General features: G+C 35.6%; 4 protein-coding genes across 5 annotated transcripts; 3 read left to right on the forward strand and 1 right to left on the reverse strand.

Moving 5' to 3' along the window:
• Positions 1-8,660: 8,660 nt before the first annotated feature.
• Positions 8,661-31,790, forward strand: LOC149785799 (complement receptor type 2-like). Its single transcript, XM_089979732.1, has 26 exons — positions 8,661-8,903; positions 9,208-9,321; positions 9,872-10,411; positions 10,997-11,164; positions 11,715-11,885; positions 12,215-12,382; positions 13,980-14,147; positions 15,852-16,019; positions 17,641-17,811; positions 18,385-18,552; positions 19,544-19,708; positions 20,385-20,552; positions 21,587-21,757; positions 22,315-22,482; positions 23,185-23,355; positions 23,589-23,759; positions 24,168-24,335; positions 25,067-25,249; positions 25,747-25,959; positions 26,807-27,001; positions 28,020-28,211; positions 28,621-28,773; positions 29,147-29,514; positions 29,951-30,041; positions 30,340-30,419; positions 30,929-31,790. The coding sequence occupies exons 2-26, from the start codon at positions 9,222-9,224 to the stop codon at positions 30,980-30,982; spliced, it is 4,533 nt and encodes a 1,510-aa protein (XP_089835858.1). The 5' UTR covers positions 8,661-8,903; positions 9,208-9,221; the 3' UTR covers positions 30,983-31,790.
• An 11,181-nt stretch (positions 31,791-42,971) lies between these two features.
• On the forward strand, positions 42,972-84,482 carry LOC149785800 (protein phosphatase inhibitor 2-like). Its single transcript, XM_089979734.1, has 4 exons — positions 42,972-43,056; positions 56,004-56,216; positions 58,582-58,679; positions 71,644-84,482. The coding sequence occupies exons 1-4, from the start codon at positions 42,980-42,982 to the stop codon at positions 71,922-71,924; spliced, it is 669 nt and encodes a 222-aa protein (XP_089835860.1). The 5' UTR covers positions 42,972-42,979; the 3' UTR covers positions 71,925-84,482.
• Positions 84,483-89,886: 5,404 nt separating this feature from the next.
• Positions 89,887-98,266, reverse strand: LOC149785801 (DNA-directed RNA polymerases I, II, and III subunit RPABC5). Of its 2 annotated transcripts, none has more exons than XM_089979735.1 (3): positions 98,108-98,266; positions 93,203-93,320; positions 89,887-90,315 (listed from the first exon to the last, which is right to left on the reverse strand). In XM_089979735.1, the coding sequence occupies exons 2-3, from the start codon at positions 93,295-93,297 to the stop codon at positions 90,207-90,209; spliced, it is 204 nt and encodes a 67-aa protein (XP_089835861.1). In that variant the 5' UTR covers positions 93,298-93,320; positions 98,108-98,266; the 3' UTR covers positions 89,887-90,206. The 2 variants fall into 2 exon arrangements, with proteins under 2 accessions (XP_089835861.1, XP_089835862.1); XM_089979736.1 differs by having other exon boundaries at positions 98,068-98,199.
• A 3,847-nt stretch (positions 98,267-102,113) lies between these two features.
• Positions 102,114-122,766, forward strand: LOC149785802 (tetraspanin-9-like). The gene is made up of 8 exons (XM_089979737.1): positions 102,114-102,237; positions 105,853-105,939; positions 106,421-106,612; positions 108,018-108,092; positions 114,072-114,155; positions 116,321-116,455; positions 118,426-118,509; positions 119,483-122,766. The coding sequence occupies exons 2-8, from the start codon at positions 105,871-105,873 to the stop codon at positions 119,543-119,545; spliced, it is 702 nt and encodes a 233-aa protein (XP_089835863.1). The 5' UTR covers positions 102,114-102,237; positions 105,853-105,870; the 3' UTR covers positions 119,546-122,766.
• The last annotated feature ends 21,413 nt before the right edge of the window (positions 122,767-144,179 follow it).

A 144,179-nucleotide genomic window follows, 5' to 3' on the forward strand; every position in this document is an offset into this window, starting at 1 on the left:
AACTTTGTCTACTAACAAAACCAGGTTTGGACTTTATTTAGTCTACACAATATGCATTTTGACATTTTTTAAATTTTATGAATAGAGAAGTAGTCATGTGCGACCTGCACTTGCCATATACTTTTTAAAATTATAGTGAAATATATTCACACAGCAGTGAGCACAAACATGGATCAAGCAGCTAGTTATGTACAAGTTAGAACAAAGTTGAATGCATACTTTCAAACTCGGCCGGAGGGAAGTGATGGATGTCAGTGGCTTTTAGCCTTCCATCCCCCAGGTTGTCAGATATTAGAATTTGGGAATGCTCAAAACTGCCCTAGGCAGTCTGAAAGATCTGATGGCGCTCAAAACACAAGGGGTGAATACTGACACCATTGATGCCTGCAAAATCTAGGTATTAACAAATTCATCAAATACCCCAAAGATCTAGGTACACCCGTCATAGATACACAGAATATAGAAGTGAAGGGTGTTAGGGCACAGGTGGGCAAGACTTCACGACTAATCCGAGAGGTGGAGCCCAAGGTCATATTCGTCTCCTGGCTCCCTCTTGAGATTGAAAACGTAATGGTATTTGTTATTGAAGAATAACTGCAGAAGGAGTTCTATACTATTTATTTAAATACAAGACATCAGTACTGCTAGGAAGGGGAGTAAGTAAGAAAATGTAAAATGTCAACGATATGGGATTTTAGACAAATCAAATTAGGAGTAAAGATAGTAATAGTACTTATGGAAGAAGCAAAAAGAATGCCTACCTATTTCTACGTAATGGAGTTCCTTCTAAAATCATGGTACAGGAGATGTGAGTTTGACGGCTTGCCCACGCTGCAGGCAAATAGACCACAGTCCCAAAGACTGTAAAAACCAGCAGCCACGCAAACATATGCGAGCAAAGCATCAAACCATCAAGCGAACTTAAACGAAAAGGAAAACGATGAGACGCAAACAGAGATATGGAAGTTAACTGAACAAGTTAGGAAAGAAAGAACAACTACAAAAGACTCTGTAACTGAGTCAGAAAAATCCCAAACAAGCAGGAGAAAATATATTGACAACTAACATAGGGGGAGCAGGGACGGTACATTTAGATAGTACACACAGTACAAGATCCCCAATATGGATGATACGGCCATATTAGAGGAAAAGGGAGAAAACTCTGGAAAAGTCTAGAATTGGACAATTTCTTAAGCCCTAACAAAACGGGGAGAATGCCAACACCCATTAAGGAAGGGGACATCTTGTCCAAAAAAAATAGAAAAAAAACAAGAGTTTATATTTAATAGGCATAAATACCTAAATAACTACTCAATGGAAAACTTGATAATAGGAGGGGATTTTAACTGGGATGGAGAAAATATCGATAGAACATCAGAACTCACACCAAATGATAGTATTTTTAAACAGGAAATGGAAAATCGTTTAAAAAGGCATAAGTTGGTTGATATATATAGGAGGAAAAATATTATTTGAAGAAAATCCACTTATGAATATGAAGACAAACAAGCCAGTAGGCTGGATACATTTTATGGAACGAATTAAAAAGTGCTGAAATAACAGAAGTTAAAATATTGGATCATAAGGTTTTAAATATAGCAATTTGTTTTTTTTTTTAAAAATAGGGCTAAATGGGGGAAAGGGGGTATGGAAATTCAATAATAAAATTCTAGATGAAAAGGAATTTATAGAGATAATTAATAAAGAAACTGGAGAATTCATCAAAAGAGGAAACAGAGACATTATTAAAGAATGGGATAGTTTAAAAAGTAAATTTAAGAATACAGAGAGCAAATTTTCGAAAAGAAGAAGTGAACTGCAAAATATGAAGAAAGAAGAAATAAAAAAACAACTAGGGAAACAAATACAAAGGAAAATAAAAAATAAACTAAAAGAAAGATTAAATAAAATTTTAGAAGAAGAAAATAACGGAAGGGAAATAAGGGCAGGGAAGTTAACAAAGTTATATAAAAAGCAGAAGGATTGTGTAAGCGAGAAGAACTGAGAAAGGGAGGGGAAAAACATCTAGAACAATTAAGGGATAACAACAAAATGCTAATAGAGAAAACGGAAATCATGGATCACATTAGAGAATATTATTCTGGATTATATACAACTCAAAATATTGATCCCAAAATCATAAATGAATATTTAAAAGGAATAATATGTGAGAGAATATCGTCAGACATAGAGACAAATGTGACGATTTCATCTCAAACAACTAGCGAAATGGAAATCCCCAGGTAGAGATGGACTCACGGCGAATTCTATCGAAAATTCCAAAGTGAGTTATCGCCGATCCTTGAATCATCTTTACAATAACATCTTTTTAAAAAATGAAACAGTGTCACCGTCTATGAGGGAGGGTTTAATCATATTAATCTACAAAGGAAATGAGATAGGGAAAACTTAAAAAATTGGAAGCCCATTGGAATGGATTCGAAGGTGGGTTCATTGGTAACCTTTTTAAGGAATTATAAACTTTTAGCCCCATGTCCACATCGACATTTATGTTTTTCACTTTAACTGCTTACGGATTTTGAGAATTCAAGCACACCTATGTGACAAGTGGCTAACCCATCAGACCAACAGACGTCTTCAACGCTTCTACATATCGTTCCTAATATCAAAATCCTGTTTGTGGTGTGTAAAAATTGTACCATTGTGTTTATGATGCTATAAATAATGTTGTTGTTGTTGGGTTTAACGCCATTTTTCAGCACAAGATAGGCTATACATGGCGGCCAGTATTAATGGTGGAGGAAGAACCCGGGAAACCCCGGATAGAACCCCCCACTAACGAGAAGCTCATATGTTTTTCATTTGTACAGAATTTTTTTCAGGGAAATAAATTATTGCATTTTTTCAAAGCTTGTTGTTTTCACTCTTTCTTGTGTTACTGTTTATTCAGGCCTAAACAAGTGACATAAGAACATGCTAGACAGTCTTAACACGTGTATCCGTGATTCGAGTTCCACATGTTCTGAATTATGGTTTGAACCACAGAGTAGCATGATCAGTATATTATCATTAATTGCAATAAATCTCGGAAGGCATATATGAAAATATATTCTACATCAAATGTTGTCTGTCTACAAGGTTATGGAACAATTCATTGAATGTTCAAAATACGTCTATCACACGCTTTCCCAAACAGGGGACACAGTCCAGATTCAGCTTTCATTCTTCCAATAATGAAATCTCTCCGATGGATTTCTGATACACATTTCATGTCTTCTCTCACTGAAAATTTTCTATGTTAATCTGTGTGGAAACCTTCTGGTGAAAATAAAGTCCATGAGACAGTCTTCTAAGTCATACTTTCGGAGTACAGTATAGATATATACAAAGAAATTATAACTGTTTGGGGTTAAAATTCAAATTGCCAACAATTTTGAGAAAATTCCTTTTAGCAGTTACATTTGCAAATGTTCCATACATATGACCCAAAAATATACGTTTTTGCTTATCTATGCGAGCCTCCATTGAAACCGTTCCTAGGCATGCTATAATATATTCATCAGTGATCTTTGAGAGAAACCTTGTACTCGCTGGCGAAATTTTCTCCAGTGTTTCAATACCCCGCTATTGTTACGACTATATGATCTTAAAATAGGTAACAACAAAGAGCGAAACCAACAAGTCTTGTGTCAGTATCGACAGCTGACAAACACTTTACTTACCCTAAGGATGCCTAAGGGTGAACATCTGGTACGGTGAACGGCCACATGTCCAAAAATGTCATGTACAGAGAGAGAGAGAGAGAGAGAGAGAGAGTATGCATACTCGAGAGTTATTGACAGGTCTGATACTTTTTATTCAATGTTCAACGCGTATAATTATCCTTTATTTCCATTAGTCTACTTTCACATTTGGTAGATTTGGTTAAACCAGTTTTTATGAATGGATGTTTTGTTTTGCGCAAACGCTAATCGAATTATGTAAATTTTAAAAGTAGCCACAATTTGTCAGTAGCACTATACTAACATAACCTAAGCTAAGTTTGATGATGGGTATAATTTTATCGATATATACAGAGCACGTGAATCTGATTAAAATCTAGGTACCATAAATCAAGACATTAGGAAATATCATAAGTGAGATTGGCGGCTGGAGGGGGGGGGGATGGTAGCAGGGAAAACAGGATCAGATAAACTACCACGTGTAAGTATGTTGTCCAACACCAGTTAAATGCAGTTAAATGATCCAGTATTAGTATTAATTTTTTTATACTTAATGCTTTACAGCTGTTAAAGTCTCAACGCTAAATATGTTACCTGCCTGTGCATATTCTGCCATCAATGAGACCTTGCTAACCAAGAACCAGACCCGGGTTTACTGAACTAAGTCAAAATCCACTCAGAATGAGACTTGTAACTATCTTCTTTAGTTGGCCATAGGAAGAAGAAACTGGTTTCAAAACTATTTGGTGTTGCATCTGTGCATCTTGGAGTCTTATAATTCCAAAACAGAATTCAGGAACCTGTCAGATCTGAAGACATCTTAAAGAGTTTTCTCAGAGAAAGAAGCCATGGTCAATTCAGTATAATTTACAGTTGAAAGTATTAATGGCTGAAATATGCTGTGACCATTTCATGATAGCAAAAAGTGAATAAGAAAGATATTTAACAGTCTCAACTGCAGTAAGAAATTTTAAGATATTTCATCAAAATGAGACCTACTTGCTCATTGTACAGTATCTTTTGACCTGGATTTACACATAGAAAAAATAAAAGAAAAGGACAAATTACCGGCAGAATATTGTCGCCACAAACAGACAAACAGTTGCGCATCCTCACACAATTAGCAGGAAAGGACTTAAAAAGAAAGACAAAGAACTAAAACAACGTTTACTTCTCAAAGCAATCTGTATAACTTTAGTCAATGTTACTTTCCTATTCATTTGTAGTTTATTTTGCAAGCGGAGAGAGAGATAGAGAGAGCAAGAGAGACCAAACATAAATTTTCCATAAGATTACAAAGCCTAACCTAACCAAAGGCTTACAAAAATGGTACTAACAGCTGTCTCGCTTGGCGCTCAGCATTAAGAGGTTAGTGTTAGGACTGGTCGGCCTGGTGTCAGGATAATGTGACTGGGTGGGGCATGATGCTACATGTCTGCGGTATGATGCCCCAGTGCTAGACATCACTATAAACTGCCACACTGCAGACATCGTAGCGATATGACTGAAATGTTTTTAAAGCTACGTTAAAAATCCAAATCGCACACACACAAAGCCTAACTTACACATATGCATAATAATTATATAACTGTGTAGTTGTTATAACACATGCTTTAATTTCACTTATATTGCAATACGCAGCATACGAGACACATACATTAATATCTTACTTGCATTATGTTCATCAACCATGGACGATGAAGTGTTATAGCTGTAATGATGGGCCTTATGTATATAAATTAGGACAAATATTCAATCGTACATGTGCGTATTAGTACAAAAGCCATCCATTGATCATACTGTGATGGAAAAATAACAGCTATTTACCATTGCTTATAGTTAGGATTTATTTAAATTTGCCCTGTACTTATCCACAAGATTTTGTCTAATTGACTAAAGTCTCAGTAGAACTCGACAAGACTGAAATCTCAGTAAAACTCAAGAAGACTGAAGTCGAAGTAGAACTCGACAAGACTGAAATCTCAGTAAACCATGAAATGACTAAACTATCAATAGAACTCGACACGACTGAAGTCTGCTTGGAACTCGAAAAGACTAAACTCTGGATAGAACTCGACACGACTGATGTCTCAGTAGAACTCGACATGACTAAACTCTCAGTAAAACTCGACAAGACTGAAGTCTAAGTAGAACTCGACAAGACTGAAGTCTCAGTTAGACTCGATATGACTAAACTCTCAATAGAACTCTACAAGAGTGAAGTCTCAGTAGAACTCGATACGACTGAAGTCTAAGTAGAACTCGACAAGACTGAAGTCTCAGTTAGACTCGATATGACTGAACTCTCAATAGAACTCGACAAGAACGAAGTCTCAGTAGAACTCGACAAGACTGAATTCTAAGTAGAACTCGACAAGACTGAAGTCTCAGTTAGACTCGATATGACTGAACTCTCAATAGAACTCGACAAGAACGAAGTCTCAGTAGAACTCGACAAGACTGAATTCTAAGTAGAACTCGACAAGACTGAAGTCTCAGTTAGACTCGATATGACTGAACTCTCAATAGAACTCGACAAGAACGAAGTCTCAGTAGAACTCGACAAGACTGAAGTCTCAGTAGAACTCGACAAGTTGAGAATATGGTTATATCTCATAATTAACTATTTCATAAGGTTGCTAACCCAGTTTCAGCCGAAAACATTCGGTTTATTCATACCTTACACAGAATCCTTTGTTACAATCCCGAATATAGACACTTATAGGGACTGTGGATTTTGTTTGTTTTGTTCTTTGTTTAGTTTGTTTAATTCATTTTGTTTGTGTTTTGTCTTTGTTTTTTTTTTTTTGTTTCGCTTTTTCTACCTCTTTATAAATTCAAACTCAGAAAACATGTGACATAAATGTTTGTCATGCCTTTTATGCTCTTCATTTATCCCAGTCAAAATGCAACACTTCTTCCTTATTGTATGGTGCTGAATGTATGAATGCCATGTAAATTACGTACTCGAACAAACAAACAAAAGACTTCGTATTGGTTAATATCAGGAATGACGTCGACTATGAATAGGTACTGCTAGAAGATAGACAATATTTTTACAATTGTATTTTGCAGGTTTACAGACTGTAAACAAAGCATCTAAAACAGGGTTTTGCATGGTTGATGGCGATTGTTTTTTCTCTTCTATTTTCATCCTTTCTTTTACATCTTCAACCACAAGCTAGACCCTTAACTTCTTTAGTCATGTAAGCGTTATTAAACTATGATATATAATGTTACTAAGTATATATGCCTTTTACAAAAATAACCTGGTATCGGATCAAAACATGGTTGAATAGCAAGTTCTCCTTTTCTTTGAAATGCATATGTATTGCACAATCCACTATATAAATGTATACAATTTCAGTTCTTGTATATTTTTATTTCAGTTCAGTCTAAAGTATGGTGTGAATCGTTGGCATGTACTTTCCTCTTAAATCTTCACTTATGACTTAGAAAAATAAATGATATTTTAACTTTGCTAAACTTGCTGGTCTCACTTCATTTCTGTTACTTAGTTTAGGACCATATAATCGTAACATTATATATCATAGTTTAAAAACATTTACATGATGTTGTCTTTTTGAACACACGTTATAGTTGGCTGTGACTATCGATCTCTCTTTCTATATATATATATATATATATATATATATATATATATATATATATATATATATATATATATATATATGTGTGTGTGTGTGTGTGTGTGTGTGTGTGTGTGTGTGTGTGTGAATCGTTAAATTATTAAATAATTAAAGCATCAGAGATCGATAGTCACAGCCAACTATAATGTGTGTTCAAAAAGACAACATCATCAGAATTCTTAATATTCGCGTTGTTTTTGTCATTTGGCTTTGCTTGAGTGAGTGTCCCAAATAGGGGTTTATATACGCTAATTCCCGAGCCCAATTTATCGATAAGACTCTCCAACAAATTTTGATTTTTTTAAATCCTTAACCCCAAATATATCAACTTTTCATTAGCTGACGAGCCGTGACGGCATTTGCTGCTGTACATGCAGTAGTATGTTTTTTTTTTTCAGGCATGTGTTTCCTCATTTGTTACGTATGACTAATTGTTAAAATGTTATTCACGGTATGCAAGGGGGCGACACGAGGGAGAAAGTTTGGAAACTGTGACAAAATATAATCTGATAATTTAGAAAAATTGCATAGGTATTGGTGAAAAGATATGAGAAGCACTCACCGGCTGGCAAGGAAACCTTTCTTAGTCATGCCACATGACCCTTGTCTTCTAACAAATACACAATAAATCGACTCCCACTGTCACCCCATCAAATGATTTCTGCTTCTATATACCAAAAGCATAAGTGTAAATGTCGTTGTTTTTTAATCAATAATTAAACGAAATATTTAATTCCTTTGTCTTGCTCAGTTTAACTTCGATGCTGACATAGTAGATAGGTTATACTTAAGTAGTTTTGTTCATAATAGTACATTGAAGTTTGTGCTGTTTTTCTGCGGAAAAGTAGCTAAATTTTTGCAGTAAGAATAACAAGTTTTAAAATGAAAAATAAGTTTTAAAAAGTAAGTTAATTGTGGGCACTCCCATCTCTCTCTCTCTCTCTCTCCGTCACCTACGCAAACAGTGTGGATCCTTTCCATTCATATCAACAAACCAGACATAACTGAAGACGCAAAAGAAGCATTACATTTGCAAATCTTATTTCAGATTCATTACTCTGCTACAATTTCGTCCACAATTAGATAGCAATATTTTTCATCTCAATCCCCATACAAGCCCCTGAAAATGTAAAAACAATTAACCTTCCCAGACCGATCGGGATTGATGTTGTCTCTGGCACTTTGTTAACCACTCAATCTTTCTTGACGTGAGGCAATTCTTTGCGTCAGCTCATATTGTCACACCTTTGTCTTTACATAATACTTTCAATTGGCTTAAAATTTAAACGAGAAAAAGGATCTAGCCGACAGGTATATAAAGCTATGAGTTGCAATGAAACAATTAAGAACTAAAAACATCTGCTAGAAACGAAACATCAGAAAAATAAAGAACATAAAACTAGTAGTGAAACATTAAAAGCACAAGGAACATCCAGCAATTTACAAACTAGCATCTAGAATACCGGAAACTTTGAATAACTGCAGAAGAACGATGAGAAATCAATAACGACACATAAGGACATCTAGAATTTTTGAAAATAAATTTCCACTAACTACGGAGCGAACTAAGGTATGTATCCTTTTTAGATTGTCTTATTTTAACCATTTAAAAAAATAAAACTTCAATTTTGTTTTTTTTTGTTTTTTTTAAATTAAATGCAAGATCTAATTTAAAAGTTTGATAAGATTTGAATTTTCTCTGTCATTCAAATAGATGATACATATTGTATTTACGTATTGTTTAATCCAGCAGAGTTTTAAAAAAAATAACAAATTTACGTAAGTTTCAAAACTTTAAATGTATCGTTCATTTTAATTTCCATTCTCTGATGCATTTATAACTAATACTTTCTCAATTGCAAACTTTATTTCAGAACAAAGTCATACGATGCAAAGGCATTACTATTTCAAATATGTCTTACTGTCAGCATATATTTTTGTCAACACAGTCTTTGGGGCACCACAAACAGGATTAGTACCTGCTTCAGGTATGGCTCTCTCTCTCTCTCTCTCTCTCTCTCTGTGTGAACAGTTAGATTCTAAGTTGACCTGTTCAATGTCTCTATGTTTTAACGATTCAAATATCAGGAGTTATTTGTTTTTCATTTGTATTCTTGCCATTAAGTTTAAGGATTTATACAATTGATATAATCACATTTTTCACATCCGCCTTTATGTTAATTCAAAAAAACTTTTTCTTCAAGTTTTGACTTCATAGTTTGGCATCATCTATATATTAAATTCGTACAGAAATAAATTTGTAAGAAATGCGTGTGTATTCTGTATTCTACCGCAATAAATTATTGAACATTCCCCACGACAATAAATTATAAAAGTAAAAAGTACACATCAATCAAAAGTGAAGGGTTATTTTAGAAAGATAATTGGGTATTTGTTTCTTTGTTACCTTCTCAAGTTTTCGTATTTATATTTCTCTCGTCGTTTAATAACTATAATCCTTCTAACTGTATAAAATAATCCCTACCTGCAAAGGGATGTGTAAACTTTCATTTTACTATAGTATATTTTATTTTCCAGAATGTAAATCACTGGTTGATTTATGCATAGTTATCGACGGGTCAGACAGCATCACAGCAGGTGATTATGATATGTTGCGAGACGCCATTGCAAACCTCATTCCGGAATTGGACATTGCTCCAGACAAAGCGCGGGTCGGATACGTTGTCTTCAGCTCCGAACTCAACGACACTGTTCCTATGAGTGGTGACATTGACTACCTCATTAAGATGGCTCGTCTTCTTCACCACCCTCGGGACGGCACCAACACCGCCAAGGGGATAAAGAAAATGAGAGAATTTTTCCAGGCGGACGGCAGGCTTGGGGTTCCGTGGCTTGGCATCGTGATTACCGATGGTATTAGCAAGAACCCTGTTGAAACCAAGGAACAAGCTGATTACGCCAAAGCTGAAGGCGTGTCTATGTTTGCAGTGGGCGTAACCAACCTGATTAAAAAGGATGAACTGAATGCCATCGCCTCCACTCCCAGACAAGTCCTTATGTTGCAGAGTTTTAGCCAACTGAAGGATGAGCTGGTTAATCTTATGAAAAAAGTTTGCCGTACGTTAACAAACAATTATAATTGAATTTCAATTTAGAGATAAATAATTACATATTGTATTTGCTTGTACACATCACTTGCTCGTTGCGAACAGCGCAGACTCAGATCTGCCGTCGCACAAAACGCATAGGTCTACGCTGTTTGCTGGTTAGTTGATACTTCCGGTCTTAAAAACAACCCAGAATTTCTAAAATCGAGAGACACGGAAGTCGATTAAAATAGGAAACTCTTTTAGCTTCATTTTACACTTTGAATGCAGACCAAAATTCATAAATTTGAAAATCAAATCCTTGTCAAGAAATTTTTTTGAAAATTTTGGAATTTTATGGTACTTGTAGATTTTAGTTCTCTCAATGAGAAAAAGGCACCTTTGCCTTCTATTGGAAGATCCATTGTTCTTGTAATCAATATGGCCTAATTATGTGATCACTGATATAGAATCCAGTGATGGTATAAACTGAGTAAGTCATAAAAAATATAAGGTTTACGTTCATCATAAAGTTGATTGTTTACCATCAGACTATTTTATTACAACTAAATACGTACTCTATCTCAACGTAAAACTTTTTGTTTCTCTTTTACAGCATGTGATTTTCCGCCGCAATTTTCTAATGCTATGGTGTTGGACGGAGCACGGACGATTGGTAGCGTCAGAGAGTACATTTGTCAACCCGGGTACACAGCGGTCGGCAATACAACAATGGTCTGTCGGGAAAACTCGACATGGAGCCCACTAAATTTCAAGTGCCTGAGTAAGCTTCTCTTCCACATGGATAAATGGCGTTTTTCAAGCGCTTTTAGGATCTAAAATGTTTAACCTGAAGCAACTAGTCTTAAATGAAGAAGAAAAACAAACGACTAACTTGTTTATACAAAATGAATCGCAAGCAATCAGAGTGAGGGTATTTCATCCTTAGTCCATTCATGTTATTCTTTACAAAGTGTTAAAATATAAGGAGATAATACAACGGTTAATATGACTATATGCGGCACGGTTGATGAATAATCTCAAAACAGTCTCAGAGCGTTTGAATACTTTCCTGCAAATAATCACTCTAAAGTTTTTAACTTTCTAGTGTCTATCTAACAGGTCAGAAAATTCTGCAAAATAGAGAGCATTGTTCTACACAAAGAGGGGATAGGTCGAAGAAGTGAATCCTTCTAGCAATTTACGCCCATGATGCATACGAAACATTTAGACTCAAGAAAGCTTATTTTCCTGCAGATATGAACTTTAATACATTATGCTACATGTAAAAAGTTAATTCCCGCGATAACTCCCCCTCTCTCCTGTCATTTCAGACTGCGGTCCCCCTCCAATGCGAAAGAACGCTATCATTGATCTCAACGGAAACAACATGATCGGAAGCGTTCGGAACTATAAGTGTGAAGAGAACTACCTGACAGTGGGCAATACAAAGATCGAATGCATGCCCGATGGCACATGGACCATGCCCTATATGGAATGCAAAGGTAATCCCAACCTTTAAAAAATATGACAAAAGCAACAATATCAACAACAACAACAACAATAATAATAATGTACAGGTGATTAGCAGTAACAGTAATATTAACAGTAACAATAACTAATCTACAGATATAGTCAAGAAAGATGTTTCAGGAAATCTTTTGTTTCGATTTTTTTCTTCTTAATTATGAACATTGTGATGGAATTTTTTAAATACCCTTTAAAATCACTGGAATTCGAACTATCTTGATAGATAAATTGAAACTCTTCCTTGCATATCTGTTCAATACTTGCTCAGTTAGTATATACACGAATATTTTCTCTATCTGTTTAGTGTGTGGTCCGTGTCCTATGGTTTCGCACGCGTCAGTTTTGGACGGCCCTTACCTGCTGGGAACAAAGAGAAGCTACCAATGTAACACAGGTTATGCCATGGTTGGGAATCCTGACATAGAATGTGGCCCTACCGCCGAATGGGGTCTACCACGTTTCGAATGTGTCCGTAAGTTTCATCGAGCAATACTCCTCTGTCTCTTGGACATCTTACACGAGGAAAATGATTATACAATTTAACTACAGTTGTCATCAAATTATCACCACTTTTTATACTGAATGTTTGACGCTTAATCTTACGCAGTCTTTAGAATAACTCGTCGATGGAACGTAGAGCAAAATGTCCTCTGAAGGTAATATTATCAGTGTGGTTCCTGTTTGGTATAGGTAAAAACTTGCGTTATGTTTAATGGTGAGTCAGTATCACAACAAGCCTCTTCGTCAAATAATCAGTCTTTACCATAACTGGATTGACTTAGTAATGTACATGTGGTCTGGACTAAAAGTCTCCCTACTTGTCTACATAATGTTATTTCTACTATGCACGCGTATCATTAAAAACAATTATTTTTCAGTGTCGTCCAGTAAACAAGCGAAAATATTTCCCTCTCATTAACTGAATTTCAAGGAAACGCGAACAGCTCCACCCCCAACTTATCTGCATATGTATTTTTGTATTTGCAGGATTTCCAGTTTGCATTGAGCTTTTAGCTTCCATCCTTTTTAAGTTGAATCCCAAAATTTTATATAATATGGCCCAAAGATATTGAAATATAAAATATGTATGTATGTATGTATGTATATATATATATATATATATATATATATATATATATATATATATATATATATATATATATATATATATATATATACACATACATACATACATACACTGGTCTCAATTGTTCAAGCTAGGTAAGGTTTATTAGCCTTATCGATCACTGATGTCTCGCTGTGATTGGTTAATTCCTTAAATAACATTAATGCGCGGGCGGAGAGCAGAGAGATCATTGAAGAAAATGGTAGAGCCTTACAAAATAAGTACGTACTGTCTAGTTCAGATATAAACTATTTTAATGGTCCCAGCTGTCAATTTATTAGGCAAGACAATAATTATACACGAAAAGGAGAACGCAGAATACAGGATTTTAATAAATGAAGCGTCTTGTCGATTACATATATTTTTCGTTCGACTTAACCTACATGTTACAGATATCAATAAATCTACATGTTACAGATATCAATAAACCTACATGTTACAGATATCAATAAAACTACATATTACAGATTTTTTTAAAACCATGCAGAACAAGACAACTATTATCTGACTGCCCTAATTTACAAAGATAACAATTAGATAAAAGGCGAAAAAATATTCACTTCTAATGTACTTGCATTATTTGTTATGAAATTAATTCAATGGTATGTGTGTACATGCGCATGGAAACAACGCTGAACAAAGCTCGTGTAACTCCTTTGCCTCGACAACTACTATTATTGATTGGGTCAATGTAATTAAAATGTTTCATCTAATTAATGAACAATATTTCGTCCAAATTACTTTTATCGCTATGATGGAACCTTGTGATAAATCAATTTTGAAACCAGAAGGTCTAATCCAGTCAGATTGGAAAACATGCAGTTAAGAATAAATTAGTTTCTCTAAATTGGATTTTTTTATTCCAAAAAAGTTGATATATCACCAAAATAATCATATTCTTTCAGCATATGCATGTTTCTAACTACGTGCCATATTTTTGCAGCCTGCAGTGCTCCTGTCACTATCGCGAACGCTAATGTCATCGTGGACTCGTATCTGACGGGAGGAACCGCCACCTATCATTGTCAACACGGATACTTAGGTGTAGGTAATCCTCGAATAAAATGCGAGAACAACGCCGTCTGGAGCTCAACTGATTTCAAGTGCACAAGTACGTATTAACTACACTTATTCGGAATATCAATTTCTCTTTCCGGAGAAAGACGATCATATTTTGTGATCTTCATTGTTGCTTCAATAAATCTCGATCGTCATTCATTTTGTGAATTGGTTTGCAAAACTGTCTACACAAAACGGATAAAAAATACACGTTATAATTAGAATATGGTGGAATACTACAATGTTCTGATACATTTATAAAGGTAACATGAACTACTGTAGCTGTCTTAAATAGCTTCGCGAATGGTACTTCATTCTGCATTTAAAATTTTATTAATACAAAAAGACCGAAAAATATTTTAAAACTGTTTCTTTTTTATATGCCCTTTATTGATTTCATCCTCTTCTTCCATCCTACATTACGGACAGAGGTATTCCACACACCTTGAAAGGTTCAATGTATTCGTACTGTTAAAGCTGCCGCTATATTTTCTTACTGTTTTTTTTTTTTTTTTTTTTATGCCGGGTTTCTCAGGTTCCAGTATCTGGACTGACGTCCGGTCAAGTACCATTTCAATAACTGAAAAATTGTTAAAGCTACGTTAACAATCCAACACAAACAAACACACACACACACACACACACACACACACATCAATTTGTAGCCATTGTTACCCTGATGCCACACATTTATATTGCAAACACCTTGAACTTTAGAGGGTAAATTGAAACCATACGGAGGAATAAAAAATATGAAATCATTGAAATTCGTATAAAATAAACCCATTTCAGACATTTTTAGCCCCTTTAAGTTAATAACTTTTTATGCGGCAGTAGATATCATTCGCAGTGACATTTGAAAACAACTGTAGAACATAGTTTGACTCGGCTCTTTTATCCCCTCAAGAAATGAAATCATTAATATAATTAAGTAAAGGTAACATAGGCAAATTTTATGGACTTAAAATTTACATCTATTTATATAAAACACGCATTCTTTTTCAGTATCCCCAGTTTATATCATACAGCCCTGGCATTCATGACATCTGATCCAAATTTTGTTGTTGAAATTATTGAAAAATTAAGCTTGAAAATGTATAAAGGACTAATATCTCAGTAAGCAGTCATGTTCAAACAAAATTAACATCCATAAAAACTGTTATTAAAAATTGATAGAGGACACACTAGTTATATATTATGTATTGTAAAAAAAATTAATTTCGTAAAATGTCTCATCTCTTCTACCTCTGCATATATTTACACCAACAGATGAAGTTAAGCACTACGTGCCATTTTATAACGTTCTGTGTTGAGATGTCAATATATAAAATTCTTTCGTTGAATGGTATATGGTAAACATCGCGTTATATAAAACACCACATATTTTTCATGCGTCATGCCAATTCGTCATTAAAATGGATATCACTCTGTCAGCAATGCAATTTTGGCGTGTGATTGATCGATTGACAATAGTTTTTTAGCACTGATGCGCCAAGCTGACATTTTTCCTTGTGACTATTGAACTGTTTGTTCAGTGTATATATCTTTAATACTTTATGCATGAGTATTCACATAAATGTTGGGGTGGGCAGGACGGGACGGGGCAAAGCCAAAATTAAAGGTACGAACCTTCAGAGTAGTGGAGATGATTACACACACACACACACACACACACACACACACACACACATATATATATAATCACAATGAATGATTACAAAATGGTCGTCAATCCATTTTAAACTTTTACTTACAGCGTGTGGACCTTGTCCAATGGTTACCAATGCCTATATCTTAGACGGACCTTACCTAATTGGTACTGATAGAGAATATCAATGTGCTACTGGCTATGGGTTGGTTGGCTCTGCATACATCACCTGTCAGCTAGACGGTACCTGGACAAAACCCAACTTACAGTGTAAAGGTAATCGAGACTGGACTATAACAGTGTTGGTTGGTTGGTTAGTATAATGCATAATTAACCTCTCTGTTATTATTAATCATGAATATCGGTCTAAATACTTCATACCTACGCCTAAGGGATCCATGAGTTTTATACATTTTATTTAATAGAGAGTAAGTCATTTCATGAGATATGTAAGTTTAGAAAAAGACGACAAAAATATCGAGGCATGGCACATTACGATAACATAAAAGAGTTCGTAAATTATTTGATGCAATTTTATGTTTAATACCATAACAGCATGAACAACCATTTTTCTAAAACCAATCCCAAAAAGCGATCTCGTCGGCGGCAGCACGTGTCAAGCACGTGGTTATGACTAGCCATATAAATCTCATGAAACTTTCTAGACAGGGGAACACATTTTGCTATTTAAATCTGTCAATCGACGGTTATGTGAATCAAACGAACGCTCAAATTTGTACGCATTTTGGATGAATTCAACTAAATGTTCGAATATAACTCTAAAACTAACCATAACAGTTCCGATGACTTTCTATATATACATCATGTTTAGGGAGTGAGTAATGGTTTTGCAATCGAAGTCAGTTTCTTACAGTGATGAGGGGATGGAAGGGCCAAAGATATCCACTTCATACTTTAAGCGAATCCTACTCAATGTTAAAGTTTTTTTTTTATGAAGTACATGCCTCGGAAAATACATGTAAAAAGTTGATCGATCTTTAATATTTAATAAGAGGGAGATGCTTTGTCTTTGAAAGTGACTAGATCCAACAGCGGGTTGAGCGATGTCAAAGGTCACTCCCTAACTTCTGTATATGTTGATACTATTCGCTGTATTTTGCTACGAAGTATGCTTTGTCAGAGAAGCCTCTGAGATCCCAACACTGTAAACACATGTACATTTCATCAGGATGAAAGAATTTTCCCAGTGACCTACTAGTTACTTGGTCAGAGAAGCCTCTGTGATCCCAACACTGTAAACACACGTACATTTCATCAGAATGAAAGAAGTGATGTACGCAACCAGCATCGGACCATGTGTCTTATCTCTTGATGTGTTTGCACTTTAAGATAATGGTCATTTGTAAACAGCTTGTCAGTGATTGTAAGTTGTAAAAAGTAACATGCTGACAAAGCTTTCTGAGTTCAGAACATTCTAGAAACAGACGTTTTACAGTTTGGCTGGAATTTTCCATCGAAATGACTCCCATCGAGGTCCATTGAAAATATGTATAAATATGGACTTGATAACAAATTCGTTCCTGTCTTAGATCAGTCTCTGGAATCCATTTGTTATCAGAGTTTAAAGTTATGTTTAGATATAATTCGAGAGGAATTATTTATTTAAATTATTCATTGGAATTACTAGGGTCCTAACTGACTCCGGATATCCGCTACTTGAGACCAATGACAACTCATTGAAAAACATTCTAGACTGCATTATTGTGGTACACGCACAAACAAATACACGTACACACTTGTCAGCACTGCTTCCTGAGTCTTTCCTTGCCCATTGCATTGTGTCTTGTCTCGATGCAAAACCAGTATTGATGACAAGTCATAATCCTGTGTGCGTGCTCTGAATTCATTTAACACGTTTACTTTCGTTATTCTTCAGCCTGTGATACCACCTGCCCAAGCGTGAAGAATGCCAAGGTCAACGATGGGTCAAACCTCCTCGGCACCGTTCGTAAGTACGAATGTCTTCCCGGATACACGATGGTTGGAACCGGACAGACGAAATGTCGAGACGACTTCACCTGGGAAACTCCAGCTTTTGAGTGCAAGGGTAAGCAAATTAGTGACACTAAATATTGAATTGAATTATCATTGATATGGATACGTGCTATATAATTCCATGTTGGCCAGTCTGAAGTTGGCATATTTGTCACAAGATATATAAAACAAGTCATTGAATCTATTCAAAGGAATAATATTCAGGTCCATTCTGATTTCGGCCTCAAAACGATTAAACTCAGACCTGCTCTTAGATCATTTTAATTACTGATTCATGTGAGGCTTGGACACAGAACACCCGTTTATGATTGAAAAAATTGGTCTTTTAAGAGTGTTATCAATTTATGGTTTAAAGCACTTTTACTTCCAGTCCGTTTTCACCGTAATATCAATATGGTCATTATTAAATATATTAATTAAAAATAAAATTTACGAGCATTGAAAGTACAAAATAGACCCCAAATTTTCCACATCTTTCGGTAGTTCCTATATTATGATTTCATTGGCTCCAAACTTAACGTCTGAATGTTACATTCTTTACATTTTCTTAAAATGTTATGTTTCCGTTTAGATGATGATGATGATGATGATGATTATTATTATTATTATTATTATTATTATTCAGCTTGTGGAGACTGCCCTGCAAAACCACATGCTCTGGTCTATGCCGGCACTAATTTGATCGGCTCGAAAAGGAACTATTACTGTGAAGACGGATATGCCGCTTTTGGAAGCTCAGAGATAGTATGTCAGGCCGACGCAACATGGTCTGAGTGCGATTTCAGCTGTAAAAGTGAGTACTTTGTCAATGAGAAATCAACTTTGGATAAAGACTTGTCACAACAAAGCGTGTGCTATTAATTGTAGCAGCATGTTACCAGTTCTTTTGGTAAATTGTTGTCTTCGCAGTTCATTTGAACCTCCAAAGAATTGTATGACGAAGACCTTTAGTGTGTGTGTGTATGTGTGTGTGTGAGAGAGAGAGAGAGAGAGAGAGAGAGAGAGAGAGATTTGGATTTTTAACGTAGCTTTAAAATTGTTTCAGTCATATCGCTACGATGTCTGCAGTGTGGAAGTTTATAGTGATGTCTAGCACTGGGGCATCATGCCGCAGACATGTAGTATCATGCCCCACCCAGTCACATTATCCTGACACCAGGCCGACCAGCCCTAACACTAACCTCTTTATGCTGAGCGCCTAACGACGCAGCTGTTAGTATCTTTTTACAAGTCTTTGTTATGACTCGGCCAGGGATCGAACCCGCGATCTCCCGCATCGGAGGCGGATGCTCTAACCACTAGGCCACCGGAGCGGTCAGGCCTTTAAAGATGAGTTTTAAGGCATACAAAGTCATAAATGAAAACAATGTCTCAGGTATAAAGGTTAATGTTAGGGTCAGGATCAAGATCATAAAGGTTCTTGTCACAAGTTCTTGGGCCAAGATCATACAGATCGATGTCACAGGCTTTTGGATCAAGATCATAAAGGTCAGTGTCATAAGGTCTTGGCTCCAAAAGGTGTCACTCTCTTGCCTGCATAACAATTTTTACCAATCAGATTATTTTATTAAATCTACCATAATATTCATAATTATTTCTGCAAGGAAAGAGTTTAACGATCCCTTAACTTTCAATCGATATGAACGAAAAATATCACTATCAGAATAAGTAATACACCTGTTTTACATTCCTCCCAAACAGGAAAGCTGTGAAGAATATTATTAATTTTGCTGAGAATTTTTTTTTCTGCTAATATTAACATTTCATTATTTGTCCATTTTCAGTCTGTGACGTACCACCTGTCATTGAGCATGCTCAGTGTAATGTAGCCTCCTCCATGGTTGGTGGAACTGCCACCTATCAGTGTGCCCCAGGTTACCTGGGAGTGGGTAATCCGACTATCACGTGCAATAAAGCCTCTTGGGGAATGACTGATTTCAAGTGCACAAGTAATTTGCAAAACACTGAATCTCGTTTTCTTCATTAACATAATTCATTGGACAGATATATCTTGGATTTGTACGTCCTCGTTTTGTTCATTACTTTCAGACACAATTTACGTAAATAACCGCGGTAGTTCATTTAGTACAGTCTCTCAGTCGCAGGTTTCGATACCTACCAGACCACAGTGTTGGAAAGGCACTTAGTTCCAATTTCCTCTACAGGATGTAGCCAATAATTGTTCAAAATGTCTTTAAATACCAACCGAGATACATACAGAAATACATGCATGCATTCGAAGCCACATGAAATATACATAACTTTGTCTGATAAAAGTTTTGTCATTTTTTTCTATATCTTTATTGCATTGAAATTTCATCATGAAACACAATTTATTTGGTTTTATTCTTGAAATAGCACATTGTTACATTCTAACCATGTATTATATTCTGAAATAAAGGTCTGAAAGAAAACCCATGTAGTTCTTAAGATAGGTTCCTGACACAATATATAATATTTTGTTACAAGTGCTGTTTTTGTTTCTTTTTCTACACATGTGCGCTAGACTTGTATATGATAAGAACATGTTAAAATTGCCTTTTTAGTACATTGCTTTTCAAAAGTATTTTACACAAATGATGGAGGTATATTTTACATTATTTGAAACACTTTTGAACCTTTCAGCGTGCGGTCCCTGCCCCACGATAGAGAACGCTGTGGTAGTAGACGGTCCTTTCTTAATCGGAACGCAGAGGGAATATCGATGTGCTCCAGGGTACGGCATGACAGGCCCAGCCCACGTCACTTGCATGCCTGACGGCACCTGGTCCAAACCTGCATTTCAATGTAGAGGTAAGAAGAACATAAAGGTAGAGTTAGCAACACCTTTTCTATAGACACCTTTTTCTTAATTATGAAAACATTTTGTCTTTACATCAAATAATTACTCAGAAATTAAAGGAAAAAAAAGTTAATTATTCATATAAATCCGATGAAATAAGCACATTTTCACCAGCAGGAATTCGTACGCATGGTGCGATAGCTATACCTGTGTCTAGCCAGTATTTATCTTAGGTCTAACATATGTAATGTTCTGGTGAGACCCTATGACAATTTACGAATGTCCCGCCTAATGTTTGGCTGTCAGCTTGGTGTGTTTTATATCCTACGATATGTTTCTGTCTGGCGAGTCAGGTCAGTGTATTTTCAATTCTATGCGAACTGAAGGGCAAAATTATGATCAGCTTACCATACAGGTTTGTATTATTAACATATTATGGCCACATTACTATTGAGGTTTGTATTATGATCACATTACCATACAGGTTCGTATTATGATCACATTACCATACATATTCGTATTATGATCACATTACCATACGTGTTTGTATTATGATCACATTACCATACATGTTTGTATTATGATCACATTACTATACATGTTTTTATTATGATCACATTACCATACATGTTTGTATTATGATCACATTACCGTACATGTTTGTATTATGATCACATTACGATACATGTTTGTATTATGATCACATTACGATACATGTTTGTATTTGATCACATTACGATACAGGTTTGTATTATGATCACATTACCATACAGGCTGATATTGATAACTTTCTTCAATATGTGCAATGTGTATCGGTGTTTCGGTGTTTTTAAGGCATTCATTGGACTGAATACATTGGGCAACAACGCATTAGAGTTAAAACTAATCTAACCTTTATATTAACGAGAACTATGCTTCAAAACTTGTAAAATTATCCATGTCACAGAGATAAAAGTATGTTAAAAACATTTTCTTGCGTTTCACATCCGATCTGAAATAAATAATAGAAGTGGCTCTAGCTTAATCCCACAATCGGTCTTTACAGTGTGCGCCTCCACTTGTCCTTCTGTTCCAAACAGCCGAGTACTTGATGGTTCCAGCCTCTTGGGTTCTGTCCGTAAGTACGAATGTCTAAGCGGCTACAGAATGGTCGGTGATGGAACTACTACCTGTCGAGATGACTTCACTTGGTCACCGCCCACATTCAAATGCTTAGGTAAGTGGGAGCAGTAAAGTTCTCGCTAGACAACTGCATCGTGAAATTTCTGGTTTGTTATTTATCCAACAATTTTGCAGATATCAAATGTGATGCATTGTGAAAATTTGACCACTAGGAGAATTTCACATTAATTTATATTTATTTTTTGCAAGTTTAAGTATTGGGGTGTGGACTAGTTCAAGAAACCCAAACGAAATTATCTAGCATATTCATCACAATTATGTCTTTTAGTGTGTGTGTGTGTGTGTGTGTGTGTGTGTGTGTGTGTGTGTGTGTGTGTGTGTGTGAGAGAGAGAGAGAGAGAGATTCGGATTTTTAACGTAGCTTTAACAATATTTATTCAAATCGCTACGATGTCTGCAGTGTCACAACTTACAGTGATGTCTAGCACTTTAGAGTCAATAGTTAATGCAAGTAACATATCTTCAAATAACTAGTTTTGTCGTAAAGAATCAGTTTCAAATACAATTGTTTTACCCTTGTTGTGTGTGACCTTTGTGTAATTCAGTGACGGTTTATCCATCATGAACTGTTAATGTCCTTTCCTTGTCCAGACTGCGGTGACTGCCCCGCAAAGCCGCACGCGTTAGTGCACCCAGGTAGCAACCTGATCGGCTCAAAAAGAAACTACTACTGCGAAAACGGTTATGCCGCCATAGGGAGCTCTGAGACTGTCTGCCAGCCTGGAGGAACCTGGTCTGAGTGTGACTTCAGTTGTGGAAGTAAGTCATAATTAAATTATTTTCTTTTACTGTCATTCAAATATTATATCAATTAACTTGGTATTTTTATTCAAAGGTAGACATGCTTTAATCACAGAAATTTAATGAGCAAACAGTTTTATCAAATTTTGCTAGGAAGTCAATTTGCAATGATTATATTTGTCTTATTAAAAAGCAGTTGCTAAGTATTAGAAATGTTGTAAAAAAATGTTATATCGGTAATATTAGAAAAATTTGATGACGCTAATATAGTGTTATTTAAGTATTCCAGCTTTGTGCCGGATAAAGAAACCATTACCGATTATTGTCAAATTGCTGTTAACTTGTCAATATAATCTGAGTCAAGTATCTTCAAGCAGATAGCACTATTTTGAAACCTCGCGCGAAAGTGTTATTTTTGTTTATACTTCTTTGTTTACAATTACAAACCACAGATTGTTATTTTAGCTTTCTTTCCATAATAAATTCGCACATTATGTGACGCAAAATTTAAATTCTTCCTTACAATTACTCTAGCTAACATTGAGATTTGATAGTGTCCTTACTGTTTATCATAATTAATGTATTACTTCGAAAAGAATCACATAAAATAGATATAACAACACCGTATTTTTGTATCTTATACTGATGTTGCTATTAAATTAATATTGCTTCAACTAAAACAAAAAGAAGCATAATGGCAATTACTGAATATCCTCTTAGCTTGTGGCCAATGCCCCGTTTTCCCTCATGCCCTTGTTGACGACGGAGCGGATTTGGTGGACACAGTCAGGAGCTACAAATGTGAGCCTGGATACGCCCTGTTTGGCGACAACCCCAAAACCATCTGCGGCAAGGACGCCAAGTGGTCACAACCGTCTTTCGAATGTCGAGGTATACACTTACAATGAGCAATATTAATACATATACACATATTACATACAGACATAAAAAACTGTAGTAACTTATTTACCTCGTTATGTCAATGAGAGAATAAATTCATCATCAGAAAAACACAGTTTGCGAGACTTTTTCATTATCAATTTACCATATGAATTTGAAAGCATAGTAATTTCTTTGAAGGAATTTAATTACACTGAATTAAACTGACTCCTGTTTTGTTCCAGCCTGTAGCGGTACTTGCCCCAAGGTCCCGAATGCCGGAGTACTTGATGGCGGAAGTTTGCTTGGAGTACAAAGGACATACAAATGTAACGATGGTTACGCTCTGTTCGGAACCCCCACAACCACGTGTCAGGTCAACGCTGAGTGGTCCAAACCAGCGTTTGAATGCAGAGGTTTGTAATATTACCACTGACTTTACTTTTGTACCTGAGCACTTTCAAGGAAATGTACGTGTACGTTCATTGCAAACTTTTAACGTCAGACATGATGTCCCCTCCATCAATACAGTTAACTGTATTCGTAAGCCTTGATTCAACCATCAGTTTGCCGTAAAAACGTACCAGTTCAAAAAGTAATAGCATAAACAATATGACATACATAGTGAACAAAATGCTACATAATCACTTCTGTCAAATGACCTAATCACAGAGAGAGAGAGAAAGAGAACTTCGTTTCTTCTTTGAGAGACATACGTTGCTTTTAGAGTAAGAAATTGTTGGCAATTAAAATGATTCTACAAAAGCTGAACCAGTATAATGAAGTGCGCTGACATGTTTTTTTGTTCCCTCTGCATAACACAGACTGTGGCGAGTGCCCCCGAATGGAGAACGCAGTGGTAAATAATGGTTTGAGCTTGCTGGGAACGAGCCGGTCCTATAGCTGCTTGCCCGGATATGCCATGGTGGGAGAGAACAGTATCGTCTGCAACCCTGACGCCATGTGGTCTCAACCCAAATTTATCTGCAAAGGTATGAATTTTATAACATTTTTCAAACTTGGTATTCTGCCGAATAGTTCTTTTACTACAGCTTTTACAGGACTTGTACAATCTCTTCCAAATAATTAGGACAACAATATCAATGACAATTGCTACTATTACTAACAACTACAACAACACTTACAGCAACAACAACAACTAAAGAATGATGATGATGACGACGACGATGATGATGATGATCATCATCATCATCAACAGAATAATCATTACTTATTTATGTATTTCCAGATTTATTCTGATAATATATGACAGTCCTGGCTCCATCAATTGAGCAGGATCTTGAAGTTGCAAAAAGCAAAACCCATTTCCTAGGTACATGCTATCAGGATGTGTATTATAAAATAACGCTCACAGTATAGTGCAGACAGCTTAGGGAATGACTCATTATACTGCAGACACTCTAGTCATTGCCTCAGTACACTGAAGGCACCTTAGTTAATGCCAAGTTAGACTTTTAATATGCTTTTTTAAAATAATGTAAATTTTCGATTCATCTCTTCAATAATAATAATGATGTGAAAACTGGATAAGTAATTTTAGATTTTAGTCCACAGTTTGGTGTCTTATCTTGTTTGCTTGCGGAACCATCCCTATAACAATTACAAACGTCGAAGACAATACAATCTTGGTAAACATATACGGAATTTACTTCATGACCACAGTTAGTATGCTTCAGACTGGTATGTCTTGTCATTTTGATAGCCTGTGGAAAACCCCCAGCTGTATCCAACGCTGAGCTTCTGGAGGATGGAACTTGGTTGGACACAATGCTAATTGGAACAGTTCGATCCTACAAATGTAAGCCCGGCTATGTGCTGGAAGGAAGACCAGAAATCCAGTGTGTAGATGGCGCTAAATGGTCTGAACCCAAGTTCCGCTGCTATGGTGAGTACAGGTGTTCTGGTGCTAATTTATCAATAACAATGTTACAAAATAGTATTGTATATAGCAAGATATGTTACAAATATTTTTCCCGGTAAAAACGTACACCTTTTTTGGCTCGGTTTTGTCATATTATTGATATGAGTCCTAGTTTCATTGTGATGTTCGGTTGTTATTGTGGAAACTTATTTTAATGCAGAAAGTTCCGAGTTCATAGTTCTTTGTGTAATATCTCAGAATGAATATTAATAATTATGTATATGTATTGAACTACATAAAGATATACATTTAAATATGTTAAATTTGTTTCTTTGACGTCATCTAAGCAGTTATGCATATTTCTTGGACTACTTGTTTATAATGTTACATAGCTGAATGCCCTAATGTTGTATTTTTAAAGAAATCTTAATATAAAGTTTACACTCATCTCGTGACAAACACCAATCAATATATTTTTCACTTTAGAAGTTTAGAAACTAAAACCTATCCCTTTTGTTCAGACTGTGGCCAGCCACCACAAGTTAGCAACGCCTATGTCAGTTTAGGCGGTACAACTGTTGGCAGCACGAGAGAGTACAGTTGCAACGTCAAATTCATAGCTTCGGGTTCCACGAAAATCAAGTGCCAGGCTAACGGCCTATGGGAGACCCCGTCATTCACTTGCTACGCTACAACAACCACCGCCACGACAATTGTACCACCTAAGGAACCATGTAAGTGACATTAGCAGATTTTGTCCCAGTATTGTGTGTGATTTGGGATTTTTAGCGTAGATTTAACAATGTTTCAGTCATATCGCTACGATGTCTGCCGTGTGACAGTTTATAGTGATGTCTAGCACTGGGGCATTATGCCGCAGACATGTAACATGATGTCCCACCCAGTCACATTATCCTGACACCAGGCCAACCAGTCCTAACACTAAACTCCTAATGCTGAACTCCAAGCAAGGCAGCTGTTAGTACCATTTTTGTAATGACTTTGGTATGACTCGACCGGGGATCAATCCAACGACCTCTTGCATCCTAGGCGGACGCTCTAACCACTAGGCCACCGGAGCGGTCTTGTCCCAGTGTTAAAAATAATTTTAAGTTATCAACCTATGCATTCTAAACTGGAGTAAAGTCGCATAACAATGTTTAGATAGGAAACAAAAACCGTAAATTTTGCTTTTCAGTCAGATCATAAATGGATAAACATGAAATTTATTTTATTCGGGCCTTTGCACTGTGTTACAATGGAATACTGAAGGATGCTTTTACATTTTTACTTTGTTTCGGCTCTGTGCACGAGATTGCTCTGATTTATTCGGTGTGAAAGAAAGCATCATCTAGCAGACAAATGTATTTAGATTGCGAATATTTTGCTTCGATGGCTCGTTGTGTGTCGTGATCAAATCGCATTCGTATTTTATGCTCCTAAAAGATACTGGAACAATCCAATCCGCTATCTAACTTTTCAGATATTTCACACACGACTTTTTCAACGGTAGTGAACAATATCTCAAATGTCAGTCAACAACAGTTTGATGGAAATAATAAATGCAGCTTTTATTTTCAGCTCTTTGTGATCAATGCCGAATGATAAACGGAGTTGGATACAATCGCCATCCCTATGATTGTAACCAGTACATACAATGCTATTTTGGGCCTAATGGACGTATAGAACCTGTCTACAGGAAGTGCCCATTCGGACAGTTTTGGAACCAAGACATATTGACTTGCGATAGATCCGAACTAGTAAATTGTCCGCAAGGTAAAAGATTGGTTCCGGCAACTGACTGCAGAATATCGGTGAAGTTGTCATAATTAATGTGTGTGTGTGTGTGTGTGTGTGTGTGTGTGTGTGCGCGCGCGCGCGCGCCTTAAATGAATGTACTAATTAAATGAAAACATATACCATAATATATTTAAATGTGCTGAGCATTTAAAAAGATTTGGCCGAAGAATTTCAGATATTCTAGTCGGTAATCTGGGATACAAAAGCAGTCTCGATGGAGCTATTTGTGACGTCACTAAGTTGCATTCTGTCTTTTGACGATGCATTGATCTATCGATTTGCTAAGCTCATAAAATTCATTTTGGAACTGTTGAAAGACCACAAAAAACAATGATGTTAAATTATTAATGCAGAAATAAAATCCGATTATGGACATACTCGAATAACAACTTTATAAGACTGTTGGAAACCTACTTTTCGATACATTTTACTTTCATAAAACCTATATCTCTTCAGCAGTTCGTTTTCTGTTTAAGAATTGAATGCATTAGTAATCACGTTAAATACTGTTAGGACTCATCCACATAAACTGAAGAAGCAAATAGGTTCAAAATCGCTTGTTGTTCAAGATCCATGATAAATGTTACTATATATACATAGTTTGTGCCTTTCTGGGGAAAAAACCGTATTTTAATTTCATTAGACATGTACATAACGTTGATGCAGTCTTACTCTGGTTATATGTGTACAGTTTGTCAGACGCGCAATCAACACCTGGTTTGATTGGGCAAAGCCCGATTTTAGTTCTGATAGTTTTCTTTAGAATCCCCAATATTTAGTGAGGTGGACTCATATATTGTGGATTTTTTTTAAGTTGATGACCGAAAACTAAGAATGTTTTAAATTCGATAAAAAACTATATTATTTTTGTTTGTGTTTTAAAGTAACAGATTGTGCATAAAATGCTATAATCTTCGCAATAAGCATACATATTTTGTTTCCTAACACATATTAAACTTGGTTGTTATATGCATTTGTCCCATTATTTTCCCAGACAAGTGTAAAGACCCCACTGTCAAGTTCTATAAATACAACGACCCAAACAACTGTTGTGGTTACTGGGAGTGTTCCAGCGGAAAGGCGACAGCTAAATGCTGCGGAAAGGGTCTGTCGTTTCACCCGACATTTGGCTGTTACGCCAACCCCAGCTGTACCGATATGTGTCCCCATCAGGACATTACACCCGGTAAGTACACGTGATAAAAGTGCAGTTTGTAATAGCAAGAGATATCTAATACGCCCATAATAAACTCCCAATACAGAAATAATTTTTAGAAAATTTCCGATTTGTCATTTGAAGAGTCATTTGGATATAGTTTTATTACAAAGATATTGAGTGATAAATGTGTAATTAATTTACCTACTTTTATATGGATTTTTGTGTCTTAACTGATGGTTAGTGATTTCACATTTTGAAACGTGAGCATTTTCTTGGAAAACTGAAAAGATCTATTCCCAATATACCCAATTCGCATTGTGTAAACTTCAGTTTACAATTTATATGTATGTAAAGCGAGCGCCAGTCGTTATTCATTAAGTTACATTTCAGTCATCTTCAAGGTCTTGTGAATTTTGTTCTTAATTTTGTTTTCTAGGATGTGACACGCGACCCCTTTGGGGCGCCCCCACCAAATATGAGCAGTATGTAGGTGCTGGACGCTGGGTTGCGATGGACTGTGCCCCCGGAACGGCGTACAACCCGTCAGACTGTATGTGCTCACTCCATAGTGCCATCGTGCCCAAATACGGTAAATTTAACTTAACGCTTCGTCCAACAAGAATCGTTCTTCCTCAAATCCTTTAAACGGATCCCTCATGAATAAAGACATTTCAATATTTTACAGTTACATGGAAAAGGAAGAAAAGTTATCTTCCGAGAGAGGAGAATATTATAATTAAATTTTTTTATTCCAATTTATGACATTTTTTAATCTTGCAAGTGTACAAATACTTTGCATTCTTTTTTCGAAGATCTCTCTTAACGTTAAGTCATGCGTACCTCCAGGTCTCGTGGGCCCAGCTGGTTTATTTTCACTAACGACCAAAATGCTAACTTTAACATGAAAGGGTTATTGACACTGCCAAGCTATGCGTGACACCGATGTTATGTTTTGTTTCCAGTCTGCAAGCCAGAGGTTTACATTAATTTCAATGGTGATACTAACGATAAGTCTGGCAAGAACGTTCATATCATCAACGAGAACGTCCAGATAATCTGGGAGGGATCGAACGGCCGAGGAAAGTTTGATGGAAACTCGTCTCGTCTCATCATACCCCGATTTTCTAACGCTGATTTCGGAGGCGATCTGGTCATTAAGATGAAGTATAAAGAATATATTCAGTCGCCAAAGGACAATGGCCTGCAAGCCATGCTGACCAATGGCGACTGCGGAGATGACCCCTCTATCGTCATTGCTAAAGTACCTGGATATGTGTTGTTGGGGACCAAGACGACACAGTCGAGATCCTTTGCTATGGCAACTCTAACTGTGAGTAGTTTACAAAATATAAATTCAGAATTATTTATTTTTTTATATAAAGAAAGTGTATTTCATTTTGAAGTGTTTTTGCCGTTTTAACTGATATTGCTCAGGTTAAAAACTGATTAGGAAAGGCATAATATACCATGCTGAGAAAGAGATACACCATGGAAAATTAGACAGCCAAGTGCTATAAAATGTAGTGTAGAATATAATTTACGAGACAGAAATATCGATGAAAGACCTTGACAATGATCGTTTATTTGTTAAACTTTTAATTTATATCATAACATTAATGAAAAACCTTATGTCCCGTTATGAAACGAAACTGTTTTGTAGAATGGTTTATGAACTATTAGTAATCGATTAGTAATTGAGTATGTGCTCGCTGACAAAAATGTATTCTGGGCTATGCTTTGAAACTAATAATTGTTTTGTCCAACAGACTAAAATATGGAAAGATGTCGTCTTCATTCACGACGAGAAAAAGTTAGAAGGCAGAGTCTGCGGCGCCTCCTTGAATGAGTGGTCCCTTGGTACGTAAATTTGATACTCACTACAAACTAATAACTGCAATGTTGGAAGCAAACGTTCTGATTTAATATTACAATAGCAAACATTAACTTGATTTTGAAATTATGACAAAATGTAATTGTTTTTGGCATTTACAAGTGGAGAAACCTTATCAGAAAAAGTGGTAACATTTACATGATTTACGCAACCTCAGAATATTAAACTTTAATATTTATAAAAATTATTTGAAAAGTATAATATTAACGAGAATCACACGACCTCATTTGTGTTTAACTGAATGTTGCATTCTTCAATTTCCAGGAAAGATCCAGTCTACTCATTGTGGAATTCAGATTGGTCATGGATCCGGCCTCCAAAACTTCAAAGGAGAACTCGATGATGTTAGTATTCCTCCGACAAAATGAATTTAGTATTCCTTACACATTTACACATCAGCGTATCTTTCTAATATTTTCCCTTGTACATATATCGCAAAACTCCTTGTTATCGAGTAAAGTATATCATCCAAATCACTGACACGTGCGGCAAATCATTGGCACGTGTGGTTTAACTTGAGATGTTATTGACTGTCTTGTCCATCAGTGGTTGACAAATTGTTCCTGACACTCAGAATAGCTCTTAATTTCAATCAGACTCGGCATAACTCCGGGAGATCTACCTTCATTTGTCGAGAATTCTCAATATAAAAATGCTTTATTTCATATCAAAACAAATAATACAATGAAAAACATCTAAGCTATGTTAAACTTTAGTTTTTTTCCAAGATAAAGAGAAGAAACTTCACGAAACCAACTGAACATGTTTTATGCAGTAATCTTATTTGTTTAAGTACTCTGATTTTTAATTCTAGTTTAACATAAAATAACTTAATTTTTATGTTTTCTTCCAGATTTACATCTATCAATGTAAACCATTCGATGACCTCCTCAACATCGGATATTAGAAAGAAGAAATTTACAGAGAAAGCCGAATGAAAATCCAGAAGAATTACTATAATTGGCATACAATTAGATAACAAAGGCAATTTTTGGGTCAAGGACTTCAACATTCCATTTTCAACGACGTGCAGAATATGCACGCATCTTTACTTTATTAAATAGATATAGATGACCAGTGAGGGGTGTCATTGTATGTGCCTTGATTTTATTATCCTATGCATGTAATTTCCGTTGTCATAATATTTTTACAGCATGAAATATTTTAGATAAACTTGATTTCCTTCCCTTGTCTGAAGAGACACAAAATCCACAAGAACTGTGATAAGACCAGCGTTGTATGTCTGCGTTATTCACTCAATTTTACATGTTCATTGACTTTGTCCTTATTTAGCTGCATTCATATGCAGCTTTCTACTGATATTGAAACTGATGCTTTAGCATATCTTAACATTTTTCGAAGTCTTATATACACATATAAAATGTAACCAAGCCATGTGACATACTCATAGAGACAAGAGCTTTACCCTCTTTGAGTATTTTTCGGTCTTCTCTACAGAGTTCAGTGAGAAGACAATTGAAACAATTTACAAACTTTTTTCGGTCTTCTCAACATGATGCAGCGAGAAGGCAAATACGAAATATTTCGGTCTTCTCACCATCATGAACGAGAAGGCAAATACGAAATAGTATCAAGACAAGCAAATGATACGCGTATGAAAAATAAAGAGTCTATATGATATTGATATAGAGCTGGATGTTCGTACTACTATTTACCTTTTGTACTTTTTGGACCAAATAAATGTTCTTTTTCAAGTTGCTACTTCCTATTATTGTTTGTTATGTTCTCAAAAGTTAGTGAAGAATTCCCATGAAGGAACCTTTTTCGTTGAGACGGTGACCCAGAATTAAGTTTTGACGGGCAGAGTTTCTTGCTAAGCCACTGAACTGACTTGAAATGACTATGCAAATTACCACACGGCTCTGAAAGTCTTCGATAAAGACGATGGACAACAATAAATAATCCTCATTTTGCCTAAGACAAAGTTTACCAAGAGTATAGTAAACAGACGCCATATTAAAGGAGAACGAACTCCTACTTTATATGTGATTTGAAGACATGTGCTGAATGGAAATATATACGAAAAATTGTAATCAATCCAGTTTCAAAGACATGGCCGAAACATTCTGGTCGATAACGTGGGTTACAAAAGTTGCCAAGATGGATATAGATGTGACGTCTTCTAAATCGAGCTTTGGACGATTTATGGATCTACCAATTCGTTGAGGTCTAATTAAAATCGAGATCTGCTTAACAGTCAGTAGATCTGACGGGCACGGATACGAAGTCATGTTTTGCAGACCTTTGGATTCACCAATCGAACTAAAGCTTCCAAAGTGCTGCAAGAGAAGAATATTATTCGGAATATAACTTTGCTTACGATAACCTTCCCAAACACAAAATGCAACGCGTTATCTACTCAAGCTAATGAAAATAAATGTTTATGGAATTGCAAAGGACCGTCAAACATAAATGTGTATGTGTTTTTGAGATATCCGTTATGACAGGGATTTCGTTTTTAGTCAGACTGGATTCACCGTTGCCATAATATTCTTTATGGAACTGTTAATAAAGTCGCACATAACAACGATGTTAAAATTATGTACTAAATAATGGAGTTAAATTCAATATATGAAGCATCTTTTCCAGCTAAGGCTCCGATATGTTTACCCTATCTACACCTTGGCGGATCGAGCATATATTTTAGTGCTTTGTCCGAGCGACATCTATTGGATCTCATGAGTTGCCTCCTGTGGTATGTAATACCAACTAACCAATAGCGTATAACAGCGGTGCATGGTACATAAGCCGAAAATGGTGGAAGCAAATGATTTCAAAAGAATACTTGTGAGTTTAACGTCGAAAGCATGACTACGTACCAGAGAGAAGCCATTACAGGTGTATTTGAGTAGAAGTTATTTGTACACACACTGACCAGCAGTGGACAATTGCTTATTTATGAGTCCATTCAAGTTGTGTGCTCCCCTTGTCTGGATCATGTAGGAACAGTGTTCAAATTTGAACAACTTAATTTTGATTGCATGCGGCGGCTTGCTGCTTCATCCAACGAAATTCACATATCCGACGCACATAAAACATAAACATCTGCTCGATAGGTGTATATATGGTTAACATATCGGAACCTTGGCTAACGAAAATATGTGTGAAAATGCACAAGAACAAATTTATACCATGGTCAGATTTGGGCGTCCTACTCCTCCAACATACAACTTTTCACAACTGTAAGATAACTGTAAATGATTCAGTACGTAGATTGCACATTTTATCAAAAGACTCTTAGATACTTCCTTCATAAAATTATTCCCAGGTTAAATTTAAACTTTCTAGCGGCTAGAAAACATTCACATAACCGAATTAGAGAAAACAACGTCATGCGTACCACTTTCACAAACGAAGAGCTTTCAAATAAGGCGACATAATGTGCACCGGCAAATGTAGTCGATAATGCAAATAAAATGAGACATTAGAACTTACACAAGTAGTTAAAAGCAAAACTTGGGTAAACGACGAAATTTTCTGCACATTATAAATGGAATAAATTCGATTTATTACAAGCATATCGTTTTTCTATTCGCTGTGAAACTGTTGTTCAAAAGGCTTCGCTAGTGGTACATTTGCTCTTCGACGTTACGACATAGTGTAGCAATTGCAAACGCGAAAATATAATGACCTCAATCAATGCGTACTTAAATTTAGACTGACTCAACTTTAGAACTGAGATTGAGGAAATATTCGCTTCGACAAATAGGCAGACAGTTGCATGGACAGATAAAGGCAAAGGCATAGGTATAACTGAGCTTTATGTGGCGGTGAGTTTCTTGCATCCTACATGGACACTAGTAAAATATATTATAACTTTTTAAGGTATCATTTACTAGTAACAAACTAAAAACTGCATTTTAAATTTTACCTGGGAAAAGCGAAGAAAAGCAGATACTTTATTGAATTATTTTTTTACATACATTACAACTATCATGCGGTTTATTTGTGAGATATATGGTAAGACTTCTATGTTTTGCAAGACATAAGACGCCACAGAAATTAAAAATACGCTCACGCCCAGTAGCAACGCAAGCGAAGGATGATGGATTAAATGTTATGCATACCATCTCATTGACATTTGACATAAAGACAAATCGCTTGACACACTTCCGAATTCTGAGGTTGGTACATCATTTATGATCATAAGCATAATCTATAATAATAAATTGCAAGAATCCTAGATCTGAGGCTTTAAATCCTGATTGCTTTAACTTTATTCAATCCAGTATGAACACGTTAATCATTGTCTTTTTTTTACTTCTACTCTATCTACATACGAATCCGGTGAAGTAAGTCGAACGTTTTGATAGTTGCTTCCATAACTTTCCTTTCTATAGCCTCTGGTGTATAACACACACACACACACACACACACACACACACACTGATAACCGCGCGAACGCAAACCAGATTCCCAATGTCTTGAGTTAAACAAGCTATTCGTCAGCGAGAAAAACAATTTTACATCCACAAAACAAACACTATCACACAAGATAAAAAAGAAAGAAAGAAGAAGCTTGATAAAATGTGTTACAACGGGTAAAATTCATAACGGTTTTATGCCGCAATCAGCCCAACCCAAAAAATATACAGAAATCAAAGAAGGGATTATCGTGCCCATCAAAATGTTTTGAGAGAGAGAGAGAGACGGGACAGAGAATATGGCTAAAGTTAAATAAATAAGTTAATGCATTCATTCATAGATGAATACTGATTACATCAAGAAATTCTAATTCCAGCACTGTCTATGTGTACTATCTCCTAAAAGTGCTAGACCAGTGAGATTAAAGAATATCTGAGATTGCAGAATATGACTAAAGTTAAATAAATAAGTTAATGCATTCATTGATAGATGAAAACTGATTACATCAAGAAATTCTAATTCCAGCACTGTCTATGTGTACTATCTCCTAAAAGTGTTAGACCAGTGAGATTAAAGAATATCTGAGATTGCACTACTAGAATAAATGGCGACGATAAAATGCTTCGATTGTAGCAATGACAAACCAGGAATGGAAATGGAACATGAGCAGTTACAATAATTCGTACTGCCTAAAATCAATAAATGGTGAAGCAGTCAAATGGTGATTCATTTTGATATGATTGTCATATTTCATAAGACAGAGATAATAATATCGGTCTAGTCATAAAGGATTATGTAGAAATTACAGACTGAAATTTCTAAGTATAACAAAACGGGAGTTATTAATGATTTATTTCTCAACAAAATAGGATCGTATTTGTTGAGAATATTATAGAATTCAAGCGGAGAATTTCTAAATTGATGATCAAAATTTTTTATATACTTCATGCTTATTGTCAGATAAGCAACAGTTTTAGGTTCTTAACTGTGTTGCTTTGTTATAGTGATCGAGAAAATGACAAGTGCTTGTTCGATTAGCAAGCAAGAGTTGGGGGGGGGGTATTTCTCAGATTCTGCAAATTCGGGGCGCAAACTGAAAATTGCTTTATTGCAACACATAGCAGATATATTATTTATATGAATGGAGAAATGACTGGCATAAATGCACATTACAATATTCATTCTGTTCGTATTTATCCGTATACTGATAACAAATATACTTTATTTTCTGTTGTCTTTCCACTCACAAAAACTTATATCTCTGCCCATCCAATACACACTCCAAATAGTTAAATGTAAGTATTCTATTTGAATAAATTCCAATTACAGTCTTTTTACCTAATGTGTCAGTACCGGGAAAATCAGAAGAGAAATTATTTTTTTTAAAGACCTCAAAATAGAAAACAATTAAAGAATCAGACTTTAGAAACAAACCACTCAGGAGGAACGACAACTTGAGAATAAACATTTTACAATTATACTATGGACGATTATACTATGGACTTTTGATAGGATAGATTATTTAACATTGCATACGGATATATATATATATATATATATATATATATATATATATATATATATATATATATATATATATATATATATATATAGCGTGTATACGTACGACAAAAATTAAGATGGTACGTGTGTTAAATGTTGATAGATATTAGGTAAAAATACATGACATTTGGAAATGTGAACAATAATTTGATACATTTGGAAATGTGTATGAAATATTCGAAGGTTGACACATTAGAGGAAGATGCACCTGAGGTGCAAATGAGAAAAACTATATCAAACACGTTAGAACAACTTAAATAAATAGGACTTTATTTTTAACATGTTATTGGTATTTCAATATTGCAGTCCTAATTACTACAGACGTGGAATGTATTATTACGCCAACATAAAGAACCTGACGGAATGTACCATTAGCTTGAAATAACTATTGTTTCAAAATTGGTAAATAACTAAACCATAGCTAGATAATAAACGCTCATGTGACGTTCATGTAACATGTAAACTATCATCTACTGATTTAAGCATTTTGTAGCACTGGGTATCTGTACCCAGCCATGTGTTACAATTCACTTTACATCAATATTTAACTAGCCTAGAGTAATATGTTACGTAACGGTGGTCTGCCACGATCTGCAGGGATAGAATTATGTTTACCTGAGATACATAGGTAAATATTTACAGAAACGGCTTTGAACACTTTCAGTACATTCTAAATGTGTATGACCCCGAATCTGAGAACCATAAGATGATATAGGTGTTGCTATAGTATCAAATATTTTAAAGGCATTTACACAACTAAAGTCCCAAAATTTCCTTGGGAATAAAAGATAGCCATAACAGATTCGATACTCTGAGCTACTAATGTTTCATTAGCCTTCGTCCAGGATAATTGGGTGCAAACACAAGAACAATATATTGGCAAATTGATATTGTACCAGTTTGTTTAAAAATAACTTTTCATAGTTCCTTAAAGGTCCTCCATTGCTAAGCACAGTTATTTTTTGTCTTATCCAAGTTAGCTACCATTCCAGGGCTATTACAAAAACTTTCTATTATGTGCATCTGTTGTTCAAATCCTACCAGAGTCTGCGAAATTAGCTACATAATCAGCAAATAAGACTGCTGAATGATTATGTAATTTTCTGAACTAAGAAAACATCTAACACGATTTTTTTCAAGTAACAGAATCAAATCGTTAATAAACAGAGTAAACAATAGTGGACTCAGAACACGACTTTATCTAGTCCCCCACCCACCAACATACAATTTATTTGGTTAAGCCTTCACTTGACTTTGCCCATGGCTGCAAGTTAGAGTACACTGAATTTACAATGGATACAAATTTCTTTGTAATACTATTCCACAAGGCAACGTCGTCTATTTTTTTCAAACGCTACAGGGAAAAAAACCAACAACATGCAAACAGTGTGTGCATGTGTGATTTGGATTTCTAACGTAGCTTTAACAATTTTCCAGTCATATCGCAACGATGTCTGCAGTGTGGCAGTTTATAGGGCAGTTCATACGGCGTTGGTACTGGGGCATCATGCCACAGACTTGTTGCATGATGTCCCACCCAGTCACATTATCCTGATACCAGGCCGACCAGTCCTAATGCTGAGCGCCTAGCGAGGCAGCTGTTATTACCATTTTTATAAGTCTTTGGCATGACTTAACTGGGGTTCGTACCCGCGACCTCCCGCATCTCAGGCGGACGCTTTAATCACAAGGCCAAACAGTAAAATCGTCCCTATATATATATATATATATATATATATATATATATATATATATATATATATATATATATATATATATATATATATATAGTGGCCATATATACCTTCATAACTCTGAAAAATAACAGTATATAAAGCTTTGTTAACTAGTGCTACTAACAGTTGTGTGATAAGCGGCGAGGTACCGGGGATTAAGTCAATTCCTGTCACGTGTGGACTGCAAGCCAATCCACATTGAGTCTAAGCATACTGTGCACAGCTTCCTCTCCAGATATACATTCATTTAGTATATCACAATCTGCGTGAGGTATATTCAAAAGTGCTTCCTTCTCACTACAAATATCAACGACTTTTTCTAAATATAGTAGGTTCTTAAAATAATGATACAACGCTTGATCCAGAAATTTGATTTGCTAAAGTAAGTCCTGTTTCCTTAGGATCTAAGCATTTTCCAAAACTTTTCGTGGATTATCTCTCACAGAAAAAAGAAAGCTCCTCTGTTTCTCTTTATGTTTTTCTCTCTTTATTTTGCAAACATACTTTGCAATGAATTTATTTTTGTACGCTTATACATCTCAAGATTAACTCACCAATTGGAGAGTTACTAACTTCAACAAAAAAAAAAAAAGACGAGTCTGTCATGCATGATCAACGTTTATGATTAAAATACTAAATATAATTTGGATACAAATTTTAGACAAAAATGGGCAAATGATCTAGTTTCTTCAAGCTAATAAAAATTTTGTATTTGGTAACCAAACGGAAAATCTTGGGGAAAGAACGACAGTTAAAATACTTAGAGATCAAAATAAATTTCTCAGGAGCAGAAATATATTTCACATTGTTGCAGCAAAATGGCTAGTACTGTAATACTTGTAAGGCAATCACTTCACACCTGTACAATAACCATCACAAGATATTCCCGTATTATGCTTAGGAAATGACTAATCTTATAAATATCTCAAATGACTGGTCACACAGCATTAAACGTATTTAAGTGACACGTCATTTGCTGATCTTCTTGCGTTGTTATAACTGTAACGTATATATATTATATTCAATTTCGACCACACATCGTTTGAACTAGTCCAAACCACACTCACACTGGAGCAAAGGTCAGTCCATTTTTTCTGCCTATACCGCCCTCCTCCAAGCAGAAAAAACAAACTAACTGACTCTCTTTTTGGAGCAGTTTCCGAATTTCCTGGACTATGGAAATTCGATATTTAAAAAAAATGTCTAAAATTTAATACATTATAAGGGCACACGTTTATGTTCGTACAGGATCTATTCTAAAACTGGCAGAAGGGAAGGGGAGAATTCCTTTCTTTCCTTCTAGTTTTGAAATAAAGAAGAGAAGTTTCTGAATATAGTGTGGATTTAATTTTTTATTCAAAAAGTCACAATGCTTACTCTAATGGAATTTTTTAAAAAGAATTGATGTAGTGCCTGATAATATATGGTGTACTTTTATATTCGATTCACAAAACTTATTCTAATTTGAGTATTCATGTATATGTTTCATCTCTACAAATAAGTGTATAAATTTAGATAAAAAAACACATTTAAAAAACAGATTTAATTTGGATAATTGTTCCATTCAGCACAATGTTTCTGTTTCCAGCTATTAAGAGTTGACTTCATCTTTGGTGAGTTTAAATCCCAGATATCATATATATATATATATATATATATATATATATATATATATATATATATATATATACTTCAGCACTATACATATAAAAAATTTAAAAACTCTGAGCTCCATCTAAAACAAAATTGTGGAATTGCTGTCATCACAAAGAACTCCATGATAAAACGTCTTAACTACACCACAACATTCAATTTCGACCACACATCGTTTGAACTAGTCCAAACCACACTCACACTGGAGCAAAGGTCAGTCCATTTTTTCTGCCTATTGCGCCCTCCTCCTAGTGAAAAAAAACAAGCTGGCTGACTCTCTTTTTGGAGCAGTTTCCGAATCTCCTGGACTATGGAAATTCGACAGGTTGCAACCTGATTATTCTTGGAGATTTCAACTTTCACTTTGACTGTCCCGGAAACTCAAATACATCAAAACTCATAGATTCCACTAATGTTTTCAACCTCAAACAGTCAGTTAACCAATCCACCCATAAACATGGTCACATTTTAGACTGGATTCTTCATAGACCTGATAATAACATTCTACGGTCCTCCTTGGTATCCCATGACCTTGCATCAGATCACCTCTGCATTATATGCCATCTTGACGTATCAGTTCCTAACCCTCTACCTTTATCTGCTACTAAGAGAAACCTCCGTATGATAAATAGAACCAAACTAATGCACGAGATCCAAGCTAACCTAACAACGTGCTTACCTCCTCTCGGAGAACAACTTGATAACTGTCTGCGTTCATTGCTTGACAAACATGCCCCAGCTACCAGGTGCAGAGTATCAATTCAAAAGTGTTCTCCATGGTATAGCAGTGTTAGGGACCAGCTTCGCACTGCTAAAAGAGACCGCCGTAAAGCTGAGAGGCTCTGGCTTTCCACCAAACTCACTATTCATAAGCAAATCTATGAAGTCGCTAAGAAGAATGTCACAAATATAGTCCATGCAGCGAAATCAGCCCACTACACTACTAAGATCATGGAAAGTTCCAGCTGCAAAGAGCTCTTCGAGATTATTAATAAGATAATGTCAAGGAACAAATTAGCACCACTTCCAACTACCTTCTCTCCAGTCGACCTTCCGGACATGTTTGCATATTTCTTCCATGACAAAGTACAAACCATTTGAGATAAACTTGACACCACAATTTCAATTGACTCGTCGTCACCATACAGTTGGGATACAGAATTTGAGCGGCAACCATTAGCAGCATTTGGACCTGTCTCTATGGATTTCGTACGTACAATCGTGATGAAGAGTGCACCAAAGTCATATGAACTTGATCCAATTCCAACATCAGTGCTGCTTGAGTGCTTAAATCCAGTATTGCCTTCACTAACTGATGTTATTAATACCTCGCTCTCGTCCGGGGAATTCCCATCATTTTTCAAAACTGCCATTGTAAAGCCCCTGCTGCAGAAACCAACACTAGACCATAACGATTTAAAGAACTACCGACAAGTTTCTAATCTCTCATTCATATCAAAAATCTTAGAAAAGGTTGTTCTATCCCAGCTTGTATCTCATCTAAATTCAAAGTCTTTTTGGCAATGTACAATCTGCATATCGCCCTTGCCACAGTACTGAAACTACTCTTCTAAAAGTAGTTAATGACATTCTCTCTGCGTCCTCAGTCCTCACCCTCCTTGATTTGTCTGCAGCATTTGACACAATAGACCATGATATATTACTTCACCGTCTCCAGCATGTATTTGGCATTCATGATACAGCCTTACTGTGGTTCAAGTCCTACTTGGTCAACAGGACACAAATTGTATCTGCAAATGGAATGCACTACAGCCCAGTTGATCTATGTTGTGGTGTTCCACAGGGTCTGTTCTTGGACCTGTTCTCTTCATTCTATACACTCAGTCGCTCTTAAGTGTCATAGATCATCATCCAGTGTCTCACCAATTGTACGCTGATGACACCCAAATATACAAATCTAGCCACCCAACTGAAGTTGATGCTACCATCCAATTTGTAGAGAGGTGCATTTCTGATGTGAAATCATGGATGACATGTAACAAGCTGCAGATGAATGATGATAAAACTGAGGCCATTCTGATCACAACAAAAAGACTATCTCATTCACATCCTTTACCTCAAACAATAAATATCAGCAATGCCAACATTAAATTCACACAATCAGTACGAAACCTAGGTGTTACTCTGGACAGTACTCTCACATTGCACCAACATGTCATGAACATATGCAAGTCTGCATATCTTGAGCTGAGACACATCAGCTCAGTTCGGAAATATCTTTCAGTTGATGCCACTAAAACACTTGTGTGTCCACTAGTACTTTCAAGACTGGACTATTGTAACTCAATTCTGTCTGGTTCATCTCAATATCTACTCCAGAAACTTCAAAAAGTTAAAAATACAGCTGCTCGGATCACACTTAGAGTACCACGATCAGAGCACACCTCCCCGCTGCTCTGTACCCTAGACTGGCAATCCATTCAATCCAGAATCAAACACAACATTTGTTCTCTGTGCTACATTTCACTGTCGGACTCTAGTCCAACATACCTATCCGACCTCACCCATGTGTACACACCAGCAAGATACTTACTCCTCTTCTGACAATCGTATACTCATTATTCCAAGTATGAAAACAAAGTCATATGGACAGCGTTCTTTTACATACCAGGGTCCAGCAACGTGGAATGAATTGCCCACTGAACTTAGACACAAAGACACGGTGATCACATTCAAGAGGACTCTCAAAACTCACTTATTTCGACTGCAAGAACAAACTTAAAGACCTAATAATATTTCCTACCTGAAATATTCTCAGCATGTTTTTTATTTTTTAATGTTTTTCTAATTTCATGGTGTTTGTTTTTGTAATAATATTATATGTTTTTTATCTTATAGGTGTTTTCTAATGTTGTGAAGCGCTTAGAGCTTCTAAAGATTAGGCGCTATACAAAGTCCTCATTATTATTATTATTTTATTATATATATATATATATATATATATATATATATATATATATATATATATATATATATATATATATATATATATATATATATATACTTCATAAAAATTCAGTAATACAGAGTTATATCGAGACAGAACGAATCAGCTCCAGGTAATAAATAGTTATCTGCCAGATAGACTACGTTAATAATAATAAAGGTAGTATATAAAAGAAGTTCGGCGTTTCTGATGTACAGTAATGAATGGCTCATATGCAGCAATTATATATTACCTGAAATTTTGTGAATTTCGATTATCATAAATTCTATTTCTCGCAAGTTTATGTTCGCTCTGTACCACATGGCGCTTGGTATTTGTTCTCTCTGTTCGTGTTCTTTCTTCTTGTAAAATTGCAAGTATTGTTGTCCTTTTTCTTTTTCTTCTTCTATTATTATTATTATTATTATTATTATTATTATTTTATTATTATTATTACAGCAAACTTTGATTGCCGAAAAGCGTTGTTCTTTTGAATTAATTTAGTGACATTATATTCCGGATCTGCGTGCATAGGAAACTTGTGTACCAAGTTTAGTCATTCCCAAAATCATCCAATGAAATTGATTTTTACATATATATCAATTAGGAGACCAAAAACATGGCTTCCCCACAGAAGTTACCTCGCAAAGGAATTCTTAAAACATCATCCAGTTTCGATAAAGCTGATCACCATAGGTAAATTGCTTATTACTTTGATTAAGCAATGACAAAACTTGATACCTCATCGTACAGAACAATTAAGAAATTTAATTTTAGAGTAAGTATGGAGTGTTTTATTGATTCTTGTCAAATAAGAAGTACTTACTACTGGCAGAACCAGGGGACCCAGTTTTCGCCGTATACCAGTTGCCCTCTTTGGGCTAAAATGTCGCTAACATCTTGCAACCAGACGCAGACATTGATTTATTATGCATGACCTAAAAGATCTTGAGCGGTACTGTAAAAGAAGTTGGCACGATAGATAAACCAAAAATTGCGACCGTAAAGGAGATACTAGCGACATACTAGCCCTTTGGCTAGTCCTACAAGTAAGACCTCGACGCTGATATTTATGTTTTGGGCGCCAGGGTCTTACGGCCTAACTAAAGGCGCTGTGTAGCGTGTTTTGATGTCGACTAACATCGTAACGAAAGACATGTCGATTTGAATTGGTAGCAACATTTTGTTCAGGAAATATATCCTGTGCATGAACCTCCTTGGACATACTTTGGCATACCTCGACTACTTTGGCAGTTCAACAAATTCAAAAGTGTGTCAATGGAACATGAAAATGCACCCATTTGTCTGTGCCAGATTTTGATTCAACCAAGATAAAAACAGCACAGCAAGTATATTAATTACATATCAGTTTGTGGAAGAGTGTCCATATGAACTGCCAAATGAGTGTGATATTCCTGAAACTTTGCCTACTTGTTCCGGTGTCAGCCGACATCGGAACACGCTATGGGTAGTAAGACGTAGCACTAAAACATAAATAACAGGTGATACGTCTTACATGTAGCACTAGCCCTATGGCGACAATATTTTTTGTCAGTACACCACTCCCTCAATAACTCGTGCACATCGGGGTCCAGAAACATCAACCGCACTATAAGTGAGGCGCGAGTTATCGAGGGACCTAGAAAATAAGCCCAAAACCAATAAAGTGATTGACGACATAACGGAAAAATAAGGGGGGGGGTAGGCAGATAATAGCATTGAATACTCACTTTATAGTCATTCTGAGATTAACTGTGAATAAATATCTCTTCATAACGGTGTACTTTATTATTTCCTCATTGGGCAACATTAATTTCAGGATAAATTACAGTATATTGAGGCGATCATCGAAAACATTATTCCACGTGGTTTCCATTCGCTTAACATGTGTACCACTTCACACATTGTGTACTACGTCACTAATTTTTGTGTTGAATTGGATACATTCTAGTTTTATTGTTTGATCCAAATTAGACATTTCTTTTATATACAACAGATTGACTCTTTTCGAGAAACAGTGTCAATCGAACGATAGATCGATAGATTTGAATGCGATAGAAGTAAAATGGAAAACAAAAAAACACAAGGGTTAATCAGTACTAACATATTTAATTGGTCTACAAATTTAAAACAACGTAAATTAGAACAAGTTAATACTTGCCATTTGTGCCACGCTTGACAAATATCAATTCACTTTTTGATAAAATCAGTTAATTTTTTTTGTGTGTTACTCCTTGGTTTCTCTGCCGCCGAGCAAAATCCCTCTGATTTCTCAACTGCATGAGCTTTACGTAGTCAACATTTTGGGTCTCCAGCCACCTTATGGCAATATCAAAATATTTGATTGCTTCCTGTGCAGAGGGGTGGGGGGGTGCAACATCTGCGTCTGCATCACTTTCAACACTTTTGTTACTCTAGTTAGAATCATCTTCTGCTGCAAATTTGTTCGTTTTAGAATTAATGATAGTTTCATCTGACATGTATTAGGCTGTGGGGCAATCATTGTCAGCACAAATCCACTCCTCCATATCATCAAGAGAAACGCCCATCTCAGGACCACGAGTTTGTACGAATTTCTCCCAAACAGCTTCGGCATTAATGACATCAGTTTCACTGAAACCTTTGAAGTCACTATCATCGTCGCTGTCTCTGTTACTGTTTTGCTTTACGTCAAAGCAGCTCCAAGACCCTTAATCCAGCACCCCAGGTCTCTTATAATCGATCTTTTTTTTTAATGCAACAAACACTTCCCCAAGTTGTTGATCAAAACAAAGCCGGCATGTAATTAGGTTCTCACAGAAGTACTCAGGGTTTCGATGTGACGGTCGATTGACTCTTTTCATGTTTTCAATGAACAGAATATGTTGTGATTATAATGTTTACACTGAAACGGAATTAAAGGATTAGAACGTGACTTTCACACAGGAAGATGTTTAATTGGTGTTTATTTCATTCTCTGTTGCCACCTGTTAGCATTAACTAGAAGTTTTCACTGATCGCTATTTCACCAGACTGGTTATTTACAGTATACTGACAACTATTTATCATAAAAACTTACATAATATATGATATCTTTAAACAGAGGGCTCGCTAGGATTTTAAAACTGGATCTTTCTGCTTCTGAATTCAATCACTAAATATCAGTACATTTTCTCACTCGGCCGCCAGTCAAAGCCTTTGAACTAGCCGCCTAGCTGTTGCATCATGTTCTTTTTTTTTTTTAATGTACTCTTATAAAATGGCGACAGTACATCAAAGAGTCTTTCAGTCACTGAATTCTGTCATTGTAAATATCAGCACAGTTAACTGTTCAAACATTTTCCCACAAAGCAGGTGGCTGAAACAGGACCGGCAAATCTTTGAATTTTCCCGCACACCTATTACATGCGTACGGAGGACTCCCGCCTCAGTGATTTTCTGCGTCCCAGATCAAAAATTGGTGTCCAAATATGCATAATTAAGCATTTTCGAGATCTCTGAAATTAATTCTTCTTTAGAACTTGCAAATTTCAAAATATGGATTATATTTTTACGGGCATTAATCACCATTTTCGATGATAAAATGAGCAATGTATCAAGGTTTAAGTTATCAATTCTTATCATAATTTTTTCATGTTCAGCATATTTTAAAGATATTTTAAATACATTTTCTCTGGAAAAAATCGGGAGCCAAGACGGACACCGCGTTATAAGTGGGATCGCGAGTTATCGAGGGAGCGGTGTACTCATAGAGAACTGGTCTTTGGCCAGTATAGCATTCAGTGGGACCCACTCTGGCTTGTACTCTTATCTGCATCTGAACAAATAAAAGCAAAGTGTTTAAATATGCATGAAAATTATGGATTTCCTTCAAATATTTTTAAGTTTTAATCTACCTTGAAGCATCTCATGCAGATACTGTCACGTTCATTTTCATTCTAAGTGAAAAGCAGGTTTCTTGGACATTTATTGACAACTGTCAATGCTGTGGGAAATATTTTCCAAGTACTCATCCCACCCATTCCCTGTCATTTACTTTACCCAGCATAGTACTCTTTCCAACTACACTATTTGTGCTCTTAAAAAATAAATCTATGGGTATCTCACACATGCTTGATGCTACAATAAGCACAAACCATGAAAATATTATTTTGGGAGTGAAGACAATTAGTTTAAAACCCTTCTTTTACTTTCAACCAGTCTGGTTTTTGTTAAATTGTTAAAAATGAATGAAACTTATTTCAAATTAAAAAGCACATGCAGATCTCTTGAAAACGTTTTTAAAGTTAAGTTGAAGTTTAGTTATATTCAGAATTTGTTTAGTCCTGTATAATTTCTGCATTGTATTGTGTGATGACAGACATGCAACCAAAAATATTCTTCTTTGATAACTTTTTAAAAAAATTAAGTTGGCATTACTATGTAAATTTTCTCCTGAATGTATTTTTTCTGTCTGTTACCCAGGTACCCAATTAAAGGGAAATTGTATTAAATGTGAAACTGAACTGCTTTGTTGTAGGTTTTCAGATATGTAGTAATGTACCAACACCCAAGAGAGTTATAAATGTAATTTATTACTAATATAAGTGGCAGAAAGTGTGATCTGAACATAAAAAGAGCAGTTTATATTATATTGGTTTAGTATTTTTTCTTTTGTCAATGTACATGTATATTTATGAGAAAGGGGTCAGGATAATTCATTCTGTATGGCAAAAGGACCAACAGCTGAAAAGATCTGTATTACCAGAATAGCTTCCATAGAAATCAGTTTAAAAGAAAGGAACAACTATTGTTCTATATATAAATATTGTATAAAGAAATAATGATAATTTTAATTGGGGCTTGAGTAATTTTCATTCATAATCAGTTTTTATTATTTGCATTATTATTTTTAATAGTTTGTTGTAAAAGAGGGAAGAATAAACTAGCATATTTAAACTATGGAACATAAATATATAACTAGGCTCTATATAAATAGAAACTTAAAGTATGTGTAATTTTCATAGCATACGAATATTCAAAACAGTCAATGTTATTTGCAATTTATAATCATTATTATATTTTTCAATGAATTTTTTACTGTAAAAGTTAATAATAATGAACAAGCAAACGATGAAATTTATATAGATATGTTTTTCTCCATTTTAAAGTGGAATTCCACTTTCTCCTGACTTGAATCAGATTTTTCTTGATATAGTCCTTTTTTAATATCATCTACAATCCAGTTTTTAAAAAATTGTCTGTCTGGCTCCATTCCGCAATGACCCTTGTAAATTATTCGTTCTGTATATTAGCACATGACTATCATAAAGAGTATTCTGATTAGTCAAAGGTTTAAATTCATCCAGTGAATCTTCTTGTATTGGAAACTGATGGCAATGGAAAGAAGAAGCATGCTTGCAAAACATGAAATCCTGAGTTTTTGAGAGAGAGCATGACACGAAAAGTTTAGATAAAGGTTTAAAAAATGCATGGGAATGGCTGGAGTGAAAAGTTAACAGAAATTTAGTTGGTCAATTTATAAGAAAACTGAACGCTAGAGGACTGGCATTTTTGACCTCTGCAAGAAAGATCTGAATTACGGTAATCACAGTTGGAAGAGTTTGGAACAGCACCTACAAAAGAAGCTGCATATGGAAAAATCAAAGCTTAGAAGGCATCTGGAAAAAGTGCAGTTAATTACTATAAGAATAAAAATTTCTTTCATGGGAGAACAGATGTAGCCCTCTGTCAGAATATGCGCACTGCATGTCACTAATACAAGCAACAGCTTGAAAAGAAAAAGGCTCTTATTGAGAAGGAAAAGAAACAATTGCACATTGAGCCAAAAAAGTCAGTGGTGACAAAAAGGGAGGCTAAAGAAATCATTGCTAAAGCCATAAGAAGAGCTTGTGTTCATTGGAGAAAAAGACAAGTGAATGTATGGGATTATTTATATATAGTTGATGTACTTGGATGTTTATTTTACAGATTTGTTATGAAACGAGAGAATTATAATGTATTTGCTACAAAAATTGACAAATTATTGTGATTTAATTACGATGTGAACACTGACATGAAATAACTTCAACATCAGTAGTATTGGATAACAAATTCATGTGACAATAAATATTGTGAAATTGTTGAAGTGAAGTTTTTTAAATGATTATTTTGGTTTATTTTATGATCATAAGTTATACCAGGAGCAGTTTTTTCTGATTGTTAAATGCATTTTTGGTGGGGGTGTGTGCCTGGACCTCTGGATTGGGCGCGATGCTCCTCAAAACCCCATTTAGGGAGGATCTGCAAACCACCCTTACAATTTTTTCAGCTTTTTTATGGAAGACCAAACACAATGAGAAAACTAAAATAGATATATTAATAGATTAAGAAGGGTTACAGGAGAAAATAATTCTGTCTTGATGATTTTGCAAGAATGTTGTGCATCAAGACTATTTTAAATAGGTCATCAGCTATATTGTGATGTATTAATCAATATGTTGTTAAACTACTGCTTAGTGATGTTTGTTTACAACACCATTAGGGGCCCCTGAGTGGTCTAAAGTGCTCACCATTACGGACCACTGCCATCTCACCTCTGTCTGTGTGGGTTCGAGTCTCTGGTTCGGCCAATGTGGGTATGTGAGAAAGCTTGCCAGTAACTTCTCATGGGTCAGTGGTTCTTTCCGGGGTTTTTCTGGGTTCCTCCTCCACCATTGATACTGGCCACCATGTATAGCCTATCTTGTGCTGAAAATGTCATTAAACCCAACAACAACAACATTAAATATTCAGGATGGCATCACTACCACTTGGTTGACAAAATTTTTCACATTCTTACTTTGCAATAGAACATTTTATATATCAAATTAAAGATCAGAATGTGCAGAATCTAATGGCATGTGAAAAATATTTGAAGATTGTGCTTTATCAATAGTTAAATTTGCATCAAAACTGTAGTGTAATCTTTATCTAATTAGTTTTAAATATCACTTGGCAATAAAAGTAATCAGTCAGTCCACACTGAATTAAAACTGAGATACATACAACAGCTGGTTTATATGTTCACTTGGGTTTAAGTTCCATGGGAAAAATACTGTAAGGGCAGTTTTGTCTCCTCTTCCTAATTGTACTGATGTCTTGTATTTAATAAATAGTATAGATCACCTTCACTAACAAATAATGTTACAAAACTATCTTGAGCATGTCTTGTGATATTTGAATTCTTCAAATTCCACACTAACCATCATTCAATTTTCTGATTGTCTGAAAATTTTCGTGAATGTTTATACATAATAACCCAGTCACTAAACTGTTGGACAGGAAGTGTGAATTACCTGTCAATCTCAATAAATAAAACTAACAAATAATACATGTTTAGAAAGATAATTTTATTTCACACACACACACACAGATATATATATATATATATATATATATATATATATATATATATATATATATATATATATATATATATATATATATATTTGGTTGACTAGGTCTGGACTCAATGTTCAAGTAAGAAGAATGTGTCCTTTGGGAGCGAGATTTGAATTCATACACCTGCACAGTTTTGCTCATTACAGCAGTGTACATCTTAGTCCTTGGTCATTTTATTGGGAACTAATAACAATAATTACATGGTCCAAAGTGAAGACCAAACCTTGGCCATTGGACCAACTCTCTCAGTTGACAATCATTCATGTTTGCATCACCAAGGCACTTTGAACTCACATCAGCAAAGCAATTCCTCCGCATCAACGTCCTCCAGTAATCACACTCGCTACAGATGCGAATACAATGTGCTCAGGGGGAGGGGGGAGCAAGTCTCCTACCTTTTCAGACTAACATTGGAGCATGACCTTCTCAAAATCATTATTTATATGTCCACATCACTGAAATGGAAACCGTTTTTGAAAGCCTCTCATTCTGCCCAATAATAGTGCTGTGCTGACATATTTCAAACAGCGAAAATGTACAACTACTGGACCTTTCTATTCATGTTTGCGATTTTCTAAAGTTGTCTTCAGCAACAATCCACATTTAAGTTAGACATGTCCTAGGTTGGCTGATGTATTGGCAGATTCATTTTTCTGCAAGCTGGAATTAGTACAAACAGAATGGTCTTTCATCCCTCAGTTTCATGTGATATATGTTCGATAGGATCTACTTACAGATATTAGTGACAAGGTGAAATGCCAACAGCCCCAACAGTTAGCACCAATCACAGTAAAACTTAATGTTCCACGATCACTAGCACATTGCTATCATGGAAGAGAGAATTTTGGATTCCACCTAGCCAATGACATTGGACCCTTGTCTAAGTGGACTTCTGATGGGTATTAGCATGGCTGAATTAGACATCAAGTTACCTTCCAACCTCGTTTACCACTATCGTTCATGAAGCCTACCCACTTTCAAGGGCATCATTGGTTCACCTTTCATATAAGGCCTGCTTTCTCAGTTTGTACTGCAGTCACTGTCTAATCTGGATACTTCAGGTCAAGGTCACTTGCAAGATCCAGTACGAGCTTTGAAGTGGTATCTTTAAAGGACAGAGCCATTGTGTTGAGGGAGATCATGCCTATTTTTAACTCTAAAACAGGAACAGGATGATATATTGACACAGACACTTTAATCCTCGATTAAATGGGTTATTAGCTTGGCATATTGAGAAATAACCCCAACTCTAATGAATGTGTTAAAAATTTCTGCTCACAGGGTTAGAGAAATTGCCACAAGCATAGCTTTTGACCAGAACTGTTCTCAAATTGACATTATCCATTCTGTGGGATGGACATCAGAGTCCAGATTAATCAGTTTTTATCTGAGATCTTTCATCCCAAAGGGCTGAACTCAATCTGGTTCTGACCTATAGCTGCGTCACAACAGGTCAGCTTTTCATAAGTCTTGACTTGTGCTGGATTTGCTGGAGGGAAAATTTTCCGTTTTTGAAGCAGCTCCTGAGCAGATGGAGTTCCCTCTAGTCAGGTTACCTAGTAGCTGTCTCGCATACTTTAGGGGACTGGAAATGGTATCTCCGGAGAAAGAGGATGTATCTCCTACCTCTTACCTATTCTCCTAAGGTATTATGATTGGTTAACATATTCAGAGAAGAAAGCAATTTTATCTGGTAAATTATGTTTCTTCACAAATACTTAACCCAATCATAATGCATATACACCCTCCCAGCCCCCAGCAGTTACAGCCATATAGACAGGGTTCAACACTAACTTTCTGCTCCAGTAGTAGCTGAGATGTTCATGGAATTTGGCACCAATCATAGAACCAAGGGGAGATCATTCTGTCCTACCACCACCAAGGTGGGCAGATACTCAGTATTTTGTTAAATGTTTTTAACCTGGTAGGGCTGGATTTGCAAGGTAGTACATGCAAAAGTAGTTAATAAATGATGCAAGCTTGATGTTAAGCAGTGTTGAACTTGGCCACATGTTAAAATGCTCACAGATTTGTTCTTGAGGTGCAGATCTATATTTATTCTGCCCAGGAACAAATTTTACCCAGTCAGGATGAGTGGTTTCCCTGAGAACTGACAGTAAATTCTCATGCACATCTATTTATGGGCAAATCATGAATTTGCTCATGAAAGGGTTAACTCTTGCAGCAGCACAACATGATATTGGATGAAGCTAGTACAAGATTACCATGATGTATTTTAAATTCGAAATTCATGCTGGATTTCCACTGATATGCAGAAAGGTCATTTAAAAAATGAAATATTTTGAAAGAAATTAATCATTCTGTTGCAGATTTTAGCAAAATTGTGCTTTAATTTAGTCAGAAACCTTTAGGGATACAAGCCACAGATGGTTCCAGATAAAACTATAAGTAATAGTTCTTTTTATGTTTACAATATATACATGTAGTACTTAATTTAGTATTAGTAGCAAACATGAACCATTTGCACTTGTTTCATAGTTGTTGTTTGTTTTAGTTTTACAGAAGTGCAGTTTTGTTACCACATATAGAATATATTTCTTAACCTGAAGAAGTCACAAATGATCGCAGGGAGACTCAAATTTGTAATAACAATTGATCATTAATCCATGTGAATTTTAATTGCCCATGTCCTTCACAGATATTCACATAATGGATTTTAATATTGATGGATATTATGTTAAAAAGTCAATTAAAGTCAATATATTGATAAATGATTTATAATGGAAATCAAGTTGACATGCAGTACTCGAAGATTCATGCATTAGCAAAGTTGGAGTTGCCTTCCTTGGGGTCCAGAATACTGTAAATGTACATGCATCCATCAGTGGTACATATAATAAACTGAAACTTCATACTGCCTAGAATTGTATTTGTGAAGCTTTAGAGCTGAATCCATCACTATGTTGGCACTGATTGGTTGCTGAAGTTTAATAACTTGATTAGCTACTTTACAATCCATCAGCATGGCTATTAATTGGATACAGCTTCATGTTTTTTGTACCAATAAACACAGCTTGTGGCGTTTGCACTGTCTTAAAACACCACATCAAGGTAAAAATAAATTCCTAAAAATGAGAAAAGATGCAAATTTGTGAATTTTTAAGAACTTAGTTGTTTTTCAGTGTCATTGCAAATATTAAAGAATAATCAACAGATTTTTAAAAAGGCAATAACTTGGGTGGTATCTGTTGTTTTAAATTTTTGCAAGAAACATGACTGACCATGCACCAGATGTTGACAGATTTGGTTGGAGCAAAGCCATTTGTATATATGCACATCTTCAGGTGAGGACTGTATTATTTACCATGTTTGCAAATAAATAATGACATATTTTCAGCATGGCATAGTAAGCAATTAACTTTCAAAAGAGTGCATTCAAAAAAGTATTCGAATGGGTGATTCTGTTTTACTTAACATCAGATGTGTGCAGTTTTTAATAATTTGAAGTACAACTTCAGGTTTGATAATGTAGGATTGAAAAACCTGACATTTCGATGCTCCACACAACATATAATAGTGTTGCACCATTGGCATTATGTTAACATTACCAAATATGTTTTTGGAAAAGTGAAAAACTGTCCATTACTTAATAAGGGCAAATGACTTAAGTAACTCAGTGCCCCACTTTGCACTCTCTCTTTCATTGAAACTCTAGTGCATGCTTGCTGTTGTTATACACAGTAAATTGTGCCCACTTTATTTTGCCACCTCAGCTCCACGGATATCAGTGGATGCAGATATGTGAGTATCAGAAAATTGAGGGTCATGGGTTCACTGAGGATCTATGGCTGGTTATTCAAGGTCTTGGATGTGCTGAAAGCACTTAAAGAGAACTCTTACTTCAGTATGAATTTTTTTATCAAAAATCGCACCAATGTTCATTCATGCACAGATAGAATTACCAGTGTGATGAAGGAAAATGTCTGTATTATCAGTAGGGATGAAATATGTGTGTGTGATTTGGATTTTTAATGTAGCTTTAACAGTTTTTCATTCATATCGCTATGATGTCTGCACTTTGGCAGTTTATAGTGATGTCAAGTACTGGGGCATCGTCTCGCAGACATGTAGCATGATGTCCCACCCAGTCACATTATCCTGACATCAGGTCAGCCAGTCCTATCACCAACCTCTTAATGCTGAGCACATAGTGTGGCAGCTGCTAGTACTATTTTTATAAGTCTTTGGTATGACTCAACTGGGGTTTGAACCTGCAACCTCCTGAATCTGAGGTGGATGCTAATCACTTAGTAGTGGTAAAATGATACACAGCCTATGATACACAATGTCATACCAAAGGTCATCCTTAGAAGGTCTGTCACTGGTAGGTGGTGCCATTTGTTATTTCCTGACATATTGGTTGGATTTCTGATAAGCAGATTGCTGACACAGACAGACTTATCATCTGTTGATATGCTGCTTGCATCCATGACAAGATCTAAAAAATACTTTCAAGCATATTACCTGTTAGGTGTGACCGCTTGGTAGTGTAGTGGTTACAGCGTCTGCCTCAGATGCAGGAGGTCATGGGTTTGAACCATGGCCGAGTCATACCAAAGACTTATAAAAAAGATACTAACAGTTGCCTTACTGGGCGCTCAACATTAAGAGGTTAGTGTTAAGACTGGTCGGCCTGGTGTCAGGATAATGTGACTTTGTGGGACATGATCCTACATGTCTGTGGCATGATGCCCCAGTGCTGGACATCACTATAAACTGCCACACTGCAGACATTGTAGTGATATGACTGAAAAATTGTTAAAGCTATGTTAAAAATCCAAATCACACACACACACACACACGCACACACACCTATTAGGATTTTAATTAAGCCTGTCAGGCCATTTCAAGCTCCTATGTTTTATTAGGTGCAGGACTCCTCTTGGTCACCACACCCCTTTTTTTGCACTGCATGGATATTTTTAAAACATCTTATTACCAGTATCATGTTTTGACTTAAATTTGGAAGTAAGTACAGTGCTATCTTCAAAACAGAAGCAATAGTGCAGTTTCCTTGTTGAAACGAAATCTTATCTTGCACAAGTCCAAGTATTGGAGCCGAGATGACTAGCAACCAAATCCTTCACATTGTACTTCCTGCAGATGCAAAACAACTGCTGCAGCCACAGACACTCACTTCTGCCAGTAAAAAAGGAATTGTTGACAACACACACTCCCCTTCTACAAATTAACAAGGTAACTATAACTCCTGCAGTTTGGAATCTGGTCGATTGCTGATTTTATGCTAATTTTTTTAGTCAGTCAGCACGTTTAATTTACATATATCACTGTAAAAGGAGACATAAACACATACGATTTAAGTACTTTACTTGTCATTTATTAGCCACTTTTGTGTTAAGTTTCTCCATTGCTTTATATCTAAATGCACCTAGTTTGGATGTCAATACTTCCAGTGTGTCATGCAATGAATATGCCACAAGTTATTATTTTACTCCGGACTTGAAAAAGCAATAACCACCAATGAGATTTAAGTGTCAAATATTTCTCTGCATGACACCAGAATTATAGCCTTCAGATTTGATGAAAGTAGACAAGATGCAAAGCAGTGGAGAAACTTCACCTAATGTGATTATTAAATGATGCCTAAAATACTTACATGGAATACAAACCGGGAGTGTGTTCTTCACACTAATTTATGTTATCGTGGTCAGAGTGTGCGGAAGGGATACAATGATGCGCATTAAATTGGCAGGGTTAGGACTTGGCATATTTCAAACCATAGCAGTGAGCACCTGTGTTTGTTGGTTCGCAGAAGATGAGACGAGCAGGTGTTGTTAATAGTTTCTATTTTACTGACAGAAATGAGAGCCTGATTTGGCTGTCTCAAAAGAATTCTCAATTTAAAAAATGAAAGTGCAAACAGCTAATAGTTATTCATGATTAAAGTAACTTGTATAGGGTAAGTATAATTTTGTATTGATTCTTCGCCTCTTTTTGATATGCAAAAAGGCATTGATGCATTGATATGTCGATTAATCATGTCACCCCTAATTAACAGTGTTCACTTAATAGTTAACTACCAAAAACTTGACTTTGACTTTGTGAGAACCAATTTATGTCTGGTCATACTGCTAGCCATGTCTGACCACAGCTCTGTGGAAGCTGAAACTTTATGACAAAATAAAAGTTTGATTATCATGTGAATTTATTCACTTGCAGTCAATCTGCACTCTTGATTATGAAATTCTAATCCTTTGCAGCAGGCAGAAGGAGACAAAATGGGATGAGATGAACATAATTGCTACCCTTCACCCACCAGACAAAGATTATGGCCACATGAAAATAGATGAACCCCCAACCCCCTATAACAAGTACTCTGACCCTGAAGATGAAGATGAGAACAATGAGAAGACAGGAGAGAGGAGGGGGAGCCATGGGGTAGATATGGTAGATCCAGAAGCCCTAGAATCAAGGTAAGAGCCAGCCAGATTGTTTATGCATACTACACTTCCTGATTTACTCTTGCATAAGGCTAAGCTTGTCATGTTATAATGTTGTGCATCCATTTTTTTTTTCTTCATCATTTCTGCACATTTACTGAAGTAATCCACAATATAACATTACCAAACTTTGTAAGTAGTTTGCATTTGAGACCCATTTTTATAGTTCAAGGTTCAAATGTCACAGGAACTTAAAGAAGGAAAATCATTTCCACACAATAAGTTGACATGTATACCTTGACCCAATTAATAAAATGGTTTGCATTTGAAATAAGATAGACAACTGTTGAATTTCTAGCTCAAAAGTCATGGTCACATTCACTCTAAGAAGAAAAATGGTTTCTGCACTGTATCTTGAGTTACTTAACACCTTCTGTGACCAAATATTGTTGATGGCTTGACGTTGAGATAAGGAAGATACCTATTCATTTTGGGGTCATAGGTCAAGTGAAGAGAGGAAATATGATTTCCACTCAACTACTTAATTTCTGTACCACATGCCATGTCTAAACATTTTAGTTGCAGATCCCAGTAAAATGACTTGTTGATTTTGGTTATTTTACCCTAAGGTTTGGAACTAACTATTTTTATTACATTTGTTGGGGTATTTTCTGGACATAGCAAAACACAGACTTACCATGTGATACTGAGTTTCAATCATCGGGGTGTTAATCGTGTCATTTTGTAAAACTGCTTGGTGCTCAGTGCTCTTTAGGGTCTATAAAAATAACATAGAAAAGCATATTAAGTCCACGGGCTATTACGTATTTTTCAGAGGTGTACCATTTTGTAAGTGAAAATACTAAATTTGAGAATAAAATGTAGCTGAATTTTGGGTAGAAAAATAAGGTCCTCAGTGCCAATAAGCCAAGATGAAGAGGAATTCTTATTTCTGCTGGTTGAATATACAGCCATGCATCATCTGCTATGCAATTTTCCATGTTTACTTTTTTTGGTACAGTGTTTCGGATTTAGGCTAATGATAGAAGCCATACAGGTCATTACATAGACTTGGTTTCTACAGAGAGCATGCAGGTGACAAGGCATAAACATGTCTTCTTTAGCTGGTAATAAAAATGGCAAAAAAATATATTTAAGTTTAAAATATCGGAAATTAAGGCATGCTGTGTTTCATTATAGATGAATCCTCAGGACATCACTCAGATTTCTGCTGGAGGAACCAGCCTTAGGAATGCAGTTAAGACGTGTCATTTGGGTGGTCTCCATTGTTCATAAACACATGTACAACTATATTATCTTTCTTCCACACAGGAAGTACTCTGGTTTTGCTTGGATAAGGAGTGAGCCAATATCAGACTCTGCTGTTTGGCCTACATCTGAACCAAGAGCTTTTAGCATGGTCATGCAAGTAGTTGCACCCCATTTAAGGTCACTATATATCCCACTCCTACAAGCAACTGGTAGGTTTATATTCTGAAGGCAAATTCACCCCTGCTGTGCAAATGGCTCCATAGTTTCAGCAGACCACTGGAACCTCATTTGCATATAAAAAGGGAATATGTGATATCTAGCAGCTCGCTGGAGTCCTAATGATATATACTCTCCCAGTCCACACTAAACCTCTGTATTTCTGGAGTTTTCAGTCCTAGATATTTATACTAACATAGCTGTCCACACGGAGTCTATGTATTTCTAGAATTTTCCTTCCCAGAGACTTATACTAACTTGGCTTTCCACCGTAAGTCTCCCTACTTCTGCCAACCAGACATTGTTCAGAATGAAGGTCATATGACCAGACTTAATTTGTTTTATAATTTATTTTGCTCATTTGTACTTGCTTTAACCAGACATACGTCTGTGGTTGAATTATTGTGTGTTCTTGGTTGTCTCTATAAATCTAGTCATAGAAGCCATGAATACCAAATATTTTTAAATTTTTCATACAGCTGCTCATCTGTAAATGACATTCTCAATGTAAACAAGAAAACAGCAACAAGACCCCTTGACTTGACCATACATCGAACTTTGCTGTTTACATACATAACGAAAAGGGGGAGAAGCAAATAAGGATGAAATCACTTCAAGTCAGCAGACCAGTGGGTGAAATGACATGTTTCACCATGAAGATTAGTGATTCTGGTCATCGCTTTTAAACTTGGCAAAGATTACTTGAATCCTGTTTATCCAAATGATCCATTTACTTTATTCACATGAATCAATTCAGACATCCTGTGATTCATGACTACTTTTTCTGTTATACAAGATGGAAATAATTGTATACAAATTCTCCAGACTGAAATAATTTTACAAGTTTCAGGTTTCAAATGCCCAAATTTTAATACTGGATTTCTCACTGTATTGTTCTTCCCCTTTTCAGGTTACTAGGATTAGATGAAACAGAGAAGCCCAGAATCCGGCGAGTTTCAACCACAGATTCTTCAGATGAGGAAGAAGAAGAAACAGAAGAATTGAAAGGTAAACTAATTTTACTTGCTTACAGGCATTTTTATTTACAGTGGTAAGCTTACTGAGATTACGTTTTGAAAGGGCTACATTTTAAGGCTTGCAGTGGTGATGGGTTGCCATTTTGATGATTGTCACTTGGGTTTGGGAACAAACTTGTCAGTTTCAGAGTTGAAGATCAAGGTCATTGTGACTGAAAGAAGAAAATTGGTTTCTGCACCAAAGCATTAGTTCATCATCACACACTTGGACCAAGGTTTGGGGGTGACTTGAAACTGCAGTTAAAAACTATAAAAGTCAATGTCATTGTGCCTGAAAGAAGAAAATTGGTTGACTAATAATAACATACCCTAGAAACTGTCCTATTAGTTTAACATTGTTGCTACAGTTCAATATCTGGTGGTATTGTTCATATTTCAGTAAAAATATTTGCCTCTTACTCTTATGGTAATGATGTGCCCACATTCAGTGAACTACTTAGCTACCAAGCACTGGCCACATCACAAATCAGACATCCACATTCAGTGAACTACTTAGCTACCAAGCACTGGCCACATCACAAATCAGACATCCACATTCAGTGAACTACTTAGCTACCAAGCACTGGCCACATCACAAATCAGACATCCACATTCAGTGAACTACTTAGCTACCAAGCACTGGCCACATCACAAATCAGACACCCATATTCAGTGAACTACTTAGCTACCAAGCACTGGCCACATCACAAATCAGACACCCACATTCAGTGAACTACTTAGCTACCAAGCACTGGCCACATCACAAATCAGACACCCACATTCAGTGAACTACTTAGCTACCAAGCACTGGCCACGTCACAAATCAGACACCCACATTCAGTGAACTACTTAGCTACCAAGCACTGGCCACATCACAAATCAGACACCCACATTCAGTGAACTACTTAGCTACCAAGCACTGGCCACATCACAAATCAGACACCCACATTCAGTGAACTACTTAGCTACCAAGCACTGGCCACATCATAAATCAGACACCCACATTCAGTGAACTACTTAGCTACCAAGCACTGGCCACATCACAAATCAGACACCCACATTCAGTGAACTACTTAGCTACCAAGCACTGGCCACATCACAAATCAGACACCCACATTCAGTGAACTACTTAGCTACCAAGCACTGGCCACATCACAAATCAGACACCCACATTCAGTGAACTACTTAGCTACCAAGCACTGGCCACATCATAAATCAGACACCCACATTCAGTGAACTACTTAGCTACCAAGCACTGGCCACATCACAAATCAGACACCCACATTCAGTGAACTACTTAGCTACCAAGCACTGGCCACATCACAAATCAGACACCCACATTCAGTGAACTACTTAGCTACCAAGCACTGGCCACATCATAAATCAGACACCCACATTCAGTGAACTACTTAGCTACCAAGCACTGGCCACATCACAAATCAGACACCCACATTCAGTGAACTACTTAGCTACCAAGCACTGGCCACATCATAAATCAGACACCCACATTCAGTGAACTACTTAGCTACCAAGCACTGGCCACATCACAAATCAGACACCCACATTCAGTGAACTACTTAGCTACCAAGCACTGGCCACATCACAAATCAGACACCCACATTCAGTGAACTACTTAGCTACCAAGCACTGGCCACATCATAAATCAGACACCCACATTCAGTGAACTACTTAGCTACCAAGCACTGGCCACATCACAAATCAGACACCCACATTCAGTGAACTACTTAGCTACCAAGCACTGGCCACATCACAAATCAGACACCCACATTCAGTGAACTACTTAGCTACCAAGCACTGGCCACATCATAAATCAGACACCCACATTCAGTGAACTACTTCTAGCTACCAAGCACTGGCCACATCACAAATCAGACACCCACATTCATTGAACTGCTTCTAGCTACCAAGCACTGGCCACATCACAAATCAGACACCCACATTCATTGAACTGCTTCTAGCTACCAAGCACTGGCCACATCATAAATCAGACACCCACATTCAGTGAACTACTTAGCTACCAAGCACTGGCCACATCACAAATCAGACATCCACATTCAGTGAACTACTTCTAGCTACCAAGCACTGGCCACATCACAAATCAGACACCCACATTCAGTGAACTACTTAGCTACCAAGCACTGGCCACATCACAAATCAGACACCCACATTCAGTGAACTACTTCTAGCTACCAAGCACTGGCCACATCACAAATCAGACACCCACATTCAGTGAACTGCTTCTAGCTACCAAGTACTGGCCACATCACAGATCAGACACCCACATTCATTGAACTGCTTCTAGCTACCAAGCACTGGCCACATCACAAATCAGACACCCACATTCATTGAACTGCTTCTAGCTACCAAGCACTGGCCACATCATAAATCAGACACCCACATTCAGTGAACTACTTCTAGCTACCAAGCACTGGCCACATCACAAATCAGACACCCACATTCAGTGAACTGCTTCTAGCTACCAAGCACTGGCCACATCACAAATCAGACACCCACATTCATTGAACTGCTTCTAGCTACCAAGCACTGGCCACATCACAAATCAGACACCCACATTCATTGAACTGCTTCTAGCTACCAAGCACTGGCCACATCATAAATCAGACACCCACATTCAGTGAACTACTTAGCTACCAAGCACTGGCCACATCACAAATCAGACACCCACATTCAGTGAACTACTTCTAGCTACCAAGCACTGGCCACATCACAAATCAGACACCCACATTCAGTGAACTACTTAGCTACCAAGCACTGGCCACATCACAAATCAGACACCCACATTCAGTGAACTACTTCTAGCTACCAAGCACTGGCCACATCACAAATCAGACACCCACATTCAGTGAACTGCTTCTAGCTACCAAGTACTGGCCACATCACAGATCAGACACCCACATTCATTGAACTGCTTCTAGCTACCAAGCACTGGCCACATCACAAATCAGACACCCACATTCATTGAACTGCTTCTAGCTACCAAGCACTGGCCACATCATAAATCAGACACCCACATTCAGTGAACTACTTAGCTACCAAGCACTGGCCACATCACAAATCAGACACCCACATTCAGTGAACTACTTCTAGCTACCAAGCACTGGCCACATCACAAATCAGACACCCACATTCAGTGAACTGCTTCTAGCTACCAAGCACTGGCCACATCACAGATCAGACACCCACATTCATTGAACTGCTTCTAGCTACCAAGCACTGGCCACATCACAAATCAGACACCCACATTCAGTGAACTACTTAGCTACCAAGCACTGGCCACATCATAAATCAGACACCCACATTCAGTGAACTACTTAGCTACCAAGCACTGGCCACATCACAAATCAGACACCCACATTCAGTGAACTACTTAGCTACCAAGCACTGGCCACATCACAAATCAGACACCCACATTCAGTGAACTACTTAGCTACCAAGCACTGGCCACATCATAAATCAGACACCCACATTCATTGAACTGCTTCTAGCTACCAAGCACTGGCCACATCACAAATCAGACACCCACATTCATTGAACTGCTTCTAGCTACCAAGCACTGGCCACATCACAAATCAGACACCCACATTCATTGAACTACTTCTAGCTACCAAGCGCTGACCACATCATAAATCGGACACCCACATTCAGTGAACTACTTCTAGCTACCAAGCACTGACCACATCATAAATCAGACACTGATATTCAGTGAACTACTTCTAGCTACCAAGCTCTGACCACATCATAAATCAGACACCCACATTCAGTGAACTACTTCTAGCTACCAAGCACTGACCACATCATAAATCAGACACTGACATTCAGTGAACTACTTCTAGCTACCAAGCGCTGACCACATCATAAATCAGAATAACAGTTACCCTTTCTACCTGACACTAATGCCAGAGAACTGACTGCCTGAGATTGTTGATGTCTAGTATTGCTCTTTATATGCTGTTGTTGTTGTAGTGTTTAATGCCATTTTTCAGCACAAGATAGGCTATACATGGCGGCCAGTATAACTGGTGGAGGAAGAACCCTGGAAAACCCCAGGAAGAACCACCAATCCACAAGAAGCCACTGGCAGGCTTTTGCACATACCCACATTCGCAGAATCTGAGACTTGAACCCACACAGACAGAGGTGAGATGTCAGTGATCCACAACAGTGAGCGCTTTAGACCACTTGGCCACTCAGGGCCCCCCTCTCTCGCTCTTTATATGCAGCAGATCTAGAAAGTATCATTCATCTTAAATAGATAAAGAGAATCCAAAGACTTACATTTAAAGGAGAAAAAAATTGGTTTATAAAATTGTTGATCATTAGTTCTTGTACAAGAGAAAGAGAGACTAGCAGTCCATTTCAATAATGCATCACTGAGCAACCATGTAAACAGTGCGCATTTATCCACTCAGAATAACACTGTGTTATTCTATACTAGGAATTTAATGAAAAACTAGTGACTCCAAAATGAATTTATATCCTTATTGTTAGGTATTATCTAAGACTGATAGGCCACAATACCTTATTTTTAGGTATTATCTAAGACTGATAGGCCAAAATACCTTATTTTTAGGTATTATCTAAGACTGATAGGCCACAATACCTTATTTTTAGGTATTATCTAAGACTGATAGGCCACAATACCTTCACAATAATCTTGTCACACATTGCACATTTGTTATTTACCTGCCACCGTGACAGCAACATCAAATAAGGGCAGTCACAAGAACCAAATTTTGATGGAATTTTTTTCTGGTTTATCCTTTCATAACTGTACAGTGCATCTTCAGTTTTTCATAGGTGTATTGTATTATTTTTTACTAACCAATATGTTGCTTTGCTATGTGATATTTTATCGTCTTTAAAAAACATTGTTCACAGATAAATTAAAATGGTTCTGCATGATAGTATTTGTTCTGCATCACAGAGATTGACTATACTTTGTGGATGACTTTCATTCAAAGTAAGGTTGAAAACTTGTTTTTTGGGGTCAAAAGTCAAGGTCACCGACTAGAAAGAGTCATTCTAGCAGTAAAGAAAATAAATTCTGTTAAAACCTGAACAGAACAATTATTTTGCTCACATTACCTTTTAAAGTTTTTTAATTTTGATCTTTACTTTGAAAATTTGGCTGTAAGCGCTAGTATGATATTTAAGTCATGGTTGTCCTACCTGGTCTTGTTGGCCTTATGAAACCCCTGGGCTTGAGTATAATTTGTGCCATTTAAATGGTCCTTGCTTGATTTATCAGGTTTTTGGAGTTTCTGGACTTCAGATGTAGTATCTGCAGTATGGTCAGTCATGTTTATTCCCAACTCCACCTCACCCTTTTCATAGCAGGGATGTTAAAATGGGCCTGTCCTTCTTTCTTGCTGTTCCACATTCACATAGAATAACCCCTATAATATTCGAGTTAAGCCAGATTTGGTATGCTGCTTGATACTGAGACATTGTCAGACCCACCATTTTTTATTAATTTACACAGCAACTCAAATATATTATTGTCAGATTTCATCCATATATGGATTGCAGATTCATATTGAGAAGACCTTGTCTGTTTGTTAGCCTTCTGCACCATTGTTTAGCTGAGTTATATCCCCTGATTGCCAGACTGACTCACTTTCTTTCCCATGCACTTGATTAATATTTGATTTCAACAAAACTAACTTGATATTCATGAGATGATGATTGTCATTATTGTTCATCATTATTCAGTTTAGTTACAGCCTGATTGTTTAGACCTACCACTTGTGTTTAGAATAACTCAGTTGTTATTGGATTTCTTTTTGGTGTTTCCAACCAAATTTAGCGTGAGTTTGATTTTCATTACACCTTGGCTGAGTTTGATTGCAAGCATTCTATATCATTTTGTGGAGTTATAAGCCTTGATTGTCAGACCACTTTTATTTATTGGATTATAACTAAAAAAATTATATTCAGCTTGATATTGATAAGACCTCAGCTGAGCTGATTGTCAGGGTTCTACGTCAGACCCAATCACTATGGTTTCTTTACTACTCCATTATGATTGGATTTCAACCAAATCTGAAAGAAGACAGCTGAATATTGATAGGACCTTGGCTGAGCAACCATGGTTGTCAGCATTTCACCATTATTATTTAGTGGATTTACAGCCTCTGGTTGTTGGACCCATTTACTTTCATTCCTTTACAATAGCCAGCATGATATTGAAGCGAGTTCAGCTGAGTTCATTCATCAGCAATCTACAAGAATTTGAGCCTCTGATTGTTGGATCCACTTATTTTTGTTTCCTGACGATTATTCCCTTAATTATTATCATGTCTCTTAGAGACCGCTCCGGTGGCCTAGTGGTTAGAGTGTCCACCTTGGATACGGGAGGTCATGGATTCGAACCCCAGCCAAGTCATACAAAAAACTTATAAAAATGGTACTAACAGCTGTCTCACTTGGCACTCAGCATTAAGAGGTTAGTGTTTGTACTGGTTGGCCTGGTGTCAGGATAATGTGACTGGGTGGGACATCATGCTACATGTCTGTGGCATGATGTCCCTGTTCTAGACATCACTATAAACTACAATGCTGCAGACATCATAGCAATAAAAATGAATTTTTTTAAAGCTATGTTAAAAATCCAAATCACACACACACATGTGTCTTAGAGTACAGACATCTTGATTTGGCCCATTTAACCCATCGGTCCAGAGAAGCTTATTGGTAAGATTGCACAAAATCCACTCAATGTAGACAATTTAATTTACCTAGCATGTTCATTGATCCAGCTAGATAGAACATGAGGTGTGTTCCCACACCCTCTACCTTCAGTGCCCTTCCTATTGCTCTTGGTGATCTTCCAGTCCCCTCCCAGCCTCTGCCTCTCCTCAGATTGTTGTATTCTATTTATTCCACTAATTTTTCTGTTTATTTGATGTAGGATAAACTTATGAATATGCTTTTGTCAGTTTCTGCTTCCAAAGAGATTAATGTCAAAGGGCAGATGAATGGTCTTAGATATTCAGCTTTACAGATCACTAACATTGCATCTCAGTCTGCATGCATTTCCATCTTGGCTCGGCTAATGTGGGTATGTAAGAAAGCTTGCCATTATCTTTCTGTGGGACAGTGGTTCTTCACAATGTTTTCCTGAGTTCTTCCTTTGCCAAATCTACTGGCCACCATGTACAGCCAGCCTATCATGTGCTGAAAAATGACATTCAACGCATAGAAACCAAACAGAACCAAACTGATTACATCCTAAATTTCATTGTTGACATTAAAACTTTTTCTAATAAAAAATGCCCCTTTAGCTTAAAGTTCCCCATTTCCCCATTTCCCCTCCTATCTCTAAGAAATTCTTAGCTGGGACATTGATATTTGCATGTATATGTAGAAGATAGGATTACATTATAGCAATTTTATCTAATATTTACAGTTTTATTGGTTGGAACTTGCATGTTTTTGAAAAATTCCTTGCTGGCATGATTAGCAACACTGGAAGTAGATTAATACAGTTTGGTTGCATATTGGTGTTCATTGAACCAATTAGATTTTCTTGCAATCACTGCAACTTGTTAAAACATTTTGGACAAAAACCTTGTTAGTGCAGTTAACCATTACTAAGCTTGAATTAGACAAATACAATTTGGTAGGCTTATCACTATTCATATGTAATTAATCTGATTAGATATTCAGGTCAGTGGAACAATTTTTCAATTTCTTTACTGAGTTTGAACATTTTTGATAAATTACCAAGTGATGTTGTTCATATTATTGCCCCCACCCCATTCCATGGTAATTATTTTATTGCAACAGCTTGTTTGCCATAAAGTAGTCCGAGTTTCCTCTCACCCTTGCCACCTCATTTTTTATATTTAAACATTCATGTTGAGGTGTAGTGTCAAAGCCAATTGCCTGTTGAAAAGTGTGGTGTCAGCATAACGTAGCCACTTGCTAGCCAGACTAGTAAACTTTTTACCTATGCCATAACTGTATTAAATTGATAGGAAGATGATATATTTTATCAGAAATTATGAGTATAACATTCTGTATGTACTTAACTGGTTGATGAAGATGATATATTTTATCAGAAATTATGAGTATAACATTCTGTATGTATTTAATTGGTTGATGAAGATGATATATTTTATCAGAAATTATGAGTATAACATTCTGTATGTATTTAATTGGTTGATGAAGATGATATATTTTAACAGAAATTATGAGTATAACATTCTGTATGTATTTAATCGGTTGACCGTATAACGTTGATGAAGTTTTACATGAAACTCACCGTTTGCGTTGCTAGTCACATGCCATAAATGGTTGTTAAACTAAATTTGATTTGCACATTGTGCCCTGGAACAAGCATTATTTCACAACTTGAACTTGCATCAAGGAAGTTTTACAAATGGAAAATTTAAAGTAAGGGCTACCTTGAAATCCCCAGTGTAGTTCATCTTCAGATGAGGATTTCATGCATCAAATACTGGCTGATGATTGTTTTGATGTCAATACTTTTTGAAGTTATGAAGTACATACAGTATATCAGGTATTTGGAACTGGAAAAAGTGTTAATGGAGATATCACTGGGTGATTTTGAGCCTGAAAATGGTGTTGAATATGAGTCCGGTGTACAGTACATGATGTATTGAGAGAAAAAAAACTGACAAAATTGAACATGCAGGTCAACCACCATTTCAGTAAATAGAGAAAAAGGCAGAATACCAAGCCAAATTTAAATCAGTTTGATTTAAAAGTAGATTGCAATTTTCATTTCTTTTCTCAAATACAATTTATCATGTGCCACAAAACTATATTTCACTATCAGCGTTAAGATAAACTGAATAAAAAGAAAGAATGAAAATAATGAAATCAAGAAGTAAAGATATTTGATCAAAATATCTGTCTGGTGGCTAAACTGAGTCATGCGTGTGATCAGATGGAGCAGCCTTAAAATGGCTTTGAATGTTGAATATAAATCACTGACAAGTAACTGGTAGTCTTTTTGAAAGTATTTAAATTTGTTGTCTTATTATGGATGAGAATGTCATGTATATGGATGCCAATTATGTCTGTCTATAATATGCATACTGGAAATACAACCAGTAAATCACATGCCATCTACTACTGACAGACCTTATAAAGACGGAACAACCATCAAGTTAATATGTGTATCAACAATGTATCTTAGGCTGTGTATCTTGAATTGTATCAACATGCAGCACAGGTGTATCCTTTCACCCCTACTGTTTATACATTACAATAAACGATGGACACTGCCCTTCATTTCATATTTCACTGGTTTAAGGCAGATTGGTTTGCAATTTTTTTGTGTGTTTAGCTCATGATCACCACTTAGATTTTATACATCCTGTACGCTGTAGATATAGAATCATGAAATCTTGTGTCCTACTCCATCATCACACAATTTGATCACTGAGACACATATTTCATGGTTCATCAACTTCAGTTACATTTTGCTTTAACTATTCAAGCTAGAATCAGTAGATTAGAGGATTTATGTTGTTATTATCACCCATACACAAACAAAAGGTTACTGTGATATACATTTCACATTTTACTGGCTTAGGTTTCGATTTTGACCACATAAATCTTTTGCATGGTATATAAAGAAATAAGTCATTATGGCTCCTGTTTTATGCTTCACTGTTACTTCAAATGTTGTATTTGATGTCAATTTCTCAGGCACTGTTCATGCTAGAATTAAGAAATCATTGATAATTTATATCTCTGAAAGTTCCAGTATTATGAGGCACCATAACGGACAAAAACGGGTCTAATCAGAAAGTTGCTGTTGAAATTTTAATGTCATATGTCCAGAATTGCAATTTCACGTGTTGTATCATAAATACTTTTTCTCAATGTTCCATTTTGTAGGTCAAGATTTTAGATCGTATCTGCTGAATTAAACAGTAGTTGTTCAAGGTTATATTTTCTATGTTACATGGCGGAGGTTGAAATTTCAGTGTCATGTGTTGAGAATTCCTAATTTACGTATGAGTTTATATTGAAAGTTCCATTTCATATGTTGAGTATTTAGATTTTATCTGTTGAATTACACAGTGCTGGTTGACAATTTGATGTCCAATATCGAGGTTTTCAATTGTATCTTCCGAATTACACAGCGGTTGTTTAAATTTTAATGTCACATGTTGAGTTTTAGTTTAACATGTTGAATCACGTTGATTGTGCTGAAAGTTCCATTCTGTATATTGAGTTTTTAGAGTATCTGTTGAATTACACAGCAGTGATTGGACATTTTTATTGTGCTTGTCAGAATTATTATTTTTATATGGTGAAATGCTGTCTTAAAAGTAACATTACACAATGTCCACTTTAACAATTCAAAATAATATAGAGTATTAAGAAACATCATTCGAGTACTAAATTTTGAGGCACCATTACATTTCATGCATTTACAGTTTGAAAGTTACCATTCACAGGTCGAGAATTACTATGAATTTCTTCACTAGAGGTCAGTCGTGAATGGACCACTTTATTTTTAACAAGGAGGCTGCTTCTCATTGCTGTGAAATTCAACAGATGAAATCTAAATACTCGCCATATAAAATTGAACTTTCATCACAAACAGTTGCATACAACATGTGATTCTCAACATATAATATTGAAATTTCAACCACCACTGTGTAATTCAGAATATAAACTGCAAAATGTTGACATAGGATATAGAACTTTAAACCACCATTGTATAATTCAACGTATGAAATCTAAAATCTCAATCTAGAAAATGGAACTTTAAGGACATGCAATTTCATCCAACGTGATATTGAATTTCTTGACATACATCAAAATTTCAACAGCAACTTTCTCATAGAACCAGCTTTTGTCTGCTATGGCACCTCATACAATATTTCATCTTTACTAGTTTTTGCTTTCAGTGTGACTACATGATATTTATGCCAGTTTACTCAGTTTTATGGATTAAATACACCTGTTTCGTAGACAATGTTCATGTGTTATTCTTTCAGGAGTATAGCGTAAAAATCTAACAGTTCAATACTTTGTCACTCAGATGAGAAAGTTTCTCCACATCACTGCCATCTCACGTCTGTCTGCATGGGTTCCAGTCCAATGATCGGCTAGCGTGGGTACGTGGGAAAGCCTGTCAGTAGCTTCTGGTGGGTCGGTGGTTCTTCCCTGGGTTTTCCAGGGTTCTTCCTCCACCAGTTATACTGGCCGCCATGTATAGCCTATCTTGTGCTGAAAAAATGGCGTTAACCCTTAGAACAACAAAAAAATCATATATTCAAGGTGAAAAGCTCATATTCTTTAAGATTCTTTGATTTCTTTTGGGATTTCATTCAGTATACTGGTCCCAGAGTATTGAAAACTATTTTTAAATAATTCTTTCTTTGGTTTTGGAATTATGAAGGTTTGGGCTGCTATTGATCTGAGGTTCAAAAAAATATTTTTCAGGTAAGCCTGGGAAGATAATAGAAACTTTATATTACTTTATACATCATTTTGGCTTTCGAAGGTGAAAAGGTAGAATGTTTTAAAGCAGTAATTGGCTCTGTCCAGTTTCCAGTTTGCTCTGTCTAATATTATTTTACTGGGTTGTTTTGTAAACGAAATATTTTTAATGTTAACGTTAAATGTATTTCCCCATAACTACAGTGATCAGTATGATTGTAGCTCTTATACAAAGTGACACAGTATTGTTTTAGAATGAATACTTTATTTTTCTTAATAGCCAAAGATAGGACTTTCTTTTCTTTATAAAAAGACTTGTATGATCAGACCAAAGTAAACTATTATCAACAAGAATATGAAGAATTTTATCCTTGGAAACCACTTTCAGTTTTTCATTTTTATAGAAAAGGCTCAAGTCATTCGACTTAAATAGCGTCTTTTTTACTGTGTTGCTGTTCTCCTTAGACAACATTTGAAACCTATTTAATGCCATTTGAAGATAGTTTTCTCAGTTTTGCAGCTGTATTTGTCAGAGAAAGTAGTGTCAACAGCTTATAGATCATTTGATGATACTTTATTTCCAATCATATGAGGAAATCATTTATGAAAATAACAAACAAAAGTGCCAAGTCTAGATCCTTGTGGCACACCAGTTTATGTTTTTTTCAGATACATGTGCATTTAAAGTAACTGTTTGAAATCTGTGATTCGGGTATAAAGCAAACCATTTGTCAACAGTGTCACTAAGTTTTTTCTAGAAGTTCATGATGTACAAGATGAATTGCTTTTCAAATATCAACCATAATGCATCCAACTAACTTTCTTTCATCTAAAACCTGCAGCCATATATCAGCCACATATGTTAGTGCTGTTACATGGAAATGATTTTGCCTAAAACCAGATGAGTAATTATGGAGACTCTTGTGGTTATTAACTGCATGCATGTCATGCGATGCCTCACCTGTGTTGGCTAATCAGGGTAAGAACTAATGCATCAACTATCCTTTCAATAGTGGTCATATTGGCTGTAAGATTATTATAAAAAATTGTCTTTCACCTAGTAAAATTTGGCTTCTAGGTGTGGACAATGATAATAGCTTTTAAGCAGATTTTAAAACAGTGACAGGGGAAAAAAAGAAACAGAAATGCTTTATACATTACTATCTCATCCTTGATATAGAAAAGAAAAGAAACAGAAAATTAGTACGTCTACTTCGGCAAAGAAAAGAAATGTTGTTTTTTTTATTATACCTCCCCAATGGAATTGGGGGTTTATAGGTTATAAACATGAGTCAGCTCATCCGTCACACTGTTTTTGCCTAATTACTTCTGATGTGTTGTGTGGGTATGTGCATTTTGATAATTTTATGTCACATATAAGAATAGGCTTTGTCAGATTATTATGGGGGATGGGGTATTCTGTAAGAATTCATTGTCAAGTATAGTTATCTCGAAATAATTCCAAATTTGGTGTACAATTTCAGCCAAGAGAATGATGTTTGAACAGAAAAGAAAGCTTCACTATAACGAGTTCCAGGCTGTCAGATTAGCACAAAATCTGATGGAAGATGATGATGAGGAGGATGTGGATGAAGAAGAAAAGTATGCTGATGCTGATGATGATGAAAATGAAAATTATCAGGATGTAGAAACCGAACACAACACACTTCTTAATGCTAGACAAACAAGTCCAAAGTCAGAGAGTGAGGAAAACATCACAAGACACCAAGTACAACTGTCTCCAGGGGAAACACTTATAGAATAGCCCTTAATTAAATAACTGGATCCTAAAACTATAAAATTACAGTGGTTGCTGATAAGTTAGTTATTTACATTGATTTGTATAAAAAAAATCTACTGACCATGGCCTCTTTGTATGTCAGGCAACAATAAATCTACATAAGATATCCTTTGTTACTCTGGGTTTTTCTTTTGTTTATTTACACACGTGTGATGTTTAAACTAACTCTTAAAAGTGGGAGAAATTCCTTTAATTCATTACTGAGATTCCTCCAGCCAAGACTCACAGCCGTTGGAGGTATATACCTTGTCTATTGATTCTGCTTGGTTGGTAGTTTTATGGAAACCATGTAAGGTAAATAATGTGTTAAATAGGTTCAAACATGAAATTTTTTTCCTGTGCATGACTAGACACTCTAAAAACCGCAGAACAAGGGTCATCAATTCATTGTTTGGAGTGACAGTATCCAAATTTTGAAATTTCTCTTATCTAATTACTTGCACGACAATTTTGAATAAATATTTCATTTTAGAAGAATGAATTGTTTTTATCATGGAAAGCCGTTTTCTACTAAGTGGTTTTATTGATTTACAACATGAAAATGTGTAAACTGGAATGCATTATGTTCTTCACTGAAGGATGTCAGAGCGTACACAGTTCCCAATAAGTCTGACATTATGCAAGTTGTGAAGGAAATGAAACTGATGAATTTTGAAAATCAAGCAATTATTGATCCAGTCCGATTCCACTGAAAATGTCAATAAATCTGGTCTTCAAAACACATTTACAGGTGTATTTTTTAATTAAATTGATTTAATTAATTAATTTCAATAAATACATTAGATCCTTCTTATCCAGATACATTGATGAATGCAAATAACACCATATAGATGCATGTTTAAATGAACTAATTTGTGGATTAAACTGAAACACTTGGGGATCCTGTGGTACTTTCTGTGTGTGTAAAGAATTTACATGTTATAAGTGATGACCCTTTATACTGAGGTAAATTTAAACTTGGCTTGTCATATTAAAACATGAAAATATGGCCTGTAATTATTTGAAGCAGCATTATAGAGGTTTCTGCCGATTTATGCAAATTTGACTTGCACAAATTTTGCATTAACATGAATGATTTCATATGAAAAACATTTAATGTAATGTTTTTTTAGTGACATCCAAAACATAATGAAATTATTTGTCTGAAACAAAAAAAATCCATTTCAAACAGCTAAAATGAATGGTATTAAAGTCAATTGAACTACATATTTTTGCAATAAAACCAAATATTTTGAGTTATGTTACTATGGGCGGCTAGTCATACCCAAATTTTATATAGATTAGTTGTCAGTGGCAACGTTGATGTATCTGTGCACTGCATGCCATATTACTGAATGATGGGAAAGACAACAAACACAGTTATCAGTTCCTTTTGTCACATCAAACTCCCTTGGTAGAGATTAGGTAAACTGTTGTTCTAAATTAATGTAAAAGAGTAATTTCTGTCCTGGTCAAATGATTCTTAAAACATTGATGGCCTTAAGTTTGTATTCATTCTTAATATTATTATCAGTTACTTGTTCAAATAATCATATCAGATCTAGCAAGGACTAAAGTTGAATCAGAAGCAGCTATGGTAGTGGAAAACTCTATAGTGCAGCCCTTTACTGGTAAACTAGATAATAAAACATGTCATTATTTCTCAGGAACAAATTTATCGAGTACTTACAATTTCTAGTGGGGGGCCTCGAGTGGCCAAGTGGTCTAAAGCGCTCGCCGTTACGGATCACTGCCATCTCACCTCTGTCTCCGTGAGTTCGAGTCTCAGTCTCGGCTAACGCTAGTACGTGAGAAAGCCTGTCAGTAGCTTCTCGTGGGTCGGTGGTTCTTCCCGGGGTTTTCCAGGGTTCTTCCTCCACCAATTATACTGGCCGCCATGTATAGCCTATCTTGTGCTGAAAAATGGCGTTAAACCATACAAAAACAACAACAACAACGATTTCTAGTGCAAATGATGATCCAGATAAAGGAGGTTCTGCAATAATTCCCATTCTGATCTGACAGAGTCCAACTCATTTCAGATCAAAATGTAACCCTAAAGACTACCAGACAAGAACCTGCTAGCACCATTTAGATTCAGCAGCCCAGTTTAGGCCAAAAAGACTTTTAAATGTGAAACTGTTAACTTCATGGTTATTTTACTTAGTTTCATTTAAACTGTTATTTCTTTAATAATGTTTTTTTCTTTGTTGGGCATTTTTGAAGAATATTGAATGGTATGTGATATCATATGGTAGCCCCTGTGCTACGGGCACGAAAGTTATTAAAATCTGATTTATGAATTTCATGATAATCGGTCAAATCAGCACAACTTTGATTAACTAGACTAGATTGTAACTGTGTGCATAAGATTTCTTGTATCCTGTGGTGTAACAAAAGCATTTTTTGTTTGTTCGGTAATTAAGGCCAAGCTGTGCATTAATTGTTCTGGGTCATAGTATTTCTCACATGTTAATACCCAGGAGGTCATAGTATTTCTCACATGTTAATACCCAGGAGTTCATAGTATTTCTCACATGTTAATACCCAGGAGGTCATAGTATTTCTCATATGTTAATACCCAGGAGCATATTCTTGAAACTTATTGAGTACAACTAAACTGAGACTTGAAGTATAAAAGCTTGACAGTCATTGACTGCAGATAGGATAATCAAAGAAACTGGAATAACAGAACTTTCAGATCTTTCTTGGATTCTTCTACTGGACTGCCAAATTTTGATAACTTTTGCAGCCATAGTATCATATTAGATTTGGGGGTTTAAAGCATGAGCTTGAAGTTCTAGCTTGAAAAGTATTAATTCATGCAAAGTGTGGTGTGGACTTGTTAGCAGACAGAGCTGACTTAACATAAATTTTTAAAACTTTTTTTGGAGTATAGGGTTAGCATTATCCTGAAGCATGGACTTGTCATAGGAGCATTGCCATTTATAACCTAAATTATTATTGCTCTTTTATTGCCATATATAGCCTCAAATATTATTGTTCATTTTATTGCCATATATATCATAAGGGCTGTTCCATTTAAACATACATGGTACCCAGGGAAGGCAGTTTTTAAAAAATGTATGCCAGGGTACTTTAATTTCACTGAGTACATATTAAAATGACAGGAAAATTCTAAATTGCATCTATGAGTGAGTACCCTACTTTAAAAGTGCCTTCTGTGGGTCCCATGTATCTTTTAATAGAACAGCCCTAAAATATTATTGCTTGTTCCATTGCAAGTTGTTTGCAATCATGCTATGTAATTGAAAATACTATTTTAAATACAGAAGATCGTTGATCTTTTTTAACTTTGAGGGCATAGTTTTTGAAAGCAGTTTACTTTTTCAGGGATTTGTTAATTATGCAGTCAATAAGAGCTTAATTTACTGTAATCTGCAAATGCTTTTTAGGCAAAATGGCATATTTTTGGAAACTTGATGTGGTTTTTTTCTTTGTGTCAGTGTACTGTTGAAGTGGATATTGCATAATACGAACTGTCTATTAATGTAAAACTGATTTAATGTTTTTGATTTCTCCAGTTAAGAAATCATGCTGTCAGACAAGTTAGTTTCAGTCACATATTACTTGCACCTGTTTAACAGAATTGAACTAAACTATGAATAAAATATTGATCTGTGTAGGTAAGTTATGAAAGTTCCACTTTTGTCATTCTTTGCCATCCAGAAAGATGTATTATATATTTAAAGTGGCTAAATGGTGTAGTGTAAGATGAGAGGAAGGGGTCAAAGTATTTCTTACATGAATTTGAGTTTACTTTCTTCATTTTTTATCTGAATTCTCCCTGCTGGCTTGGGGATGTAGAATAGGCCTAATGTGCATAGTGTAAAAGGTGACTAATGGAGGCAGTCATTTTGACCAGGGATACGTCCTGTGATGTTCATGCTAATAAAGTCTTTAAAAGATTTAGGGGTACATTTATAAAAATTTAGCTTTGTATTTTAAGGATCTTTCACTTTTTCGCTTCCATTTTTGTTTTTTATGCCTTTTTGGGACATACCTAAACTTACTCTGCATTATATAGCCAGGATTGTGCTGATGTGTCATTAAACCCATTACATACATACATACATATATACATATGTATGTACATACATACATATGATGGAACCCTACAGTAGAGATGGTTCCATCTACTCATGAGCAATTTATTTAAAAATTAATTTTTTGGGTATTGCATAAACCTCATTTGAAAATAAAATGTAGTTCACAAAAAATAGGATGATTACTATTGAAGTTATTAGAGTGTGAATTTGAATACATTATTGACAGACATACAGGTCAGAGATACTGTGTACAGGTTTCAGTTCTTCTGTAATTATGTACTACTCGCACATAACGGCAGTAGGAGAGGCATGTGTGTGTAACAATATGTTAATATTCATCAAACAGGTGAATGAAATCATGAGCCTTCTATTCGGGGACTTTCCGAATCAATAGGTTAGTACATTTTTAGAAGGTTTATAGGCATTTCGGAACGAATGGATGAGAAAAAAGAACAAATTACAGGTAATTTATTTCCATATTTATTCACATTAACAAAAAGTGAAATTTGGAACCTTACCAAAACAGGTTAACTTTGAAACAGTTTTTCAAGAAATCTTTTTCTCATTAGAAGGAGAGGTGCTGTCCAAGTTTAATACACTAATGTTTATAGACACATATCTTGTAGCAGTATGACTGGAAAATTGTTAAAGCTATGTTTAAAATCTTAATCACACACACACACACTTCTATCGAGGGGTTGACCAATAGACCAGTCACATGACTATGTTGTTCTCATGTACTTATATAGGAGGATTGCAGTTTTATGTCTACAGTTTGGCATATGAATGACTAAGTGCATGTTGAAATGTACATACCCATTACTGTTTTAATTTAAAATTTCTTTCAGTAGCTAAGAATCTGAAAGATTCGGTATTGATGCTTGGATGTATGTAGTAAATCAAAATTTTGGTCCTTAAGACGGAACAGCTTTTACTTACATATTTACCCTCTTCTTTCTTTGTAACAGAATCTTTTCTTTCTGCTGCGAAGGCCATTATTTTTTGTATTACATGACTTTTGTGTTTTCTTTGTTTCTTATCTTTCTTTTGAGGGCTGACCATGTTTCATCCCACTATAATTTTTATGACTACTTCATGTTTGATAATATTCTCTGAGAGTAAAGCAAATTATATTAGAAGCATATAATTGTTATGGAATGCAAAGAATACATCCAAGCATTTGTTATGCATCATATTCTTACAAAATTTGAAAGATATGAACATGTAAATATATGCATGTAGCAATGGACAAAACAACAATGCAGCAATTAATACATTAAACCTATCAGCTCATTTGTACTGATATTTCTAGTGTAGTATATTTCTAGATATATCTACTGTCCATTTTAGTATTAGTCTTTTTAGTTTAGGTATTTTTTTAAGTTGTAGTTAAAAGCCAGAAGAGCTTAGCAAATTTTTGGTGTGGATTGTCATGAAGCAAGTCTGAGGAACTTAAATTGTTATGCATTTTCATTTCTTTTTACATGTTGCTTCACCCAAATAGATAATTGTATAATTCATCTCTACTTAAGGTTGTTTTTTTTTTCACGATCATCATTCCATATATTTCATTTTAATTGTTTTTGTCTTCCATCAAAAGACATTATAGCTTGAAGTTTTCCTTTTTTATATGAATGTTATTCATGGCTTGCAGACTGCTATGAATTAAATGTGACTTAAACTGTCCATATTGCCACACTTATTTTTTTTTATGTTCACATAGTGTATTCACTTTAGTGATTTGTTTGTTACATGTATACCCAAGTATTCAAGGGAGCCATAAAAGTTAAGTACAAAGTTGCCTTTTCGTGTGGTACATTTTAAAAGCAATAATTAGTATATCTCATGCTAAATCACATGATACGGGATTGTAACAAGCTAAAAACTACATGCATTATTAAGTGAAATAATGTATATTAAAACACAGACATCATAATGTGATCTGTTACTGCAGGTTAAATCATAAATACACGGCTCCTCTCTTGACTCATTTGCACTAAGATTTGTTTTTTTGTGTGCCTAAAATGGAGTAGGAAACATTTTTGGTGGCTGGTAATTCTGATTACATTCAGAAACATCTGACTTGAAGAGGTTTTCATTTTTCCAGATCATTGGATATACAATTCTTTTGATTGGCTGTTTTACCCATGCAGTAGCAAATGGGTAAAAATATTTCCTTCTCTTTTTCTTTTTTTAAAATCATTTGGCTTATTGGACCCCACTATTTCATGTACAGGCCCTAATTTTCTCCCAGATTCAAACTTGCCCTACTTTTTGCACAGATTCATCATGTGCAATTCTGGCTGGTCTGCTCTAGTTCTGATGGCAGAAAATCTGAAATCAAGACACATAATCAGTATTTGGAACTGGTAGTTTGCCTTAAAAAGATATGGTCTCAAAAATTATGTTTTGTTCAGCTGTGAGTAGAAAGTCTGCATTACTTGGTATTATTATAGAGCTACATCTATCCCCTTTTCAGTAATACCACCTGCTTTGGTTTATCCTAAATTATCCCCTTTTCTGTAATACCACCTGCTTTGGTTTATCCTAAATTATGTTGATGCCACAAAGCTTGGAACTAGGGTAGTGTACTGCTTCACAACAAAAGAAAAACATATATGACAGTTTTAATTGTAAGTTGATGGTTGTTGAGGTAATTTACTGCGGTCCGTCATGATAACACTGTTATGGGGAGACATAAAAGTACTTTGTTGTAAAAGATGTCACCTTATACTGAGCTACATTCAGTATCAAATCTTAATTCATTCCATATTGTGTTCTCTGACCATATTTTTGTTATATGAGGGACTATGTTATACTGAGGTATTGTATGCTGAGGTTGATCATACACATGAGGGACTATGTTATACTGAGATACTGTATGATGAGGTTGATCATACATATGTGAGGGACTATGTTATACTGAGGTATTGTATGCTGAGGTTGATCATACACACGAGGGACTATGTTATACTGAGATACTGTATGCTGAGGTTGATCATACATATGTGAGGGCTATGTTATACTGAGGTACTTTATATTTAAGGGACCACAGTAACTTAAAAGTGTTCAGATGGAACACAAGAAATTAGCTGGAAAGGGAGATACCTTGATTGTTGTTCACTATCATTTACTGATTAAATCCTTTCAGCTCATGTGGCAATAAAACCAAGGGAGTTTATGGTATGGCCCTGCATCCATCAACAAGTGCTTGTTAGCATGCTGGACTCCATATTTCTGATGTATTTCAATAAAACTTGAAATATAAACTCGCATCATCAAGATCTTAAATGGGTTTGATATTGAGTTTAAGTCATGTGTGACCTGATTTCAGTCAAACTTGGAACATATGCTCCCATCACCAGGATCTTGAGAATATTTCATTAATGAGCAAGATAGATACATAGTAATTAGGTGATCTTGCATCTGATTGACTGGACTTCTTACTACTCAAGCCATATTTTTTATCTGTTGGGTTTTTTATCATTGGCATCTTAAATGGCTTTGATTATGAGCAAGAAACTTCCTATTCATATACCCCACTCACTAGAATGAAGATTTATCACAATAAAAAAGGTAAAACTAACGTTGTATACAGCATGGGAGGTTATTTAGCACATGTTCTTACACTACTACACAAGTGTGCTTAGTGAAAAAACTCATCTGTTAAGTTATGTAAGACAGGTGAATGATATCAGGCCTACATGGGTCTCTTTTTTCTTCAAAAATCTTTTTTTCTTCAAAAAATGTTTGTCTTTACAGTTTGTTAAATTGCATTATTACATGTACACCTAGTATTTCTTGTCCAGTATATTCATATATAATTTTTATGTGCATAAATTTGTGAGAAACTATATAGATCAATGCAAAGATATAATGTCACAGTTTAGACATTTAAGCGTAATAAACTTGATACAAATCAAATTGCTCTACTGCCATGTTTAGTCTTTATTAAGAAGTAATGAATAATTGAACCAAATGGCATAAGAATTCACTACCTAATAATTCTCCATTGAATCATGTGATTAGAAATAGATTTATAGGATGAAGTGAGTGCTCTATCCTTCTCATAGCTGCAGCAAATGAATGGCATGTGATGTAATGCTTAGAAAACATGTATATTTTCAGGCAAAAGATAATAGACTGACAGTTTAATGTCAGAACTGTTACTGTTTTTTTATTTTTCACTAAATGGCAACCATTTTACAGAATGTGTATGATTGCTCAATTAACTGCAATAAAAAGTAGAGTACACATTGAAATAATATGAAAACTACATGGCACTTTGATTACTAGTGCTGTTTGCCTTTTCACTCACTTGAAAGTTAATACACCTTTAGAAAACTCACAACTGTTTAAACATTAAAATTTGTCTTACATTTAGGGTGTTGAATAATATGGTGCTATTTCACCACCCTATATAACATTTGCCATTTCAGTCTTAAGAAAGATTCTGACAGATGCATATGTTGAACATCTAGTATGTTTTGCCTCATTTTGTTAGCTGCATTTATTTCAACAGTGCTAATCTTAATTTGCTGTGTAACGCTTAGATTTTTATTTTTAATGTTGCTAGTACCCTGTTGGTAATAGTTTATGTTCAAAAACTACAATACAGGCCTACATTTGCACATATCATAGATTGTTTTCATTTTCAGATTCATCTCCCTTGAAAATGGGTGACAGCCATCAAATGAGTTGTTGTTGTAGGATGTAATGCCATTTTTCAGCACAAGACTGTACATGGCTGCCAGCATAAATGGTAGAGGAAGCCTTGGAAAAAAACACTGACCTATGAGAAGCTATGTTTACCCACATTGGCCGGGCCCAGGACTCGAATCCATGAGGACAGAGGTGAGATGGCAGTGATCTGTAACAGTGAGCACTTTAGATCACTCTGGCACTCAGGACCCCGCCATCAAATGGGTAAACTTTCTCATGAATTGTAACTCACTGGAATATTAATTTGACCGAGATTGTTAGATTTAGCAAAACAATTACACTGCCATAGGAGGGCCCTGGTGGTCTCAGGTGTTTGCCTTTATGATCACTGCCATCTCACCTTTGTCCACATGGTTTCAAGTCTAGGGCTTGGCCATTGTGAGTATGTGAAAAAGCTTGCTGATAGCTTCCCTTGGGTTGGTGGTTCGTTTAGGGTTCTTCCTCCACAAGTTATACTGTCCACCATATATAGCCTATCGTGGGCTGAAACATGGCATTACACCCACAACAACAACAGTGCCATTCAGAGACCTGCCAACTCTTACGATTTTGCTGTAAGTCTTACGAAAATTACCCTTAAAATACGGACTTACGGCATACTAGCAAAAGTTATGGAAAAATCATCCTTGCCTAAAATCTGGATAATTGGTTCATCCATGTTTTATTTGGATCTGGGTTTCATCTTAGAATTAGTGAAATTAGTCAGGGAACCAGACTTACTTTACAGTAGCACACCAGACACTTTAAATGCACCTATTTGTTCATGCAAAGCATCTGCATGTTCAAACTGTTGATTATAGAATTTTAAGAATGGCATCCAGAACGCAATGCATGTTTAAGATGAAACAGAAAATAAGCAGCTAGAAATATGTTAATAATCATATCAGAAGAATAGACAGGAGTATTCAGATTCTTGTGAATAAAAGCTTAAAAAGACACAATTATGTTCATTGGACCTCGCATGCCAATTTGTGTACGTGTCGTGGCGGAAGATATTATTGCCGTCATCATGTGCAATGGAAAATAATTTCCAGGAATTATGTCAAGTTGAGAGATAGCAACAAGCCATTGAGCTGCATAGGGTTTACAACTAGAGTTTGTGCAATTTTGCTAGTGGCAAATAAAGTCAACACGTACTTTACAAACGTTTCAGTTGAACATAATGTTTATCATCGATGTGTTGAACTTTTAATTACATTTTCCAGCTTTATCATGGCAGTTATTGATATTTTATTACACCTTACTGAAAACTGGTCAATCTTACGGAGAGAAAAAAATCAACTGCTTTACTGAGACGGACTCGTCAGGGTTGGCAAGTCTACATTCAGATTTGTGCAAAGGATGTCCATCTATCATCAGATATAACCACTTCTAAAAGTCAAAACCTGTCCAGTGCTGCCTATCAAAAAGTGCTAAACAGAATTTTACTAAATTTATCAGAATTCTTTCATTAATGACCTTTCAGATTTGTACATATGATGCTTATCCACCAACAAATATGCCCATGACCATCATTGAAAAAAAATATAAAACAATTAAATTGCATCTCACAAAAATTACTAGAGAATTTGACCAAATTCAACAAAAGGAATTTGTGCATAAGGCCCATTGAAATTTATTAAGTTGATGCTGATCCATATTCAGACATGGCCGTCATTACAAAAATGATGAAGATGCAAAAAGTAGAAACCCCTTTAGGAAGGTTTCATAACATGCAATCAATAGAATCGGGAGAAATTTCTAAACTGAAGCGTCTTACTGATCATGATTTCTTGACCAGCTGCTCCTGCATTTGGTGATAAGATGCATGTCATTTAGGCATGTGATCTTAAGCCCACTAATGCCTCCTGTTCACCCAAATTCCAACATAGATTCCTAACAGAAGAAGGTTGTCCCACAAATGATCCACCAACCTTTCATGGCTTTTGTCAACTGGTAATGGAAAACATTGGCCAGGTTTGTGAACAGCCGTGTGAGAAAAAGATTGTAATATGGCCCCTTACATGACAAGGTTGGACACCATGTTCTAGAACACTAACATAATATGGCAGACATAGATTTAAATAGGAGTAAATCTGAAAGATGATGGCTTGTTTTCATTAAAAATATCAAGACATAAGGACCAAAGTTTTGATGCTAACTATAACTGTATCCATCTATTAAGAACTGTAGTTAAGTATATAATACAAAACCTGTCTTGGTTAGCAGTTTTCACAAAAATATAATTTAGAAGAATTTGTTAAACATTAAAATACAATAGCATAGTTTCAGTATAAGAAAATTTTCTGTCTGTACCTGCTTATAAATCTAGTCAAACTGCACACTCGAATTTGCAATCTCATAATGCGTTTGCAGATCTGGATCTGTGCAGTTTGTTACGAGTAATCAGTAGGACAAACAACATAGACCCTAATTTGTTGGCACATTATGATAAAGCAGGTTCAGATCTGTGTTTGTACAGTAGTTGGGCTTGACTTATAAGTGAGTGTATATGGTAGCATTGCTAGATAATCAGATAATAGGTTCATAGATTTTGGATAATTGGTAGTTGATGAAGCCAGCTTTTGCCTGCTTTATCTTTTTCCTTTTTATTTTTGCTTGTTAAATGTTGTTTGTGCAATTGCACTTGTTTCGTGTAATTTATCTTTACATTTGGGTGTTCATGTGTGTGAATTTACCATCTGTAGTTTAACTAGTCTTGAGATCTTTGCTTAAAACAAAGAATGTTCTCAATATTAAACAACTTTGCAAATTCATCTTTAGAGGGAATTTCTTTAGTAATGAAGCATTTGTTTCTTATTTTATGAAATTTAATCAAGAATCCAATAGTAATAGATGCAGATCACAGCCTGATAAGAACAGACTAATAACTGTGTTACCACAGCCTGATAAGAACAGACTAACAACTGTGTGATCACAGCCTGATAAGAACAGACTAACAACTGTGTTACCACAGCCTAATAAGAACAGACTAACAACTGTGTGATCACAGCCTGATAAGAACAGACTAACAACTGTGTGGTCACAGCCTGATAAGAACAGACTAACAACTGTGTTACCACAGCCTGATAAGAACAGACTAACAACTGTGTGATCACAGCCTGATAAGAACAGACTAACAACTGTGTGGTCACAGCCTGATAAGAACAGACTAACAACTGTGTTACCACAGCCTGATAAGAAAAGACTAATAACTGTGACAAAGTGGCATGCTACTTTTAACTCAAATTAAGCAACATATTTTAAAGTTATTCTACGTAGGAAGGTCTCTGCATATGTGAATTTTCTGAATTATTTTAATTTTTTTATTTCTGCTATTGTAATGGTTTAATTTGAAACATTTATGATTTTACATAAGAAAGATTTACACAGGAGAATGTTCTCCGATTTAGGATCCAGAAGTGATGAAAATAAAATGTACACCATAGTTTATAGATTGATAATCAAAATGTTACTACAAAGTCATGTATCAGTACAAATATGGACAGCTATTTCAGTATGAAAATATACTTTATAAATGTTCTGATAGTCTGTTCCTGTACTATGAACAGTGCATCCATTATATTCTTGTATTGTGCTAACTTGTAAATTGTAATGTATTCAGTTGTATAGGTACTTATTTAGAGAAATCTGTTACTTTTGCAACATGCATCTAAGGTGTAAATTTCGTCCAAATGATACCCCTTTTTCTATAAATGTCAGATATGTTAAATAGGACTGTTAAATACCAAATAAAGTAAACTAGATAACAGTCACTTTTTGGGTTTTTTTTGTATGTACTTTACTGTAAAATTTAATTTAATTTGTGGATTTTATTAATCCAACAAATTAAAATGCATCTGAAATATATTGGATAAAGTCAGCATCCACAAAATGGAGTCTCAAAGATGGTTTATTATTGAGCCAAGGTTCCGACACCTTGGTAGGTCGAAAATATATTGCTGCTTTGTCCTAGCAACATAATTTGAATTTCATCAGTTACCTCCCTTAGTATGTCATGCCACCTAACCAACAGCATGGTGCATTGTACACTGGCCGAAAATGGTGAGGCAATTGACCTAAAAAGGATACTTTAGAGGTTTAACATCGAAAGTGTGACTATGTACCAGAGGGAAGCCATTATAGGTGTATTCGAGTGAAAGGTATTTGTGCAAACATGGACTGGCACTGGAAAATTGCTTCTTTATCAGTCCATTCGAGTTGTGTGCTCACCTTTTCTCGATCATGTAGGAAAAGTTCAAATTTGAACAACTTAATTTAGATTGGATGCAGTGGCTTGCCGCTTCATCCAGTGAAATTCACAGACCAGAAGCACAAAAATATCTGCTCAATACAACAAGGTGTAGTCAGGGTAATCACATCAGAACCTTGGCTAGCAAAGATGTACATGGGAAACATGACAGTAACTTTTCTGGTGGCATCTGACCCTAGGAGCTTGTAAGGGTATTTTGGTTCATGATCTTTATCTGCTTATATTGTCCAAGACCCATAGTAAATTCTCATCATACTTCAAATGAATCATCATGAAGCTAAGACAATTCACTCAGCCTTTTGACCTTGGGAGTCAGGGTCACGTTTGGTGGCAATGGTCAGATCCTGGGTTCGACATACAGGCACAGGCCTTCTAATTACAGCCAAAATCTGCTCACTGTCAAACTCCTCAAAGATCTAGTTGAAATAAAACTTCAGGCACAGGAGAGAAACCAACCAGTAAGGACCAAATACAACTTTGCTCTATAGACCGGACATGATGCTCACTCCTTCATCCTGAGAACCTTAAGAACTGAGAGAAGCTTCACCCAAAGGTTTGGGGTGGAGGTTTAAAGACCACAAGATGCACATGAGATTACACATGGGCATTAATGAGCTAGCGGCCTGTCTCTGCAGATCAAAATACCTGGTAAACCGAATGGATGACTTTTCCTTTGAAAATCCTAGTGTGCTGGAAAGGGCTGTCCTATAGCCCTTTATATCAAAATCTGAGCACTTTCTCTCTTCAAAAGTCATGGAAGAAAATCAGCCACTGCACTCAAAGAGCCACAGCTAGGATTAAATGGTTTTCTGCTGCACCAATCACAAAAGACTTTCCCCTTGGCAACATAGACATAGCATCTCCTTGCCTGAACATGCTCTCTATACCTTTGCTTGAAAACTTTTCCTGGTGGATAGATCACTAATCATAAACCAAGTGTGAAGGTAAAGAATCTGTGGAATGTTGTGCAGAAAATCCCTCCTCTGATTGCATTGTATTGGGTTGATCTACATGAAGTTTGATTCTGTCCACTGTCCCACAAACTAATCTCCTGTTCATGAGGACATTCACCACCACAAATACATAATCCTGAGATGGAGCTAGCTTTGATTTCTCTTGGCTGGGTAAAAGGTCCATTCAGGGCACTATGGATCAAGACCTTGTTTGAGGGGGCCAGTGTGGATCAACCAGTTGTCAAAATACTGGAAGATAGGATCACCAGTTGCGTTAGGTGGGTGGCAACTACTCCTTTTATTCTCATGAGAGCGCAGATAGTGAAGGCGAGGTCAGGCAGCAAAATGCAAAACAGGAAAACCTCCTAGTCCAAGCAAATCCACAGGTACCTCCAGCAAGGTGAAAAAGTAACATGTGAAGGTGAAGGTATACATCCTTGAGGTTCATGAAGACTACCCAGTTGCCAGGCCTTATGGCATTTCTTCCCAAGAGTGATCTCCATCTCATCTGGTTCCTCCTGGAGAAAACTGTTGTAGGCAGAAAGGTCAGTAATCAACCAAAACGTTCCACTTTTTTGGATGCCAGGAGCAGAAGACCTGAAACTGGATGTTTAACACCCTCTGTCTTTACTCAACCTTTCGAAAGTGCACCTCATCCTTCAACTTCATCTGATTTTACTAGTGGAACAGCATGGAAGTCCTTGTTGGAACTGAAGGTGGCATCCTCCATTTATAATGGACGGGACCCACCCATTATCCATTATGCTTGACCATGCCTCAGAAAAGAGGGTTAGTCTGGCACCTACAGGAAACAACAGAAGGCAGATGCACTGCAGGAAAAGAAAGACCCTAGGGCTGTCCCACCCATCCCCCAATCTCTTAGAAAGGCAGAAGGGTACGCAAACTTTCTCCCTGAACCTTCCCATCTAGGATCTGATGTTTGAGGGGGGAGATTTAAATTGGGATGGCTTCAAGAAACGGGTCTGTATTCATTTTAAGAACTTTGCTGACATCCAGGTGGGGACAAGCAGGATAATTTTGCTTTCTGGTGAACGGGCCGTGAATAGATGTGAGGGAATAATGCTGTTGGTCCTTTTGGTCTCAAGATGCCTCGAGAGTCTGGAATAATATCAGTTTTAACAAATATAATGGAATTAAAAGAAACAATTTGGATTACCTGATCACTAAAGGTAGAAGTAATGTTAAAAGGTACTGCTGATAATGCAACAACATAATGCCCAAAACTCTCAAGAGAGCTAATCCAACAAGCAAATATACAATGACCTAAGGGTATAAACATTCTGTGAGAAATTCTAGACCTGCCAACCCTGACGAGTCCGTCTCAGTAAGGCAGTTGATTTTTTCTGTAAGACTGACCAGTTTTCAGTAAGGTATAACAAAATATCAATAACTGCTATGATAAAGCTGGAAAACGTAATTAAAAGTTTGACGCATCGATGATAAACATTGTGTTCAACTGAAACTTTTGTAAAGTGTTGACTTCATTTACCACTAGTAAAATTGCACAAACTATTTCCAAACCCTATGCAGCTCAATGGCTTGTTGCTATCTCTCAACTTGACATAATTCTTGGAAATTATTTTCCATTTCACATGATGACGGCAGTCATATCTCCCATCATGAGACATACACAAATTGTCATGTGATGTCCAATAAACGTAATTGTCTTTTTAAGCTTTTATTCACAACAGTCTGAATACTTCTTTTTATTCGTCTGATTTGATTATTACCACTTTTCTAGAAGCTTATTTTCCGTTTTGTCTTAAACAGGCATCACTTTCTGGACACCATTTTTAAAAATTCTATAATCAACAGTTTGATCATGCAGATGCTTTGCATGAACAAATAGGTGCAGTTTAAAAGCATCTGGGGAGCTGCTGTAAAGTTAGTCTGGTTCCCTGACTAATTTAACTAATTCTAAGATGAAACCCGGATCCAAATGATATACGATTGAACCAATTATCTGGATTTTTTGGCAATGGTCATTTTTTCATAATTTTTGCAAGTTTGCAAGTATGCCGTAAGTCCATATTTTAAGGGTAATTTTCGTAAGACTTATGGCAAAATCATAAGAGTTGGCAGGTCTGGATAAAAGATATTTGATTCTCAATTTGCTTTAGATACAAGGCAAAATTTATGCATTGTTTTCTTTTAAATGAACAGATGAAAAGTGGCATCAAAAAACCCCCCAAAAAACCCAAAAAATAATGACAACATTGCACAACGCCTATTACATGGGAATGAGAATGAGTCTGCCTTTTTGTATGGAAATTTCCAAAACATTCTGAAAGGCTCATCTATGGCAGGATTACATTTTTATATTTTTTCCAACCCAGAAAGGCAAGCTATGCAATAGCAACTTGAAATATATTACTGAGATTAATACAATATAATGGAAAATTGAGATGGTACAATACATCATCATAGTGTTCAAACATTGCCTTATGTCCCGAGTCCCTGTAATTTCAGATCAGGTCCCATCCTGTATTTTAAAAGTGGTGCCTGTTGGACATGTAGATAAAAACTAACTTGCCTACAAAAATTTGATTGTGCTGGTAGAAATTTATTTTCAAAAAATTTTGAAAGACTAGTAAATTATTAATATTTATTAAAATTTATCCCCATGTATGCCCCTTACCCATATGAAGATTGTCTACCTGTCAAACTTCAAACAAAGGCTGTAACTTTTGTTTACAAAGCAAAGCATGTGATCTAGGAGTATGAAACAGATTGTTCTGGGTTCCTAAGCTAGTGCTCACATGGCTTAACATACATTTGATTGTAAAATACTGTTATGGATATTTATATCCTCGAAACCATTATGTTGGGTACTGGAACTGTTCCAGCAATTGATGCAACTGGTGCAATGATGCATGGCTGCCTAATGGGAAGAAGGTGTATGTGCATGACAAGGTGTTAATTTATTACTTTATTGTTGTAATCTGGAGAGATTAGGCCAAATGCAGGACGTTTTTTGTGGCATTAATACTAGTAATAAAGGGATCAAGCATATAAAGCATGACAGCTACGAACATTAAAAGTGTAAACAGAAACCATAAATCAAGACATGTTTCAGATGCTAACAAACATGAACACCATTGATCCATTGAGTAAGGTCATTATTAGAGCAATTGGACAATGGAGGACCTCAGGACCTGGAGGAAAACATTGCTTTACATGAAGAGTTTTGAGATCCAAATAAAAATACAAGTAAATTTAATATGATTTTGTTTATATCTTTTCATATTTAAAGTACATTAACTGCAATGTTGTGTGATAAATAATATTTTTAAAAAAGTCAATTTTGGGCATATGAAATTTGCAGTTAAAGCTTGTGAAATCTGAATCAGAGCTTGTGATTTTTGTAAGTCCTCAGGCATGGGCCTGTGTCAAAAATAATTTTCTCTGAGCAATGTCGTATGATAAAATAAATGAATAAGATGCTAAATATTCACTAACAATGAAGCATGAGAGAATTTCAAGAACTGAAACTACATGGATCACTCAAACTTGAAACAGAGCATAAAACTGATAGGAATTTGTGAGGCCTCAGATCAAGCAGGTTGCCATTGCAGTAGTGGAAATAGTTGCTAAGAAATGATAAGATTTGGTGCCATTCCGTCTAAGGGCAGACAACTCTCATCTGACTTAAGACTTTGTAAGCTTGATGACAATTTGGCACTAAAATAAGCCAAAGAAACATGCCTTATTTGCAATACTGAGGGTTGAATTTGTGGTAATGGAAGAACTATGTATGATCATCAGGTAATGTATTTAGAATCAGCCATTTAACCAACATGCATTGTTCTACAAAAATTTACTTACCATCTTTAGATGGAAGAAATAATGCAAAAGTGTCGGGGGGAAAAAAAGTGAAATGGAATGTATGCATGACACTAATTAAGAGATCAACTCAGTCAAAGACAGCATAATGTAAATGATTTATTTTAAGAAATTAAATACATTATGTCCATGAAATCTTAGCTTGAATCTCACATGAAAATCATGATAGCAAAAGCCTTACAACAGTATTTTCATTCAGATATTTAAAAACTTTACCAACTCATTAAATTTCCATTATTCACATCTGAAGGAACTTTCAATGGAGACAGCCTCTATGCAGTGAATTTCACCAGATGATTTTTGTTTTTAATATTTAAAAACAAAAACATCTTTATCTTTCCTTATGTTTTTAAAACACAAAGACAGTTTTTCCAACCATGTCTAAAATTCTATACATCCTTTTGCTTCATTTCTCCAATGGGGCATAGTTCAGAAGTTTCTCTATCAAGTCAACATGAGCAAGCAACATTCGCCTGCAGCAGTATCGCTTCAGACCCAGGGCATCAAGAGCATCTCTGAAAATACACAGTGGAGAAAAACAACTTTGTAAATTTGAAGTGTATTCATTTACATAAATATAACCAACTGTATTAGGTATTATTAGGTATTCTTGCTAACTCCAATACTGGCATTGGAGACAGTCTATTAAAATTGAGATCTTTGACATAACTGCATCAGAGATAGTCTATTAAAATTGAGATCTCTGACATAATGATGTAGGAGACAGTCTATTAAAATTGAGATTTGACATAATAAAAATCTTTCAGGCACTAATAAAAAAAAAAGTTCTTAATCTGGTGACATTTTTTCATTGTATATTTGTTTGTAGTAGCCTGCTTGATAAAATGAGAGATATCACAGTAATATTATGTTCAGAATTTCATGGGATTTTTTTAAAACCAGAATATGAAATCTGCAATCTGACAAATGGTTGAGAGAACTATATCTTCCATTTGTGCCCAATATTATAAGCATATCTTTATTTTAATTAGACCTACCTGAGATGTTACAAACTGAAAGACTCCCAAAATAACGACTGACATGGAATTAGGGATCACTAAGTCTTCAATGTGTTGTAATTTGGGATCACGCTTAGGTCTGCAGTGGTGCATAACCAATGTTTTTGCCATCCAGGACCAAATTGTGAATTAAAGATGTCAAGAAAGCTGAGATTTTATCTCTGGCTTGAATATATGGATAACCTGTGGTAGTTTAGAATCTTAACTGTCTTAAAAAGAGTTCATATGCAAAGGGATAAAATCTTGCCTGCAAAAATTTCTGCAAAATATGGATTGAATTATTGTACAAATCATCAGTTATAACACAAAACAAAGTAGGCATTCCCAACAATGTATAAAAGAAGACCCATTTTTTGCAAGTGTCTTACTGAAGGATTATTCATTGTACTGGATTTTTGAAGGATTAATTATTGTACTGGATTTTTGAAGGATTACTGAAGGAGTATTCATTGTACTGGATTTTTGAAGGATTACTGAAGGAGTATTCATTGTACTGGATTTTTGAGTGCATGAATCCTTATATTTGAAAGTAATAATTTGTAAGTTTTTTATTGCATGGTTTCATGTTAACAAAGTGATTTATGCAGAACTTTCTGTAGAGAGTCTCAGCTTCCAGGAACTCCAGTTGATGACAGATACATTATGTACCAAGTTTCAAAGATGATCAAAAAAAAAAAAAAACTGCAAGCTGCTGTCAGAAGATTCTGCCTTAGATTTGCTTTCAGCTGCCTGCAAAAACCCCAATAATGCTAATAAAAATTGCAATTTGTCATTCATTAATAGTCTTCAGATAATGGCATGATATGTACAAATTTTCATACTGACCAACTGAAAACTGTGACTAATTCTATTTACAATATTCTGCCCAACGCTACATCCAACTCCAAGTCAAACACAGCAACAACTCAAACAAATGTACCAAGTTTCAAAGTCATCCGTACAAAATTGTGGGTCTAGTTGCATTCACACTATTAGCTCCAAGCCACTAATGCATTGCAGAAGGACAGTAATTTGTAGATATGCTCTTCTTGAAATAGGATCATGTGCAAAGTTTCAGAGTGATCCGCTTAAAACTGCAAGACTATTTGCACTACCAAGATTCGGGTACATGCTTTATCAGGTTCCAAACAAATAAAGGACAATATGAAAAATGGTGGAAGCACAGTGATCTGTCGATATGCACATCATCAAATAATGACCAGAACACTTCCCAAATTTCACTGCAATCCATTTAAATCTGTGACACTAGTTTACATGATTCTCTGATATATAATACTACACCAATCTGCAAGTCAGAAATGCCAATAACTGAGGCACACTAATTTGATGATGTGTACATCTACATGTACTAAATTTCACAGCAATCCATCAAAAACAGACTAGATGGGTTCATGTAATTCTATCGTAGACTGCATTCACCCGCAAGACAAAAGGGGCAATAACTCTAACATAAAATGTGCGGGCAAAAAGAGATGCTGAGATGCACATAATCAAATAAATCAAGTGTCATGTCAATATAAAAACTCAAGACTAGCCATATTCACAAAGATTTGGCCATGTCTGTATGTACATCTTTACAGTAGGTGATGACCATAACATTCTCCAAGATTCATAGCAATCTATCAAAACCTGGGACTAGTTACACAAACAAGATAGTGGGCCAGATACACTATTCAGCTATAAGATAAAAAGAGCAATAACAGTATATATATATATATATCCGTTTATCGCTTCCATTAACATGCTCATTTACAATTTGTGAAAACACAACCTACCATATGTTAACCATCTCCCAAACTTTATATCATGTTGATTTTATCTAATTTACTATACTCTGATAAAAAGATAAATGCTTGATTGTAAAAAGAATATCTCTTGCTTATGTTCAAAGTCACCCAAGAGCTTTAAATGTTCCAAATGTAGCTGAAGCTTTAATTTGTGGTTTACAGATACACGTCTTTCACATGAAGTGCATTTACAATTTGCAGTTTCTTTATTCTTGGTAATTAAATATGCAAGTGTTTAAGAAGAAAATCAAACTGGGGCACTTTATTTTAAATAAAAGGCATAAATACAAATGAATACATGAAATGACATCAATACATGTCGTAACATAAAGTGACATACAATTCATGTACTTTATAATGGGAATTAAAGCAACTGTCAAACTCTATTTGACCAAACGTTTTAAACTTGTTTCTAAATATTTAAGAATTTCAATATGCCAGAGTTTTAAAAGACAGTTCTCTACAAACAAATTCATAAACTTCAACATAGTTTTTGCAAGAAATATACTGATGACCATAATGTACTACAGTTCCAGGCAATCCATCAAACTCTTGTGTAAAAGAAAATGGACTTTTTGTCTTAAGTCCTCACCTACCCCTCAGTGTATTCCACCTGAAGCAGACCCAGGTATGCCTCCCACTTGTTCCCAATCACCTTACCACAGGTGAAGCATCTGATAGGAATGATCATGTTGTCAAGGTTTCCTCCTTAAACTGAAAGAGAATGTAACAATTTCATTTCTCTATGTGATTTTCCGTGTATATTAATAAATCTATGAGCCAATAATATTAGCATATCTGTAAACTGGTATAGCCTGATAACAGAGATGAAGGAAAAGAAACCACCAGAAAAAGACAAATTATTACTAACTCCTGCAGTGTTGATTTTGATCTTAAAGAGGGTTCTCTGGGATGCTGAAATTTGTGTAAAAGGAATGCATATATTTAATTTTGGATGTATGAAAAATCCATCGAGAGAGTCTGCAGTATGCAAGTTTTTTTTCTTTCTTTCTTTTGTTGGCAAACTTTTATTTTGAAAAAAACAGTGCCAAGATTTTGGGACCTATTTTGTTTGCCAGAGGAATAAAAACTCCAATATCAATCATCAGAAAATCAGCTGTTTTTCCATGTCATCTAGAGATTATAGCTTCATTTTCAAGTGATTATCACGTGTATTTTCTGATGGCAAATTCCATAATTTCTACGGTGCCAAACATAAGACAGCAGTTGACCTTTATTCTTGCTTAACTGCAAGGAATTGGTTAACGCATCCAGTTTTGATAAAGAAAACAGGACATCAAAGAAAGTGAAATTCAATGATTGATTAGGTCATTCCCATGGACCGCAAAATGAGAAAACAGTGCAACGCTGTCAGCTTACGCACTCAGACTGGTTTCCAGACAGTATTTTAACTAAAAATATGTAAAAATACACTGCCACTTCAATTCTTTTTACTTTCTAACACATTTCAAAAGTATTTTGACACAATCCTTATAAATGTACATAAAGTACATGCACAGGTGTCTTCACACTGTAGTGTTTACCAGTATCTATTCCAACTATATATGTCACTGATGTCGGGGTGAATAAAATCACCTTTACAACAAAATGTTTAGGAGTTAATTCAAAAGAAAATAGGAATCTTTTAGAATGTTTTGTAAAAAAAACTACATTGTTGTTCTAGTTTGCAGTTAATTAACAGTTTTACCTACTGTATTTGTAGCACTGTATTCTAGGTACTCCAATCTGTTACAATGTATAGTTTCTGGTGTGCTTATATGACATCATATGGCCAAAAATACATGGTGTAAATAACCAATGCACATAAATCTTAAACTTTAAGAAAATGTGAATGTAGTGTGCCATGCAGTGTTGGTTAAAGATGCAAAGAAAAACTGGAATTTGTTCATTTCTAAATGGAATTAAGTGAATTAAATAAATACAGAAAAGATAATGTAGTCTCTTCCTTGTTTCCTTCTAGAGCACACAAAAATTAAGAATGACGTGGCAAATAGTTGAGCATTGTTATAGCTGTATCATCACAAATCACAATTAGACCAAACAAAAATGTGTGTTATAGCCAGCTGACCATCCCTGTTCCTCACTGCCAACCCAAGCACATTTTTCCCCCAACACAAAAAAACACAGTACAATACATGAAACTCGTTATCAGCCCTTCCGATGGAAAATGGAAGTGTCTAGCAAGCCTACACACTAACTTTCATCTGAGATGAGGTTTCTGGAGGCTGAGTGGTCCAAGGTGCTCAGTTTTATCGGTTACTCACATCTCATTATATGGATATGAGTCTCTGCACAAGCAATGTAAGAAAGCTTACCAGTAATTTTCTACATGCTGATGCATCTCCCAGGTCCTTGCTCCACTGGCCACAATGTATAACCTATATGATGTACTAAAAAATTGCTTTAAACCCCACAAAACTAAAAACACAAACTATTAATCTGTTTGAGATCACCCAATAAAAGAAAACTTAACAGTTTATCTTTTTTAAAAGTGTCTTGTGTACCAGCTATTTAGTAGTTGTGTGTACCAGCTATTTAGTAGTTGGGCCACCTCTGATCAAAATTTAATATTTTTTATTTACTTTAGATTGTAATCAAGTTCACATTATTGTTAATCAGATGATAATAATCCAGTGTTGAAACTATCAATTGAATAAACTCTCCATGTGGGAATATCATTCAAAAACAGCAGCCATTTCCCCTCAAGTTAATATACAGTATGCAACAATAATTGCATTAGTTTGTTTTATCTTGCTGTACTTCTTTAGCCACCAGAAACCACTGGCACATGCTCTACAGTGAAATGCCCATTCTTCAAGAGACCATTGAGAGAGCATAATACATGTACTAGATCACCCAAGTTCAATGTACCAAGAAAAAATGAAAGTACTTGCATGTTGACAAACAACTATCATTTGCGAGTCTTTCTTCTTGAAATAAATATCTGGAGCAGAAAGCAGTATTGACTGACTGTGATTTAGATAATGAGGAATTGACACCTATGGATTAGTGTGGCCTCTTGTCCAAAAGAGTCAAATGTTTCTTGCCAGAAAATGTCAAATTTCCTTATAATTTTAACATAACATTTTTTAAATAATATTTATAGGTTGCACATATGGGTTTTCACATGGGAAAAAACATTGCCATCATTATTGTTCAAATGCCCTGAGCTCCCATTCAAATGGATTTTTCTACCACACACACATATACAAGGCTGTTAAGGACACGAGCTAGCAGGTCAAATATTGTGAAAATCTCAAAGGAGGTGCAGTTTCTCCCTGTGATGGACCCCCATGGATGCACTTCATTTCGCACACCAGGATGCTCCTCCTTTTCATATTCTTGTCAACTATGGACAAACAAATTACTGCACGAATCGTATGTTATCTGTTGTGGTGGACAAGGTAACGTTAGTGTTAACATTCCAAGATAATTTATCTGATATAAACTTAATAACGTTATCATTAGCCAAACTTCCTGACAAACACAACTCTACTTAGGTAGTAGATTTAACAACAGTCATCTTGTCATTTTTAACAAGTTTTATTTGCGCCATTGTGAGTTAAAGAATCTGATCACAACCTCAACTATGTTGCAGCTACAGCAACGTAGCAAATGAGTAGGCATACAAAGTCAAATGCCAGAATTGAAATCAGTACCAAATTTATTATGTTATGTGATGTGTAGTTTGAAATATCAGTGTTGATTCTTAAATAGGCCATGCTAGAAGAGTGTGTGTGTGTGTGATTTGGATTTTTAACATAGCTTTAACAATGTTTCAGTCATATCGCTACGATGTCTGCAGTGTGACAGTTTATAATGATGTCTAGCACTGGGGAATTATGCCACAGACATGTAGCATGATGTCCCACCCAGTCACATTATCCTGACACCAGGCCGACCAGTCCTAACACTAACCTCTTAATGCTGAGTGCCAAGTGATGCAGCTGTTAGTAACATGTTTGTAAGTCTTTGGTATGACTCAACTGGGGATCAAACCCACAACCTCTCATATCTGAGGTGGATGCTCTAACCACTCGGCTACCGTAGCGGTCTGCTAGAAGAGAGAGAATTGTCCTCCCTTGTAGATTTATAACTACATGTACAATCTGTAGGTGAAATGTATGCAACGATACTAGCCCATGTGTAGTCCTGCAATGTAAGACCTCAACACTGATATTTATATTTTGGGCATCTAGAGCTTACTGCCTAAGTAATGGCGCTATGTAGCATGTTTTGATGTTGACTAACATCGTAACAAAAGTAAAATTTTCTGGGATATCTCACACAAATGGTAGTCAATAACAATGCTTTTCAACAAATTGAAGTCATATTTCAGTCAGGCTTTACTTAATCTGATGCCTTTTTTCTAATAAATTCAAATTCTCACAAAAGAACTGGACATGTTTTCAAGTTTTGTTGGCCTACATTTCAGTTTGCCGGAATGCGATGGAAGCCAGGAATGCCAAAATCAGGTTAAGTTGAAGTATACTTCTTTAACAAAATGAATAAAAAATATATTAATATTGAAGAAAGTGTTTAGATAGCTTCATTTCATTCAAGATTTGTATCATCCTTTTAAGCAACTTCGGTATTCCCGGCTTCCATCGCATTCCAGCCACATGAAATGTAGGCCAATGGAACTTGAAAACATGTCCATTTGCTTGTGGGAATTTGAATTTAGTAGGCAAAAGACATCAGAGTAAGCAAAGTCTGACTAAAACATAACTTTAATTGTAGGAAAGCGTCGATATCGGCTGTCAAGTGAGATGTTCCTCAAAATTTTACTTGTTGTTCCAATGTTAAACGAGATCAGAACATGCTATACAGCATTGTTATTTGGTTAGTAAGACCTAAACGCCCAAAACGTATATATCAGCGTCGAGGTCTTACATTGTAGGGATAGCCCATGTGATCCCCTGAAAGATTTAACTATGTCAACTTGCTGGTATCAGACACTGTCTGAAACAGGATTTTTAAAAATTTATTTTATATTTTATTTCACAAACATATTTTATATCGACCTGTAAAGTTCGTTCACAAATACGTTGTACTTCCAAATTTCCTGATTCTTTTATAATAACTGGTTCTACATCAAATATTCCAAGAGTTGCAGTACACGCCTTTCTTCCATTAAACGATGGAAACACGCGTCTAAATGACAAGAAAAGTTTGTTGACGATCTAACTCTAATCGACCTAGAATGAGTTCAGTCGCACTTCTAGTGCCCCACACCACACACCAGCCAAAAAATGGGTAGATGAACGAACTCGCTGACCGACTATCTGCGCCAGAAGGGCCAAGACTTTTGGCAGAAGAACAGAACATGGCGCAATTCATATCATATAATAATCAACGCGCTAGCTGTGGCAATGTTTGTAGCTTACCTGTCCACATAATTATCTACAGAAATTAAATTATCTCATATTTGCTAATTTACCTGCCGTCGTTTGTTTTATACTCTTTAAACGTGGTTTTACCTGAAAATGAAGTTGGTCAAAAGTATCCGGAAGTCATGAATCCTTAGACACTTGTTTATGAATGCTTACTACGCACTATCGCATGTAAGTAAGCGCCTCCGCTATCCTAGTTTGGATATATTCTCTACGCTGACAACTCGGAGGTCACGTCTAAATGTTAAGAGGAACAAATTAGTTCCAAACACGTGTCTATTACTTTGTTTACTTTCATTATTTGCAAAGGTCAATCTATTATGTTTCTTGATTACAATTAAAACTAAGCACGGCTTTCGTAAAAAGAATGTACTAATATGTATTTCGCACGGCGTAAAAAAAGAACAACAATATTGGAATGCTTCTTTTTTTAAAAATAAAGCTGCATAGTTTTGTGAGCTGTAAAACTCTTTAATTTCGGAGGTAAGTAAATCTTGCAATATAGTTCTTAGTCCCATAACGCCTTTGAAAAACATCGGAACTTGTGAAGTTTGATGGTATCACGGTACCAATTGTTTTTCCATAGACATTAATGCTAATGTTTGGAGAAATAAATATATTTTCTATCCTACTTTAGCGTGCATGTCACACACTTTTCTAGAGAGCAGTGTTAGATTGTCAATGTGACAAGGACAAAACCAGGTACTCCATTGCATTTAAGAGAGATAACTCTGCTGGAACTAGACATTGGTAAGAGTTATCGAGTCACAACAGACAGTTTCAGACGTGTACCACATTTTAAAAAAATCATTAAAAAAATACAAAATATCATCTAGATAGGAATTAACATAATCTCACATGCTGACAGGAGGCACAACTCTTTTTTAAGTCTAACAGAAAGTACAACTCTTATATAATGCACCAATCACAGCTAGTTTTGTTGTTTATTTCGAAATACAATGGCCCTACACCGTAAGCCCCGCCCACCTGGACTTGCGCAATTGGTACCGTTATACCTATTAATTGCTGGATGATTCGGCCGCAATTACGAGTTGATTCAGCCCAAATGCCAGGCTGATTTTGACCATATGAAATATTTTAAGAAAACCAGTGGTAATACATTTGCCTATTTTTTTTTTTTTAAATTATTATTTTCGCAAACATAGTAAGAGGTCCATATTCGGTTCTTAAATTTACATCCAATAGCTATTAGCAAATTTATAGCAGAAATCAGAACAAAATTGGTATGAGCTATCATATTTAAAGTTTTCTTTTAAAAAAATAACTTTCAATGTTTGCATTACAGAAAATATAAGTTTGTTATTTGAATTTTTATATAAAGCATTTTTAAACTTTTCATAAACTATCAGAAAGTATATAGTTATACGTTTTTTTTTTAAAATTTATTTATTTATCATGCAAATCGCGCTTTCTTCGCGATGTATTTACCCAAACAAATTTTGTGTAAGGAGTTATTGATGAGTAACAACAGTATAACGTACATAACTATTATCGTTGAATTTGTATCTTTTGAGGAAAATCTCGAAACAGTAAATCTGCTTATTTTCATTTTAACCTTTAAAACACATTTAGAGCACATAGTAAATGCATTAAGCTTTTATTTGTGAATATATATTTTATTTTATTAATACATTTATAATAACACTTTCATTTAATCAAAAATCACAAAATTATTTCAAGTCAGCATTTCTGTGTTCTAAAAATGGTATCAAATTCAGTAATTCATCAAAATTACTTCAAAAGTGCTTTAGTTATAGCGGCTTTGATCAAACGGATTTTGCCACTATGTGGTCAGATGATCCCATTATTAGTGTTTGTAATTAAATTAATTAAAGCCAGACTGATCAAAGAAAGTATTTAATAAACGGTGATAATGTGATGTTTGATATAGCGGCATTGTTCGAACAGGTTCTGCACAATTATTGTTCGATGGTATTATTATTGTTTTTAATTTAACGATTTAAATAATAATACGCTTCTTTAATCATTGCTTTTTTACAGTATACAATTTCAATAATAATGTGCATATAATTAAATAATACATGTACATTATACATTTAGCTAATGAAAATAAATTATGGTGCTTATTGATTTAGTATATACAGTTATTTAGTATAAAGATAAATTAATTTATTGTAAAAAAGCCTTAACATACTAAGAGCATATATATATATATATATATATATATATATATATATATATATATATATATATATATATATATATATATATATATATATATATATATATATATATATCCAATATTGCCTTCACTAACTGATGTTATTAATACCACTCTCTCTCATCCGGGGAATTCCCATCATTTTTCAAAACTGCAATTGTAAAGCCTCTGCTGAAGAAACCAACACTAGACCATAACGATTTAAAGAACTACCGACAAGTTTCTAATCTCCCATTCTTATAAAAAATCTTAGAAAAGGTTGTTCTATCCCAGCTTGTATGTCATCTAGATTCAAACAGTCTTTCTAGCAATGTACAATCTGCATATCGCAATTGCCACAGTACTGAAACTACTCTTCTAAAAGTAGTTAATGACATCCTCTCTGCGTTGGATAGCGAAAAGATTACAGTTCTCACCCTCCTTGATTTGTCTGCAGCATTTGACACAATAGACCATGATATATTACTTGACCGTATCCAGCATGTATTTGGCATTCATGATACAGCCTTACTGTGGTTCAAGTCCTACTTCGTCAACGGGACACAAATTGTATCTGCAAATGGAATACACTCCAGCCCAATTGATCTATGTTGTTGTGTTCCACAGGGGTCTGTTCTTGGACCTGTTCTCTTCATTCTGTACACTCAGTCGCTCTCAAGTGTCATAGATCATCATCTAGTGTCGCACCAATTGTACGCTGATGACACCCAAATATACAAATCTAGCCACCCAACTGAAGTTGATGCTACCATCCAAGGTGTATAGAGGTGCATTTCTGATACGAAATCATGGATGACATGTAACAAGCTGCAGATGAATGATGATAAAACTGAGGCCATTATGATCACAACACAAGGACTTTCTCATTCACATCCTTTACCTCAAACAATAAATATCAGCAACACCAACATTAAATTCACACAATCAGTACGAAACCTAGGTGTTACTCTGGACAGTACTCTCACATTGCACCAACATGTCATGAACATATGCAAGGCTGCATATTTTGAGCTGAGACGCAACAGCTCAATTCGCAAATATCTTTCAGTTGATGCCACTAAAACACTTGTGTGTTCATTAGTACTTTCAAGACTGAACTATTGTAACTCAGTTCTGTCTGGTTCATCTCAATATCTGCTCCAGAAACTTCAAAAAAGTTCAAAACACAGCTGCTTGGATCACACTTAGAGTACCACGATCAGAGCACACCTCCCGGCTGCTCTGTACCCTACACTGGCTATCCATTCGATCCAGAATCAAACACAAAATGTGTTCTCTGTGCTACGTTTCACTGTCGGACTCTAGTCCAACATACCTGTCTGACCTCACCCATGTGTACACACCAGCAAGATACTTACGCTCCTCTTCTGACAATCGTATACTCATTATTCTAAGTATGAAAACAAAGTCTTATGGACAGCGTTCTTTTGCATACCAGGGCCCAGCAACGTGGAATGAATTGCCCACTGAACTTAGACACAAAGACAGTGGTCACATTCAAGAGTGCTCTCAAAACTCACTTATTTCGACTGCAAGAACAAACTGAAAGACCTAATAATGTTTCCTACCTTAAATATTCTCAGCATGATTTTTAATGTTTTCTAATTTCATGGTGTTTATTTTTGTAATCATATATTATCATTATATGTTTTTTATTTTATAGGTGTTGTCTAAGGTTGTAAAGCCCTTAGAGCTTCTAAAGATTAGGCGCTATACAAAGTCCTCATTATTATTATTATTATTATTATTATTATTATATGTGTGTGTGGGGGGGGGGTGTTGTGTTGTTTTTCCTCAGTTGAGCGACAATCTGACTTCACGGTTTAGTTACGTGCAGACGACGCGTCTGACGCTCAGGTGATTTGGATATTTATAAAACTGGTTTGGCAGGTTTTTTGCCTGTGAAAGAGTAGTATGCGATGATTCTATTTTCGTCAAACAGTCCCAACACGTATAGGCGCCGTCAATAAGTGGGGATAGAAAGAAGGATTTATTTTTGTGTCCTGATTGAAAGGTAAGTATCCGTAATGTTATGTATTTTATATATACATATAGTCAGTGAAGGACAGCAGTTCATTTTAAATTGTCGAGTCATTTTCTTTTAGCAACTAAAGAGAATCTTCATTTGCCAGAGCTATGTTTTTGATACCCGACCGTGCCGATGGCATTAAATATAAATATAAATAATGATGAACACTTTGGATAGGTGTGTTAGTGGAGACTTCGTGGGCCAAAATGGACTTTGATAATATTTAGCCCAGTTTCAAACAATGAAGAATTCACATCATGAGCAATATGAATGAAGTGATAGTTCCCATTTATCTACATGTATGTTGCAATATCACAGGAGGAAAGGCATGACTGGCCTCAAACTGGAACTCTCTCACGAAATCGCGATTAAAGCATTAATCACCTTGAAGACAGCCATCTAATATGATGATCCAGCTCTCTACAAAGGCAGAAAATCAAATTCCATGAAAGTATTACAGGTGTGTGTGTGTGTGTGTGTGTGTGTGTGTGTGCGTGCGTGCGATTACCACTGCCAAGAAATCGAGGCTTTCATCAGGACATGACAAACAAATGATTTTAATTTTGGGAGGTGGGGTGTCAGTCCCTTATGGCATCAGCATGTCAAACAGGTATTTATGGCATGTGGGGTTTTGCTACCATGCCTTCATTTCTTGCCACCATGCCATAAAATTACTCATTTGATCCAGCTGATATCCACATTTCAACAATTTTAAATGGTAAACAAGCTAGATCATTGTTTTGTGTAGTTATTCACAAAGTTTCTTGATTTCTTTACTGCTTGAATGACTAATGGACAAATTGATCCCAAAAGCTGTTGTGAATTGGAAAAATCTGTTTTAAATGGAATTTTAATGGAAAGGGCTAATCATTAACTTGTTCATTGGTATCAGGATCTACTCACAATGGGTCTTTGCTATCAAGGGTTGACTGTTCACTTTGTTTCACATGAGCCTTTGGTATATGTAACTAGCTTACATGGTTTATTGAACAAGTACCTGTGGATGAAAGAGTTCCAGTCCATAGAAAGCATAATTAATTGACAGTTACTTATGCAGTTGGTTACATCTGTTAGGTATTCATTTTGTTGACCTCCATGATGTCATGTTGTCCACATGCTTGATTAAAATTTGTGTAAACATTTTAAATCATATAAACTGAAATGAAGTAATTAATGTTGACAGAGGCAGTTAATGAGTATTTTGATTGGATCAGGTCTTTCAGCTGCATCCAATCAGATCGTGGAACAGTAATCCTGTTTCTTCTAGCTACATATGCCAAAGGTGGATCTACAACCCTTGGCAAGCAAATATGCCCTCTATCATCAGCAGCCATCATATAGTTATTCTACTCATTCTGAGGTCAAAAGGTCAGAGATTAGGGTCACACACATGGACTGAAAGAAATAAAAACAATTTACACAAAACAACTTAAGTTCTGTATCATATGCTTTGGCTAAACTTTGCAGACAGCTTGGCTGTGAGACAGGGATGACACGAATTGATTTTGAAGTTAAAAGGTCAAGGTCTGAGGGACTCAAGAAAACTGGTCCTATGTTATCTAGTGTGGATTGCTTATGTTGGATACAAGAAAGGCAGTCCTCTCAATTGTGTGGTCAGTAGATCAATGGTCTATAGTACAAAGAAACTGATTTTTGCAATATGTCTTCTTTTTTGTTTGTTTAACTAAGATCATGTGTTGTTTGCATCTGACATAAGGAAAGACACCTATTGATCATGCAGGTTGTATTATTTCATATCACTAGGCAACATTGATTGCTTAGCAACAGTGACAAGACAAGTTAAATTGGTTTTGTATCTCTTATAGTTGACTTAAAATGGCATTGCAAATGGTACTAGTTGCTGCATCAAGAAATGTTTTAATGAAAACTGCACCACTAACAGACAGAGTTCCTGTAGTTATTTTCCTTTTTAACATAGAGTATACATTTAACTCGCCCTGAAAGGATCAAGACCCTTGTAATGTTAAAACTGATGTCGTGTTAACAAACACTTTTCCTTGCAGAGGGTTTGCATGCTTGAACCTCCCGGCTGATTGCTGGGCAATAACTAATTTAATAATTTGTCTTCAAGATTTTGTTTACCTTTATCAAAAAGTTTTATTTTCTCTTGAAAAAAAACTATATATGATTGCACTACAACAATGCATGTAATTATTCAAGTGATATCAATCATGGACAGTTATACTAATATCTGGCCAAACTTCTTGGCTTAAGAATATTAACATTATGAAAGCCTTGAACTTCTAAAGGTGAATAGAATCCATAATGTCTGCATGTTTGTAAAAGAGGGAAAAGAAATGGTATGGAATTACTGAAACCCATCACAATCTAAAACAATCTTGCATATTCATTCCTTAGGATGTTTGCATAAATGCACTTTTAGATGCAGCACCTGTTACCATTTGCAATGCCATGTGCAAACAACTATAGCACCACTGAACAGGAACCCTGGGTGACAAAGTAGTCTAAGGCATTTTCCGTTACAGATAAACCACATATCTCACCTCTGTCTATGTGAGGTTGAGTCTCAGCTCAAACATCATGGGTATGTGAGAAACCTTGCCAGTAGCTTCTTGTGGGTTGGTGGTTCTTCCTGTGGGTTGGTGGTTCTTCCAAGCATCTTCCTGGTTCCTTCCCCTCCAAATATACTGGCTGCCATAAATAGCCTATCATGTGCTGAAAAACTGGGCATTAAACACACAAAGAAGTGACAGAGGATTTTACATAAAAGAAGTATATCTGATGGAGGAAGAACCTGGCAAAATCCCAGGAAGAACCACTGACCCATGTATTGCTACTGGTAAGCTTTCTCACATACCCACATAAGCGAAACTCAAGACACGAACCCAAGCAGACCAAGGTGAGATGATGATCAGCAGAGGTGAGTGCCTTTGACCACTTGCAGTCCCCAAACACAGTCTAAAGCATTTATTTATGATATTGGTTGATAAAAATTGAAACATAGTAAGGAGCAACATTATCCAAGAAAGTATGGAAGTTCATGATTTTTATTGTGCCTCACTGTAACAACTTTGGTAGGGCATATAATTTTACAGTTGTCTGTCCCCCTGTGGTCTTAGGGATGTATACCTGCAGATATGCCCCCCCACATATCATAAAAGGTGATTAATGTAGGCAGAAGCCTGGCAGCTTAGTGCCCATTAGCATGCTGGACTTTCTACCAAAGTCTGCATGTTCGAATCCTGCCATAAGATCTGCCCAGGTCAACTTTAGTGGTGTGTCCTTGAACAAGACACATTGCTCCAATTGCCTGGCACTTAATGACCTATTTATGTTGTTATGCCATACAACATTATGAGACTTATCTTTTCATCCATTGCACATATTTGTTGGTTTTGCATTTATATCATTTTTCAGACACTGCGTTGGGGCGACAATGTTAAATTGAGCACCGTTTTCATCATGTTGATGGATTACCAAGTTGTGAAGAAAAATAGTGATTTGATAATAAATTAAAATTCAAAATCAGAAATTAACTTTTAAGTTTTGATGTTCAAATTTATCCATACAATCTACATACCGTAACCTTGATTTGTATGTATATTCTAATTCTTGTAGCCTCCATAACGATCCAAGATGACCAGCTCAACAGGTGCAACCTTTGTGATTAGAGTTGTGTTTTTGTTCTGCAACGCCCTCTTTGTTGTAAGTTCTCTCTCTCTCTCTCTCTCTCTCTCAACTAAAACATCAAATGAAGCATTGCAAAGGTGAAAATACACACACATGCACACACAGTTATATATAGACCATATAGCCATGTGTTAATATAACTAGTGCGATGTAGTATTTTGAACACATGATCATCAAATCAAATAAACAAAAAATGAATCTATTAAAAATAAATAGAATAATTTGTACTCGTAGTAACTTCATATCTTTTCAAAGGGTAGTATTTTTGATATACAGTCTAACTTGGCATGCATAATGTTAGTGTAAAAATATAAAATTATGATTTGTAACAATATAAATATATTCATGTATGAGTGTAACAACATAAATCATATGATTGTGATTGTATAACAGTATAAAATTAGCCTATTCCAAATGTTAAATTTTAATGTTGATTTCATTTGTCGAATTTTAAAATATTTATTTGTTGTTTTCTAAAATTATTGTCATTTTTCAGCTGATGGGAGTAGCTATGGTTGCTATTGGATGTTACCTGAAAATAGGTGGCTCTGAATACCTGGAATTGCTGAAAGCAGACGACTATAACACTGCCACCGCTCTGATGATAGCTGCAGGAATTATTGTCTTTATTGTTGCTTTCATTGGCTGTCTTGGTGGTTGGATTGAAAATAAGTGTCTGCTAAGCACAGTAAGTCTTATAATCAGAATGAACAGTGTAGACCTTGATCATCTGGCACAATTTTTGACATTTGATCTAGGTTGTTGTTTTTCTTTCTTTTCAGGATTGCATTATATACGTGCACAGTCTTATAATCACAATGAATGGTGTAGACCCTGATCAACTGGTACAATTTGAGACATCTGATCTAGGTCTTTGCTTTTCTTTGTTTTGAGGATTGCACGATATACATGCACACAGTCTTATAATCGGAATGAACAGTGTAGACCCTGATCAACCAACACAGTTTGTCACATTTGATCTAGGTCTTTGCTTTTGTTTGTTTTGGGGGTTGCATTACACGCAAGCAGTATGACAAATACTTTGATTAGCTGCCTTCATTTTGAAGTCATTGACAGGCACAGTGTTTCATAGAAAATCAGTGTTTGCTACACACAATCATTTATTTTGGCATACATGTAATAAACATTTTCTGTTTCCCAAACTAAGGAAATGTTTTTTGTTTTTTTTTAAAAATGTGTCTGTGATTGTAAACATGGCTTGGGTCAGTCATTTTGGGGAGAAAAGCAGATATTTGGAAATAAAATTTGGGAGTAAAGAGCTATGATTCTTATTTTGAGATAAGATATTGTGGGACTGGGGCTGATTAAACACTGAGACAGTGGTTTTGAGGACTCTACAAAATCTGTGTATTATGCTTCAGTGTGGTAATATTAAATGGGGGGGGGGGGCCTGAGTGGCCAAGTGGTCTAAAGCGCTTTCCGTTACGGATCACTGCCATCTCACCTCTGTCTGCATGGGTTCGAGTCTCAGATTCAGCCAATGTGGGTATGTGAGAAAGCTTGAGCTTCTCGTGGTCGGTGGTTCTTTCTGGGGATTTCCCAAGTTCTTCCTCCACCATTAATACTGGCCGCCATGTATAGCCTATCGTGTGCTGAAAAATGGCATTAAACCCTACAACAACAACAACAACATATTAAATTAGGTGTCAGTGTAAGACTGATGTCTATTTGAAGCACAAGTGTTCTTTTAGGAGCATATTACTTTTAGTGAATTACAAATCTAAAAATAATGTTGAAATTAAGAAATAAGTATAGGCTAATTTATATCATAGACAACACAAAGTGTCCATCAAGTACAAAATACTAGCAAGTATTAATAAGTAGTCTGTTAACAAATATGGAAGAAGATACAAAACTAGAGAAACCTTAAAATTGCTGTTCTTATAACACATTAAGTTTACAGCAGTGGAAGAATTTCAACAGAAAGCATCCTACTGACTTAGATTTCTTTGCAAACTGCTCTTACATTTGCTATTAGGCAGACATCAGGCAGGTGAGCATTCTCTTTCCCACATGGGCCTCATGTTAAATTGTATACCATATTTTTCATGACTTTTTCCCCTTGTTTTCAGTACTTTATCAGTGTCTGTGTAATCTTGGCCTTGGAAATAGCAGCTGGAGTTATTGGATTAACTTACAAAAGTCAGGTAAGACCTCCATGCTCATATCCAAACTATCTAAACTTTGACCATGATGCATCTGTTATGCCATTACATGTATTTTATTGTACATAACTAAATCTTGTCCAAATGCTTTTTACTGTAATTTTTAGTAATAACTTGTTATTTAAAATCTGACAGACAAAATGTGAATAATAGAGATTTTTGTTGTTGAAAAACTGCTTTCAACTTCTCAAATACATCTCATAGTTTTTGGATGTATAATTAAGTTTCAAAGTGATCAGAATTACAAAAGTTACCACTTTTAAATTACACTGGACAACAAATTTTTACAAAAGTCATGTTACTGAAATAAAATTAGTCAATTCTTATCAATTTTTATGTGCTGAACACGAATATGACAGTCAAATTGCAAAATTGGCTCTAGTTTTTTTGTAATCTGCAAGAAATTAATGTTTACATAACGAAATGCATTCCAATAGTAAAAGGTCAACTGTAATAGCCTACCTATAAAAAATCAAGTCATTGACTACATCTTAGATTTCTTCGCCTGTCTCTTGTACGGGAGCATCTCTGAGGAGTGTCCAGCAGTAGTCAGCCAGCATTGTAGTGGACCATTTTCCCTGGTATCTTTGTTCCATTGTTGCGATATCTTGATGAAAACGTTCGCCGTGTTCATCACTAACAATACCACAGTTGCTAGGAAAGAAATCCAAATGGGAATGAAGGAAGTGAATCTTTAGAGACATATTGCAGCCAAGTTTCTTATACTTCATCAACATGTCTTCTACTAGTTCCTTATAGTTTTCTGCCCTAACATTTCCGAGGAAGTTTGTAGAAACTAGGCGAAAAGCATTCCATGCTTGTTTTGCGTCACCTTCCAGCAAGTTGTTGAACTGGTCATCTTTGAAAAGCTCTCGAATCTGAGGACCCACAAAAACTCCCTCTTTAATCTTTGCTTCGCTGAGTCGAGGGAATTTTTCATGCAGGTATCGGAATGCTGGCAAAGTCCGGTCAATGGCTTTCACGAAGTTCTTCATCAAACCTAGTTTGATGTGAAGGGGTGGTAGCAAGATTTTCTGAGCCTCAGCCAGAGCTGGGTGTTGGATATTCTTCTCTCCAATGGCTACATTCTGCCTGTGAGTCCATTCCTTCCTCATGTAGTGCATTTCCCTTGCTCGGCTATCCCACTCGCATAAGAAACACATGTATTTTGTATATCCTTGCTGCAGTCCCATTAAAAGGGCAACTACCTTCAAATCACCACAGAGGTGCCAGCTGTACTTGTTATACTCAATGGAATTCAGTAGCTGCCTTAAGTTATCGTATGTCTTTTTCATGTGGACAGCATACGCTACTGGAATAGATGGAAGAATGTTTCCATTGTGCAAAAGCACAGCCTTGAGACTCAGTTTCGAAGAGTCCACAAATAGTCTCCATTCTTGTGGGTCATGAGTGATTTTTAAAGCATTCATGAGGCCCTCAATATCGGAACAGAATATCAGATTACTTTCCTTTCTGAAGAAAGGCTCCAATTGCTGGTGGCGCTTTCGATATGCAGTAATTGTGATATCTTCTTCTAGAAGATTCCATTGTTGGAGTCTTGATCCTAGCAATTCTGCCTTGTTCTTTGATAAGTCCAAATCACGAATCAGGTCATTTAGTTCTTCCTGTGTTATTCTGTGTGGGGTTGATGATGCACCACAGTGAAAATCTGGATCACTGCATGCTGATGGACCAGGAGAAGAACAGGTCGACTCACCTTTGTCTTCGTCAGATGAATCAAGAGAATATTCTGCTGGAGGTTCTGGAATAGGAAGTCCCTCACCATGTGGAACTGGTCTCAATGCAGACGGAATGTTTGGGTGGACTATTCTCGACTTCTTTCGCTTCGTTATTCCGCCGGAAAGAGGAGGAACCAAGCAGAAGTAACAGTCATTTAGGTGGTTGCTTGGCTCTCTCCACACCATTGGGACTGCAAACGGCATTGATGACCTTTTGCAATTCAACCACTGTGAAAGCTGTGTTGTACATGTAGCACAGCATATATGCGGAGCCCAAGGCTTGTCTTGGTCACCAACCTTGCATCCGAAGTAAAGATGATATGCCTTCTTCACTTGAGAATTGATACTTTTCTTCTGGTTGGCAAATGTCACTTCCCCACAAATATAGCAAAAATTGTCCGCGGTATTAACACACTTTCGAGGCATTACTGTTCTTTATTGTACGTAAATGGATAAAATAATAAGTTTTATGTAACAGTAGCTTGAACTGTCTCGCACAACATCTAAAATATTTTAAATGCTGAACCTATCTGATTGGGCTTTATATAGTACACTGCTTACGTCAGCTTCAGCAGCCGCCTGGCATTAGTATAATAGGCCTACACATGTATAGTACACTGCTGACGTCAACTTACTTCAGCAGCCGCATGGCATTAGTATTGCATTGCATCAGAAAATGATGCAATCAACTGTGGATGATGTGAGCATGATGGTATTATGCAGTGTTACATCATTATTCCGGATGTTGCTGCAGTCCTACTGGAGAAATTTACACAGTGAAACATAGAAAATGAGGTATATGAATATCTTCAAAACGAGAGCCAATACAAATTTTTCACGGTTATATTCGTGTTCGGCACACCAAAATACTACAGATTAGGGCCTTTTCAAGTCAGTAATGATTTCACTGTTGACCAGTGTTATAAACTGTACAACCCTGTCCACTGTGAAGAAAGTTCATGAAAAATATAGATCATTAAATTAGGGCAGAAAAGAAATTCACTTGAACTCTCTTCCACTTGTATCCTCCATGATTATGGGACATGACATGACATCACACAACACCTGGCCTAAAAGCAGAAACAACTGGTGAGTGCTGGTGGACTTTAAGCTGAGGATTTCAGAAAGGAATATTTGAAAATTCATATCTCATCAACCCAGTATTTATCTAAATTTGTTACTTTTTATTCTGTCAACAAGTATTTCTTCTCTACGAAATGGTGATCACTTTAGTGTTGATTATTAGGACAATAAAAGGAATTGTATACTAGAACCATTTATTGACAAAAAAAGAGCTGAACAATATAGAGGGGTCACACTACCAGGTGAAGTGGGCGACTAAGTTGCCTAACAAATGTAAACTTTGCCTTCTGTTAGGAAAGTGAAAACGATTTTGCCCTGTGATTTTTTTTAAAGGTAGAAATTTGACTGACCATACTTTTTTAGATGCCCCCTCGCTTTAACCAGATAAGCTCTAGTGTTGTGTTGTAGCAAAATGTATTCATCAAGCCATCAGTAGCTAGGCCTAGTTTATATATCAATTACACTAACAAAACAAACTGTTGCACATTCACAGGCATGTGTTTTGATAGCTGATTCACCTTTAACTCTTGCCTGAGTAAGTTAGCTATCACTGCTCGATTTCCACATGTTATCCAGTGCTAAATGCAAATATGGATACTCAGAATAGAGGGCATAATTCAAATAAGAGAACACACTTATATATTTCATTTCTTGCTTTGCTTTCACTTTTCCCCCTTCTCCCTGATGTGCTCTCACTTCTCCCTGTTCTTTCAAAAGAAGAAGTCACTTTTTCCTAAACTTCAAGTCTAGCTTGACCCCTGATATACAAAATCCATGTCAGACTTATAATATTTGTGTCCAGAAATCACTCAGTCAGGTAAGCCAAGACTGCATGTAGCAAGGCTAACATTATGTGCAGTTAGTATACATGATGGAATTAGTCAAGTGAGCCAAGACTGCATTTAGCAAGGCTAACAGTATGTATGGTTAGTACACATGATGGAATCAGTCAGTCAAATGAGCCAAGACTGCATTTAGCAAGGCTAACATTGTGTACAGTTAGTACACATGATGGAATTAGTCAAGTGAGCCAAGACTGCATTTAGCAAGGCTAACAGTATGTATGGTTAGTACACATGATGGAATCAGTCAGTCAAGTGACCCAAGCATGGCCGGCGCCAGACTATCTGGCGCCCTAGGCAAGGTTAGATTCTGGCGCCCCCACCCCCCCCAGAAAATATCAATTTCAAAATGTATAAACCCTGCCCCCCTCTGGTTACGCCATTGTCTGTATAAGCCTAGGCCTAGGGATTAAGGGTCTGTTACGGTTCACAAAACACAACATCCCCACTCCCATTTCAGTATGAATTGATGATACAGATATATTTATAGATTATATAGGTCTACTTACAGTCAATATAAATTTGTCAAGCCCGGTAAGAAGTAGGCTTTAATAATCGATGCTGTTTCAGTTGACCTGAAAATAGTTGTTGCACTGATTCTACCACTTTCAGGCTGACCGACACATATTAACTATGTTTACATGCTGGACTGTGCATGGTGCTTTAACGATAGGTGATTAGATGATCATTTTGGCATCGCTAACTTCCATAAGCACAATACATGTACTTGTGACAGACTTTTCTCTGGCTACTGACTTGTATTAACCAGTGAAACACTTGACAAAATAAGTCTGCAATTTACAGTACTTTGACAGTTTAACAGGGTCAAAATGATGATACAAAACATAGCAAATGTTCCCAGACCTTTCTTTCTGCGGCAAACTGAAGGTTTCGTATACACGCAATTCCACAGAAAAACTCGTGGCCTATAAAAACACACGAACGTAATTACGTCCTGAAAGTTTTGTATACGCACGATTTTCACTCACTCATTTTGCTTGTTTCGGTCAGGCTGAATCTACTCGATTATTTGTCCCTGTATGAAATAAACCAGGACAAAAAACGACCCTCAATAAAACTGAAATTTATTTATTTATTTTTCAAAACTGTTGTTGATTTGGAGAAATGCTCCCCCTGAAATCAGAGCCCTAGGTGGCTGCCTAGTTTGCCTATATGGTAGCGCCGGCCCTGAAGCCAAGACTGCATTTAGCAAGGCTAACAGTATGTACAGTTAGATGGAATCAGTCAGTCAAATGAGCCAAGACTGCATTTAGCAAGGCTAACATTGTGTACAGTTAGTACACATGATGGAATCAGTCAGTCAAATGAGCCAAGACTGCATTTAGCAAGGCTAACATTGTGTACAGTTAGTACACATGATGGAATCAGTCAGTCAAGTGAGCCAAGACTGCATTTAGCAAGGCTAACATTGTGTACAGTTAGTATACATGATGGAATCAGTTACTCAGGTAAGCCAAGACTGCATTTAGCAGAGCTAACATTATGTACAGTTAGTACACAAGATGGAATTAGTCACTCAGGTAAGCCATGAGTGGTTTTAGCAAGGCTAACATTACGTACAATAATTACACAAGATGGAATCAGTTAGTCAAGTGAGTCAAGACTACATTTAACAAGGCTAACATTGTGTACAGTTAGTACACATGATTGGAATTAGTCAAGTGAGCCAAGACTGCATTTAACAAGGCTAACATTATGTACAATTAGTACACAAGAAAATAGGTCAGTATGAAAAGCTTCTCCTCTCATGGAATTTTCATTGTAGTGGACAAATGCTTGTAACAAATTGGCATAGCATTAAATTACCAATTTTATGCCATCCTCTGTGAAATTTAACAAATATATTGTAGACATTATTTACTCTTGCAACCTGTATATTTGATTTATTTTATCAAGTAAATTGGTCTTAGTCCATATCAGACTTGTGACATTCATTGTAAATTAACGCTGTATCTAAGTTCACCAAGCCTCTGTTTACATATGCAAGTTCTTTAACCTGTAAAAGAAATTTTGCATGTGTCACTACTGGCAAGCTACATTTCTTGACTGTTGATTCATGACACCTGTTGCCATAAATTGGCAGCTTATAAAGTCAGATTGTCAGCCTAATGTGAGACTTCTTGAGCACAGTCCTGGCATTACTATTCCAGTAATTAAAAGCAATTGTTGATGATGCTCTCTTTAGGATATGTAAATGTTAAAACCATGTTAGTAGTTATACTATATACATACGCATACATATGCATATCTTTTATCTTTTTCTTTTTTGTTGCAAGCTGGATGCGAAATTACAGTCCAAACTAATGGAAGGCCTCAGAGATCCCAATAAAAAAGTGGCTTGGGATAATGTCCAGTCAAAGGCAAGTAGATATTGAAAACTGTCATAATTGATTTAAATAAATTAAGAAATTTTAAAAGATTAATGAATGTCAGATCCAGCCCCCATCCCCTTCTGCCATTTGCAGACAAGAGGGATGGGGATGTGTCAGTCCAGTAATATAGCATACATGAGTTCACATTTTCTTTTCTCTACAATAAATGGCACAATCTTGCAGTGCATATCTGACTATGGTTTACGATTTACTTCTGATAGTTTGTGACCTATTTCTGTACCTGTATGATGTTTGGTAGGTAGGTACAAGTGGTATCATGGATTTGCACATAGAAGTATTTATTTGATTCTTTAATGGGGCATTGATCACAGTCTTTATTGAATGACTAGTTAGTAATGGGACCATGAAATGTATTTTAAAATAATGCTCAGAATGAAGATTTGTTTATTCAGATGTAATTGATCTAATTATTTTATAATCAACATGGCAGTATATATATATATATAGAGAGAGAGAGAGAGAGAGAGAGAGAGAGAGAGCTCATTGCTTCATCAGTACCAATCAAGCACCAATTTTCATCATATACTTTATATATTTTTCATGGAAAAAAAGTCATTTTCACATGCTTCAAAACCTTACTTTGTGTCCGTGAATTCTTGGTTTTATCACAATCACCAGGTTATCTTTAAGACAGTCTGATTGGCTGATGCATTTAATCAAAGATCAATAAGAATATCTGACTCAGATGGTCTGTCATTGATATAACATGATTGGTTTTATCACTGTCACCAGGTTAACTTTCAGACAATCTGATTGGCTGATGCATTTAATCAATGATCAATAAGAATATCTGACTCAAATGGTCTGTCATTGATATAACATGGTTGGTTGTGATGCCATAAAAATTAAATGGTAAAAACAAAATTTTCAGAAGAAACTTTTCTCAATTATAATTTATGGCTGATAATCATGTATCAAATTATTTAGTTTTTTTGCTTTTTTGACCAATCTTCAGTCAGTTTGTTTAGTCATCTCACCACTAAATATAATGAGAGGTAGGTAAAAAAAATGCTAATATCTTAAAAAAGATAAACCCTTCCGAATAATTTTTTTTTGTGTTCCTATAAAATAAAATATAAAAGGTAAAATATATGAAAATCATTGTAATGCTACAAAGAAGGTAGAATCTGTAAAATATGTATTGACGAAGGATCTCCTAAATAGATATTTTCATTGATTTATTAATCAATATTCCTGATTAATTCAAGAGAACAAAGTGGTAATAAAAATTTCTTGACTAATAGGGTTTCTTTGTGCTTGTAACATTGACAGTAAGTGCATCTGTGTGTTATTGTTGCCCATATTAATCATTGTATCTACACGTTTCCCTGTGTTAAAACTTCTGTATTATATGGAACAACCCACAGACCCACATCAGATAATGATAAATTGAATATCGCCATGCTGTTGTGGTACCCTCCATCTGTTCATCTATCTGCCTGTAATGACATCTGTCTAATCACTGGGTGGAAATTCACAAAACTTACAAGATAGGTTGCCCATGTGATGGTGTGAATGTTAGGACCCATTCCTGGGGTCCCTGGTTGGAAACCAAATGCCATATTTAAAAAAATTGCATTTTGCCACTTTTTTAAGGGGGGGGGGGAGGGACATGTAGAAAAAATGTTCACCTGTATATGCTATAGCTTGAAAAGATAATTTTTTATAGACCAGGAAGTGTAACATGCTTTCTGATTGGTTAAATGCCATAATTTGCAGTAAAATACAGGATGTACTGTTGGAAGTTAGGATACCATTGTCATACTTCATGATTCTTGCAGTGATGTAGTTCAGTGGAGAATTACATTTCAGCTGGGGTTTGTTTTAAACATTTTGACAAGTATGTTTGAATGGAGGTAGCATTCATGTGTTTAAAGATTTGATGCTAAATCAGTTTTACTATTGCAAGTATCTGTTTTTCATGTTTCGCTGACATATCACTAGTAAAACCCAGTTTACAATAAAAGTACCATTAGCATCCACAAATATAACGCTGTTAATCCCTTTGTAAAGATACTTTCTTTTATATGATTGACCTGATCATCCTTTAGCTCATTCACTTTCTCATCCCCACTATTTTGTTGAACTTACTTTTGCATCTCTAGAGTTGTTTTAAATATTTTGTAATCCAGGAAATGTGTTGTGGTGTGAACAACTATACAGACTGGCTTGGCTATGCCGACTCTGCCAACCCAAATGCGATACCCAACTCGTGCTGTTCTGGACCTCGGTGTGGAGATCAGGGTGGGGAGGTTGCCTATAAAATTGTAAGTCATGGTAGACTTCTGTATTGCCAATATTATATGAATGTAAGGCATAATTATCACCTTTGCATTGGAGATGGCATAATTGTTATCAGGATGCCATCTGAAATTTTATCTCAGCTTTTGAAAGTTTTAAGTTGAGACAGTTATTTGAACTTTCAACCCCCTTACTGCAGGTATTTATAAAATGAACTGGTCTTCTTTTGTGTAGGATTTCAGCAACCATTTGTTTGGCTGAAATCCAAGATTGCATAGGTTATTTATATACAGTAAGGAACATTAATTTGAGCCTGTCTGTCCATCCTTTCTTCCTTCTGTCCATCTTTTCTTCCATCATTCCATCCATCCACCTCACATTCATTTCCACACATTGAGGAATTATTATTAGATCTCAAGCAAATTTGATATTGATATTGGTGATTTCTTAGCTAAATTTAATTCTGTATCATCTTCACAGTTTAATCCCTTGATTGTATGTTTTATATAAACCACATGGGTCATGCTGTTTGATATTGATGAAATTTGTCAGAGTTTAATTGTCAGCATTCTGTATGATTGTTTAGTTGTGTTGTAGCATGTTTGATGAAAGACTTCTGGATATCACTTGGAACATTCTTTACTTTTGAACTTGTGGCAGGAAGGACATTTAGGATTATTTGGGATTTAATTCACACTACGGTTAATGTGTCATAAATTTGCACTTTGTAACTTGAAAAATAATTTAATTGTTGATATTGCTAAACTTGTTAGTTTCACTTCTGTCTGTTACATTGTTTAAAGGGGGGTCCCCAAGTGGTCTAAAGCACTCACCGTTCTGGATCACTGTCATCTCACCTCTGTCTGCGTGGGTTCAAGTCTCAGGCTTGGCTAATGTGGGTATGTGAGAAAGTTTGCCAGTTGCTTCTCGTGGGTCGATGGTTCTTCACGGAGTTTTCCATGGTTCTTCCTCCACCAGTTATATTGGCTGCCATGTATAGCCTATCTTGTGCTGATAAATGGTGTTAAACCCTACAACAACAATATAGTTTAAGATCTAGAGTCATAATATTATAAATGATCATTACTGAACACCATTTCTTATGATGAAATACAAAAATCATTTGTTTTAATCTTGTGCTATTCCAAGGAATGAACTCCCAAAAACCATTAGATCAGAAATTTAAATGTGTTCAAGCAAAATTGTTTGACCTTTATTTTCAAAGGCAGTTTCATTGTAAACACTGAAATATATGCACACCAATTTATTCTGTTAATTCACATCATATAGACACTTTGTGCTCTTATACTTAGTGTATCCTGAGGGATTTAGAGGAGAATAGAATATTATAACTAACTGAAAAATAAAGTATTTATTATTGTTTTTAGTAGTAGTAGTAGCAGTAGTAGTAGAAGTACATGTATTAAAATGAGACAACAATTATATAGAGATATTTGCTTGACATGAGTGAATAATGGATATATTTCATCAAATAGGTATAAAAAAAATCTGTATTTTAATGAGTGATAAAGTTGAGTGAAAATAAACTTAATTTTTGTACATTGTTAGTACAGGTAGGTTGGCAAGTGTCATAGGTCATATAGATCTTTTGGGGTTCTGTCTTTTTATTTTTCATGCAATGCCAGTACCCAAAAATAATTTTTACTTATTTGGCAAATAACTTTTCAAACTTTTGAAAAGAACCATTTTTTCTGTGTATGATGCACTACACAAAATATGGTTCATGGGCTGCACTGACAAAGTGTACATGTGACTCCAACCTGACACTGTATCAGAAGCGTTTTACTTCCTGCCCATCAGTTTAATTTTTTTTCTAGGAATTTACACATAATTATTGCTTTGTTAAGATGTATGTTCCCCTTGTTGTGGGAGTTGATGGACTTCTTTCATGCTGTCATTATTATTGATGCAGAACTTTGTTTTTCTCACAGGGCTGTTATGTTTTTCTCACAGAGTTGTTTTGTTTTTCTCACAGGGCTGTTATGAGAAAGGAAAAGAACTTATTAGAGCCAACTTTTACATGCTTGGTGCTGCTGGGATCGCTTTAGGTGTATTACAGGTAGGTTACAAACCTTTCAACTTAAAACATTTATATTACCTAACTGCTTAGCCTTTCTTCCTAAAGATTCATTCTGTAATCTCTCAGACTGGTTAAATGCCAGAACCTATCAGTATGGTTAGATTGGGTTGGTCTTTATGTCACAGCAACACTTTAAAGGTTATATCACCCCAAGGCAAGTTGAGTAAAGTGACTTGCCCAAAGAAATGCCATTTTGGGGCTGATTTGATGGTGGGAATCAAATGAATATTCTCTTCTGGTCATATGTTCAGTGCCTTCACCACTGAGCCACTCCTGCATCCCATTCAGAGATGAAAGAAATTATACTCCAGTCAAGATTTTCATTGTTGGTCTTTGTATGACTTGATTCAAGCATTGGGGTGTGTATTTTTTTTTTTCTTTATGAACTTTTAGAGTTAAGTAATCTTGGTTAGTCAGTTATGTGGAAATATTATGAAAGACCACTTTTTACACGAGTCGGCAGAATTTTTATGTTAATATTTCTGTGGTCCTGAATAATTTTCTTTCATGACATATTTTTTCCACAGTCCTTTCATATCAGGCATATCAGTATTTTGTGAAAAACATTTGCATCACTTGGTGAACGTTGTTTATGAATTGTTACCTTGAATGGCAATGGGAGAAAAGTATGGTTTTCACAAAGTTACTTCTCTTAGACAAATGCTGAGATCTGTTAATGGAATCTAGCATGAGAAAGCAAGAGGTTGTGACTTTGTATGGGGGTTTTTTTTAAGTTTTTATTTGGACAGTCATATATGAAATTGTTTCACATAGTCTTATGAAAATACAGTTATCTTTTGTCGACATGATTCCAAACTTTGAATTTGATCTCTGACACATATGAGACGAATGGTATTTTGAATTTCTCTTGTTAGAACAGTAGGATTGTTGACCTGACAAAAATGCTAGACAAGAAAAAACTCAATGCATAGATAATTCTTCTTTTTTTTAGGTCATTCTGCTGGGAACTTCACTAGCTTATGTCATTTGTCTAAGGAGAGATCAAATGGTTTAGAAGAATCAAGTCTACAACAGAAAGTCAACATCCGTGCTTCTTTAAAACACAGTACCACCAAGGAACCATTTATATATCTTTTAGCCCCATTTCACAAACAGTCATTTATCAAACACCCATGCTGCATGAGTCGTATGTAATACTGAGAACTTAGTTGATTACATTAGAGAGAATCCACAGAATGTGTGTGATTACATTCTTATTTTCAAAAGATTCAAGTTGGTTATTTGCTTTGTTGAGTCACACCAGAAAACTAAGCAAACGACTTAAGTCATATTGCAGTTATGATAGTTCTTCCAAACTGAATTCAAGATGGGAGATTAACACAAGCCATATAGAATCTCTACTTGGAAGCCAAAGTCTAACAGACCAAAAAAATGGTTTGTAATAAATCCACGTTTAACATGTAGGTAATCACCTGTCTTTTGCCAATAGTGAATCTGTCTCTTCAGAGGTTCTCATACAAATACACCTGCTAATTAAAGAAAATGGTAATTAGCCCCTTTTCATCATATAATTATCATCTTCAACTTTTCTTTATCGAGGACAAATTTTCACAGACACTTTGGTGTTTGTTGTCTTCACAACATAAAAAGGCACGATCCACATTTTGTAATGTTAACAAAATGACTTTTGTAATGAAAATTTGTTAAAGACCTTTTATGAAAATAATGACAAATTGCTGTTCATGGGCCTGTGGATGATTTTTCAGACAAAAATGACATCACATGTCATCAACATAGAAAGGTGAACTTTGCCAAGAAAGTCACATGGTACAAAGGACCTCATCTAACACGTAAAAGTATGAAATCCTAAATAGTTCATCAGTTTCATTCATCAAATTCTTGTTGTTCTCATAGCAGGACACATACAAGTTAGTGTACATGTTTTATACAATGGTATTGTTAGAGGTAAATAATGTAAATAATACCCATTGATACAGAGTTTGGATATTTGGGGTGTAGAACAAGTGTGGATTGTACTTGCATGCTTGAAACATGCAGTAAAGGTTATAATAATGTTGTTTCTGTCTCAGGCAACAACAATTCCTTATCCCATTGAGGCCAGACAACTAAAAGTCATTGTTGGGCTAGTGAAATTTGATGCAAACAGCTTGTCTTTTTACATGATAAATAAAACAAATTATAATCCTTGGCCATTTTTGCATACTCCTTGTTGGGCTAGCAAGTGAAAATTGCCCTTTGACACTTTGTGTATGTGAATTGATTCTGAACCATTGTGATTTAAACTTTAATAGAGCCTGCAAACATCATCATGGAAGAATATGCAAATGCTCACAGGATGAGGAAAAAATTTCACCCATTGACTTGGAAATGTGACTTACCTTTGAAATTAGCTCATTCCACCTGCTAGACCATCTACCTGGCTATTTTCCAAACATATTTTCCATTACCCCTTTCTCACTGTCCTATATGTTTTTAAAAAGGTTTTGATTTTAAGATGTTACTGATGTAGATTCAAGTGGAAAGCATCAACTTTTATCACTCAAAATAGTAAGTAGTCCAGACAGACTGAGTAGAAAATGTATTTAAATTTGGGTCAGAAATTTTATTTTAAAAAATTGAATAGTTCTCTTTACTGTTTAACTGCTTACTGCTATTGGCTCTGAAAAGGAGCAGGTTCATAACTTTTTGAGAGCAATAAAACATTCAAATCAAACTTTTTCTTTGCATCCAGCCGAAAAATATGTGTAGTTCATTCTTAGCATTAGGGTTTTATATCTCAGCCCATATTTACAATTGTTTATTCATATGTTTGTTTTGCATTTGTGAGTTTAATGTTATTTTCAGCACATGATAGGCTATACATGGCGGGTAGTATATCTGGTGGAGGAAGAACCCAGGAAAACTCTTGGAAGAACCACCGACCCAGGGGAAGTTTCTGGCAAGCTTTCTCACATACCCATGTTGGCTGATCTGAGACCTGAACACACCCTGAAAATATGAGATGTAATAGTGATCTGTAAAGGCAAATGTTTTAGGCCACTTGGCCACCCAGGGTCGGGTCTCTTCTTCAAAGGAGTGCCCTCTCTTAAGGGTTTACATTTATGTTAGATAGAAAATAGATTCAACAGTTACATATAAGAATGTCTCTTATAAACCTTGCCAAAGTGGTACACAGTTGTGTGTGTTTATTTATATGTCAGTATGCTTTCTTTGCCTTTACATTTTCAATATTATCATGTTATAGATGTATAGACATTTACTGAGATTTGTCATTGTTAAATTAACAAAAACTTTATGCATTATAACAGGCTGGATAAGAGAGTCAATGATGTGGCAAAAAATATATAATAAAAATGTCATGACAATTAAGTGACACATGTATTACTATGGAAATAAAACGATTCCAATGAATCAAAATTAATACTGCTTAATTTCTTTTGCAAAGATTTTATGTACGATGCATAATCAAGACAAGTCCAGCTGCAAACTACACAGACTCATATCTGTCATTGCATAATGTGCTGGCAGATCTGGGTCTCTGAAGTTTACAAGGAGTAATCAGTAAAACAAACAATACAGACCCTGATCTGCCTATGCATTATTTTTGTGTACAGTTGGACTCGATTTATAATTGAGTATCTAAAGTACAAAATATAAGAATTCAAATGTTTCATTTCCATGTAACAAACACAAAAGTCAGACAAAAGGATATTTTATTGTAGTAATTGAATTTCTTTGATTTTCCCTATTTATCCAATAGCAAGTTCATCCTTTTCTTAATGATTGTTTTTGGCATATGCTAGAGATATCTTTGTCTGATAATATGGCTGTATTGTTTTTGGCATATGCTAAAGATATCTTTGATAATATGGCTGTATCATATTGTTATTAAAGTCATTAATTTTTATTAAAGAAATGCAAAACCAGTCAAGTGATAAACCTTTTTAAGTTGTATAGTTTCAGTACTGTTAATTGAAATACTTGATTTACCGTATTTATCTGATGATAGCCCAGACCCATCTTGATGAGAATGTTTATATGCTGTCCTCCTGGGCTAATCACTGGAAAACACTGTAACTTTTTTTTAATAAGAATCTCTTATTCTCCAAATTGTGACACACATCTTCATTTTGTATAGAATTCACATGTACAGTATTTTGAATATATTTTGTACACTTCATTTAGTATGTAAATATATTTCAAATCAGATACTTAAGTAAATTCTTTAGCAAATAAAATGTGTATTTAATTTTATGCTGTTTTTGTTTCATATATATATATATACTAATTGTGATGTACCTTGATGTTTATGACATCAAAATCTCTTATAAGATTTACATTTATTACATTTGTAATGCTGCATCAGCTCCTATTTCAAACACTTGTATATTAAATGGGCATAACCAGTCATTTAATGATAAAACATGACTTACCTTATAGTAGCTTAATTTGTTCCTAATTTTCCATTTTTCATCATGAAAAGTTGAATATCATCAGATAAAAGATTTAAATTGATTTTCAAATGCTTATGAGCAGAGCATTTGGATAAATCTGTTTTATGACACCTTTTTCGAGTACTGTACCACAATAAACATTTTACCATTTACCAATAGTACTGGAGAATCTGGTGACGTCATGTGGACATTTTAGCAACAGTGTGAATTTGAACAGGGTTCTGCTATTACCAAAGTGAAGTACATTTCATATTTGTTGCAAAATAACCACATTATGACAATGGTAGAAGATCTTTAATTTGAAAATTCTCAGCTCAAGCAATTGTTCAACAAAAGGTGGAAACCCAATTGGACCAGCCTGGTTTGGATGCCTCTGTGTTTCCTTGGAAAAGGCACTTAGAACCCATCTTCCTCTGAATGAAATAAAGTGCTAAATATGCAACTGAAAAAACAACCAACATACCTACAGCTGGAGGCCTCACGTGACAAGTTTCCTCTTGACTCAATGTCATTTTATAGCAGGTCAATAACAATCCATAAAACTATATACATACATACTTACATTACCATATGACCTTGAGATACATTGGATACTATTTAATAAAAGCATATAAATGATGACTCACTGATAGAAATGAGAGGTTTAATAAGGAACCCCTGCATGCATGCCTGAAAATATACAGAAATCTCCCTGCATAAAAAAACAAATTTAAAAAAAAAAATCTTTTATTATGCAAGTAAATCTGGGACTATATTCAAACCTTGGACATGAGAAGGAAAAAGTAGCTTGAAATCAATAAAAGGATGGTCAGGCGAATGACTAAGATTCATCTGTATAAATTGTGTTTCAATTTTTTTATTTGTAGCTCAGAAAGAAAAAAAACATTAAATGCAATGTGCTGAGCATATTTATGTATCTTCTTTTAACAATGCATCTCCATAGCATGCTTTTAAAAGCATTTTCAATAATGTAAAAACTAGGGATGGACAGATAGAGAAATCAATAATGTAAAAACTAAGGATGGACAGATAGAGAAATCAATAATGTAAAAACTAGGGATGGACAGATAGAGAAATCAATAATGTAAAAACTAGGGATGGACAGATAGAGAAATCAATAATGTAAAAACTAAGGATGGACAGATAGAGAAATCATTAATGTAAAAACTAGGCATGGACAGATAGAGAAATCATTAATGTAAAAACTAGGGATGGACAGATAGAGAAATCAATAATGTAAAAAGTAAGGATGGACAGATAGAGAAATCAATAATGTAAAAACCAAGGATGGACAGATAGAGAAATCATTAATGTAAAAACTAGGGATGGACAGATAGAGAAATCAATAATATAAAAACTAGGGATGGACAGATAGAGAAATCGATAATGTAAAAATCAATAATGTAAAACTAGGGATGGACAGATAGAGAAATCAATAATGTAAAAACTAGGGATGGACAGATAGAGAAATCAATAATGTAAAAGCTAGGGATGGACAGATAGAGAAATCAATAATGTAAAAACTAGGGATGGACAGATAGAGAAATCCATAATGTAAAAACTAGGGATGGACAGATAGAGAAATCAATAATGTAAAGACTAAGGATGAACAGATAGAGAAATCAATAATGTAAAAACTAGGGATGGACAGATAGAGAAATCAATAATGTAAAAACTAGGGATGGACAGATAGAGAAATCCATAATGTAAAAACTAGGGATGGACAGATAGAGAAATCCATAATGTAAAAACTAGGGATGGACAGATAGAGAAATCAGTAATGTAAAAACTAGGGATGGACAGATAGAGAAATCATTAATGTAAAAGCTAGGGATGGACAAATAGAGAAATCAATAATGTAAAAGCTAGGGATGGACAGATAGAGAAATCAGTAATGTAAAAGCTAGGGATGGACAGATAGAGAAATCAGTAATGTAAAAGCTAGGAATGGACAGATAGAGAAATCATTAATGTAAAAGCTAGGGATGGACAGATAGAGAAATCAGTAATGTAAAATCTAGGGATGGGCAGATAGAGAAATCAGTAATGTAAAAGCTAGGGATGGACAGATAGAGAAATCAGTAATGTAAAAGCTAGGGATGGACAGATAGAGAAATCAGTAATGTAAAATCTAGGGATGGACAGATAGAGAAATCAATAATGTAAAAACAAGGGATGGACAGATAGAGAAATCAATAATGTAAAAACTAGGGATGGACAGATAGAGAAATCTATAATGTAAAAACTAGGGATGGACAGATAGAGAAATCATTAATGTAAAAACTAGGGATGGACAGATCGAGAAATCATTAATGTAAAAACTAGGGTGGGCAGATCGAGAAATCAATAATGTAAAAACTAGGGATGGACAGATTGAGAAATCAATAATGTAAAAAGTAGGGATGGACAGATCAAGAAATCATTAATGTAAAAACTAGGGATGGACAGATAGAGAAATCATTAATGTAAAAACTAGGATGGACAGATAGAGAAATCATTAATGTAAAAACTAGGGATGGACAGATAGAGAAATCAATAATGTAAAAACTAAGGATGGACAGATAGAGAAATCATTAATGTAAAAACTAGGGATGGACAGATAGAGAAATCAGTAATGTAAAAGCTAGGGATGGACAGATAGAGAAATCAGTAATGTAAAATCTAGGGATGGACAGATAGAGAAATCAATAATGTAAAAACAAGGGATGGACAGATAGAGAAATCAATAATGTAAAAACTAGGGATGGACAGATAGAGAAATCTATAATGTAAAAACTAGGGATGGACAGATAGAGAAATCATTAATGTAAAAACTAGGGATGGACAGATCGAGAAATCATTAATGTAAAAACTAGGGTGGGCAGATCGAGAAATCAATAATGTAAAAACTAGGGATGGACAGATTGAGAAATCAATAATGTAAAAAGTAGGGATGGACAGATCAAGAAATCATTAATGTAAAAACTAGGGATGGACAGATAGAGAAATCATTAATGTAAAAACTAGGATGGACAGATAGAGAAATCATTAATGTAAAAACTAGGGATGGACAGATAGAGAAATCAATAATGTAAAAAGTAAGGATGGACAGATAGAGAAATCAATAATGTAAAAACCAAGGATGGACAGATAGAGAAATCATTAATGTAAAAACTAGGGATGGACAGATAGAGAAATCAATAATATAAAAACTAGGGATGGACAGATAGAGAAATCGATAATGTAAAAATCAATAATGTAAAACTAGGGATGGACAGATAGAGAAATCAATAATGTAAAAACTAGGGATGGACAGATAGAGAAATCAATAATGTAAAAGCTAGGGATGGACAGATAGAGAAATCAATAATGTAAAAACTAGGGATGGACAGATAGAGAAATCCATAATGTAAAAACTAGGGATGGACAGATAGAGAAATCAATAATGTAAAGACTAAGGATGAACAGATAGAGAAATCAATAATGTAAAAACTAGGGATGGACAGATAGAGAAATCCATAATGTAAAAACTAGGGATGGACAGATAGAGAAATCCATAATGTAAAAACTAGGGATGGACAGATAGAGAAATCAGTAATGTAAAAACTAGGGATGGACAGATAGAGAAATCATTAATGTAAAAGCTAGGGATGGACAAATAGAGAAATCAATAATGTAAAAGCTAGGGATGGACAGATAGAGAAATCAGTAATGTAAAAGCTAGGGATGGACAGATAGAGAAATCAGTAATGTAAAAGCTAGGAATGGACAGATAGAGAAATCATTAATGTAAAAGCTAGGGATGGACAGATAGAGAAATCAGTAATGTAAAATCTAGGGATGGGCAGATAGAGAAATCAGTAATGTAAAAGCTAGGGATGGACAGATAGAGAAATCATTAATGTAAAAACTAGGGATGGACAGATCGAGAAATCATTAATGTAAAAACTAGGGTGGGCAGATCGAGAAATCAATAATGTAAAAACTAGGGATGGACAGATTGAGAAATCAATAATGTAAAAAGTAGGGATGGACAGATCAAGAAATCATTAATGTAAAAACTAGGGATGGACAGATAGAGAAATCATTAATGTAAAAACTAGGATGGACAGATAGAGAAATCATTAATGTAAAAACTAGGGATGGACAGATAGAGAAATCATTAATGTAAAATCTAGGGATGGACAGATAGAGAAATCATTAATGTAAAAGCTAGGGATGGACAGATAGAGAAATCAATAATGTAAAAACACAGGATGGACAGATAGAGAAAAACTTGCTGGATACCCATCTGAGTCTGTTTTTACTGGGTTGGGTTTGTCAACTCCCATTTTGTCTGGTTTCCCATCCCCCTTTCTTACCCCCATTTTTGTGAACCATAAAACAATGGTTTGTTTGTTTCTTATTCATAATTTATTACTGTTTGATGGTCATAATAGTACATATGCCCCTTATTGAGTACAGGTATCACATGATATTTTTGAAGGGATTCCCATGTGCAAACTGGTTTCTAAGAGATAGCTGACCTATTACAGTTGCAAACAATGATTTCAAGAAAGACAACTGAAAGACTTAAAATATCATATTCAACTTTTTTAGACTCAGAATTACTGTGTAAACTCATCTCAGTGCTCATGACTGAATGAAACTACCTCTTTAGAATCAAACTTTTTGTATTCAATTTGTTCTCCATACTCTTGGAACACCAGGGTGTGCTATGCCCACCAACACTGTGGATATGTTATTGAATTTCAACACAAACTAAAGTTAAATATTTACATTACAATATAAGATATAAGTTTTCAGATTCTGTCATCTATTCTCAAACAGTTTAAAACTGTCTGGGCAATGCAGTGGTCGATAATCAAAGATTGATAGATTTCTCAGTGTTCTCAGGTTCCTGTACCTCTAGGACCACCAACTTACTACTTCTATGCACACAAAAGTACAGAGAAACCCCACCTCAATAATCAATTCTCTTTGCAGACTTATCAAATACATACCAGCTGGTCATAATTGGGTATTCTTAATACAAATTAAAACATTTGGTCCCAACAATGTCAAATTTATGGAATTTTTCCTGTGTTTGATAATAGTCATTAGAACTTGTTGCACAACTAATAACTAAAGACATTAGCTCCAAGATACATACATGGAGAAAACCAAACCCCTTAACACCCTAGCTTGACATTTTGCTTATTTCTGAAGATCTGTTTACATGTGCGGTTGAATCTTCAGTAGAAACATGCTACTGAACTGACCATTCACTTGTCAAGCTTTTGTAGAAACATGCCACTGAACTGACCATTCACTTACCAAGCTTTTGCAGAAACATGCTATTGAACTGACCATTCACTTGTCAAACATCTGTAGAGAAACATGCTATTGAAATGACCATTCACTTGTCAAGCTTTTGTAGAAACATGCTATTGAACTGACAATTCACTTGCCAAGCTTTTGAAGAAAAATGACATTGAACTGACCATTCACATGTCAAGCATCTGTAGAAACATCCTACTGAACTGACCATTCACTTGTCAAGCATTTATAGGAATGTGCTCCTGAACTGACCATTCACTTGTCAAGCATCTGTAGAAACATGCTATTGAACTAACCATTAACTTGTCAAGCATCTGAAGAAAGATGCTATTGAACTGACCATTCACTTGTCATGCTTTGTAGAAATATGCTACTGAACTGACCAGTCACTTATCAAGCATCTGTAGAAACGTGCTACTGAACTGACCATTTGCTTGTCAAGCATCTATAGAAATGTGCTATTGAACTGACCATTCACTTGTCAATCTTTTGTAGAAACATGCTATTCAACTGACCTGTCACTTGTCAAGCTTTTGTAGAAACATGCTATTGAACTGACCATTCACTTGTCAAGCATCTGTAGAAATATGCTATTGAACTGACCATTCACTTGTCATGCTTTTGTAGAAACATGCTGCTGAACTGACCAGTCACTTGTCAAGCATCTGTAGAAATGTGTTACTGAACTTACCATTTGTTTGTCAAGCATCTATATAAATGTGCTATTGAACTGACCATTCACTTGTCTAGCTTTTGTAAAAAGATGCTATTGAATTGACCATTCACTTGTCAAGCTTATATAGAAACATACTCCTGAACTGACCATTTACTTGTCAAGCTTTTGTAGAAACATTCTATTGAACTGACTATTCACTTCTCAAGCATCTGTAGAAACATGCTACTAAACTGACCATTCACTTCTCAAGCATCTGTAGGAATGTGCTCCTGAACTGACTATTCACTTGTAAAGCTTCTGTAGAAACATGCTCCTGAACTGACTATTTTTACCTTGTCAAGCTTTTGTAGAAACATGCTACTGAACTGACCAGTCACTTGTCAAGTATCTGTAGAAGTGTGTTTCTGCACTGACCATTCACCTGTCAAGCTTTTATAGAAACATGTTCCTGAACTGACCATTTACTTGTCAAGCTTTTGTAGAAACATGCCACTGAACTAACCATTCACTTGTCAAGCACCTGAAGAAAGCTACTATTGAACTGACCATTCACTTATGAAGCATCTGTAGAAATGTGCTACTGAACTGACCCTTTAATTGTCAAGCTTCTGGAGAAACATGCTATTGAACTGACCATTCACTTGTCAAGCATCTGTAGAAACATGCTATTGAACTGACCATTCATTTGTCAAGCTTTTATAGAAACATGCTATTGAACTGACCATTCACTTAAGCATCTGTAGAAACATGCTATTGAACTGACCATTCACTTGTCAGTCTTCTGTAGAAATGTGCTTCTAAACTGACCATTACCTTGTCAAGCTTCTGCAGAAATATGCTAATGAACTGAACATTCACTTGTCAAGCTTCTGTAGAAACATGCTACTGAACTGACCATTCACTGTCAAGCTTCTGTAGAAACATCTTATTGAACTTGTCAAGCTTTTGTAGAAACATGCTATTGAAGTGACCATTTATTTGTCAAGCTTTTGTAGAAACATGCTATTGAACTGACCATTCACTTGTCAAAGAGGTGCGTAAGTATCTTGCTGGTGTGTACACATGGGTGAGGTCGGATAGGTGTGTTGGACTGGAGTCCGTTAGTGAAATGTAGTCCAGAGAACAAATTTTGTGTTTGATTCTGGATCAAATGGATATCCAGTGTAGGGTACAGAGCAGCAGGGAGGTGTGCTCTGATCGTGGTACTCTAAGTATGATCCAAGCAGCTGTGTTTTGAACTTTTTGAAATTTCTGGAGTAGATATTGAGATGAACCAGACAGAATTGAGTTACAACAGTCCAGTCTTGAAAGTACTAATGAACACACAAGTGTTTTAGTGGCATCAACTCAAAGATATTTGCAAATGGAGCTGATGCGTGTCAGCTCAAGATATGCAGCCTTGCATATATATATATATATATATATATATATATAAACATTGTTAATATCTCACTGTCAAAACAATGATGTAATTAAAATTACAATGACATCAAATTGTTTCTTTACAAAAGTATTGTCAAAAAATGATGTATTCACGTGAAGAGCACTCATAAAGATGATATGAAAGTGCTTGAAGGAATAAATCATTGATATTTTTCTGATTTTTTGTTACATTAACTAATTTTTCGATGTATTATCCGGCACATGGAAGATTCATTTATTCATTTATATATATTATCAGGTTTCAGTGTTTGGAATAGTGTGCCTTCATTAATTGCATCAGCAGTATTATAAAAATAAGTATTACTGTATTGTTAATAGGTAGAGATCTTTATATAAGCTAATGCTTACTGCTCACTCCTCTACATTTCTTGTTTAATTTTATGTAACTTCCAGGATGATATCTGTAAATAAATACTGTTTAAACCAAAGACATTGGATTGGACTATCATGGCCCCCAGTGACATACTAAGGGTAAATGGTGCCCAGGGCACCAATAAAGGCCTAAAGGGATTTTGGCACTCCAATACCTTTTGCACTCATGGTTTTGGTGCCCCAAGACCTCATGTGCCCAGGGCAACTGCCCCATCCCTACTACCCCCCCCCCTTTGTACACTATTAACTATTTTTTTACTAGATATACAAAGTGCTCATAAATAATATTCTTAGACTGGAAAATGAACTTGAAATTATGGTGTATTCAGACAAGGATATTTTGGATTATATTTTTGTGATACATCTAAAGACTGTTAACACATCACCACATTCCAGGCCACTGGCACATTACCATGTTTGAGACTACATACACATCAACACACTCAATATCGGAATAATTTGGAATACCACTGGAATTCTATTGGAACTTGATACATTTTGGACTTGTAACAGAACTTGTATGACTATTTGGGATTTAATTCAGAATTCAGTAAGTTCATTTTAAATTTTCACATATTCTAGAGAAATAAATTATTTGTAGAAGTTTACAAAATTTGTTGATTTTCGCTCTCCTCTGTTTTTCAGTTTAAAACCATAGAGTTGTAACAAAAGAAACATTTGGGACCAAATAAGAATTTCAAAATATGTAATTGCATTGATGAATTGGCTAAAAAAAAATTATAATGGACATAACTGCACTTGAAACATTAAAACGTCAGTGACAATTTTTTTGTCTCACACTAGATATAGGAATATGTATAAACACGTGATGTAGAGAACAAAATATGTTTTCAAGTTATGGGATGTTTCCCCTCCTGCCCCATTATAGTGCATGCATTAGTCAAGTGCCCAACCGTATTTTAGTATCATTCTTCAAAATTGTTACATTTTAATCCACAACATTTAAAACTATTTATTTAAAATGATTTGGTGTATTTTTATTAGATTTATTGTTTTCGTGCTATTTATAGGTGCAGTGTTCTAGAAATTTTGGCAAACTTGACTTCTAAGTACTTAATTTTCAAATCTTCTGAAATACATGCTTGTAAACTGACGCAATTCACTCAAAATAGGTCTTGCCTCGCTAGGTCAGCGTTAGGCCTCGTCGGCCTGGTGTCAGAATAATGTGACTCGGTGGGACATGATGCTACATGTCTGTGGCATGTGCAAGACATCGCTATAAAATGCCACACTGCAGACATCGTAGCGACACGTCAAAAATCAAAATCACACATGCAATTACGTTTGTAATTAGCAGAGGTACATGTCAATTACTTGCAGTGTATTTGACACGGATACCGTCCGTCTGTTAGTGAAGCCGGAGTAACAAACATATGCTTAGTACATGTCAGCATGACTCTTCTTGTCGATTTGTTTGTATTGTTTTTTGATTTGATATTCTAATCCACTTGGGTACAGTGGATTCCTAAAAATCACCGTTAAAAAGCGGGGGATTTGTATACTAATACAAATTTGTCCACCCGTCTGTCCATCCATAATGAATAGATATTTTCCTAATTTTATATATTTTTAAAAATAGTTCTTTGCATGGTGTGTTATATCACTCTTAATGTTTTCATTAATTGTTATATTTATTTCTGAAGATTTATTAAAACCTTATAGTATTTTATTGTATAATTATAAAACTTAGTTTATAATCTTTTTAATTGTGCTGTTTTAACCTAATAAGGAAAAGAAATAATTAGTTGCGCCCTAAACTTGAAAGGTTAATAAGGGAAATAACTCTTGTAATCTTTCAATTACAAAAAACTGAAGAATCTACTCTTTTCTTTCCGCATTATTGATTCCACTTTGACACAGTATGTAACATAATCTACAGCAGAAAGAAAGCGATGCATATGTGTGCCTCTAATCAAAACTATATGGTAAGTATAATTCACAATAATAATATTTATGATAGTCACAAACGTGCATCACAACACTGGTATTCGTACATGACAAGATAATTAACATATTTACATGGTCTAATATGAATTGAAATATGTGCGAACTGTTTTGGAATTTTTGTGAAATCTAAAACTTGTTAACGCTATTAAAAAACAAGGTTTATATTGTTACTCTTAAATTGATATTTAGACAAGCTGATAAAATAAAGATCGAGAGAATGCAAGCTTTTTACGATAAGAGGATTTGTATTATTATTATTATTATTGTTACTTGTATCGTAGGAAGGTTAGTATGATGGTGACTCAAATGATCACGTGTTTATACACTTACGATATCAGCTTCTGCACTGTACCAGTGGTGTACTAAGGACAAATGGCGCCCGGGGCGATGATGATGCCCCTAAGTTGTTTTGGCGCCACATGACCTCTGGCGCCTGATGCAACCACCCCGTTCTTCCCCACCCCCACCCCGTTAGTAAGCTACTGAATGTGTCAGATGCCAACCACAGTAAGAAAATAAATAACTAATTAGTTACGTGATCACAGTTACAAGTCCTGTAATCTAAGATTATAGAATTTTTCCATTTTGTAATTATTCGAGTATAATTTTAACGTAGCTTGAACACTTTTTGTTTTCAAAATGACTTCGCAACACCATCTGTTTTTCATGCATTTACTCATCATTTATGAAATTAAGTCACATTTTGTATCAGTTATCCTCGCCCTCGGGCCACACAAGATGCGCTTGAATTTTATTCGTTATCTTCTCCGCAGTCTTGCGGTAGACACGAGATATTAGGGGGAGATATTAAGGGATCTCCGGCTTTGCAGAGGTTTACAGGTCAGTGTTAATCTGCACTCTCTTTGTGAACTCCATATCATTCTCACTGTCAAGTCAGTGGGTTTGCTGAATTTTTACTTGTATTTATGAATCACTTTTGTATAGTCATTTCTTAAAAAATCAACCTTATAACGCAGAGGATTTTGAGTACTGATACAAATTTGTCCACCCGTCTGTCCAGCCATAACTTTCTTGTAATTTTACATAAATTATATACATTGTAAAATAAATCTTTTTAAGGTGGTTATTTGAATTGTGAACATGTTAAAAATAATATATTATATGTATGTATTATTTCTTTATTTCAGAGGTAGGTGGGGGAACCATCTGGCCCTGGATATTGAATAATTTATAACCGTTAATTCAATTTCGTAAGGGAAATAACTCTTGTAATCTTTCAATACACGTGAACCAGAGGATTCTACTTTTTCTCGAGTTTTACATTATTCATTTCTCTATGACAGTGCTTGTAAAACTAAGCGATGCATTTGTGCACATATAGAAATCAACCCTGTGTAGCGTAAGCCTTAATTTAGCTTTGAAATATCACTTGACAGTAAAACTAATCAGATTTTCCACACTGGATTAGAATTGATAATACACCAGCCGCTGGTTATGTTATACATTCACTAGGGTTTATGCTCCATGGGAAAAATACTTGCAGAGCAGTCTTTACTCCCCTTACTAACTGTACTGATATCTTGTATTTAATAAATAGTATAGAACGCCTTCTGCAGTTATTCTTCAATAACAAATAACATTACACACTGCATGGCAAATATAATTCATAATAATAATTGTCGTGACAATGCAAACGTGAATCATATCACATGAAAGGATACTTTATTTTATGACTTCATTAATCTAGTCCTTTTTTTTATTATCGCGTTCTTAATTCCAAAGCCGTAGAGAGCGATCACGGGCCCTGTGATAAGAAACACCCGGGCCTCTCATAGTTCTTGCTCAAACAAAAAAACAAAATTCTTCATAAAATTAAAAGTGTTGTTGAACATATCCCTGGCTGCCCCCCCCCCCCCCCCCCCCCGTGCCAGATTAAACCATGTGGAGGACCTTAGGCAGTCGAATCTTGGGACCCCTTCGCAAATTATCTCCTAATACGTTTTATCAATATTATTTTGATCCGTTGTCGCGGGGTCCCTAGGCCGGTGCCTACTCTGCCTATTTGGTAATCCGGCACTGCCCCCCTCCCCCTCCCTTGTCGGCCGTGCTGAATGCATGTTTAATGCATGGCTAGGCCTTGGTTACTAGTGGCTAGCATTCCAATGATGGGCGTTACCAAGCGGAGCAACAATGTCACTGGTAATTGACGGTCCGTGTAGTAGACGGCTCAAAGACACAAATGAATCAATGATCAGGGAGTGAGATGCTACTACGCTCACCGGTGCTCGACGCGACCTTGATGTTGAAAAAAAAAGCAATAATGTGAAGGAAAGAAAATCATGCTGAATGACAAAATTACTTCAGATTAACCCCACGACCCGTTCTGACATTGGACCGGTGATAGACAGGGTCCTATGTCAGAACGGATCATGGAGTTAATCTGAGGTAATTTTGTCACTCAGAATGCTTTTTTGTTTCTTGCACGTTATTGCTTTTTTTACATCAAGCTTGCGTTGAACACCTGTGACTAAGATCGGGGGGGGGGGGGGTGCACGCGCGCGCGCGCGCGTGTGTGTGTGTGTGTCTAAGATCACTGTGTGTGTGAGAGCACGCGCGACTGAGAGAGAAAACTACATCAGGTGCATACAAGAACACGTCAATATTTTTTTTTTTTTAATTTTAATTATTTCTGTAAAGAAATCACTAAAGAAAATGTTAAAAACAACAACCAAACAATAAAACTAGAGACAGTAAATAAAATCAAGTAACAGGAAACAGAAACCTTATTAAGAATCTCGCCAAAGAACAGAATCATAACATTACGCGTTGGCATACTGCACCATTATCATTAGACGACTCATATGTCATTGACAGACGTCATAACTTTCGTGTAGTACACATTACTTTAATATTTTCAAATTTTCAGCTTTTCATTTCCAGCTGATTTTTAACTGTACCATATTGATGGAAGAGAAGAAAACAAAACATTTTCAATAGAATTAGTTTTCAAGTTAGTAAATTCTTGCCATTTTCCAGTACAAGTTTTAAACAATTGTTGGCAAATATTTTAAACATGAAGTGATTAATATGCAATGCAAAAAAAAAGAAGACATTTTCTAAAATTTAATACATTATAAGGGTACCCGTGTATGTTCGTACAGGATCTATTCTAAAACTGGCAAATGGGACGGGAAGAATTCCATGCTTCTAATTTTTAAATAAAGAAGAGAAGTTTCTGAATATAGTGTGGATTTAATAAATTAATTGACGTAGTGCCTGAAAATATACTGTGCAGTTTTTTTAATTAAAATAGTCACAATACTTACTCTAATGGAATTTTTTTAAAAGAATTGATGTAGTGCCTGATAATATATGGTGTACTTTTATATTCGATTCGTCACAAAACTTATTCTAATATGAGTATTTATGTATTTGTTTCATCTCTACAAATACGTTTATAAATTTAGATAAAAAAACACATTTAAACAACAGATTTAATTTTGGATAATTGTTCCATTCAGCACAATGTTTCTGTTTCCAGCTATTAAGAGTTGACTTCATCTTTGGTGAGTTTAAATCCCAGATATCATATATAGACTTTAGCACTATACATCTAAAAGTTTTAAAAGACTCTGAGCTCCATCTAAAACAAAATTGTTTAATTTTGATTTAGCTCCAATCAGAATTACCCACGTTTATTTTCCATTATTATTATTATTATTGTTATTAAATTGTTTTATTGTCGTAATTTTTTTATTAAGAAATTGGATCTCTATGTGTATGACTTCTTCTTTTACTAAACTAGATCGTAGTCATCGGTTACCAACCATATCTCACCAAACAAAAGATTTTGTAGTCGACATCGTAAACATCAATTATATTGCAGAAAATAAGTTCTGGGTAAAGTTTTCCTAACAACAAAATGTCACATTTTTTATTTAAAGTTATTTTGCAATTTCTTTCTCTTTACAATTTAAATGTTGGTCTTTTAATAATTCAATATTAAAGTTTTAGTAGGCACTGTTTGGTAAATATTGTGCTGACTTACCATTAAAGAACTTACCTCCCAACATACATACACATAACATACATACACATAATACTGTGACAGAGCAAACAAGGTGTAAAACAATAAGAAAGAACATTCTTCTTTAAAATATTAAAGCAGAGACAGTATAATGATCTGATGAGAACACAAAGATTAAGACTGGTTTGTGTTTTTGAACGGCGTTGTCCTAGATTTTGTTTTTCATAATAAACATCAGTGCACCATTGACAGATGCTCTTAAAGTAAAATTGTCATAATATTGCTTGTTAGATGTACAAATCCATCAACAACGCAGCTACCAGTACACATTTATTTAATAAACACTATACTGTCTTCATCATCGTAGACGAGGTAGGGAGAATGCCATTTTCTGATCTTATTTATTATTATTATTATTATTATTATTATTATTATTTGTTTGACTTTTTGAAATTATTTAATTAAATTTAATCAAACAAACTTTCAGTACAGACAAAGGTAATCCCAATTTGAATTTTACAAGCATCCAGTTTAGTTAACAATGTCGCAGTCTAGATTACAACATTTGACACTGATGGGAAATTTTAGGAGACTAATCATTGACAAATGACTCGTATGTCACACCTTCTTCATTTCACGTCTATTGTTTTTACTCGTTTTCTAGTATGTTCTTTTGCGCACTCTTCAAACTGAACAAAGAACAGTTCTAGAAAAAGGGTTAAAGCTAATTTTGTTTTTGATAAATCCCTTTAATATTTTTTGCGCATTCCCCATCTATCAGAGAAAAATCACGCCTTGAATGTGTGCTGTTGTCCATCCAGAAAAGCTCGTAGGACACAAAATAACCACGTACTTTCAAGGCATCCCTGACGGGAAATGCACAATCTTTGATATTGAATAAGAAAATATAGCACAGGGTGGTAAAGATTTATTAATAAAAGTATTTTTATATCTTTTCTTTTTGGTTTTTTATGAAGATAATGATGAGATAGCACAACCCCAAAATCTAATTCAACACGACAGTGCTGAAACTATTGCTTGTAGCTTTGAAAAGTAACAGGACACGGTTTCGATAAGAACAGGCGGAAATTAAATTTTAGAATCTGATTAAAACCTTGGTTATGAAGTAGGTCTCCACAAACTTTAGCACCAAGGTTAACAGTAAAATAAAAACTGAAAAATCAATTTGATTAAATAATTACAAAATAAAGGTTTACCTACTAACATCAAGAGCCTATTTGTACCGTGTGAGAATAATTTCAGGATATATTAAATAGACAATCTCCGAAGTACTGAAGTAACCTAAATATCCACCATCTTCGCTAGCCAAGGTACTGATGTGTTAACCCTATCCACACCTTGGCAGATCGTTCAGATATTTCGGTGCTTCGGGTGTCTGAATTTCATTCGATGCGGCGGCAAGCCATTGCATCTAGTCAAAATCTACTTGTTCAAATCTGAACACTGTTTGTACAATTTATCTGGTATATAGCCATACTTTGAATGTTAAACTTACAAATTATCCTTTTGAAATCAATTGCCTGCAGCATTTTCATCCACCGCTCCAGTGGCCTAGTTGTTAAAGTGTCTACCTCGGATGCGGAATGTCGTGGGTTCGATCCCCGGCCGAGTCATACCAAAGACTTACAAAAATGTTACTAACAGCTGCCTCGCTCAGCATTAAGAGGTTAGTGTTAGGACTGGTCGGCATGATGTCCCAGTGCTAGACATCACTATAAACTGCCACACTGCAGACATTGTAGCGATATGACTGAAAAATTGTTAAAGATACGTTAAAAATCCAAACCTTTCTCTCTCTCTCTCTCTCTCTCTCTCTCTCTCTCTCTCACACACACACACACACACACACACACACACACACACACATTTTCATCCGACGTACAATGCTCCGCTGTTACACGCTACTGGGACCGCTCCGGTGGCCTAGTGGTTAGAGCGTCCGCCTCGGATGCGGGACGTCGTGGGTTCGATCTCCGACCGAGTTATACCAAAGACTTCTATGGCGCTCAGCATTAAAAGGTTAGTGTTAGGACTGGTCAGCCAGGTGTCAGGATAATGTGAATGGGTGGGACATCATGCTACATGTCTGCGGCATGATGCCCCAGTGCTAGACACTATAAACTGCCACACTGCAGCCATCGTAACTGAAAAATTGTTAAAGCTACGTTAAAATTCCAAATCTCTCTCACACACACACGCACACACACACACACACACACACACATACACACATTAGTTGGCAGTATATACAAAGGGAAATAACTCATGAAATCAAATAGATGTCTCTAGGACAAAGCAGCACGATGCCCCAGTGCTAGACACTATAAACTGCCACACTGCAGACATCGTAGCGATATGACTGAAAAATTGTTAAAGCTACGTTAAAATTCCAAATTACACACACACACACACACACACACACACACACACACACACACACACATTAGCTGGTTAGTTGGCATTATATACAAAGGGAAATAACTCATAAAATCAAATAGATGTCACCAGGATAAAGCTCTGAAATATCTGTACGATCCGCCAAGGTGTAGATAGGGTTAACACATCGGAACCTTGGCTAACGAAGATGAATATCCACTTGAACCCACTGTTGTAGAAATGTGAGCAATAAAAGCAGCCCAGGAAATATAGCTGGAAACATCAAGACATAAATAATCTCATGTAATAAATAGGTAAACAAGAAAGCGGAGACTTTATTGATCATTACCAAGGAAGGATTCAAAGCGTAGATCTTCTAAAGAAGTGAAAAAACGGTTAACTACAAAAGACGGAAGATATTAAACATTACGAAAATGCTGATGACGTTTTCAAATCGTAAATAGAATATAACAAATTTGATGTTGAAATGTACACACCATATGTCGAAGATCGGAAGGAATACGCCAGGAACGAAACGGACTAAATCACAAGAACCCAGTTGCAAGAGCAGTTGGAAATTGCTGAAAGCATAAAAGCTCAAATTGTTGTACATCTAAAACGGCTTGAGAAAACGTTTAGACGGACATTTAACACAGTTTGAGACAACGTTCTGGCAAAGTATTCGAAATACTAATAAACATGAGAGAGAAATATTATCCCTTGTCGAAACATTCAACAAACAATTTAAAGAAAATACTGTAACAGTTGACGTTACATCCAGTGCAACGTATGACCATATCAACTGTTCCACCATCAATTTCTAACACTGCAAAACGTATGATAATATCTACTGCTCCTCCATAATTGTTAACACTGCAAGGCGTATGACCATAACAACTGATCCATAACCAGTTGCGAACACTGCATGGGGTATGACCATATCAACTGTTCCACCATCGATTGCTAACACTGCAAGACGTGTGATCATATAGCAACACCCTGTGTGTTATATATCGAAAAGACCAGAGTTCAAGACTTAATAATGCTTTTTATAAATAATAAAGGTGAGATAGAACATGCTTCTCAATATGGCATAGTGACTTTACATAAACACAGTATTCGTCATAACACTATCGGCTTTTGATAATATAGATCAGACTTAATTGTCTAAATGCCAAAAGATAACGTTATAATACACCATATTATGGTGAAATTGATTCTATTATTAAATTCCTGTGTATATCAACAGCTAAATTTATTAGATTGACTGTGATATATTCTAACATGGTAGCGTGATCTCAATAAAAAAATAATTTTAGTACTAGTGTACTTGAGCAGTGTGGTGGGAGATAGCAGCAGCTTTATAAAGAATTATATAATAATTATAAAGCATTTAAATTCAATAGCAATCATGTAATAAATCTATTTAAAACTTCTCATAACAATTTTATTCAGTTTTGGGATTTTAAAGTACTAAAGTTAATATCGGTTGTGTAAAAATATAAGTTATGGTTTTAGAAAACATGGCCGAAATTCTTTTCTACTTAGATGTTCATACTTTGCCGCTCAGATAGCTATCTGCCAGTGCACTGTCTGCACTCATATTTATAGACTCCTATTCACGTCACATGACCTTAGTTAGCCAATCAATGTTTGTCCTTCTCAGGGTTAGCCATGGCGGTTACGGAGTCAACTGTTCAAACTGCATGGAAAAATCCCTCTGCACACAAAATTTAGACAGAATTAAGTTGTCCTCTCGATGTCCGTGGTGTGCGTTTTTACTTTTAATCTTATTTATATATTCATACCTATGATTAAGTAGAACTGAACGAAACGGACAAGTGAATTTCGATGCGAATCGAGCGAGAGTACAACGTACTGCTAATGGAATGAGTCGTAATACGGTTAGAAATAGTCCCTATCAAATGGCATACTATTTCGCACATTAAAGTAAAATAACAAATTATACATAACCAAGAACTTACAATAATGAACAGTAACATTAGTTCTAACTTATTGTTCAACAAAAGTCTGACAAGAGAAATGTGATTATTTGGCTGGGCACATTGATTTCATCACTATCCTGCATCTCCGCTGTTTCGGCAATGAAACTCATCCGGTTGGTTGAAGTCTCTAATTTATGGACTAGCATCATATTTCTGTCTTTGATATTCCAAAATCATGGAAGGTAAGATAATTCATTGTCTAAACTATTCATGTGAAATTCCAGCACGACACACGCATGGTCCAACATAAAAATGAATATGGCACATTAACTGCTGTTACACGAACTTCTTTCCACTTAATGTTGATATCCCAGGGCTTGTAGAACTGTTGATGTCTTTAAATGAATTTCTTGACGAATTCATTAATACTCATGACAACAGTGTGACATTGCGAGGACCAGAGCAAGGTCTTATACTCAAATTTAGTATAAAACTCAGAGTACACATTTATAAGAGACACAGATGGTGATCTAAACAATGGCGGATGGGTGGCATGCGTTCAGGAACGGAAGAAGTAATTCCATGTGGTAGATGTTTCCAGTGACAGATAAAAATGACATGATCAAATATGTCAAAGTCTCGTAGGTCAAACATCATCTCTCATCTCAACGTTTAATCATCAAATAATCTTCAAACATTAATTGGACAATGTGCATGCAAAACTCATTCACAATACCATTAAGGTATTACAACGTAGAGAACTGCCTCATGTTTTTCTGACTTTGTTTCATTATTTTTTTTACATTGTCATTATTAGTGTTACTATTGGAAAATGAATGTAGTTTTTAATAGTGCCTATTATTTTGGTGTGCTGAGTTAGGTATTACAATATCAACTGCTCCTTCGTAATTGTTAACACTGCAAGACGTATGAATATATCAACTGTTCCACCATCGATTGCTAACACTGCAAGACATGTGAATATATCAACTGATCCACAACCAGTTGCGAACACTGCAAGGGGTATGACCATATCAGCTGTTCCACCATCGATTGCTAACACTGCAAGACGTATGAACATATCAACTGTTCCACAACCAGTTGCGAACACTGCAAGGGGAATGACCATATCAACTGTTCCACCATCGATTTCTAACACTGCAAGACCTATGAATAAATCAACTGATCCACAACCAGTTGCGAAAACTGCAAGGGGTATGACCATATCAACTGTTCCACCATCGATTGCTAACACAGCAAGACGTATGATCATATCAGCTTCTCCTCCATTATTGTTAACACTGCAAGGGGTATGACCATATCAACTGATCCACAACCAGTTGCGAACACTGCAAGGGGTATGACCATATCAACTGTTCCACCATCGATTGCTAACACTGCAAGACGTATGAACATATCAAGTGGTCCACAACCAGTTGCGAATACTGCTAGGGTATGACCATATCAACTGTTCCACCATCGATTTCTAACACTGCAAGACGTATGGACATATCAACTGATCCACAACCAGTTGCGAGCACTGCAAGGAGTATGACCATATCAACTGTTCCACCATCGATTTCTAACACTGCAAGACGTATGAACATATCAACTGTTCCATCATCAATTGTTAACACTGTGTGACTATACCAACGTTTCCACCATCAATTGTTAACACTGCAAGACATATGACCATATAAACTATTCCACAACCAATTGCGAACACTGCAAGGCGTGTGACCATATCAAATGCTCTTCCATAATTGCTAGCACTGTTAAGGGTATGACCGTATTAAAGGTCCCACCATCAATTGCTAACACTGTGAGAGGTATGTATATGATGGTCGAGAGTGTGCCACAAAGCAAAAATGATTCGATCGCTGACATATTTAAAAAGGGCTTAACAAATACTGCTTGCTTGAGGGTGATGGTGAATTTTTTTTTTACTTGGCTGATGGTGTGGGGTTTTTTAATACTAATTTCGTCATTAGCAGAGTTTATCTTTGCATGTTTGCAAAGGTGTGAACAAAGCGCCTGGCAGAATTCTTTGCACACGTCACAGTAGGTAAATTAAAAGTTCGTAATCTATTTAAAAAGGTAACATGGAACAGCTCTAGTAATCTTCAGTATCACCAAAAATGATTGTTTATTTCATGACTTGTCCAAACGTACACTTTGTTGTACAATTTCGTGGCTGCTATGTGTCATCGTACCAGAGATCAAGAATACCGACTTTCCTCTCTAACAACGTGTACCACAGGAGTGGCATAGCCTCACATTATCCTTCTGTTTTACATTATTTTTATTCACTTTCTTTTCTTTTTTGTGTCCTCTACAGTTCTTTCCGTACGTTCACATATTGTTTTTCGGCCTTTGAAATATTGTTTTGTACTAACCTTGTACTAATGGTTGGGTTTAATCTAAATGTAAAACTAGTCTCTGGCGTACTGAAACCTGCTGTGTCCTCTAAATACCAAACATTGGCATCACAGTGTCACTGGCAAACAACAAATACACCGTCAACACCAAAAGCACAATGCAATTTCATGTATTATGTGTGATTTCTTCACCCGAGTAATAACATTTCTTGCCTAAAAATAGTTCCATTAACATTTTAGCCCTGTCTGATACTTTTCAAATAGACTTTGCAATTATTGTTCAGTTTCCAACCCAAGCAGCAAATCACATACCTCATGATCATTTGATTTAACCCTTTCAAACTTTCACATATCAGACAATTATGATCTTGCAGAAAGAAACAAGGCAATCCTTTACATTTGTCTAATTGAAAGAGTATATTTTTGTACCTGAATTTCTCAAGTAAATATCAAAGTTTCCTAAATTTAGTATCTCTTCTCGATGACTAATTCTAACGTCATCTTAGTCTAGTAAGTCCAAGAATAATTTTTTGTATAAAAACGTGTTTACTGGCAGAAGGTATTGTTAATTCAGCTAACAGATTTCGTACTCTTAGATAGATGTGACTATTTTAGGTAATGTTTTGTCAATCAAATGCCAGCAGAAATTCTTACAGTTTGATGTTGCCACCCACATTGCTCAGTTTAGCTAATCCTGTCAAAATCCAGTGTCATTGTGTGGTCTGAAGCTGTTCATGGAGTGATCTT

Source organism: Sinohyriopsis cumingii, chromosome 13 (genome assembly GCF_028554795.1).
Source record: "Sinohyriopsis cumingii isolate HCF-2022 chromosome 13, ASM2855479v2, whole genome shotgun sequence".
In the NCBI taxonomy this organism is placed as follows: Eukaryota; Metazoa; Mollusca; class Bivalvia; order Unionida; family Unionidae; genus Sinohyriopsis; species Sinohyriopsis cumingii.

Excerpts from the sequence above, each read along its gene's own strand:
- LOC149785799 (XM_089979732.1), top strand. The coding sequence starts at position 9,222 with ATGCAAAGGCATTACTATTTCAAATATGTCTTACTGTCAGCATATATT. Across the intron at positions 18,553-19,543 it reads GTGCGATTTCAGCTGTAAAA|TCTGTGACGTACCACCTGTC; the intron begins GTGAGTACTTTG and ends GTCCATTTTCAG. Across the intron at positions 20,553-21,586 it reads ACCTGCATTTCAATGTAGAG|TGTGCGCCTCCACTTGTCCT; the intron begins GTAAGAAGAACA and ends CGGTCTTTACAG.
- LOC149785800 (XM_089979734.1), top strand. The coding sequence starts at position 42,980 with ATGGCTTCCCCACAGAAGTTACCTCGCAAAGGAATTCTTAAAACATCA. Across the intron at positions 43,057-56,003 it reads GATAAAGCTGATCACCATAG|CAGGCAGAAGGAGACAAAAT; the intron begins GTAAATTGCTTA and ends AATCCTTTGCAG. Across the intron at positions 56,217-58,581 it reads CCAGAAGCCCTAGAATCAAG|GTTACTAGGATTAGATGAAA; the intron begins GTAAGAGCCAGC and ends TCCCCTTTTCAG.
- LOC149785801 (XM_089979735.1), bottom strand. The coding sequence starts at position 93,297 with ATGATCATTCCTATCAGATGCTTCACCTGTGGTAAGGTGATTGGGAAC. Across the intron at positions 90,316-93,202 it reads CAGGTGGAATACACTGAGGG|AGATGCTCTTGATGCCCTGG; the intron begins GTAGGTGAGGAC and ends GTGTATTTTCAG.
- LOC149785802 (XM_089979737.1), top strand. The coding sequence starts at position 105,871 with ATGACCAGCTCAACAGGTGCAACCTTTGTGATTAGAGTTGTGTTTTTG. Across the intron at positions 114,156-116,320 it reads GGGATAATGTCCAGTCAAAG|GAAATGTGTTGTGGTGTGAA; the intron begins GCAAGTAGATAT and ends TTTGTAATCCAG. Across the intron at positions 118,510-119,482 it reads TCGCTTTAGGTGTATTACAG|GTCATTCTGCTGGGAACTTC; the intron begins GTAGGTTACAAA and ends TCTTTTTTTTAG.